This window comes from Crotalus tigris, unplaced genomic scaffold (genome assembly GCF_016545835.1).
Source record: "Crotalus tigris isolate CLP2741 ecotype Arizona unplaced genomic scaffold, ASM1654583v1 scf7180000020719.984301794:720406, whole genome shotgun sequence".
Lineage (NCBI taxonomy): Eukaryota > Metazoa > Chordata > Lepidosauria > Squamata > Viperidae > Crotalus > Crotalus tigris.
The window spans coordinates 364,385-506,130 of record NW_024098147.1 but is presented as its reverse complement, the minus strand read 5'-3'; the positions used below and the strand labels follow the sequence as shown (position 1 = coordinate 506,130).

Here is a 141,746-nt window from a genome sequence, read left to right as displayed (position 1 = left end):
GGATATCTAAAACGAATGCACCAGTTCTGGAAAGAACAACATCCAGAATCAGAAATAACAGAACAGAGACTAGCAGATCAACGCCGATTTATAACACGAAATAAAGTATTCACAGAAACAGAATTGGACGAACTGCAAAGGTTTACCCAGGGCAAAGAAATCAAAGCCTTACCAGAAGTAATTCAGAATGTAGAGGCAAACCAGGGGGAGTTGGCAGTGAAGGAATCCAGCAGAGATATACAACTGTTCTCATTTGGAAACCAGGCACCTCTTCCTCAGGAAGAACAAAACCCTCTAACTAAAGAAATAAAAGAATTAAAACAAAGAATAACTGAGCATCTAGAACAGCACAAAAACAACAGAATAAGGCTACCTGCATTGAAGCTTGTTCCAAAGAAACAGCTAGCACAAGCATTAAAAGATGCAAATATTGCAATATCAAGTATAAGCACCAATTCACTGCAAGAAACAAACCAACTAATGTACAGCACAGCTGCAGTTATAACAGAATACCTGGGATGCAAAATCAACAAAGAAGAAAAACAAACAAACAGTGCACCAGAAAAATGGAAGGTTAGACTAGAAAATAAGATCAGCAAGTTAAGATCACATGCAAGCAAGCTAGAACAGATGAAAGAAAAGAAGCTGAAGAACAAGAAGACCAAAGAATACCTAATCAAGAAATACCACTTAGAAACAAGGAAGATCAAGGAAGCACTGGAAATAATAAAGCAACAAATAACAGCTATAGCCAGGAAAATCAGTAGATATGAAGCTCGAATTGCAAACTATAGGCAGAACCTCCAATTTCAATCCAATCAGAAACGTTTCTACCAATCCATCAATGGAGAAACTGCAAGGAATCAGTCAGTACCTGACAAGGAAGAAACAGTGCAGTTCTGGAAGCAGATATGGGATAACCCAAAGAAATACAACAAGGATGCGGCTTGGTTAAAAGAGGTGGATGCAAATAAAACAGAAGTTGAAATGAAAGAACTAGTAATAACAACAAAAATGGTAGAAAAAAGAGCAAAGAAAATCAAAAATTGGTCAGCACCAGGTGAAGATGAACTGCATGGGTTTTGGTTGAAACATCTAACTGTTATACACCCACTCATTGCCAAACAGTTCAACAATATACTACAAGGAGGAGAAATTGAAAAGTGGCTAACAACTGGGAAAACCTACCTAATAATGAAAAATCCAGCAAAAGGGGCAACACCAGGTAACTACAGGCCAATTACCTGCTTCCTTTCTGCTCAGGTGGAAAGAGATTGTTTTCAACTAGATGCTGTTGCACTGCATCAGCTACTACACCAGTTAGTAATTTGAAAGTTGTTGGTAAAAGTAAAAATATGACTCTTGGGAATATCCATACTATTAAAACAATGATCACCAAGAGAATGCTTTAAGAGAATAAAATTACATACATACACAGGTAAAAAAAGGATATATGCAGTGTTACCTTCATTTTAGATGTCAAAAGGGTCTCTCTCTCTGTCTCCCTCTGCCCTTGGTCTGCCACTCCTCTTTCCCCCACTCTCTTTCTTTCTCTCTCTCTTTCTCTCTCTCTCTCCCCCTCCCTCTCTCCCCCTCCCTCTCTCTCTCTTTCTCCCCCCCCTCCTATCTGCTGCTCACCTGGCAAGCTTCAAGCTGGTGTCCAACAAGATCAGGGGTAGGCAACCTCGTCTCTTTTATGACTCATGGTCTTCAACTCCCAAAATTCCTGAGTCAGCCTAGCTGGGCTAGCTAGCTCTCTCCTGCCCTTCCTGCTTCCTGCAGAGACGCAGCAAAGGGAGGGGCTCCACCCAGTAAGCTTTTCAGCTCCTCGGAGAACACTGGGAGTGCACTCTCTTTTACACATACACACACACACAACACACACACAAAACACACACAAAACACACAGAGAGAGAGAGAGAGAAAGAGAGAGAGAAGCAGGGAAGCGCAATTGCCTCTCTCTGTCTCTGTCTCTCTCTGCAAAGGCGGAGGAGGCTGGGAGCCACAGGGGAAGGCTCAAAGAGCCGCATGCGGCTCCGGAGCCGCAGGTTGCCGACCTGTGGGGTAGACTAAATAACATTTAGATACACTCCAGAAATCTTACGATGGCGTCCAAAGGGCTCCTGCTGATTTTATCACTGGGTTAGCCTGTTTACGGAAAGTATATAAAGCGGTGGGTGAACAATACTTTCTCTAGATTGAGGAAAAAATCGACTCTTAAGACCAGCTGGGAAAGGTGGTAAGGAAAGGGGGGTTTGAGGAAAGGGGGGTACAAGGAGCAGCAGACCCAGAACGAAGCAGGAGGGCAATTGTAACCCACCCCTCCCAATTGTCTCCCGTTTACTTCTCCGCAAAGATTTGAATTGGACAAGAGAGAAAATGGAATTGGCTTTATCTGCAGAGGCTGGAAACCAAAAATCCTGAAAACAAAAGAATGGCAGAGTGGGAAGGGACCTTGGAGATTGTGGGAGATGAAAATGTAGCCCCCTCCTCACATAACGCGATGAGGCTGGAGCAAAACCCGAGCTAGGCCCCACAGTAGTGATTTAAAATAAAAGCTTTAACTCAAACTCTATATTGTTTCATAACACGGACATGTCATTTGTAATCTGCTGAGCTTTGTGCCATGTGAAATTGCAAAGTAGGTCGTTCCGTGTATGTTTGGACCATGAGTAGGGTAACCGTGGGAAAAGAGGAACTGAAAGTAGCTGATGGGTGCGGATTCCAACGTACACGGGTATATGTAGAAAGTTATGTAATAAAAATAACAATAAAGTTGGAAGGTACCTTGGAGGTCATCAAGTCCAACCCCCTGCTCAGGCAGGAAACCCTATACCAGGGGTAGGCAACCTCGGCTCTTTTCTGACTCATGGACTTCAACTCCCAGAATTCCTGAGTCAGAGTAGGTATGCTGACTCAGGAATTCTGGGAGTTGAAGTCCATGAATCATAAAAGAGCCGAGGTTGCCTACCCCTGCCCTATACCATTTCGGACAAATGGCTGTCCAATCTCTTCTTAAAAACTTCCAGTGTTGGAGCATCCACAGCTTCTGGAGGCAGGTTGTTCCACTGATTAATTGTCCTCACTGTCAGGAAGTTTCTCCTTAGTTCCAGGTTGCTTCTCTCCTTGATGAGTTTCCATCCGTTGCTTCTTGTCCAGCCTTCAGGCGCTTTGGAGAATAGCTTGACTCCCTCTTCTTTGGGGCAACCCCTAGATACTGGAAGACTGCTATCCTATCCCCCCGGTCCTTCTCTTCATTAAACTAGACATACCCAATTCCAGCAGCCTCCAGTCCCCTTCAGCAGAAGGTTAGCAGGAGGTCAGAAAAAAGTCAGCAGAACTCAGAGGACCATCTTAGAATGGGAAAGGGTGTAAAAAATTGGGTCTGGACCAGATTGATTGGCCATTGGCCTACAGCTGTTTTTTTGGAATCTGCTATGCCAGTGGTGGTGAACCTATGGCACACGTGCCAGAGGTAGCACTCAGAGCCCTCTCTGTTGGCACATGCACCACCGTCAGCAGCAGGTCCACCAGGCCACCACCACTGCCCGGAACAGGAGCTCCACCCAGCACAAAGGAGGCGAAGCGGCCGACTAGCAAGCTGGAGTAGAGGTGGTAGAGCAGAGGTCACCAACCAGTTGCTTGCATAGTTTTATGGGTAGGATTTTTAACTTTGTATCTGGGAATGGTTACGTGTGTATCCAGACTTGGTTTCACTCTTGACTGCGCCAATACTTTGCAACCAATAATCATGTTCTTTGAAGAATTTGCAAGCCTCGGAGTTCTGCTTTACTCGTCTCTGTCTATCGGAATACACCAGAATTCCCCAGCCAGAATTCTGTTGAATTCCAGGAGCTGAATTCTACACAGCTTCCAAGCTTGACAAATGTTGATATAGACTCTTAACCTCACTTCCTCTGCCTCCCTTTCAGATCTCACCACCGTGTTGCTGCAGAATTCGCTGCTCCAGAGCCACCTCCTGCTCATTCAGTTCCCAGATGCTCCTCACAAAGGACATCACGAGCATTGGATGAAGGAGTAAGTCAACCAGAGGTGGCAACCTCGTTTTTACGCTTTTCTTCTTGGTGGGGGCTGAAGTGGAGCTGCTACGTAAGGCCTTGGAACCTCCTTGAGGCCAGTCTTATCGGTGGTGAAACTTAAATGGTACAAAATAGTTGTCTCCCGTGGAAGGAAGGAAGGAAGGAAGATGGATGAAGAATAGATGGATGCATGGGTGGACAGATGGATGGATGCATGGATGCATGGATGGATGCATGCATGGGTGCATGGACACATGGACAGATGCATGGACAGATGCATGGATGCATGCATGGACAGATGCATGGATGGAAAGATGCATGGATGGATTCATGGATGAGTGGAGTGATGGAGGATGGATCAGTGGATGGATAGATAAAGATGGATGGATGCATGGATGCATGGATGGACAGATGCATGGATGGATCCATGGATGAAGAATGATGGAGTATGAATCAGTGGATAGATAGATGAAGATGGATGGATGGAGGAAGGGAGGGAGGGATGGATGGATGGATGGAGGGATGGATAGATGCATGGATGGATGCATGGATGGAAGGATAGATGGAGGGATAGATGGATGATGCATGCATGGATGTATGGATGGTTGCATGCATGGATGGATGAATGGGAGAATGGATCAGTGGATGGATAGATGGATGAAGATGGATGGATGGATGGATGGATGGAGATGGAGGAAGATAGATGGAGGGATGGATGGATGAATGGATGAATGGGAGGATGGATCAGTGGATGGATAGATGGATGAAGATGGATGGATGGATGGATGGATGGATGGATGGATGGAGATGGAGGAAGATAGATGGAGGGATGGAGGGATGGAGGGATGAATGGAGGGATGGATGGAAAGATGGAAATCAAAACCATCCTCTTACTGAAAAAGGACATTTCATGGTAGAATCCCGCAAAGCTCTGAGAGCTGCAAAAGTCCATGTGGGCATCATCAGAGGAGGGCTACAAAAATTAAAATAAATCAAGGTCGTAACAACACAACTGGAACACGCAGATGGGCCTGAACCTTGGGGTCGCAGCTACCCCCTTGATATTTTTTTTGGACAGTCTCCAGGGGATGCCCCTGTTCTGGGTGGGCCGTGGCCAGCCCTGTCCTAGCCCAAGAGAGCATGAACTCTGGAGAGCTACAAGAAGGATCTGGGGCCGAGGAGCTGCCTCTCCCGGCTCTGGCCCTCCCATCTCTTGCATCAGCTGGCGCACGTCTCCTTCTCCCTTTGTGCCAGATCATGCCACTGAGCTCTTGGCGGGCTGGCTGGCTGGCAGGGTGAGGCCTTCTCTGATCCCTTGCTTGCTTAATCTGACTTGCCAGCCCAGCACTGAGTGCAGGAGAGCAGGGAGGGATGGTTGACCTTCAGAGGAGAAAGTAAACACGGCTGGCCATCCCAGGTGCAAAACAACCAAGCCGCCAGTGTTCGCCTTATCAGCAGCATCCTCCACTTCTGACTTCAGAGCAGCTTGCTTGCATTGGCCCAGAAGCCAGCGGCAGCAGCCGGTGCGTCTCACAAAGATGCAATTCTTCTGGGCAAAATAGATTCCATCGCCCTCAAGGCAGAACCGGTGCCCTAAGAGCTGAGGTCATCTTTCTCCAGCCAGCCTCTGCTATCCCTCGCCCTGGAATTCTTTATTTCCCATTTACATAAGAAACGTCACGATAAGGAAAACCCCAACACAAAACTCAATGACCCCCCCCTCCCCACCCCATTCCCAGTGACACTTGGTGGGCTCCGCACCCCGTTCTGGGTTCCCCAGGCCCGCTGGCAGAGCCCCGTCTTCAGGGCCTTTCGAAAGAGTGTCAAGGTGGGGGCCAAGCTTATATCTGCAGGGAAGATGTTCCACAGGGAAGGAATCACCTAGAAGGTAGAATTAAGGAGATTTCCTGTTCTGTATAAATTAGAGAGAGAGGTAAGAGACAGACTATAGCTGATATAGCTGGTAGACAGATGATGACAAGAGAGAGAGATGAGCGAGAGAGATCATAGATAGATGGATAGATAGACAGACCAACAAATATAAATAGACAGACAGATAAATAAATAAATAGAGATAGATAGATAGATAGATAGATAGATAGATAGATAGATAGATGATAGATATAGAAGATAGAGAGAGAGAGAGACAGACAGACAGATGGATAGATAATGATAGACCAACAAATACAGTATAAATAGACAGATGGATGGATAGATAGATAGACAGACAGACAGACAGACAGACAGACAGACAGAGACAGATGGGAGAGATGACAGAGAAATAGATGAGACACGATAGACGATATAGATGATAGATAAATGGTATGAGGGAAAAAGAGGGAAGGAGGGAGAGAGAGAGAGAGAATAAAAGGGGGCACTCAGGCTAAGCAAAGAGAACCCCACGTAGCAGCCCTCCAGATGCGCCTGGGGGGGGGGTTCTTAGCCCTAATTCCTCTTTCATTGAAGGCTTCCTACCTCTCGCTCACCCCATCCTGCCTCCTCTCTGCTGAGCAAGGCCCTTGGCTTGACCTTCCCCTGGTCCTCTGCCAAGCCACCCTTAGGGCCGCTCTGATCGGCAGCCCCTGGCACGCATCCTGCTCAGAAGAAAGGGCGCTTTTGACGGCTTGTGTACTTAACATTTTCTTCCTAATCCTCTGTTTGATCTTGGAGTTCTTGATGCTGGCAAAGGGCAAAGGAGCAGAACACAATGGGGACCGCTGGGCTCAGCTCATCTTCTCCCCCCCCCCGATCAGAATAGAGGATTATGGCAACAACAACAACAATAATAATAATAATGTAGGAAGGGACCTGGCTCAGGAATTCTGGGAGTTGAAGTCCACGAGTCATAAGAGAGCCAAGGTTGCCTACCCCTGCCCTATACCATTTCAGACAAATGGCTGTCCAGTCTCTTCTTAAAGACTTCCAGAGTTGGAGCATTCAACGCTTCTGGAGGCAGGTGGTTCCACTGGCTAATTGTTCTCCCTGTTAGGAAGTTTCTCCTTAGTTCCAGGTTGCTTCTCTCCTTGATGAGTTTCCATCCGTTGCTTCTTGTCCTGCCTTCAGGCTCTTTGGAGAATAGCTTGACTCCCTCTTCTTTGGGGCAACCCCTGAGACACTGGAAGACTGCTATCCTGTCCCCTCTCGTCCTTCTCTTCATTAAACTGGACATCCCCAATTCCAGCAGCCGTTCCTTACATGCTTTAGCCTCCAGTCCCCTTCAGCAGAAGGTCAGCAGGAGGTCAGAAAAAAGTCAGCAGAAGTCAGAGGACCATCTTAGAATGGGAAAGGGTGTAAAAAGTTGGGTCTGGACCAGATTGATTGGCCATTGGCCTATAGCTGTTCTTTTGGAATCTGCTATGCCAGTGGTGGCGAACCTATGGCACGTGTGCCAGAGGCGGCACTCAGAGCCCTCTCTGTTGGCACATGCACCACCGCCAGCAACAGGTCCACCAGGCCACCACCGCTGCCCGGAACAGGAGCTCCACCCAGCACAAAGGAGGCGAAGTGGCCAACTAGCAAGCTGGAGTAGAGGTGGTAGAGCAGAGGTCACCAACCATTGTCGATTGGTTGACCGGAAGAAAAGGGAGGGGGAGGCATTTTGCATGCGTGCAGGAACGCACGGGGCCGTGAGCACGCACGCATTGCAAATGGGGTGGGGCTAGTGCACGGGTTGGCAACCCGCGGCTCCGGAGCCGCATGCGGCTCTTTGAGCCACCTCCTGCGGCTCTGGAGCCTCCTCCTCCCCCCTTCTTCCTCCTGCTGCCCCCCCAGGCTTCAGTCCCGGCTGGAGCGGCAGGAACATCACTTCCTGGGCCGTTGAGCCGGCCACGTGTCTGCCCGTGCCAGGCGGAAGTCCCAGCTGGGGCGGTGGCGGTGTCATCTCTCCCTGGGCTGTCCCCTGGCCCGGCTATGCGTCTTTGCAGGCCGGGCCGGGCAGCAGTCCAGGCTGGGGCGGTGGCAGGAGGGCATTGCTTCCTGGGCCATCCCCGGGCAGCTGAGCTGGCCACGCATCTCCTTGGTCCGGGCTGAGCAGCAGTCCCGGCTGGGGGAGCGGCGGCGGGAGCATCGCTCCCTGGGCCGTCCCCAGGTCGCCGAGCCGACCACGTGTCTGCCCAGGCCAGGTGGCAGTCCTGGCTGGGGCGGCGGCAGGGGCATTGCTTTCTGGGCCATCCCTGGGCCGCTGAGTCGGTACGCGTCTCCCCAGGCCGGGCTGGGTGGCAGGGGGACATTGCTTCCTGTGCCGTCCCTGGGCCACTCACCCGGCCATATGTCTCCCTGGGCTCGGCAGGCTGAAGCAGGGGGGCATCACTTCCTGATCCGTCCCCAGGCCGTTCCCTAGGAGCCGAGCTCACCACGCATCACCCCGGGCTGGTCCATGGGGTCCCGGGCACCTCTCAGCGACTTTTACTGCCTCCCTGCCCCTTTGGTGCCGTTTGCCTTTCTTTCTCTCTCTCTCTCTCTCTTCATCTGGAGAGAGGGGGGGCAGAGGAAAGAGTGAAAGAGAGAGGGTGACTTGTTCGAGCTTCTCCCGAACCCTTGTTATCCCTGCCACAAACTCAGCTCATCCGCCCTCACTCTCTCCTCTCCTCTCTGCGGACGAGGCTGCTTGCTTCAAATGGCTGGCTACCGAGGCGGGTAAGTCTCCATCGCAGTATTTTGTTGCTGTTGTTTTGCGCACGCGTGGCGCTGGCTGGGAACAGAGCCGAGCAAGCTCTGTGGTTGGAAGTCCCTGCAGCTTAGGAGCCAGGATTTTCCCCCCTCTCAATCCCAAATCCCAAGCAGGATTCACCACTTCGGGATTGGAAGTGAGCTGCGAGGAGATGGTCTGTCTCTTTTCCTCCCTTGCTCCTTTCCGCGCTGGCTACTGAGGCTGCCTGCTGGGTGCAGTCGGCTTGAAGCGGAGGAAGGGGAGAGGCCTTTCAAAGCCTGACGTTGCAACGGATGGGACAGCCTTTCAGGAGGGTGGGGATGAACTGTCGCTCTCCAGATATTGCTAACATACAGCGTTTGCTGTCCCTGCAGGAGAATTGATGTGCTGGCATTTCTCTTGGTCAGAATGTGGTGAATCCACATTGCCCATCTCTAAAGGAGGAAGTTAAACGTTTTGGTAGGTGAACTGGTTCTGTTAGTAAAGGGGGGGGGAGGTGAAGAGAGGGAGGAAAGAGGGAGGAAAGAAAGAGAAAGAGGAAAGGGAGAAAGAGAAAGGGAGAGGAAAGAGAGAGGGAGAGGGGAGAGAAAGGAAAGAAAGAAAGAGGGAGAAAGAGAAAGGGAGATGAAAGAAAGGGAGAGGGGGAGAGAGAGAAAAGAGGAAGGGAGAGGGGAGAGAGAGGAAAGAGAAAGAGGAAAGAAAGGAAAGAGGAAAGGGAGAAAGGAAAGAAAGAGAAAGGAAGAAAGAGAAAGGGAGATGAAAGAAAGGGAGGGAGAGAGAGGAAAGAAATAGAAAGAGGGAGAAAGGGAGGAAAGGGAGAAAGAGGAAAGAAAGGAAAGAGGAGAGAAAGGGAGAGGGGGAGAGAGGAAAGAAAGGAAAGAGGAAAGGGAGAAAGAGAGGAAAGGAAAGAAAAAGGAAGAAAGGAAAGAAAGGGAGAAAGAGGAAGGAAAGAAGAAAGAAAGAAAGAAAGAAAGAAAGGGAGAGGGAGAGGAAAGGGGGAGAGAGGAAAGAGGGAGGAAAGAGGGAGAAAGAAAGGAAAGAGAAAGGGAGGTAGAGGAAAGGGAGGGGAAAGAGAAAGAGGGAGGGGGAGAGAGGAAAGAAAGGAAAGAGGAAAGAAAGAAAGCGAGAAAGGGAGAAAGAGAAAGGGAGATGAAAGAAAGGGAGAGGGGAGAGAGGAAAGAAATAGGAAGAGGGAGAAAGAGAAAAGAAAGGGAAAGAAAAGAGAAAGAGGGGGAGGGGGAGAGAGGAAAGAGAGAGGAAAGGAAGGGAGAAAGAGAAAAGGAGATGAAAGAAGGTGAGGGAGAGGGAGACAGGAAAGAAAGGGAGAAAAGAAAGAGAAAAGAAAGGGAGGGGAGAGAGGAAAGAGGAAAGAAAGGGAGAAAGAGAAAGGGAGATGAAAGAAAGGGAGAGTAGGAGAGAGGAAAGAAATAGAAAGGGAGAAAGAGGAAAGAGGAAGAAAAGAGAAAGAGAAAGGAAAGAGGAAAGAGGGAGAAAGAAAAGAGAAAGGGAGAGGAAAGAAGGGGAGGGAGAGGAAAGAAATAGAAAGGGGGAAAGAGGGAGAAAGGAAAAAAGGGAGAGAGGAAAGAAAGGAAAGAGGAAAGAAAGGGAGAAAGAGAAAAGGAAAAAGGAAAGAAAGGGAGAAAGAGAGGAAGGAAAGAGAAAGGGAGAGGGAGAGGAAAGGGGGAGAGAGTAAATAGAAAGAGGAAAGAGGGAGAAAGGAAAGAGAAAGGGAGAAGAAAGAGGAAAGAGAAAGGGAGGTAGAGGAAAGAAAGGGAGAGAAGAAAGAGGGAGAGGAAAGAGAGAAAGGGGGGGAAGCGCAAGTGCCTCTCTCTCTCTCTTTCTCACACACACACACACACACACACACACACACACAAAGGGGGAAGAAGACTAGCAGACCAAGGGCAGAAAGAGGGAGGGGGAGAGGGAGAGAGAGAGATCCTTTTGACATCTAAAATGAAGATAAGACTGCATATATCCATATATATGTGGATATATGCAGTCTTATCTTCATTTTAGATATCCAAAGGGTTTTGCGGCTCCCTGTGTTTTGTTTTCAGTGGGAAACGGGTCCAAGTGGCTCTTTGAGTATTTTGGGTTGCCTACCGCTGCCCTATACAGTCAGTAAAAACAAGACCAGGAGCTGACTGTGGCTCAGATCATGAGCTTCTCGTTGCAAAATTTAGGCTTAAATTGAAAAAAGTAGGGAAAAGCACTAGGCCACTCAGGTATGAACTAAATCATATTCCTGATGAATATACAGTAGATGTGACAAATAGATTTAAGGAATTAGATCTGATAGACAGAGTGCCTGAAGAACTATGGATGGAAGTTCGCAACATTGTACAAGAGGTAGCAACTAAAACCATCCCAAAAAAAAAGAAATGCAAGAAAGCAAAATGGCTGTCTGAGGAAGCTTTGCAAATAGCTGAGGAAAGAAGGGAAGCGAAAGGCAAAGGAGAAAGAGAAAGATACACCCAATTGAATGCAGAATTCCAGAGAGTAGCTAGAAGAGATAAGAATGACTTCTTAAATGAACAGTGCAAAGAAATAGAAGAAAACAACAGAATAGGGAGGACCAGAGATCTCTTCAAGAAAATTGGAGATATGAAGGGAACGTTTCATGCAAAGATGGGCATGATAAAGGACCAAAATGGCAGGGACCTAACAGAGGCAGAAGAGATTAAGAAGAGATGGCAAAACTACACAGAAGAACTATACAAGAATGAGCTTAACATCCCAGATAACCACAATGAGATGGTCATTGACCTCGAACCAGACATCTAGAATGTGAAGTGAAATGGGCCTTAGAAAATCTGAGCAACAACAAAGCTAGTGGAGGTGACAGTATTCCAGCTGAGCTATTCAAAATCTTAAAAGACGATGCAGTAAAAGTGCTACACTCAATTTGCCAGCAAATTTGGAAAAGGATTGGAAAAGGTCAGTTTACATTCCAATTCCAAAGAAAGGCAATGCCAAAGAATGTTCAAACTATCGCACCATTGCACTCATTTCACATGCTAGTAAAGTTATGCTTAAAATCCTACAAGCTAGACTCCAGCAGTATGTGGATCGAGAACTACCAGAAGTACAGGCAGGATTTCGAAGAGGCGAGGAACTAGAGATCAAATTGCCAACATACGCTGGATCATGGAGAAAGCTAGGGAGTTCCAGAAAAACATCTACTTCTGCTTCATTGACTATGCAAAAGCCTTTGATTGTGTGGATCACAACAAATTGTGGCAAGTTATTAAAGAGATGGGAGTACCAGACCATCTCATTTGTCTCTTGAGAAACCTATATGCGGTCAAGAAGCAACAGTGAGAACTGGACACGGAACCACTGATTGGTTCAAAATTGGAAAAGGAGTCCGGCAAGGCTGTATACTGTCGCCCTGCCTATTTAACTTATATGCAGAGCACATCATGAGAAAGGCAGGGCTAGAGGAATCAAAAGTTGGAATTAAGATTGCCGAGAGAAATATCAACAACCTAAGATATGCAGATGATACCACTCTAATGGCAGAAAGTGAAGAGAAACTAAAGAGCCTCTTGATGCGGGTGAAGAAGAAGAGTGCAAAAGTTGACTTGAAACTCAACATTAAGAAAACCAAAATCATGGCATCCGGCCCTCTCAATTCCTGGCAAATAGATGGAGAAGAAATGGAGGTAGTGACAGATTTTATTTTTCTGGGCTCCAAGATCACCTCAGATGGGACTGCAGCCAAGAAATTAAAAGACGCTTGCTCCTGGGGAGGAAAGCTATGGCAAATCTAAACAGCATTCTAAAAAGCAGAGACATCACCCTGCCAACAAAAGTGCGTATAGTCCAGGCCATGGTTTTCCAGTTGCAATGTATGGCTGTGAAAGTTGGACCATAAGAAAGGCTGAGCGCCAAAGAATTGAGGCCTTTGAACTATGGTGCTGGAGAAGACTCCTGCGAGTCCCTTGGACTGCAAGGCGTTCAAACCGGTCGGTCCTAGAAGAGATCAACCCCGACTGCTCTTTAGAAGGCCAGATCCTGAAGCTGAAACTCAAATACTTTGGCCACCTAATGAGAAGGAAGGACTCCCTGGAGAAGGGCCTAATGCTGGGAAAGATTGAGGGCAATAGAAGAAGGGGACGACAGAGAACGAGATGGCTGGATGGAGTCACTGAAGCAGGAGGTGTGAACTTAAATGGACTCCAGAAGATGGTAGAGGACAGGAAGACCTGGAGGAACGTTGTCCATGGGGTCGCGATGGGTCGGACACGACTTCGCAATTAACAACAACAACAACAACAACAAAAGTTGTTTGCTTGCTGAAACCTCAGCTCAGGAGTTTCTTTGGCTCTTTTAAATTCCTGAGTAATGCTGGGACAATTGTGAGACTAAGCGGAAAAACCTTACACTGGGTTAACCCAGTGTGGGAGGACAGCACACACACACCCTTGAGAAAGAAATATTTTGGGAATATTAAAAGGCAGTATTCCCCAAAGGAATACTGGAGAAGATCTTAAAAGGCAGAAACACACACACACACACACACACACACACACACACACACACACACACGGTCTGTCTGCCCCAAGCAGAAACCAGCTCTGTAGAAATGCAGATGTGATAATCCTATTGAGAAAGAAGCTACATACCCCACCCAAACTCTATGACCATTGGTGATAGGATTAACCCACCATCATTAGAATACCAAAAAGGCACACTCCGACTCAGGTCAAAGTTCATGCCACAGGAAGAACTCCAAACACAAAAGCCCAAGAAGATATAAAAACCCACCACTCCCAGCAACATGTGGTCGGCTTTCTTAGAGTCTCATTTCTGTCTGGCTCTGCTCTTCAATAAACTACCACCTTCTTTCTAAAGCAGTCTCCATTTTGTTTATTCCCATCCTGGACTGGACCCTGACGATGATTTTTCTTTCTACACCAAGTTCTATGTTCATACAGTGGCTTTAAACCACATGAAAAGGCCCAGGTGACTGGAGGTGAATGCTCACTTACCAAGGGGCCATTCGCTGCCATTCATTTGTCCCAAGACAAATAAAGTAACCAAGTCAGGAGAGGTTGCCTGCCATCTTCACTAGCTTAACCTGTGTGATAGCTCCTCTTCTGTGACAGTGCAATGCTGAGAAGCACATTTATAGTTGAATAATAACAGAATCACAGAGTTGGAAGGGACCTTGGAGGTCATCTAGTCCGACCCCCTGCTCAGGCAGGAAACCCTATGCCATTTCAGACAAATGGCTGTCCAGTCTCTTCTTAAAAACTTCCAGTGTTGGAGCATTCACCGCTTCTGGTGGCAGGTGGTTCCACTGGTTAATTGTTCTCACTGTCAGGAAGTTTCTCCTTAGTTCTAGGTTGCTTCTCTCCTTGCTTAGTTTCCATCTGTAGCTTCTTGTCCTGCCTTCAGGCGCTTTGGAAAATAGCTTGACTCCCTCTTCTTTGGGGCAGCCCCTGAGAGATTGGAACTCTGCTATCATCTTTGTTGCTCTTCTCTGCACTCTTTCCAGAGACTCAGCATCTTTTTTTTATCGTGGTGATCAAAACTGGATGCAGGATTCCAAGTGGGGGTCCTACTACTAGAGCAGCATCTTTGCAACCAAAGAGACTGGTTTGCAAAACTAGAAAGGACAAACCAGGGTTAATACAGAACAAATGGTGTGTCGTGCAGGGGATTTATTTATTTTAAGTGCCCCTAGGGTAGTACCGAATCAGGGCAGAAGGGATCCATCCCATTTGGTGGGTTGCTGGATTTTACAAATCAAGAAAACGGGTTGACTCTGTAACCAGGTCGAGTAGATTTTCTGCATGATTAATTCGATAGTTTTAATTTCTTAGATATGATGCAGAACAAAACAATCCTTAACTTATGACCGTAGTTTAACCCGCAATCACAAACATGGCATCTGGCTCAATAGTAGCAACTGTGAGAGGGATCTCGGAGTCCTAGTGGACAATCCCTTAAACAGGAGCCAGCCGTGTGCTGCAGCTGCCAAAAAGGCCAACACAGTGCTGGGCTGCATTAACAGAGGGACAGAATCACGATCACCTAAAGTGTTAATACCACTTTACAAGGCCTTGGTAAGGCCACCCTTGGGATACGGCATCCTGTTTTGGTCACCATGATGTAAAAAAGATGCTGAGTCTCTGGAAAGAGTATAGAGAAGAGCAACAAAGATGATTAGGGGACTGGAGGCTAAAACATATAAGGAATGGCTTCTGGAATTGGGTATGTCTAGTTTAACGAAGAGAAGGACAAGGGGAGACAGTAGAGCAGTGTTTCAATACTTGAGGGGTTCTCACTGAAAACAGGGGGTCAACCTATTCTCCAAAGCACTGAAGGCAGAGCAATGGATGGAAACTAATCAAAGAGAGAAGCAACCTGGAACTAAGAAGGAATTTCCTGACAGAAAAATTTGGTGGAATGCTTGCCTCTAGAAATTGTGGTGCTCCATCACTGGAGGTTTTTAAGAAAAGACTGGACAGACACTTGTCTGAAATGGCATAGGGTCTGCTGCTTGAGCAGGGGGCTGGACTAGAAGATCTCCAAGGTCCCTTCCAACTCTGTTATGCTGCTATTCCTCCTCCCCCTCCTCCTCCTCTCCACCAATGCACTGATGATGTTACCTAGTTTGGGTCATGAAACGTCTGTAGAAAACAACCCAGCTCAGAGAGCGCCAAGGACCCCACAGTCCTCCTCCTCCCCCCCCTCCTCCTCCTCCTCCCCACAAGCCATACTCCCTTCAAACCTTGATGATGTTCCCTAATTGAATAATGAAAGGTCTACAGGAAAACGGCCAAGCTCAGATTCTCTTTTATTGCTTCCTTGAGTGTTGTGCCAATTAGTCAGTGGGTCTCTCAGCCAGCAGCCCTTCTCTTCACACTAATTGAATCTACTTGCCAAACAGTGACAGATGGGTGTTTCCTGCATGGTCTGGAGCGCCTGCCAAGGACTTGGGGCTGATTTTGTTTCATTTGTTAAAACACCCCAGGCAGACGGAGATTGCCCCTGGGAGAGTGTCACCCAGCCGTGCCACCGGTGGGGTGCTGCTTGAGGAGAGGGCTCCCGCTGCCTTCTTTTCATCTAGGCGTCCCTCGGCAGCTTTGAACATCAAGCTCACCGTTTCTGCTCGCTCAAGGTTGAGGATCCCATCGCTGTGATGGCCGCCAGACATTTGGGCTTCAGAGAGCAGAACAAAAAAAAAACCCCGCTGGCTTGCCCAGAATCTGCTGGGCAGCTTTCAAACAAAAGCTCAAATCGTGTCTGACTTCCTAAAAATATGTATTTCTGCAGATGGTGGCGGTTACCAGATCAGTCACCCGGTTACATCTGTCTTTTGGGGAAGGATATTCCAGCAGCATGTTAAACAGTGATCAGGGTTGTCTCCGGAGGGATGAAGGGCGGATGGGAAGCCAAGCCTTGTGGCATGTCAGGAACCTGCCAGAGGCGTTTGGCGTCCTGTTCAACACTTTCTTCAAACGTGGAGGAAAGCCCATCAGAGAGGGTGGCTAAAGATAGGAAGGACTTCCAGCTTCACTGGAAGAAGAGATGGTAGTGTGGAAAGTCAACCCCCCCCCCCCAGAGAAGGAAATATTAAAAGGGCAGAAAAAGGAAGGATGGAAAGAAGTAAGAAGGAAGGAAACAAGGAGGAGGGAGGAAGGAAGGAAATAAGAAGGAGCGAGGTGGAAGGAAGAAAGGAAGGAAGGAAGGAAAGAAGGAAAAGGAAGAAAGGAAGACGGAAGAAAGGTAGGAATAAGAGAAGGAGGAATGAAGGAAATAAGAGAAGGAGGGAGAAAGAAAGAAATAAGAGTAAGGGAGGAGAAAGGGAGGGAGGGAGGGAGGAAGGAAGGAAAGAGAAGGAGGAGGAAGGAAGGAAGGAAATAAGAGTAAGAGGGAGGAGGAACAAAGGGAGGAAGGAAGGAAGAGAAGGAGGGAGGAAGGAAGGAAGGAAGGAAGGAAGGAAGGAAGGAAGGAAGGAAGGAAGGAAGGAAAGAGAAAGAGGGAGGAGGAAGGGAGGGAGGAAGGAAGGAAGGAAAGTAGGAATAAGAGAAGGAAGGAAGGAAGGAAATAAGGGTAGGAGAGAGGAGGAAAGAAGGACAGAAGGAAGTAAGGAAGGAAACAAGAAGAAGGGAGGAAGGAAGGAAATAAGAGAAAGAGGGAGGAGAAAGGGAGGGAGAAAGGAAGGAAAGAGAAGGAAGGAAGGTAGGAATAAGAGAAGGAAGGAAGGAAATAAGAGTAGGAGAGAGGAGGAAAGAAGGACAGAAGGAAATAAGGAAGGAAACAAGAAGAAGGGAGGAAGAAGGAAGGAAATAAGAGTAAGAGGGAGGAGGAAGGAAGGAGGGATGGAAGAAAGGAAGAAAGAAGGAAACAAGCGAAGGAGGGAGGAGCGAAGCGAGAGAGGAAAAAGGTATCCATCCCCATTCAGCCATTTCAATGTCAAAAATTGAGCCTGGTCCCCCCCCCCCTATTTTGCTCCTGAATAAGCCTCATGTATTCCCATGACTGTTGCTGTGCCTGGAATATTGAGAATGGATCCATAATTTAGATTATTTGATGTCGCACAGCTTAGTTTTGTAAATAAAATAAAATAAAACCCCCATAGCGTAAAGGCCAGGTGGCCCCATCCCCGCTTCACAGGCTCCCGACACAAAGAGGTTCCAAAGTTTAATAGGAGAAATTGATTGAACCGCTTCCCTCTTCTGCCCCCCCCCCAAATCTCCCAGTCCCATCTGTGATAAAACCGTATAAAAATAAGTCTGGAAGCTGTCTGGGGCATAGTTAATCTGCTTTTTGGACTAAACAATAAATAACCCGCGCAGCTTTTGGCCTTTTAATGGGCTGCAGAAAAGAAATGGATGGTTTGTTTACCACCGGAGGGAAAATGCTCCCAGCAAATCCATTATTAATGGCCAAAGTTTGCGAGACAAAACAGAGGGGGAAAAAACTTCCACTCTGGAGGAACTCTGAAAAGCTCTGGAGAGGGAAGAGGAGAGCTGGCAAAGAGCAGGAGAGGAGCAGAGGACCAACCTATCCTGGAAGATCAGACTAAGAGTGACGTGATAGCAGTCTTTCAATATCTCAGGGGCTGCTCCAAGGAAGAGGGAGTCAAGCTATTCTCCAAAGCCCCTGAAGGCAGGACAAGAAGCAACGGATGGAAACTAATCAAGGAGAGAAGCAACTTAAAACTAAGGAGAAACTTCCTGACAGTGAGGACAATTAACCAGTGGAACAACCTGCCTCCAGAAGCGGTGAATTTATTTATTTATTTATTTATGAGACTTATATACCGCTTTAAGTGCAAGCACTCTCTAAGCGGTGTACACCAGTAAGCAATGTATATATATTTACATTGCCCCCAACAATCTGGGTCCTTGAATGCTCCAACACTGGAAGTTTTTAAGAAGAGACTGGACAGCCATTTGATTGAAATGGTATAGGGTTTCCTGCCTAAGCAGGGGGTTGGACTAGAAGACCTCCAAGGTCCCTTCCAACAACTCCGTTGTTCTGTTAGTCTGTGGTCCTCAATGTTCTCTGAGCTTGGTAGTCTTCTTGCAGATGTTTCCTAACCTAACCAGATAACCTCTTCAATGCTAAAAGGGAGTGGGGTTTGCTCTCCATTTATAAATAATAACCTAATCAAGGAATTATCAAGAAAAAAAAACAGCACTCTCACCAAAACTGACAGTGCAAGCCACGGGTATATAAACAGAGAGCAAACCACACATCTATTAGCAATGAAGAAGTTACCGAGGTGGCGCAGCAATTAGAGTGCAGTACTGCAGGCCACTTTAGCTGACTGTGTTCGGCAGGTCAGCGGTTCAAATCTCACCGGCTCAAGGTTGACTCAGCCTTCCATCCTTCCGGGGTAGGTAAAAGGAGGACCCAGATTGTTGGGGGCAATGTAAATATATATATATATACACGTTGCTTACTGGTGTGCACCGCTTAGAGAGTGCTTGCACTTAAAGCGGTATATAAGTCTCATAAATAAATAAATAAATACCTAATTGGGTCATGAAATGTCTGCAAGATAAGAGCAAGTTTAGAACGCACCAAGGATCACTCAGTCCTTCCCCTCCTCCCCCTCCCTTCCCCTCTCCTCCTCCTCCTCCTCCTCCTCCTCCTCTCAGCAAACCCTACTCCCTTGAAGCACTGAGCATGTTACATAGTTCAGTCATGAAATGTCTGAAGGAAACCACCAAGCTCAGAGAGCACCAAAGACTCCACAGGCCTCCTCCTCCTCCTCCTCCTCCTCTCCACCAACATCATTCCCTTCACATGCTGATGATGTTGCCTACGTGGGTCATGAAATGTCTGCAAGAAAACCACCCAGCTCAGAAAGCACCAAGGACCCCCACGGTCCTCCTCCTCCTCTCCATGCTGATGCTGTGCCCTAGCTGGGTCATGAAACGTCTGCAAGAAAACCACCCAGCTCAGAGAGCACCGAGGACCCCACAGTTGTCGTCCTCCTCCTCCTCCTCTCTGCAAATCCCCCTCCCTTCTAGCACTGATGATGTTACCTAGTTGAGTCATGAAACGTCTGCAAGAAAAGCACAAGGTGAAAGAGAACCAAGGATCCCATCTTTCTCCTCCTCCTCCTCCTCCTCCTCCTCCTCCTCCTCCTCCTCCTCCTCCTCCTCCTCCTCCTTCTCTTCTTTCTCTTCCTCTTCCTCTTCCTCTTCCTCTTCCTCTTCCTCTTCTTCTTCTTCTTCTTCTTCTTCTTCTTCTTCTTCTTCTTCTTCTTCTTCTTCTTCCTCCTCCTCCCTTCTTCCTCCTTCTCCTGCACTATGCCAACTCTATTCCCTTCTCACACTGATGATGTTGTCTACTTTGGTTATGAAACATCTGCAAGAAAACAACCAAACTCAGAGAGCACCAGGGAGCCAACAGCCTTCTTCCTCCTCCTCCTCCTCCTCCTCCTCCTCCTCCTCCTCCTCCTCCTCCTCCTCCTCCTCCTCCTCCTCCTCCTCCTCCTCCTCCTCTTCTATGCCAACTCTCTTCCCTTCTAGCACTGATGATGTTCCCTAGTTGGGAAACTGCCAGAAAACAGCCACGCTGAGAGAGGGCAGCCAGGACCCCACGGTTCAAAGATTCTCCAGTATTGCCTGCTCCTTTCCTCCCCCCAGCCAGGCGCCCTCTAGAGTCCGGTTGGACTACAACGCCCACCATGTACAACACCACCCACAATCAGCCAGCAGAGGGCTGGAGGGCTGGGGAAAGCTCACTTGTGCAAGGGGGCTGCATGTCAAACTGGGGGTGTCAGGGAGGAGACCCCTTCTCCTCTCCCCTCAGGGAGAAGAGGGGAGCCCGGGGGGGGGGTTTGCAGGCCCTTCCCCGAGGGTCCTTGCAGGAGGCTCTTTTCCAGGGAGCAGGACAAGGGAGGGTGACCGTTGCAAGACTGTCCTCTGGGGTCGACCCAGGGCTCCGGCTAGGAGGGTCTGCCTCCTGCTACGCCCATCATGTCTCCAGGGCCCTGCAAGCTCCCCGCTTCCCAGGCCTCCCATCGACCCCAAGGGAAGGCGTTGTGTGTGTTTGTGTGTATGTGTGTGTGTGGGGGGGGAAACAGTGGGGCTCTGGCAGATTGGGAGGGGAAGAACAGCAGAAAGATTTTCCAAGGCTGCAAATGGATGGAAGGGAAGACGTTTGTCCAGCATCCAGCACATACACACACACACACACACACACACAGAGAGAGAGAGAGAGAGAGAGAGGCAGAGAGGGAGAGAGAGATAAAGAGAAGAACAGTGGGAGGGAGAGGGGGAGGGGAAAGAGGGGGCAGGGAGGGGAGAGAGAGAGAGAGAAGAACGGTGGGAGGGAGTGGGACGGGGAGAGAGAGAGAGGGAGGGAGGGACAAAGAGAGAGGGAGGGAGAGGGAGGCAGAGAGAAGAAGGGTGGGAGGGAGGGAGGTGGAGAGAGAGGGAGGGAGGGAGGAAGAGAGAGGGAGGGAGAGAGAGAGAGAGGGAGGAGGGAGAGGGGAGAGAAGGAGGGAGGGAAAAGGGAGGGAGGGAAGAAGAGGGTGGAGGGAGGGAGAGGGGGAGGAAGGGAAGAAGAGAGAGGGAGGGAGGGAAGGAGAGAGACAGGGGAGGGAAGGAGGGATGAAGGGAGAGAGGGGAGGGAGACAGAGGAAGGGAGAGAGGGAGGGAGGGAGAAGGAGGGAGGGAGAGGGAGACAGAGAGAGAGAAGGGTGGGAGGAAGTGAGGGAGGGGGAGAGAGAGAGGGAGGGAGGGAGAAGGAGAGAGGAAGGGGAGAGAGGGCGAGGGAGAGGGAGGCAGAGAGAGAGAGAAGAACGCTGGAGGGAGAGTGGGAGGGAGATAGGGAGGGGGAGAGACAGGGAGGGAGAGAGAAGGGAGAGGGAGAGGGGGAGAGGAGGGAGAGAGGGGGAGGGGGGGGGGGGAGAGAGGGGGGGAAGGAGAGAGGGAGGGAGGGGGAGGGAGCGGAAGAGAGGGGGAGAGGGGGAGGGAGGGAGAGAGGGGGGAGGGAGGGGGGAGAGAGGGGGAGAGAAGGACGAGAGGAGGGAGGGGGGGAGGGAGCGGAGAGGAGAGGGGAGAGGGGGAGGGAGGGAGGAGAGGAGGGAGAGAGGGGAGGGGGGAGAGGGGGAGGAAGGGAAGGAGAGAGAGAGGGAGGGAGGGAGGGAAGGAGAGAGGGGGGAGGGGAGCAGGGAGGAAGGGAGAGAGGGGGAGGGGGAGGGAGGGAAGGAGGAAGGGAGAGAGGGGGAGGGAGGGAGAGAGAGAGAGAGAGAGAGAGAGAGAGCAGAAAATAAGATAGGAAAGAGAAGCCTCTTTTGCTGGAGAAGAAAGCTTTAGGAAAACTGCAGGGTAGAATAACAGTAACAACGTTGAAGAAAGATTTTGGAGGTCTTCTAGTCCAACCCTTTGCCCAAGCAGGAGACCAGACACCAGACACAAAGCTGTCTAGTTTCTTCTTAACAACCTGCAGTGATGGAGCATCCACAACTTCTGGAGGCAACGCCGTTCCACGGATCATCCCAAAGGGATAATTTTTCAAAAGGCATCTGGAGTTTGTTTTTCTCTGAAGATGTTTCGCTTCTCATCCCAGAAGTTTCTTCAGGTTCTCACTGAATGGAGACTCTCTCTGAGAGTCCTTGAGGCCACCTGGAGGTTTACCTGCGTCCTCAGGGTCACCTGACTGGTGCAAATGGGTGGGGAGCCCCCTTGGACTTGCTGACAGGACCGTGTTCTAGACTGGAGATGGATGATGTCATATCCCTCCCCCTCTGTTGAGGGAGGGGTGTTCGATTTTGACCTAGATAGCCTCTTGGACCCCTCTTTCAAACCAAGACCAGAGGACTGGAAAGAATATAAATCCTTCCATTCTCCACCATTCAGGCAGAACTGAAGAAGCTTCTTGGATGAGAAGTGAAATGTCTTCAAGGAAAAACTAAGAAAGTCCAGTTGCCTCCAGATGGGACCATCGTGGCCTTGGATGACTGAGAATCTCCACAGACATTCCACTGGTTAATTGTTCTCACAGGAAATTTTTCCTTAGTTCTAGTTCAAGGATCTCTCCTTGATTAGTTTCCATCCTTTGCTTCTTGTCCTGCCTTCAGCTTTGAAGACAAATGGAATAGAATGGAATAGAAGAGAAGAGAATTATGGATTAGAATAGAATTATAGAATAGAATAGAATGGAATGGAATAGAATTGCAGAATAGAATAGAACAGAATAGGAAAAGGAATATAGAGTAGAGTAGAATAGAATAGAATAGAATAGAATAGAATAGAATAGAATTACAGAATAGAATAGAATTACAGAATAGAATAGAATAGAAGAGAAGAGAATTATGGGTTAGAATAGAATTATAGAATAGAATAGAATGGAATGGAATGGAATAGAATTGCAGAATAGAAAAGAACAGAATAGGAAAAGGAATAGAATAGAATAGAATTACAGAATAGAATAGAATAGAATAGAATAGAATAGAATAGAATAGAATAGAATTACAGAATAGAATAGAATGGAATAGAATTACAGAATAGAATAAATAGAATAGAACAGAACAGAATGAAAGAATAGAATAGTATAGAATAGAACAGAATAGAATTACAGAATAGAATAGAATTACAGAATAGAATAGAATAGAATAGAATTAGGAATAGAATAGAATAGAATTACAGAATAAAATATAATTACAGAATAGAATATAATAGGAATAGAATAGAATAGAATTACAGAATAGAATAGAATGGAATAGAATTACAGAATAGAATAAATAGAATAGAACAGAACAGAATGAAAGAATAGAATAGTATAGAATAGAACAGAATAGAATTACAGAATAGAATAGAATAGAATTACAGAATAGAATAGAATAGAATAGAATAGAATTAGGAATAGAATAGAATAGAATAGAATAGAATAGAATAGAATAGAATAGAATAGAATAGAATAGAATAGAATAGAATAGAATAGAATTACAGAATAAAATATAATTACAGAATAGAATAGAATAGGAATAGAATAGAATGGAATAGAATTACAGAATAGAATAAATAGAATAGAACAGAACAGAATGAAAGAATAGAATAGTATAGAATATAACAGAATAGAATTACAGAATAGAATAGAATAGAATAGAACAGAATAGAATCCGTTCAAAGTTACAAAGATGCTGAAAATAGGGACTGACAACCGACTGTTACACTGACGACCGTTGCAGCATCCCCGTGTCATGTGATCAGAATTTGAATGCTTGAATCTTATTTATGATGGTCGCAGCATGGGGGGGGGTCACGTGATCCCCTTTGGTGACCTTCCGTCAAGCAAAGTCAAGGGGGGGGGGGCAGAGAAAGCCAGATTCACTTCACGACTGCAGTGACTCACTTAACAGCTGGGGCAAGGAAGGTCATAACATGGGGCAAAACTCACTTCACACACGCCTGGCTTAGCAGCAGAAATTTGGGGCTCAGCTGTGGTCGTCAAGTCGGGGACCGCCTGGATGTAAATGATAAATTAATGAAATGCGCTTCACCCCCCTCCTCTTTCCACCAGGTGGCGCCAGATACAGCTGCAGCAGGGAAGATGGAGAGGGGAGGGGGAGGAAAACTAGCATTGTCTACACCAGGGATAGGCCACCTGGGCTCTTTTATGACTGGTGGACTTCAACTCCCAGAATTCCTGAGCCAGCATGGGGGAACTACAGCCCCCTCATGACTCGTGGACTCCCAGAATTCCTCAGCCAGCATGGGGGAACTAAGGCCCCCTCATGACTGGTGGACTTCAACTCCCAGAATTCCTGAGCCAGCATGGGGGAAGTATGACCCCCCTCATGGCTCGTGAACTTCAACTCCCAGAATTCCTCAGCCAGCCTGGCTCAGCTTGGAAACCTCTCCCTTTCCCCTCAGCGTGGCTGGCTCAGGACTTCTGGGAGTTGAAGTCCACGAGTCATAAAAGAGTCCAGGTTGCCTACCCCTGGCCTATACTCTCTGTCTGCAGCCTGGCAGAGGCTCCTGGGGCAATCCTGGTTAAAAGCTTGTCTGCGTATCTCAGCAAGGTCTGCCTGCACTTCCGTGGTGAGCCAAAGAGCCTGCTCTTTGCAAGGAAACCAGCTCAGGAGATCCAAAGGAGCTCCTCCTCCTCCTCCTCCTCCTCCTCCTAGCACTGATGCTACCTTGTTGGGTGATGAAAAGAGAGAGGGGGGGGGAGGGAGGGAGGGAGGGGGGGGAATTGAGTCATGAAACGTCTGCAAGAAAAGCACCCAGCTCAGAGAGCACCAATGACCCCACAGTCCTCCTCCTCCTCCCTTTCCTCTCCACAAACCCCACTCCCTTCTAGCACTGATGATGCTACTTAGTTGGGTCATGAAACGTCTTAAAGAAAACAACAAAGCTCAGAGAGCACCAAGGACCCCACAGTCCTCCTCCTCCTCCTCCTCCTCCTCCTCCTCCTCCTCCTCTCCCTTCTAACACTGATAATGTTTCCTTGTTGGGCCATGAAATGTCTGCAAGAAAAGCACCCAGCTCAGAGAGCACCAAGGACCCCACAGTCCTCCTCCTCCTCGTCCTCCTCCTCCTCATCCTCCTTCTCTTCCTTCTCCTCTCCACAAACCTCACTCTCTTCTAGCACTGATGCCGCTACCTAGCTGGGTCATGTAAACGTCTGCAAGAAAACCATCAAAGCAGAAAGCAGCAAGGACTCCATAGTCACTGTCATTCTCCTCCTCCTCTATGCAAACTCCACACCGTTCTAGCACTGATGATGATGAAGAAGAAGAAGAAGAAGAAGAAGAAGAAGAAGAAGAAGAAGAAGAAGAAGAAGAAGAAGAAGAAGAAGAAGAAGGAGAGAGAGAGAGAGAGAGAGAGAGACTTGATAGAGATTTTGTTCTTCTCTATCCTCACTCATGAACTTCTTGGATGAACTTTGGGTCAGTTCCTCCCTCTCAGTTCCAAAATCAGGATGGTCCAGTATAGAAGATGCTGGATCACCAGTAAGGAGACCTGGGTTCTGGTTCTCCTCAGCCAAAGAAGCTCCCCTATCTATCTGGCACTGTGTGACATTACAAGAGGTGGTCCAGCATCCTTCAGATGGAGAAGAAGCATCTTGCCTTGAATGTCAACACGGGCAGAGTGAGGTCATCTCTGTCCCAGCTGGAGAAAAAAGCACCTTCAGGAGGCTTCTATCAATTTGATGCTGGCCTGAATTTTCATGGAGAACCACTTTTACAGAATAACAGGATTGGAAGGGACCTTGGAGGTCATCTAGTCCAACCCCCGCTCAAGCAGGAGACCCTAGACCATTCCAGACAAATGGCTGCCCAATACCTTCTTCAAAACCTCCAGCAATGGAGCATCCACAACTTCTGAAGGCAGGCTATTCTATTGGTTGATTGTTCTGTCAGGAAATTCCTCTTTAATTTTAAGTTGCTTCTCTCCTTGATTGGTTTCCACCCATTGCTTCTTGTCCTGCCTTCAGGCGCTTTGGAGAATAGCTTGACTCCCTCTTCTTTGGGGAAGCCCCTGAGATACTGGAAGACTGCTATCATGTCCCCTCCCCCCACACCAGTCCTTCTTTTCTCTATACTGGCCATACCCAATTCCTGCAGCCGTTCTTTGTATGTTTCAGTCTCCAGGCCTTTAACCATCTTAGTTGCTCTTCTTTGCACTTTTTCCAAAGTCTCAACCTCTTTTTTTGTAATGTGGTGACCAAAATTGGATGCAGGATCTCAGGTGGGGCCTTACTAAGGTTTTATAAAGCAGTATTTTTTTTTACCTTTTTACCAACGTGGTGCCCATCAGGTGTGTCAGCCCACTGACCAGGACATTCAGTGGGGGACAGAATCCTGGTCTATCTGTGGGGGTGGGCACCAGGATGGGGAACCATGGTTTAATTGATGGGATAAAAGCAGGCAATTTCCTAGATTGCTGTGCTGCCTTGCCAGTTAATAAAGCCAAAAGGCACTACCAGTAATAATTCCCCCAAGCCATAATTAAAAACATCTCTAACTGCATTAACCATAATGTAACGTGAATGAACAAGGGAGGGGGGTGGGAGAGGATAATTGTAGAAGCCGGAGACGAAATGGCCATGAAAGGCGAAATATATACAATTAGCTCAGGACTCACAGCTCCCGTGGAGGCGTAATCTGCTCAAAACACACTCCAGGTGACTCACTTCCAGGTAAGTGCCTAGCTGTGATTGCACCATAAATGCCAGTGGTCCTTGCTGGATACACAAGCTCCTTCTAAGAGCCAGGTAAATTAATACCTGCAGGGCGACAGGAAGTCTTCAGCGGTGGAAACACCTGGATAGGTTTGTCTCGGTTAGAAAGGCAAGGACGTTAAGGCTCGGTGTGTCTGGAGTGTCTGTAGGATGTGGTTAAAAAAGCCATAACAAGGCTAACAGAGGGTCCTGCTCTCCCCCCCCCTCTCTCTCTCACACACACACACACAAACAAAGCAAGAGTTCTACAGGTGTTTATTCAAAGGAGAGAAGCAACCTAGACTCTTGCTGTGCTGAATTGCTGGAATTGGGTAGGTCTAGTTTAACGAAAAGAAGGGGGGACATGATAGCAGTCTTCCAGTATCTCAGGGGCTGCCCCAAAGAAGAGGGAATCAAGCTATTCTCCAAGGCGCCTGAAGGCCGGACAAGAAGCAACAGATGGAAACTAATCAAGGAGAGAAGCAACCCGGAACTAAGGAAAAACTTCCTGACAGTGAGAACAATTAACCAGTGGAACAACCTGCCTCCAGAAGCGGTGAATGCTCCACCCCTGGAAGTTTTCAAGAAGAGACTGGACAGCCATTTGTCTGAAATGGTGTAGGGTTTCCTGCCTGAGCAGGGGGTCGGACTAGATGACCTCCAAAGTCCCTTCCAACTTTATTATTATTATTATAAATGGAATCTGGACCTGTGCCATGGAGATACTTTCTGAGGACTTGTTTGGGGGATTTATAATAATAATAATAATAATAATAATAATAATAATAATAATAATAATAATAATAATAATAACCCAAAACCCACTTATGCATCGTCGGGTGCCGGGTGGGTGTGGCCCATTAGGTGGGCGTGGCCCATTGGGTGGGCGTGGCTGCGGTGGTAACGGCAGACTGGGTGGGACTAAAAAGTTCAATCAATCAATTCCAACTTTGCAAGATCTTTTTTTTTCCTGCGAGAAGTTGAAATTGACTGACTGAACTTTTTTTTTTTTTTTTTGCGCATGGCGGCGGAGGCCTAAAGCAAAAAGGTTTTATAAAACCCAATTGAAGGCCTAGGACTGAGGCGATGGCGCATGTGCCCACAGAGAGGGCTCTGATTTGCCACCTCTGGCACCCGTGCCATAGATTCGCCACCACTGGCATAGGTTCTCCTGCTTGAGCAGTGGGCTGGACTAGAAGACCTCCAAGGTCCCTTCCAGCTCCTATTCTATTCTATTCTATTCTATTCTATTCTATTCTATTCTATTCTATTCTATTCTATTCTATTCTATTCTATTCTATTCTATTCTATTCCTATTCTATTTCTTACCAAAAGCCAATATGGGTTTCTCAAAAACAGACCATGCCAGACAAATCTTATTGCATTCTTTGACCAAGTGACAAAATCAGTGGATCAGAGGAATGCTGTAGATATAATTTACTTGGACTTCAGTAAGGCATTTGACAAAGTAGACCACAACCTACTACTTGATAAGATAGAAAAATGCGGGCTAGACAGCATCACCACCAGATGGATCCGTAGCTGGCTGACCGGCCGTACTCAGCGTGGGGTCCTCAATGGAACTGCATCTACATGGAGGGAAGTGTGTAATGGGGTGCCCCAGGGCTCTGTTCTGGGCCTAGTGCTCTTCAACATCTTCATCAACGATTTGGACGAGAGGATAGATGGGGAACTCATCAAATTTGCAGACGACACCAAGCTGGCAGGAATAGCCAACACTCCAGAAGACAGGCTTAGGATGCAGGAGGATCTGGACAGACTGGAACACTGGGCGCTATCTAACAAAATGAAATTCAATGGTGAAAAAAGTAAGGTTCTACATTTAGGCAAGAAAAACCAAATGCACAGGTATGGGATAGGGGGTAACTTGCTCAATAGTAGTAACTGTGAGAGGGATCTCGGAGTCCTAGTGGACAATCCCTTAAATAGGAGCCAGCTGTGTGCTGCAGCTGCCAAAAAGGCCAACGCAGTTCTAGGCTGCATTAACAGAGGGATAGAATCAAGATCACGTGAAGTGTTAATACCACTTTACAATGCCTTGGTAAGGCCACACTTGGAATCCTGCATCCAGTTTTAGTCACCACAATGTAAAAAAGATGTTGAGACTCTAGAAAGAGAGCAGAGAGGGGAGCGGGGGAAAAGACCGTCTAAACATACTTTGTGTATGGGTGGGCCTGCATTTTTCTAAAATTTAAGAATACCAGAAGGGACAATACCCTAAACTTTAAAAAGAGTGAGACCCAAAACATATGGTTAAAAAAAACCCCACAGAAATTACTGAAAACCAAAGAACAACACCCACCTGGAAAGTATACACTAAATTAATATGTAATTTGAAAGACAGATGCAACACTTCAGACTTCTATATTTAGAATTTCTCACCAGCAAAGCGTCTGGGCCAACGTAAGAGGAGATCCTTTGTGGATGAAACCCAAAAAGAGAAGCTGATTTTAATTAAAACCGCCGCCCCCCAACTGATGGGATTCTTTGCTTCTTGAGTTAATTCTTCAGCCGAGCTCAAATCCCCACTTTTTAAATGCCCGTGATCCTCGAGAAAAATGCCAGATCAGCAGTTCTCCAAAGGGTCTGTCCAGCAATGAGTAACAACAATTAAATTCATTTCTTTGGCCGCCCTGTTTCGCAATGCTTTCAGAAAAATGTGTACAATAAAACGATTATCAGAAACTGTGTCAGGAACCTTTGGCCAAAGCCTTGTGGCTCAACGGTGCAGAAAGGAATAAAATCTGTTCGCCAACCATTGTTATTCTTTTTTTTTTTCTTTTGTTTTTCTCTCTCCATAAATTTTCCTTTCTGCAATCCGTTTTGGCGGCCTGGCTGGGTCTCGGAGGCAGGGTGTCTGCGTCCAAAAACTCGGTCAGTGGCTGGGATGTTTTGGACCCGAGGCCGCAAGCACCGTCGCTGGGATACGAATTGATTACAAGCATGCAGAAATGGCAGGAGCTGCATTTGTTTATTGGGGTGCCTGTTTACTAATTCAGCTGCTCTCCTGAAATACAGGAAGTCCTTGATTTGTGAATGTTCACTTAAGAACCGTTTGGAGATATGATGGACTGGGAAAAAGGAACGGAGGAGGAGGAGGAGGAGGAGGAAGAGAGAGGGAGACAGGAGGAGGAGGAGAAGAAGAAGAGAAAGAGGAGAAAGAGGAAGAAGAAGAAGGGAGGAGGAAGAGAAGAAGAAGAAGGAGGAGAAGAAGAAGAAAGGAGAAGGAGGAGAAGAAAAAGAAGAGGAGGAGGAAGTTATGCTAGCAGGAGGAGGAGGAGGAAGAGGAGGGGAGGAGAAAAAAGAGGAGGAGGAGAAGGAAGAGGAGGGGGGAGGAGGAGGAGGAGGAGAAAAAGAAGAAGAGGAGGAGGAGGAGAAGTAGAAGAAGTAGAAGGAGGAGGAAGAGGAAGAAGAAGAAGAAGAAGAAGAAGAAGAAGAAGAAGAAGAAGAAGAAGAAGAAGAAGAAGAAGAAGAAGAAGAAGAAGAGGAGGAGGAGGAGGAGGAGGAGGAGGAGGAGGAAGAGGAGGGGGAGGGGAGGAGAAAAAAGAGGAGGGGGAGGAGGGGGAGGAGGAGGAGGAGAAGAAGAAGGAGGAGGAGGAGGAGGAGAAGAAGAAGGAGGAGGAGGAGGAGAAGAAGAAGAGGAGGAGAAGAGGATGAGAAGAAGAAGAGGAGGAAGAGGAGGAGGGGGAGGAGGGGAGGAGGAGGAGAAGAAGAAGAAGAGGAGGAGGAGGAGGAGGGGGGAAGAGGAGGAGAAGTAGAAGAAGAAGCAGAGGAGGAGGAGGAGGAGGAGAAGAAGAAGGAGGAGGAGGAGCAGGAGGATAACTCTGTCTTTCTGTCTCTTTGTCTCTCTCTCTCTCTTCTCTGTGTCTCTCTTTTTCTTTCTCTCTCTCTCTCTCTCTCTCTCTCTCTCTTCAAGGTCATCCTGGCCCAGCCTTCTGATCTCCCTTGTGTCTTCAGCTGTATCTCTGGACATCAAGTCACCAAGCAAAAATGCTGGTCAGCCGAGGGGAGGGGTGGGAGGGAGGGAGGGAAGAGCTGGAGGGCAGGAGAAGAACAGAGAGCTTTTTATGGACTGGACATGTCAGCGTGCCCTACCCAAACAGCAGACTCTGAATATGCCTTTCATGGGGAAAGAAGCTGAAAATTCAACTGGGTGGTGGTGGACGTGGTGGTGGGGTGAGGGCTGAGAAGCTTCTGCAAGTCTCAGGAGGGCCAAAGGAGAACATTTGAGGAGTGTCATCTGGCGGTAACCAGCCTCAGCTCAGAGCTGCAGCCAGCACAGGCATAATAATAATAATAACAACAATAATAGAGTTGGAAGGGACCTTGGAGGTCATCTAGTCCAACCTTCTGCTCAGGCAGGAAACCCTCTACCATTTCAGACAAATGGCTGTCCAGTCTCTTCTTGAAAACTTCCAGTGTTGGAGCATTTACCGCTTCAGGAGGCAGGTTGTTCCACTGGTTAATTGTTCTCGCTGTCAGGAAGATTCTCCCAAGTTCTAGGTTGCTTCTCTCCTGGATTAGTTTTCATCTGTTGCTTCTTGTCCTGTATCTCCCATTTCTTCATCATGAGACTCCTGCTTCCCTCAGCCTGCCCAACCTGGACGACGTTGGTGAGGAGAGAGGACGAATTATTCAAAGCTTGAACTGTTTAAATCTGAAGAACAGACATTGGGAGGCTGTTCCACTGCTTAAGTGTCCTCATTGTCAAGAAGTTTCTCCTTAGTTCCAGGTTGCTTTTCTCCTTGATTCGTGTCCATCCGTTGCTTCTTGTCCTGCCTTCAGGCGCTTTGGAGAACAGCTTGACTCCCTCTTCTTTGGGGCAGCCCCTCAAATATTAAAACACTGCTATCATGCCCTCCACTCCACCCCACCCCCAGTCCTTCTTTTCTCTAGCCTGGCCGTTCCCAAATCCTGCAACCATCCTTCATACATTTTTGTCTCCAGGCTTTTAATCATCCTAGTTGCTCTTCTCTGCGCTTTTTCCAAAGCCTCAGCATCATTTTTTTTTTTGTAACGTGGTAACCAAAAAAATGGATGCAGGATTCCAGGTGTGGCCTTACTAAGCCTTTATAAAGCCGTAGTAAAACTTCGCGTGATTGTGATTCTATGCCTCTGTTTATGCAACCGAGGATTGTATGAGCTGCTGCACATGGCCGGCTCATAGTCAAGTTGTCAACGCTGCTAACATCTTTTTTTTTTTTTTTTTTCTTTGACAACAGTTGGAGAGGGCTCCTCAAAGAACATTCCAAGCTGAGGAAAAAGTTTATCTGTCGACTAAGTATTTACAGCTCAAATGACCCAGTAAAGCAGTGGTTCTCAACCTTTTTAATGCCGCGACCCCCAACCGGTCGTAAGTCGAGGACTACTCAACTGGTGCAGCACCGTTTGCAGAATAGGACTTTTGGTGGGCTCAGCAGGGCAGAGACAGCCTGGACAATTCCTATTGGCTTTGGAAAGCCAATAGAATTAGAGTCTATTCAAGAGAGTCTATTCTATTGGCTTTCAAAAGCCAACAGAATAAAAGGGAGGAGCACAGCTAAGGAAAAGGGGGGAAAAATGGCGGACTGCGTTGTTTGGCGACCCCCGTGAAATGGTCGTTTGACCCCAAATGGGGTCCTGACCCACAGGTTGAGAAGCACTGCAGTAAAGAGTTACGACCGAAGTTCTTGGGGCTTTTTCTCCATTGTAAAGATCACTAACCCCAGTGGAATTAAAACTCCCGAAGCTCTTCGGAAAAGTTCACCCTATTTTCCACTCCAGCCTGCTGAAAACTTTTCGGGGTTCCACTTTAAGACCTCCCCCTAAGAAAGCACCAGGACCCCTCGTGGTAGCTGGACAAATCTACTAGGAAGCAAAGCGTATTCTTGATTCTAGAATTTTTAAGGTGAAATTGCAGCACTTAGTACAACGGAAGGGATATTCACTGTCTGAAGCCACTTGAGAGTGCAGAGAAGAGCAACAAAGATGATTAGGGGACTGGAGGCTAAAACATAGAAGGAACGGTTGCTGGAATTGGGTTTATCTAGTTTAACGAAGAGAAGGACGAGGGGGGACATGATAGCAGCCTTCCAATCTCTCAGGGGAAGAGGGAGTCAAGCTATTCTCCAAAGCGCTTGAAGGCAGGACAAGAAGCGATGGATGGAAACTCATCAAGGAGAGAAGCAACCTAGAACTAAGGAGAAACTTCCTAACAGTGAGAACAATTAACCAGTGGAACAACCTGCCTCCAGAAGCGGTGAATGCTCCAACACTGGAAGTTTTTAAGAAGAGACTGGACAGCCATTTGTCCCAAATGGTATAGGGTTTCCTGCCTGAGCAGGAGGTTGGACTAGATTACCTCCAAGGTCCCTTCCAACTCGTTGCTGTTGTTGTCGTTCTTATTATTATATGGTAATTCTCATCTTAACATCTTTTTTGTGACATGGTGACCAAAATTGGCTGCGGTATTCCAGGTGTGGTCTTACTAGGGCTTTGTAGTTGAGGTTTGATGTTAATGCCTTATTTTACCACAAGAGAGGGAATCGGAGGTCATCGCCTGAGCCAGGAGTTGAACTAGATGACCTCCAAGATCCCTTCCAACATTGTTGTTGTTGTTGTTAATAATAATAATAATAATAATAATAATAATAATAATAATAATAATAATAATAATAAAGAGCTGGAGAAGATAACAAAATACAAAGACCTACAAATAGAAATAGAAAGACTGTGGCAAAAGCAAGCAAGAGTAGTACCAATAGTCATAGGCGCTTTGGGTGCAATCCCAAAACAACTGGAGCACCACTTGGATACCATCATCGGCATTGACAAATTTGCTACTAGTCAATTGCAAAAGGCGGCCTTACTAGGAACTGCTTCCATCCTGCGATGATACCTGTATTACCATCAAACATCCACATCTGCCTATCCCAGGTCCTGGGTAAGGACTCGATAGGTAGACAAAATGCCAAATCCAATCTGAACATCTGGCTGACTGTGCAATGATCAATAATAATAATAAGTATCCCCGCCTGTCACGCGGGAGACCAGGGTTCGATTCCCCGATGGGGAGCCACCCCCAGTGAGGCACTACCTTGACATGGTTGTGGGGCTTGTGTACTCTGAGGAAGATGAGAGCTATGCCAGAGGTTCAACCATACTGGACAGGTCTCATCAGAGGAGTCAGACAAAGAGTGTCTGTCCCATAAAAAATATGGTGAGATGTAAATTTCAGAATGCCATACTGGCTCGGATGTCGCCTGGGTTAACAAGGTCCGCGCTAGATATTGGAGTTCCTGGATATCTGGTGAAAAATGGGTTACAGGATTCAGGACTGTTGGCTGAGCAACCAGGGTCAGCAGCTGCAGAACTACTGGAAGAAAAGGTGTTTACCCGTCGCAGATACACAGTGACTGAAAACAAAGAAATAATGATCTGTTACTACAAATCATGTCTAACAAGAAGAGGATATCTAAAACGAAAACACCCCAGACTTAACAATTGTCGATAAGAAAGACAAAAAAGTCTGGATAGTGGACGTAGCAGTGCCTGGAGACAGCAGAATAGACGAGAAAGAACTGGAGAAGATCACAAAATACAAACACCTACAAATAGAAATAGAAAGACTGTGGCAAAAGCAAGCAAGGGTAGTACCAATAGTGATAGGCTCCTTGGGTGCAATCCCAAAACAACTGGAGCACCACTTGAACACCATTGGCATTGACAAATTCGCTATTAGTCAATTGCAAAAGGCGGCCTTGCTAGGAACTGCTTCCATCCTGCGACGATACCTGTAATACCATCAAACAACCACATCTGCCTATCCCAGGTCCTGGGTAAGGACTCGATAGGTAGACAAAATGACAAATCCAGTCTGAACATCTGGCTGACTTTGCCTGTAAGCAAAAACTGGTGGGATCATAAAATAGAGAAAGTCATAGAAAATGATAAAATTAAACTGCTCTGGGACTTCAGAATTCAAACAGACAAGCACCTGCAACATAACACCCCAGACTTAACAATTGTCGATAAGAAAGACAAAAAAGTCTGGATAGTGGACGTGGCAGTGCCTGGAGACAGCAGAATAGAAGAGAAAGAACTGGGAGAAGATAACAAAATACAAAGACCTACAAATAGAAATAGAAAGACTGTGGCAAAAGCAAGCAAGGGTAGTACCAATAGTCATAGGCTCCTTGGGTGCAATCCCAAAACAACTGGAGCACCACTTGAACACCATTGGCATTGACAAATTCGCTATTAGTCAATTGCAAAAGGCGGCCTTATTAGGAACTGCTTCCATCCTGCGATGATATCTGTAATACCATCAAACATCCACATCTGCCTATCCCAGGTCCTGGGTAAGGACTCGATAGGTAGACAAAATGCCAAATCCAGTCTGAACATCTGGCTGACTGTGCGATGATTGAGAATAATAATAATAATAATAATAATAATAGTTTGCAAAGCTGCCTTCTGGTAGGAGGGAAGCTTGCAAAATGATCTCAACCTCTTCCCCCCCCCCCGGTAGATTAATTCTGTGGAATTATTATAACCACCGCCTGTTTCAGAATGTATTAGTGAAATCTCGGCGTATAAATTATTCCTGATGTTAGCACGCTGAATATCTTATTTGTTGACCAACCGCGAGCAAAGGAAAAACGTTCCCCTTTGGACACTGAATAAATCTTTTTGCATTGTGTTCTCCAACTGGTTTGGGTTAACGTCAGCATCTGCAACGCGCCTACGTCCTGTTTGGATGGAGGAGGCACTCGGTAAACCACACAAAATAAGCAACCGAAATTCCAGAGAACATTGAGCGTCTGCATGACCTCTTCCTCGGGACTCGCAGGCTGCTTTCCAACGTCCTTGGATGGGATCAGAGGGGGTCAAGCCGCAGCTCCCGAGTTCCCTTTCGGAAGACCCCTGGACCTCCCTCTGGGCGTTACATAATGTCATAAGAGCAGAGAATCTTTGCAGCGCAGGGATGGACTGTGGGGTCCCGAGTGCTCTCTGAGCTGGGTGGTTTTCTTGAAGATGTTTCATGGCCCAAATTAGATAACATCATCAGTGCTGGAAGGAAGGAGGGTTGTGGAGAAGAGAAGAAGAAGAAGAAGAAGAAGAAGAAGAAGAAGAAGAAGAAGAAGAAGAAGAAGAAGAAGAAGAAGAAGAAGAAGAAGAAGAAGAAGAAGCAGAAGAGAGAAGAAGAAGAAGAAGAAGAAGAAGAAGAAGAAGAAGAAGAAGAAGAAGAAGAAGAAGAAGAAGAAGAAGAAGAAGAAGAAGAAGAAGAAGAAGAAGAAGAAGAAGAAGAAGAAGAAGAAGAAGAAGAAGAAGAAGAGGAAGGAGAAGGAGAAGGAGAAGAAGAAGGAGAAGAAGAAGAAGAAGAAGAAGAAGAAGAAGAAGAAGAAGAGAAGAAGAAGAAGAAGAAGAAGAAGAAGAAGAAGAAGAAGAAGAAGAAGAAGAAGAAGAAGAAGAAGAAGAAGAAGAAGAAGAAGAAGAAGAACAACTGTGGGGTCCTTGGTGCTGAGTTTGATTGTTTTCTTGCAGACGTTTCATTACCCAAATTAGGGAATACTCAGTGCTAGCAGGGAGAAGAGTTTGCAAGGAGGAGGAGGAGGAGGAGGAGGAAGAGGATGATGATGATTATGGGCTCCTTGGTGCTCTCTCAGCATAGTTGTTTTCCTGAAGATACTTTGCTACCTGACTAGGTAACATCATCAGTGCAACGCCTACTTGGGCATTTAAACAAAACTGATGATGTTCCCTACTTGGATAATGAAAGATCTGCAAGAAAACAGACCTCAAAGAGCACCAAAGACCCCACAGTCCTCCTCCTCCTCTCCCCCTTCCTCCTCCTCCCTACAAACTCCCCTCCCTTCTAGCACTGATGATGTTCCCTAGTTGGGTCATGAAACGTCTACAAGAAAGCAACCAAGCTCAAAGAGCACCAAGGATGCCACAGTCCTCCTCCTCCTCTTCCTCTTCCTTCTCTCCTCCTCCTCCTCCTAGCACTGATGATGTTCCCTAGTTGGGTCATGAAACATCTGCAAGAAAACAGCCAAGCTCACAGAGCACCAAGGATGCCACAGTCCTCTTCCTCCTCCTCCCTTCTAGCACTGATGATGTTCCCTAGTTGGGTCATCTAATATCTGCAAGAAAACCACCACGCTCAGAGAGCACCAAGGACCCCACAATCTTCTTCTTCCTCCTCCTCCTCCTCCTCCTCCTCCTCCTCCTCCTCCTCCTCCTCCTCCTCCTCCTCCTCCTCCTAGCACTGATGATGTTCCCTAGTTGGGCCATGAAACATCTGCAAGAAAACCCCCAAGCTCAGAGAGCACCCAGGACCCCACCGTCAAACCCTGAGCTACAGATATTCTACCGACACCCAGCCTAACTCTTGTGTAGCCCTTGGTGAATGGCAGAGTGAGCTGAGTCATCCCTGGGCCTGCCAACTACATTCATCAGAATCATCTAAGGAGGGAACCCCGTGCTGAGTGTTAGAAGGGTCTCAAGAAGAGAGAAACCAAAGGCTATGTAGGAATGAGAGGTGAGGAGGGTTTGTGTAAGCCCCCATTATGGAGCTGATCGTCACTTGGGAAGAGCCATCAAGAACCTGGGTCTTCCAACTTGACCCTTTTATGACTTGTGGACTTCAACCCCCAGAATTCCTCAGCCAGGCACTTCCTGACAGGGAGGACAATTAACCAGTGGAACTCCTTGCCTCCAGAAATCGTGGGCGCGCTCCATCACTGGAGGTCTTTAAGAAGAGGCTAGACAGCCACTTGTCTGAAACGGCATAGGTTCTCCTGCTGGGAATCAGAATAGAATAGAATAGAATAGAATAGAATAGAATAGAATAGAATAGAATAGAATAGAATAGAATAGAATAGAATAGAAAATAGAATAGGAATGAATAGGAATAGAATAGAATAGAATAGAATAGAATAGAATAGAATAGAATAGAATAGAATAGAATAGAATAGAATAGAATAGAATAGAATAGAATAGAATAGAATAGATAGAATAGAATAGAATAGAATAGAATAGAATAGAATAGAATAGAATAGAATAGAATAGAATAGAATAGAATAGAATAGAAAATATGGAATAGAATAGAATAGAATAGAATAGAATAGAATAGAAAATATGGAATGGGATAGAATAGAATAGAATAGAATAGAATAGAATAGGAAAATATGGAATGGAATGGAATGGAATGGAATAGAATAGAATAGAATAGAATAGAATAGAATAGAATAGAATAGAATAGAACTGGAGGGGACCTTGGAGGTCTTCTAATCCAGCCCCCTGATCAAGGAGGAGAACCTGGGGTTGGACTAGAAGACCTCCGAGGTCCCTTCCAGTGAATTAGTAGCTCTTCCACAGCATTCCTTGCTGAGGGGTAACTTCTACCCCTTTGCCCACCCGCCCACCCACCCACCCACCCACCCCCCTTTGAGCCCATCCCAGACCTCTCTCCAGTCTGGAACCGCAACTCCGATTCCCAAAGTCTTTGGGCAACACACAGACACTGTAATTGTGGAAAAGACACAACACGAAATCAGTAGGTGGTTTCGGGGAAAACCCCATCAAGAGGAGGAGGTGTTGCAATTTGCCTCCTGCCCCGAGTGACATCATGTCTGGGCGTATGAAGCCCCGGCGGTAATTCCTGTTTTGGTGCCGCTTGCTTATTACGGGGAAAAGATCCACCTTGTGAAAATACGGATCGACAACTTACAACAGCTCACTTAGGGACCGTTCCAAGTTACAACAGCAACGGAAAAAGGGACTGACGACGGTTTTTCACATGTACGACCGTCGCAGCCTCCCCCCACGGTCACGTGATCAAAATTACGACGCTTGGCAACTGGCATGTACTTGTGACGGTTGCACTGTCCCCCCAGGATCACGTGATCCCCCCCCTTGGGCAACCGTCGGACAGGCGAAATCGACGGGGAAGCCGGATTCGCTTAGCAACTGTGTGACAATCTTAACGCCTGCGGGGATTCGCTGAACAACCGTGGCGAGAAAAGTCGTAAAAGGGGGCAAAACTCCACTTAACGCCCGTCTCGCTTAGCAACCAAAATGGGGAGGGGGGTCGGTTGAGGTCATAAGTCCAGGACTGCAAAGCCAGCCGGCTCTGCCTGTTGATTTGTTCTGTATTCTGGCTCCAATCTGCATCCTTATTTTTATTGTTTATTGTTATCCTGGTTCCCTAATTTGAGCTCTTTAGCCATGTTGGTCTTTTTTTTTTAATTAAACCGTAGTCAGTTCTGCCTCTAATTATTGCAGTTGTTCTCTTCTCTTTCTGGCCAGTCCAAATTCTTAATCTTTGTAGTAGTTATTTTTATGTTTTGTTTATTTATTGGATTTTTATCCTTTCAATATTGTTCACACATCATTCAAGGCGGCAAATGTACCGAATACTGTTTCCTTCTCTTTTCCCGACAAACAACATCCCTGTGAGGTGGGCTGAGCTGAGAAAGAGAGGGTGAATCACCAGCTGCCTCTCGTGCCTAAGGTGGGACTAGAACTCACAGCCTCCTGGTGATTGGCCTGGAGTCACCCTGTCGGCTTCCATGCCTGAGGCAGAACTAGAACATCACCTCCTGGTGATTGGCTCAAAGTCACTCAAAGTCTTTCATGCCTAAGGCGGGACTAGAACTCCCAGTGTCCTGGTAATTGGCCTTGCGAATTCAGTTGCTAAACTCTCAGTGGAGAGGCAGTTTGGTCTAGGCCAGGGATAGGCAACTTTGGCTCTTTTATGACTGGTGGACTTCCACTCCCAGAATTCCTGAGCCAGCATGGGGGAACTATGGCCCCCTCATGACTCATGGACTTCAACTCCCAGAATTCCTGAGCCAGCATGGGGGAACTATGGCCCCCTCATGACTCGTGGACTTCAACTCCCAGAATTCCTGAGCCAGTATGGGGGAACTATGGCCCCCTCATGACTGGTGGACTTCAACTCCCAGAATTCCTGAGCCAGCATGGGGGAACTGTGGCCCCCTCATGACTCGTTGACTTCAACTCCCAGAATTCCTGAGCCAGCATGGGGAAACTATGGCCCTTCATGACTCATGGACTTCAACTCCCAGAATTCCTGAGCCAGCATGGGGGAACTGTGGCCCCCTCATGACTGGTGGACTTCAACTCCCAGAATTCCTGAGCCAGCATGGCTCAGCTTGGAAACCTCTCCCTTTCCCCTCAGCATGGCTGGCTCAGGAATTCTGGGAGTTGAAGTCCACCAGTCATAAAAGAGCTGAGATTGCCTCTCCCTAGGCTAGGTCACGGAGTCTCCAAACTGAGGAATTCTGGGAGTTAATGTCCACATGTCTTACAAGTTGCCAAGTTTGGAGACCCCAGGTTTAACAGTTAAGGTACCAGGTTAGAAAGCAGGGGATTGTGAGTTCAAATCCCGACTAAGCCATGAAAGCCAGCTGGGTAACCTTGGCCAGTCCCCCTCTCTCAGTCAACTCACCTCACAGGAAAATAGGAAGAGGAATATTATGTATGTTTGCTGCCTTGAGTGATTTGTAAAAATAATGAAGGTGGATGGGAAGGAAGGAAGGAAGGAAGGAAGGAAGGAAGGAAGGAAGGAAGGAAGGAAGGAAGGAAGGAAGGAAAAAAGAAAGAAAAGTAAGTAAGTTTGGTTATTTTCCTGTTAGAAAGAATAACAGAATAACAGAGTTGGAAGGGACCTTGGAGGTCATCTAGTCCAACTCCCTGCTCAGGCAGGAAACCCTATACCATTTCAGACAAATGGCTGTCCAGTCTCTTCTGAAAAACTCCCAGTGTTGGAGCATTCACCGCTTCTGGAGGCAGGTAGTTCCACTGATTAATTGTCCTCACTTTGGGGAAGTTTCTCCTTAGTTTTAAGTTGCTTCTCTCCTTGATTAGTTTCTGTCCGTTGCTTCTTGTCCTGCCTTCAGGCGCTTTGGAAAATAGCTTGACTCCCTCTTCTTTGGGGCAGCCCCTGAGATATTGGAAGACTGCTATCCTGTCCCCCCTCATCCTTCTCTTTGTTAAACTAGACATATCCAATTCTAGCAACCGTTCCTTATCTGTTTTAGCCTCCAGTCCCCTAATCATCTTTGTTGCTCTTCTCTGCACTCTTTCCAGAGTCTCAGCATCTTTTTTACATCGTGGTGACCAAAACTGGATGCAGTATTCCAAGCGTGGCCTTACCAAGGCCTTGTAAAGTGGTATTAACATTTCATCTGATCTTGATTCTGTTCCTCTGTTAATGCAGCCTAGCACTGTGTTGGCTTTTTTGGCAGCTGCAGCACACGGCTGGCTCCTATCTAAGAGATCCTCCACTAGGACTCCGAGATCCCTCTCACAGTTACTACTATTGAGCCAGGTACCCCCTGTACTATACCTGTGTACCTGTGGGGTACAAGGGGGTCCCCCAGCATCAGTTAGCCTGAAAGTCCTGCCTCCAGGCGCTTTGGTGCCTTGCTTGCTAGCATTTTCAAAGGAATCGAAGTTTTCCTGGGGGGGGGGGGTCTTCCTTTCGCTTCCTGCCCCCTCCCTTGGCAATGCCCACCCATCTCCATGGCTGCACAGCCAGATCGGCGGGCAAAAGAGATTCCTTGTTTTGGGGAAAAAAAGATCTCAGTCAGTCTTTCTCCCTCTTTTGCTTTTCTCCTTGGCATCTCCAGCTAAGCTGGCTATTGACTGGGCTGCGCGGGGGGGGGGGCGGCAGTTAGACCCCTTTTCACCAAGGAAGGAGAAAGAAATGGATGGGGGGAGGGGGAGGGGGAAGGGGGGCTCCTTTGCAGAAAGGCTGGCCAAATGGGACTGGAGTCACTTCAGCCGAATGAGACCCCAGGGCCAACTGCAAGGGTTACATGTTGGGAGGGCTTGCCCACCCCCCAATCCGGGGGGGGGGCAGGGAAAGTCTTCTAAAGCTGTCTGGGCACAGGGCAGGACCCAGGACACAAAGAGGGCCGCTGTTCTGGAGGGTTGGCACTGCTCTGCAATCTTTTGCAGCCCAGTGTGTGTGTTTGTGCGTGTGACAGAGAGAGAAAGAGAGAGAGGGAGAGGCACAGAAAAGAGAGACAGAGAGAAAAAGAGAAAAAGAGAAAGAGAGAGGAGAGAGAGAAATAAAGAAAAAAAGAGAGAAACAGAGAAAGAGGAAGAAAGAGAGAGAAAGACAAAGAGAGACAGAAGAGAAATAGAGAGAAGAAAAGCAGAGAAAGAGAGAAGAGAGAAAAGGAGAAAAAGAGAAAGAGAGAAAGAGACAGAAAAGAGAGAAAGACAGAAAAGAGAGACAGAGAAAGAGAGAGGAGAGAAAGAGGAAGAAAAAAGAGAGAGAAACAACAGAGAAAGAGAGAAAAAACAGAGAGATAGAAAAGAGAGAGAGACAGAGCGAGAAAAAGAGAGTGAGAGGAAAGAAAGAGGGAGAAAGAAAGTGAAGATTTTTCCTTCAACCATTTAAAATTGTTGAAGGAAAAGTCTTCATCAAAAGAGAGAGAGAGAGAGAGAGAGAGAGAGAGAGAGAAACAAGAGAGAGAAAGAAAAAGAGAGAGAAAGAGAAAGACAGGAAAGAGAGAGGGAGAAAAAGAGAGACAGAAAAGAGAGACAGAGAGAAAGAGAGAGGAGAGAAAGAGGAAGAAAAAAGAGAGAGAAGCAACAGAGAGAGAAAAAACAGAGAGATAGAAAAGAGAGAGAGAGACAAAGAGAGACAGAAGAGAAATAGAGAGAAGAAAAGCAGAGAAAGAGAGAAGAGAGAAAAGGAGAAAAAGAGAAAGAGAGAAAGAGACAGAAAAGAGAGACAGAGAGAAAGAGAGAGGAGAGAAAGAGGAAGAAACAAGAGAGAGAAACAACAGAGAAAGAGAGAAAAAACAGAGAGATAGAAAAGAGAGAGAGACAGAGCGAGAAAAAGAGAGTGAGAGGAAAGAAAGAGGGAGAAAGAAAGTGAAGATTTTTCCTTCAACCATTTAAAATGGTTGAAGGAAAAGTCTTCATCAAAAGAGAGAGAGAGAGAGAGAGAGAAACAAGAGAGAGAAAGAAAAAGAGAGAGAGAAAGAGAAAGACAGGAAAGAGAGAGGGAGAAAAAGAGAGACAGAAAAGAGAGACAGAGAAAGAAAGAAAAAGAGAGAAACAACAGAGAGAGAAAGAAAAAGAAAAGAGAGCGAGAGAGAGAGGAGAGAGAAAGAAAGAGAAAGAGAGAAAGAGAGAGAAAAGAGAGAGAGAGAGCATGAGAGCAAAAGAGAAAGAGAAAGAGGGAGGGAGGGAGGTTTCCAAGAGCGGGCAGCCTCTCTCTCCCCCCCCCTTCCCTTCATTCCCCTCCCACCCCCTCCTCTCCCCCCGCCGGAGCGCCCGTCTCTCTCTGCGAGGCGCTCCGAGGCCGGACCGAGACCAGCCGGCGCTGGGTCGGGGGGCGTCCTGGGCTGCAGGGAGGAGAGGGGGGGCAGCCAGGCCCACCGCCCCGGGGGCCGAAGCACACCTGGATCCCAGCCGGTGCCCACCCACCCCCGACCCCCAAGGCCGGACCCTCTGGCCCAGCATGCCTGGGAAGGACCCCGATGGCAGAGCCCGGAGCAGCCGGAGGACCCCCGCCGCCGCCCACTGATCCCCCGGGGAAGGAAGGCAGTCGGGGCCGGGGGGCGCCCCCACCGGCTTCTCTGCCCCCTCCGGCGTCACTTCCGAAGGAGCCATGGTAATGAGAACCCCTTTTGTTCCCCTCTTGCGCCTCGGGTTGCAGCGGCGGCCCCCCCTCCCCAAAACAAGACGAAACTCGGGGGGGGGGCAAGGGAAACCCTGCTTCCCCCCCCCCCCCCACACACACACCACCTCCCGCCACTCACTGCTTTGCACAACCGCCCGTAAACCCCTCCGGCCCCTTTGGGGAGGGGGCAACCCTGGCATCTGATGCGGGACAGCAAAACTTTGCCCCCAGATTCAGCTCTGCGCTCCGGCTTTGTCCTCTGCCAGGGGCAGGTAGCCCCGGAAACGTGAGAATCCTCTTTTTTTTTTTTTTTAAAAAAAGAGCAAAATAAATAAATAACACACCTCCGTGTTCCCCCCCCCCCCGGCGCCTAGTGCCCTCCTCCAGGGGGAGGCAGAGGCCCCGGGGGGGGGGTGGGAGGGACGTGGGCAGGTAAAGGTGCGTTGAACTTCTCCGAAGTTTCCCCCGCAGCCATTAAGAGGGCGAAGGGCGAGGCGGAAGAAGATGGAAAACTCCTGAACGGGAGGAAGTTGCTTTTTAGGTAGGATGGGGGGGGGGCAGGTGCGCCCCAGGGATTGGCGGGGAGGCAGGGTGTGGGTCTCCTGAAGGTGAGGAGGGGTGAAGGACCCCTTGGGGAAACCACCAAAAGCCCCCTGGCCGAGCGCAGAGTCTTATCAGCCGGGCTCCGGGTGGCTCAACACGCCCTGGGTTTTTTGTGTGTGTGTGTGGCTTTGATCTTGCAGGTGGGTGCCAGCTCAACGTTGGGGGGAGGGAGTGGGCAGAAGGCGCGTTTCTGAAGGGGAACCGACCGCGGAGTTACTGGTTTTGCATCAGACTGAGACTGGGGGCCTTGGTGGAAGCCGGTGCCGGCGCTTGGATTTTCCTGGGAAGAAAGGGCTTGGCCCGAGTCGTAATCTTGGCGGCTGTAGGTCACTTGGAAATCTTGGTGATTGTAGAACCCACAAAATCTTGGCGGTTATAAGTTGTGGACCTGTCCCAAGTCAAAACCTTGGCTGTTGTAGGTTGTGTAGCCTGTCCCGAGTCAAAACCTTGGCTGTTGTAGGTTGTGTAGCCTGTCCCGAGTCAAAATCTTGGCTGTTGTAGGTTGTGTAGCCTGTCCCGAGTCAAAACCTTGGCTGTTGTAGGTTGTGTAGCTTGTCCCGAGTCAAAACCTTGGCTGTTGTAGGTTGTTTAGCCTGTCCCGAGTCAAAACCTTGGCTGTTGTAGGTTGTGTAGCTTGTCCCGAGTCAAAACCTTGGCTGTTGTAAGACCCTCAAAATTGTAGCCATTGTAGGACCCTCAAAACCCTAGTTGTTGCAGGACTCTCTTAGCTGTTGTTAGTGTTAGTTACGAAGTCGTATCCGACCCATCGTGACCCCCTGGACCATGTTCCTTCAGGCCTCCCTGTCCTCTAACATCTTCTGGAGTCCATTGAAGGTCACGCCTCCCTGGACCATGTTCCTTCAGGCCTCCCTGTCCTCTGCCATCTTCTGGAGTCCTTCGAAGGTCACGCCTGCTGCTTCAGTGACTCCATCCAGCCCCCTCCTTCTCCGTCGTCCCCTTCTTCTCTTGCCCTCCATCTTTCCCAGCATCAGGCTCTTCTCCAGTGAGTCCTTCCTTCTCCTTAGGTGGCCAAAGGACTTGAGTTTCAACTTCAGGATCTGGCCTTCTCAAGAGCAGTCGGGGTTGATCTCCTCCAGGACTGACCGGTTGGATTGCCTTGCAGTCCAGGGGACTCACAGGAGTCTTCTCCAGCACCAGAGTTCAAAGGCCTCCATTCTTTGGCCGTTGTAGGTCCCTCAAAACCTTAACTCTTGTAGGTTGTGTAGCCTGTCCCAGGTCAAAACCATGGCAGTTTTAGGAGCCTCAAAACCTTGGCGATTGTAGGTTGTATGAGCTTAGCGGTGGAGCAAAAAAAAACCCACTGTTTGACTTGGCGGTCTCTAGGTGTCCCTTGCCCGTGGCTGTTCTGTTTGGCTAAAAGAAAGGCAAAAAATGGGGGGGGGGGTGTAGATTTTTCCAGACATTTTGCCCTGCTCTGGCAGGACAGAGGGCTCGGGCCCAAGGCTGGGGGTGCAAAATCTGCCTGGCTGCCTGCCAGAGCCCCAACTTTCTAGCAATTCCTCCTGTCTCCTCCTCCTCCTCTTGGCCCTGCAGGGAGGAGAAAAGCTTCTTTCTCACGCAAGAAAAAAATAAAAAAATTCTCCTCTGCTCGTCTCCAGCAGCAGGAACAAAACTTTGGCACTGGGGAGGTCAAGATTATTCGCAGCTGTTTGGAAAAGGCATCCTGTGGCTTGGCTGGAAAGCTCTGCCGCTTGGAAAAAAGGATGTTCTCAGCCTGGTCCAGAAAGCAGAGGGAAGAGAGAGACTCGTTGGCGTGCGCAGTCATGCGCCTTTGGCCCTGGGGAGGGGGGCACCGAGAGGGGCTTTGGGCTGCTTTGGCATCCTCTGGAGGGCTGGCTGGAGATCGGGGGGGGGGCTGTGGGGAGAGCCCCAGCTCACTCGGTGCGAAGGGAGGCTCAGGGAGGGTTACCCTGGCAGAGATGCGGGGGAAGGAGGACTAGATGACCTCTGAGGTCCCTTCCGACTCTGATTCTGTAAGAGTCTGCCGCTTGAGCAGGGGGTTGGACTAGATGACCTCTGAGGTCCCTTCCGACTCTGTCGCTCTATGATTCTGTAAGGGTCTCCTGCTTGAGCAGGGGGTTGGACTAGATGACCTACGAGGTCCCTTCCAATTCTCTTGTTATATGCTTCTGTTAGGGTCTCCCGCTTGAGCAGGGGGTTGGACTAGATGACCTCTGGGGTCCCTTCCAGCTCTGTCGTTCTCTGATTCTATAAGGGTCTCCTGCTTGAGCAGGGGGTTGGACTAGATGACCTCCAAGGCCCCTACCAGCTCTGTCATTCTATGATTCTGTAAGGGTCTGCCGCTTGAGCAGGGGGTTGGACTAGATGACCTCCAAAGTCCCTTCCAGCTCTGTCGTTCTCTGATTCGGTAAGGGTCTCCCGCTTGAGCAGGGGGTTGGACTAGATGACCTCTGAGGTCCCTTCCAATTATATGCTTCTGTAAGGGTCTTCCGCTTGAGCAGGGGGTTGGACTATGTGACCTCCGAGGTCCCTACCAGCTCTGTCATTCTATGATTCTGTAAGGGTCTCCTGCTTGAGCAGGGGGTTGGACTAGATGATCTCTGAGGTCTCTTCCAATTATCTTGTTATAAGCTTCTATAAGGGTCTCCCGCTGGAGCAGGGGGTTGGACTAGATGACCTCCGAGGTCCCTTCCAACTCTGTGATTCTACGATTCTATGAGGCTTGGCATTGGTCGGGAGGCAGGTGACTTGGGACACGGGTGGCCACAGGAGAGGGGAAGCCGTGGCCCGTGGAGGCCAGCCCATGTCATAATCCTGGTGCAAAGCCCTTAAAAACAAAACCTGTTACCTTTGCCAGCTGGAAGCCTCCATCTCTTATTCCTGTTCTAAAATGGGAGAAATTCAGAAAGATTTACAAAAAAAGCTAGATGGGAGATCAACAGCAGGGGTGCCCAACCTCCATCCCCCCCCTGGTTTGTGGACCAGTACTGGGCCGCGGCATGCCAGCAACCGGTCCGCACAACAAGCAAAGCCGTATCTGTGGGATGCAGGCAGAACATGAAACCACGCCCCCTCCGGTCCACGGAAAAACCTTTCTCCACGGAACCGGTCCCTGGTGCCCAAAAGGTTGGGGGCCTCTGATCTACAGCATTCAATTAACCAATCAGAATGGAGCTGGAAGGGACCTTGGAGGCCATCTAGCCCAACCCCCTGCTCAAGCCAAGGGTATCATTCCATGGAATCCTGTGTCCAGTTCTATAGCAGAATTTATAACAGAAGGAAGGGACCTTGGGGGTCTTCAATCCCCTGCTCAAGCAGGAGACCCTACACCAGGGGTAGGCAACCTTAGCTCTTTTATGACTTGTGGACTTCAACTCCCAGAATTCCTGAGCCAGCATGGGGAAACTATGGCCCCTTTTATGACTCGTGGACTTCAACTCCCAGAATTCCTCAGCCAGCATGGGGGAAATTTTGGCCACCTCATGATTCGTGGACTTCAATTCCCAGAATTCCTGAGCCAGCATGGGGGAACTATGGCCCCCTCATGACTCGTGGACTTCAACTCCCAGACTTCCTGAGCCAGCCATGCTGAGGGGAAAGGGAGAGATTTCTAAGCTGAGCCATGCTGACTCAGGAATTCTGGGAGTTGAAGTCCACCAGTCATAAAAGAGCCAAGGTCGCCTACCCCTGCCCTATACCATTTCAAACAAATGGCTGTCTAATCACGTCTTGAAATCCTCCAGTGATGGAGCAGCCACAACTTCTGGAGGCAAGTAGTTCCGCTGGTTAATTGTTCTCACTAACAGGAATTTTTTCCTTAGTTGTATGTTGCTTCTCTCCTTGATTAGTTTTGTTCAGCATTATAGAAAAAAGGTGTTGAGACTCTGGAAAGGTTGCAGAGAAGAGCAACAAAGATGATCAGGGGACTGGAGGCTAAAACATAGAAGGAACGGTTGCTGGAATTGGGTAGGTCTAGTTTAATGGAGAGAAGAACAAGGGGGGACATGATAGCAGTGTTCCAGTCTCTCAGGGGCTGCCCCAAAGAAGAGGGAGTCAAGCTATTTTCCAAAGCACCAGAAGGCAGGACAAGAAGCAACGGATGGAAATTCATCAAGGAGAGAAGCAACCTGGAACTAAGGAGAAACTTCCTGACAGTGAGAACAATTAACCAGTGGAACTACCTGCCTCCAGAAGTGGTGAATGCTCCAACACTGGAAGTTTTTAAGAAGAGACTGGACAGTCACCTGTCTGAAATGGTATAGGTAGTCCTTGACTTAGGACCACAATTGAGCCCCAATTTTCTCTAGCTAAGTGAGAAGTTGTTAAGTGGGGTTTTGCCCCATTTTATGACCTTCCTTGCCACAGAGGTTAAGTGAACCCCCGCAGTTATTAAGTTAGTAACGAGTGTGGTTAATTAAACCTGGCTTCCCCCTTGACTTCACTTGTCAGAAGGTCAACAAAGGGGATCACGTGACCTGCAGGACAACCGTCATAAATACGAGTCAGTGGCCAAGCTTCTGAATTTTGACCATGGAACCAGGGGGGGGGAGGCTGCAAAAGTCGTAAGTGTGGGGGAAAAAAGGTCATAACTTCGAACGTTCCCTGAATGAGCTGTTGTAATTCAAGGACTGCCTGCTCGGCCAACGGGTTGGACTAGATGACCTCCAGGGTCCCTTCCGACGCTATCGTTCTATCTTCTATATGTGTGCCTTTCCAATGCAGTTTCAAAAGGGCAAAAGAACTTGTCAGGAAGGCTGAAATTCCAGCACAAAGGTCCACTCAGGAATCCCTCCCCCCCCCCCCCAAAAAAAAGCTGGAGGAGAGTTCATGAGGGTGGGAACTTGACTGCTTGTTTATACTCGTTCCCAGACAGACAGTGTGTTTCCCCCACTGGCTCTGGGCTGCCTTCTCGCCCATAATTCATTGTTGTTCCTTTCTCCGTCTCCGGCTCCTTTTTTCGGATTCCTGCCAAAAGTCTTGCATCTGGGAAGGGTTCCTGTTTTGCGGAGAACGCGGGGGTGGTCCCGGCTGAGGGTGGGCCCAAGGGGGCTTGTTCTCCCTCTGCTCCCCCCCCCCCCGACATTTTTCATGTCAGCCAAGAGATGGGCAGGAGGGGTGGGGGCCCAGGAGACAAGACACAGGCTGCTTTTTCCGGGGTGGGTGGGGGTCCTCGGTCTTCCAAACTGGAAGGGGGGGCTGCAGCTGGGCTGGCTTGTATTGTTGGAGGTGACCCATTCCAGGCAAGGGTCTTTTCATTAAAAAAAAGGGGGGGAGGAAGGGAGGGAGGGACAAGGAGAAGACTCAGCAGTTTCAATCTTCAGCTCAGATGGGTTGCCAGAAAAATTTGGTTTTAGATGTGCTTTTCTGCAAGGGGAGGGGAGCAGTGGCAGATTCACACAGGGGAGGGGGAGTTAAGTGGATGGTGGCTTGATTTGGCTTTGTCTGCTTTGGGGGGGGGGGCTTGCTGGAAGGGCGGTATAGCAGGAGTGTAAGGGAGGGGTCCACCATTTATTTGATTTTTATCCAGGATTTCTGACTGTTTAGAACAGGGGTAGGCAACCTTGGCCCTTTTATGACTGGTGGACTTCAACTCCCAGAATTCCTGAGCCAGCCATGCTGAGGGGAAAGGGAGAGGTTTCCATGCTGAGCCAGGCTGGCTCAGGAATTCTGGGAGTTGAAGTCCACCAGTCATAAAAGGGCCAGGTTTGAAGACCCCTGGTTTAAATATTTAAATATTTTTTCCTCAAAATTCAAAATTCAGGCATTTGGGCAGGGGTAGGCAACCTTGGCTCTTTTATGACTGGTGGACTCCAACTCCTAGAATTCCTGAGCCAGCCATGCTGAGGGGAAAGGGCGAGGTTTCCAAGCTGAGCCAGGCTGGCTCAGGAATTCTGGGAGTTGAAGTCCACCAGTCATGACAGGGCCATAGTTCCCTCATGCTGGCTCAGGAATTCTGGGAGTTGAAGTCCACCAGTCATGAGGGGGCCGTAGTTCCCCCATGCTGGCCCAGGAATTCTGGGAGTTGAAGTCCACCAGTCATGAGGGGGCCATAGTTCCCCCATGCTGGCTCAGGAATTCTGGGAGTTGAAGTCCACCAGTCATGAGGGGGCCATACTTCTCCCATGCTGGCCCAGGAATTCTGGGAGTTGAAGTCCACGAGTCATGAGGGGGCCATAGTTCCCCCATGCTGGCTCAGGAATTCTGGGAGTTGAAGTCCACGAATCATGAGGGGGCCATAGTTCCCCCATGGTGGCTCAGGAATTCTGGGAGTTGAAGTCCACGAGTCATAAAAGAGCCAAGGTTGAGGACCCCTGGTTTAGAAGTAACTCAAGGCAGCAGACATGCCTGAAGCGCCTTCCTACTTTTTTCCCCACTACGACAACCCTGTGAGGTAGACTGAGGGAGTGGGACTGGCCCAAAGTACCTAGCTAGCTTTTGTGCCTAAGATGACACTAGAACTCACAGTCTCCTGGTGAGTGGCCCAAAGTCACCCAACTGGCTTTCATTCCTAAGGCGGAACTAGAACTCACCCGTCTCCTGGGGATTGGCCCAAAGTTGATTTTCATGAGTAAGGCAGGACTAGAACTCACCGTCTTCTAGTGAGTGGCCCAAAGTCAGCCAATGGCTTTTGTGCTTAAGATGGAACTAGAACTCACCGTCTCCTGGTGAATGGCCCAAAGTCACCCAGCTGGTTTTCATGCCTAAGGCGGGACTAGAACTCACCGTCTCCTAGTGAGTGGCCCAAAGTCATCCAGCCCGCTATTGTGCTTAAGGCAAGACTAGAACTCACCATCTCCTGGTGATTGGCCTAAAGCCGCCCAGCCGACTTTCATGGCTAAGGCAGAACTAGAACTCACCGTCTCCTGGTTCCTAGCCCGATGCCTTCCCAACTAGCCCTACAGAGAAGAGCAACAAAGATGATCAGGGGACTGGAGGCTCAAACATATAAGGAAAGGTTGCTAGAATTGGGTCTGTCTAGTTTAATGAAGAGAAGGACGAGGGGGGATATGATAGCAGTGTTCCAATATCTCAGGGGCTGCCCCAAAGAAGAGGGAGTCAAGCTATTCTGCAAAGCGCCTGAAGGCAGGACAAGAAGCAACGGGTGGAAACTAATCAAGGAGAGAAGCAACCTAGAACTAAGGAGAAACTTCCTGACAGTGAGAACAATTAATCAGTGGAACAGCCTGCCTCCAGAAGCAGTAAATGCTCCAACACTGGAAGTTTTTAAGAAGAGACTGGACAGCCATTTGTCTGAAATGGTGTAGGGTTTCCTGCCTGAGCAGGGGGTTGGACTAGATGACCTCCAAGGTCCCTTCCAACTTTACTACTACTACTGCTGCTGCTGCTGCTATTATTATTATTATTATTATTATTATTATTATTATTATTGATCATCGCACAGTCAGCCAGATGTTCAGACTGGATTTGGCATTTTGTCTACCTATCGAGTCCTTACCCAGGACCTGGGATAGGCAGATGTGGATGTTTGATGGTATTACAGGTATCGTCGCAGGATGGAAGCAGTTCCTAATAAGGCCGCCTTTTGCAATTGACTAATAGCGAATTTGTCAATGCCAATGGTGTTCAAGTGGTGCTCCAGTTGTTTTGGGATTGCACCCAAGGAGCCTATGACTATTGGTACTACCCTTGCTTGCTTTTGCCACAGTCTTTCTATTTCTATTTGTAGGTCTTTGTATTTTGTGATCTTCTCCAGTTCTTTCTCTTCTATTCTGCTATCTCCAGGCTCTGCCACGTCCGCTATCCAGACTTTTTTGTCATTATTATTATTATTATTATTATTATTATTATTATTATTATAGACCAAACAGGCTGTGCTAATCCTACGTTCTTCTCCAACCTCAGAGAAGAAACAAATCCTGGAAGAAAACAGAGATTTCTCCTATCAGTGACTCTGGAGAGGCTTAAACATCCATTTCCACGATTCCAGTCAGTCTGTCCTCCCCCACTCCCCCCCCCCCAGATTCCTGGGCCCTGGGAGGTGGGCTTTTCTTGGCAGCTCTTCTTACAGGCTGGGTTCAACAAACCTGAGGATCAAGGTCAGGTGCAAGGCCACCATGAAAGATTCAGGGTGTTGCACCAACCCAGTTTCTCTTTGACCTTTAACCAGGTTTCTGATTGCAGTTCCTGTTCTGTCTTTAGACCTCTTGTTTGTTCCGTAATCAATGCTGGGAAAAATTTGGAAGTCTCCTCTTCCTCCTCCTCCTCCTCCTCCTCCTCCTCCTCCTCTTGGCAGATGCTCTTACTTTGGGCTATGTGTAAACAACTCCTCCAAAGAGTCTAAGCCTTTACAAAAGTTTTTAAAAATAGCTTCCAGGGTTGGCCTGGGAGTATCATCTGCCCAGGATTAAAAGTCACACGGCTGGCATATAGTTCGCAGCCCCCAGCTTTGTTGGGGGCCGGGGGTGACCTTGGCATCTTGGCACCAGGCTGGCCCCTGCTGGGAGGGGGGGTGGGAGTCTGTCCTCCACCTCCCTTCACAGGGGCCTGGAATGCCCTGGCCAGCCCCTCCTGGCCAGGCAGAGCTAAATTCAGAGGGTGACCTTCTGCCTGCAGAGTAGCGTCTGCTATAGGTCAAGGTTGAGACCAGCCAGACAAAAGTCCTGAGTCTCTTGGACCGGCCAGACTCAAAAAAAGCTAAAAACTTTCTCAGACCAGAAAGAGAGTTTACTCTTTAGCGCAGAGATGCCATTCCCTAGCTGGGTCATGAAAAGTCTGCAAGAAAACAACAAAGGTCAGAGAGCACCAGGCACCCCACAGTCCTCCTCCTCCTCCTCCTCCTCCTCCTCCTCCTCCTCCCTCCTCCTCCTCCTCCTCCTCTTCCTCCTCTTTCCTCTCCACAAACCCCACTCCCTTCTGGTACTGATGATGTTACCTAGTTGGGTCATGAAACATCTTCAAGAAAATAACAAAGCTCAGAGAGCACCAAAGACCCCACAGTCCTCCTCCTCCACCACCACCACTACCACCATCACCTCCTCCTCCTTCACCACTACCACCACCACCTTCTCCTCCTCCTCCTTCACCACTACCACCACCACCTCCTCCTCCTCCACCACCACTATCGCCACCTCCTTCTCCTCCTCCCTCTCCTCTCCATAAAACCCTGCCCCATTCTAGCATTGACAATGTTCCCTAGTTGGGTCATGAAAGGTCTTCAAGAAAACAACCCAGCAATGACCCCACAGTCTTCTTCCTCCTCCTCCTCCTCCTCCTCCTCCTCCTCCTCCTCCTCCTCCTCCTCCCTTTCCTCTCCATAAACCCCACTCCCTTCTAGCACTGATGATGTTACTTAGTTGGGTCATGAAACGTCTTCAAGAAAACAACAAAGCTCAGAGAGCATCAAGGACCCCACAGTCTTCCTCCTCTTCCTCCTCCTCCTCCTCCTCCCTGCAATCCCCATTCCCTTGTGAAGTGAGCTTTACCCCCCTTTACAACCTTTCTTGCCACCGTTGTTAAGCGAATCACTCTTGTTGTTAGGTAAATAAGATGGTTGTAAGTGAACCTGGCTTCCCCATTCTGACTTTGCTGGTCAGAAGGTCAGAAAAAGGGATGATCACATGACGCCAGGCCACTGCAAGCGTCGTCAATACGAACTGCTTTATGAACCTGTGGCCAGGCATCCGAATGCTGATCATGTGACCACGGGGGAGGCTGCAACGCTCGTTAGCCTGAAAGATGGTCGCAAACCACTTTTTTCCAACGCCGTTGTAACTTTGCACGGTCTCTAAACAAGCTGTTGTCCCTGCGTTGTCTGAATCCTTATGCATCCGGAAGCTCTCCTTGGTGAGATCAGCACAGGCTTCCCAGCTCCTCTGCACACAGGCCTCGTGGCGTGGCTGTACCTGTCCCTGTTTGCATTTACCTGGGCAGGGCGCCTTGCCAACTCTGAGGTCACCTGGCCACCTGTGTGGGCTGCTTCCAGGTGAAACCACCCCCAGCTACTTGCTGCAGCATGCCCGCTCTCTTGCAATGCCCGTTGAGGACGCAGCTCGCTTGTGCCTCATAACTGCCACTTATTCTGCATGGCTTTCCCTGCGTCTTCATGCCAGCCAGGCTTATTTTACCCACAGATTTACTGCAATGGTCTTGGGGTTCACGGTTGCAGATGGGAAGGAGTTGCAGCTGCTGGGAATCTAGCCTGCCCCTTACCCTGGAGTAAATCGTGCTATCAAAGAGAAGGATTGGGAAGGACTTGATAACAGTGTTCCAGTATCTCAGGGGCTGCCCTAAAGAAGAGGGAGTCAAGCTATTCTCCAAAGCGCCTGAAGGCCGGACGAGAAGCAACGGATGGAAACTAATCAAGGAGAGAAGCAACCTAGAACTAAGGAGAAACTTCCTGACAGTGAGAACAATTAATCAGTGGAACAACTTGCCACCAGAAGTCGTGGGGGCAGGAATTGAGTATGTCCAATTTAATGAAGAGAAGGACGAAGGGGGACATGATAGCAGCGTTCCAATCTCTCAGGGGCTGCCCCAAAGAAGAGGGAGTCAAGCTATTCTCCAAAGCCCCTGAAGGCAGGACAAGAAGCAACAGATGGAAACTAAATCAGGGAGAGAAGCAACCTAGAACTAAGGAGAAACTTCCTGATAATGGGGAACAATTAACCAGTGGAACAGTTTGCCACCAGAAATTATGGGCGCTCCATCACTGGAGGCTTTTAAGAAGAGACTGGACAATCACTTGTCTGAAGTGGTATAGGGTTTCCTGTTTGAGCTTGGGGTCGGACTAGAAGATCTCCAAGGTCCCTTCCAGCTGTTATTCTCTTCTGTTAGTTTAATGAAGCGAAGGACGAGGGATGACATGATAACAGTCTTCAAGTATTTGAGGGGCTGCCCCAAAGAAGAGGGAGTCAAGTTATTCTCCAAAGCGCCAGAAGGCTGGACAAGAAGCAACGGGTGGAAACTCATCAAGGAGAGAAGCAACCTGGAACTAAGGAGAAACTTCCTAACAGGGGAGGGACATAACCAGTGTCCCTCCAGAATTGGGATGTTTTGTCGCTGGAGGTTTTTAAGAGACTGGATAGTCCCTTATCTGGAAGGTATGGGGTCTCTTGCCTTGAGCAGGGGGTTGGACTAGATGACCTCCGAGGCCCCACCCAGCCCTATGACCCTGTGTTCTAGGTTCTAAAATTGGCTTTATGAAACGAATGTGTTTCCTGCAGAGGCTGAGAGCCCAGCAGAACCAGCAACTCAGGCTTTGCAAAGCCAGCTGTGTTTTTCCAGCTGCCCTGCTCCTTTTTCAAAAGATAGTAAATGCAAACGGAGAGGAAGGAGGCCCACACAACGCCAGATGAGCATTGGGGGAAAGGCAGTGGACAGGTGCAGGGTGGACGGCAGTCTGACCGAGTCTCTGATGAATGACAAAATTTGTGCCTCAGGATTGAAATGAGGGGTCCTGGGGGCTCTTGTCAGCTTGGTTCTTTTTCTGGCAGGTTTTCATGAGCCAAAGGAGGTTCTATCATCAGTGCTAGAACAGAGGGGGATTTCTGGAGAGGAGGAAGAGGAGGAGGAGGAAAGAGGACTGTGGGGTGCTCTCTGGGCTGGGTAGTTTCCTTGCAGACGTTTCATGACCCAACTAGGGAACATCATCAGTGCTAGAAGGGGGGAGGAGGAGGAGGAGGAAGGAAGGAAGGAAGGAAGGAAGGAAGGAAGGAAGGAAGGAAGGAAGGAAGGAAGGAAGGAAGGAAGGAAGGAAGGAAGGAAGGAAGGAAGGGAAGATAGACTGTGGGGCCCTTGGTGCTCTCTGAGCTTGGTTGTTTTCTTGCAGACATTTCATGACCCAACTAGGTAACATCAGCAGTGCTAGAAGGGAGGAGAATTTGCAGAGAGGAGGAGGAGGAGGACTATGGCGTCCTTGGTGCTCTCTGAGCTTGACTGTTTTCTTGCAGACATTTCATGACCAAGTAGGTAACGTCATCAGGGCTAGAAGGAAGTGGGGTTTATGGAGAGAAGAAGGAGGAGGAGGAGGAGGAGGAGGACTGTAGGGTCCTTGGTGCTCTCTGAGCTGGGTGGTTTTCTTGCAGACATTTCATGACCCAACTAGGTAACATCATCAGTGCTAGAAGGGAATGGGAATTGCAGAGAGGAGGAGGAGGAGGAGGAAGACTGTGAGGTCCCTGGTGCTCTCTGAGCTGGGTGGTTTTCTTGCAGATGTTTCATGACCCAACTAGGGAACATCATTAGTGCTAGAAGAGTGTGGGGTTTGCTCCCTTATTTATAGATTAGTGGTTATAGGGTGGGATGAGCCTTTGATTGCCCGATCAATAGGCTATTTTGACCCGGTGGATTGACTATTTTGACCCGGCCACAGTGCTCCTAGTCCCTTTTCCTTGAGAGAAAACATGCAAATCAGGACTCAGTTCCTATGTTTTCACCTCTGGACAGACTGAGATCTGATTCACCCATCTTTGCGGCCACGGAAATTTCCCCATTCTCCCGTGTGGTTTGTCAGTTCCAGGTTTTGCAAAGTGAGCCCCACCTTCCCACAAATCTCTCAGCTTTTCTGGAGTGGGGGCACCTGAGACAAAAACAAGCACCATCCCCTTACAGGGGAAAATATAAAATAAACTGGAAAAGGAGGAAACAAAATACATTAGAACAGACCAGGAGTCGTCAAACTTGGCCCTTTTTATGTCTTGTGGACTTCAACTCTCAGAATTCCTCAGCCAGCGTGAGGGAATTAGGACCCTTTTATGACTTGTGGACTTCAATTCCCAGAATTCCTCAGCCAGCGTGAGGGAACGATCACCCTTTTATGACTTATGGACTTCAATTCCCAGAATTCCTCAGCCAGCGTGAGGGAATTAGGACCCTTTTATGACTTATGGACTTCAATTCCCAGAATTCCTCAGCCAGCGTGAGGGAACGATCACCCTTTTATGACTGGTAGACTTCAATTCCCAGAATTCCTCAGCCAGTGTGAGGGAACTAGGACCCTTTGATGACTGGTAGACTTCAACTCCCAGAATTCCTCAGCCAGCGTGAGGGAACTAGGACCGTTTGATGACTTGTGGACTTCAACTCCCAGAATTCCTCAGCCAGCGTGAGGGAACTATGGCCCATTTTATGAATTGTGGACTTCAACTCCCAGAATTCCTCAGCCAGCGTGAGGGAACTAGGACCCTTTGATGACTTGTGGACTTCAACTCCCAGAATTCCTCAGCCAGCGTGAGGGAAATATGACCCTTTTATGACTTGTGGACTTCAACTCCCAGAATTCTGGCTGAGGAATTCTGGGAACTGAAGTCCACAAGTCATAAAAGGGCCACGTTTGAAGACCCCTGGAACAGAGTTCCTCAATCCCAGCGACTTTGTGGTGCGTGGACTTCAACTCCCAGAATTCCCCAGCCAGCAGGAAATGAAAGGGAGGGCAGCATGTGTTTGGCTATGAAATTCAGGGAGTCCTCGACTTAGGACCTCAACTGAGCCCAATGTGTCTGTTGCTAAGTGAAGCATTTTCCTCATTTGAGGACTTTTCTTGCCACAGTTGTTAAGAGAATCATTGCAATTTGTTTAATAACCCGGTTGTTAAGTGAATCTGGCTTCGCCCATTGACTTTGCTTGTCCGAAGTTCGCAAAAGGGAAGCAGCCTGGAACTAAGGAGAAACTTCCTGACAGTGAGAACAATTAACCAGTGGGACGACTTGCCACCAGAAGTTGTGAATGGAGTATTCATTCACTTGTCCGGAATAGTAGGATTTCCTGCCTGAGCAGGGGGTTGGACTAGATGACCTCCAAGGTCGCTTCCAACATTATTATTATTGTTGTTGTTGTCGTCGTCATCATTATCGTTGTTGTTGCTGTTATTATGATGATGATGATAATCATCATCATCATCATCATCACGTGAACCCACGATGCTGCAGCAGTCATAAATACAAGTCAGTTGCCAAGCATCTGAATTTAGATCACGTGACCACGGGGGATGCCACAACGGTCGTAAGTGTGAAAAAATGGTCCTAAGTCACTTTTTTTTCCAGTGCTGTTGTCACTTGGAACCGTCACTAAATGGACTGTTGTTAAGTCAAGGATTACAATGTTGATTTACATTTTTAAATCTTATTAATAATAATAATAATAGTAATATAATAATAATAATAGTAAAGTTGGAAGGGACCTTGGAGGTCATCTAGTCCAACCCCCTGCTCAGACAGGAAACCCTATACCATTTCAGACAAATGGCTGTCTTAAACTACTTAAATTCATCTTCAGTTACTCAGTTTCTCATCTTTTATTGTTATCTGTTAAATTGTATGCTGCCCAGAGCCCCTCCCTCATTGGGAGATGGGTGGTTAAAAGGTTGGATAGAGAAACACATAAATAAGTTCCCCCCCTCCACCCAGAATGGTCCTTTCTGACTTTTTATCTGGGGAGAAAGTTCCTCCCTATTGGAAATGAAGGCGTTGCCCTCAGTGAGGAGGGGGTGTCAGCCGCAACCATGCGGACAAAAGGGGGGGGGCAGAAATAGAAAAACTGGTAGGGCAACCTTGCCAGCTTCTGCTCTTTCTTTCCCATGAAATCTGTTGAAGCACAAAGTCTCCACCTCGGATATAAAGTGAGAAGGGGGTCTCCCCAACCCCCCCCCTCCACCGGGATTCAAGATCACATGGCTTGCTGGCTGGGGAATTCTGGGAGTTGAAGTCCACCCACCTTCATGTCCCAAAGGCTGAGAAACGCTGGCCTGGCTGGGGAATTCTGGGAGTTGAAGTCCACTTGTCTTCAAGTTGCTAGATTTGGCAAAGATTGCCTTAGAAAATACTAGGGCGCATTGGGGGTGGGGGCTGCATTCAATGCTTCTTTTGGGGGGGCGCCAGGTAGCACCCCACTTCCTGGGGCCTCCTTGCCCCCCCCCCCCAAATCTGAGGACCTTTTACAAGGCTGTCAGTGTGGAGATCTTAATGTTAGGCAGTTTGATTTAATTGGTGCCCAGGGCTGTTACTCATCGATTTTGTACTTTGCGGTTCTTATCGGCAATTGAAGTTGTATTTGTTGAGGGTGTGAGGGTGTGAGGGTATAAAGTTCAATTCCAGAAACAAAATAGCGTTAAAAGTTTGGCTGGCACACCCATCCGCAACTGTTCATTTGACACAATGTTAGGTGACGCAAAAATGTGGCCCAAACCTCCAACACAACAGAATTCCCGGTGATTTGACTATCTGATCTTTTGTTTCATTTCATTTAATTTAATTCATTGATTAAAGGCACATGTGCCCATCTCATTATTAGCAACTCTGGGCAAATATATCAGATTACAAACACACCTACAACCGTTCATTTAGTGACCGAAATGGTATAGGGTTTCCTGCCTGAGCAGGGGGTTGGACTAGATAATCTCCAAGGTCCCTTCCAACTCTATTATTATTATTATGGATCATCGCACAGTCAGCCAGATGTTCAGACTGGATTTGGCATTTTGTCTACCTATCGAGTCCTTACCCAGGACCTGGGATAGGCAGATGTGGATGTTTATTTATTTATTTTCAAATATTTATATGCCGCCTAATCCCAAAGGACTCAGGGCGGTGTACAGAGTTAAAACAATCATAAAACAATAAAATAAAACAATACAGTCATACTGGGAGTCCGATCATATCCCGCCCCCCCCCGCCCCCCCGGGGACATCAGCCCCAGGCCTGCTGGAACAGGAGAGTTTTAATGGCTTTCTTAAAGGCTGGCAGGGTGGGAGTAGTTCGAACCTCGGGGGGAAGTTGATTTCACCAGGTCGGAGCCACCACAGAAAAGGCCCTTCCCCGAGGGCCCGCCAGCCGACATTGTCTGGCTGACGGGACCTGAAGGAGGCCCAATCTATGGGACCTCACCGGTCTCTGGGAGCTGTGCAGCAGAATGCGGTCCTGTAAGTAACCTGGCCCTATGCCATGAAGGGCTTTAAAGGTGATAACCAACACCTTGAATTGCGTCCGGAGACCCACAGGAAGCCAGTGCAGCTCGCGGAGGATAGGTGACACGCGGGCGTACCTTGGCGCGCCCACAGTCGCTCTCGCGGCTGCGTTCTGAATCAACTGCAGCCTCCGAACGCCCTTCAAGGGTAGCCCCATGTAGAGCGCGTTACAGTAATCCAGTCTTGAGGTGACAAGGGCATGAGTGACTGTGAGTAAAGCCTCCCGGTCCAAATAAGGCCGCAACTGGTGCACTAGGCGAACCTGTGCAAAGGTCCCCCTGGCCACAGCCGATAGATGTTGTTCCAGATTTAGCTGTGAGTTTGATGGTATTACAGATATCGTCGCAGGATGGAAGCAGTTCCTAGTAAGGCCGCCTTTTGCAATTGACTAATAGCGAACTTGTCAATGCCAATGGTGTTCAAGTGGTGCTCCAGTTGTTTTGGGATTGCACCCAAGGAGCCTATGACTATTGGTACTACTCTTGCTTGCTTTTGCCACAGTCTTTCTATTTCTATTTGTAGGTCTTTGTATTTTGTTATCTTCTCCAGTTCTTTCTCTTCTATTCTGCTATCTCCAGGCACTGCCACGTCCACTATCCAGACTTTTTTGTCTTTCTTATCGACAATTGTTAAGTCCGGGGTGTTATGTTGCAGGTGCTTGTCTGTTTGAATTCTGAAGTCCCAGAGCAGTTTAATTTTATCATTTTCTATGACTTTCTCTATTTTATGATCCACCAGTTTTTGCTTACAGGCAAATGATATTTTTTGCAGATCTTCCAATGCACCATTGTTGCTACTTTGTCATGCCGCTGCTTGTAATCAGTTTGTGCAATCTTCTTGCAACAGCTTACCAAGTGGTCCACTGTTTCTTCAGCTTCTTTGCATAGGCGGCACTTACTGTCTGTTGCTGTCTTCTCAATTTTGACTTTGTATGCATTTGTCCTTAAGGCTTGGTCTTGTGCAGCCAGAATTAGTCCCTCGGTCTCTTTCTTCAATTTTCCTGCTCTTAGCCATTGCCAGGTTTTATTATTATCTGCTTTCCCAGCTATTTTTTTCATATATTGGCCATGTAGTGCTTTGTCTTCCCATGCCTCTATTCTGTTCTTCATTTGGTCTTTCTTGTAGGCCAGTTTGGTCTCTCCAGTAGTTAGTAAGCCTTCCTGATATACTAATTTCAGTGCATCTTCATCATTGTTCTTCAGATATTCTTCCAAAGTCATTTTTTCTTCTTCAACCATCTGATGTACTTGTAGCATTCCACGCCCACCTATTTGCCTTGGTAGATAAAGTCTATCAATGTCACTGCGTGGATGAAGGGCATGATTCATTGTCATTATTTTTCTGGTCTGCCTATCCATTGCTTTTAGTTCTGCTTGAGTCCAGTCCACTATTCCAGCTGTGTACCTAATAACTGGGATTGCCCAGGTGTTGATTGCCTTTATGGTATTTCCTCCATTGAGTTTGGACTTTAAGATCTTCTTATTCTCTTGATGTATTCACCCCTAATCTTTTTCTTGACTTCAGTGTGCTTGATGTTGTCAGCTTGAAGGATACCCAAGTATTTGTAGTAATCTTCCTCATCCAGACTCTTAATGTTATTTTCGTGGGGCATCTTGATTCCTTCAGTTTTCACTATTTTTCCTTGTTTGATAGTAAGTGTGGCACATTTGTCCAAGCCAAACTCCATTAAAATATCTTGGCTATATATGCGGACAGTGTTGAGCAGCGATTCTATTTCAGATGATGTTTTTCCATACAGCTTCAGATCATCCATGTAAAGGAGATGGGATAGTCTGGCAGATGTTTTTGATGTTTGATAGCCATGTCCTGAGTTATTCAGTATTGTTGACAGAGGAAACAGTGCAATAACAAATAGTAATGGTGATAATGAATCTCCTTGAAATATTCTTCTCTTGATATTACCCTCTCCCAGTCTCTCACCATTGATCTGCAACTGTGTCTTCCATTGTGCCATTGATCTTTGCATAAATTTTCTGATGTTTCTACTGACTCCTGTTATTTCTAGGCACTTGATTATCCAATCATGTGGCAGAGAGTCAAATGCCTTTTTGTAGTCAATCAATGCCACATTCAGGTTGGTCTTCCTTCTCTTGCAGTTTTCCAAGATCATTTTGTCTATTAGGAGTTGATCTTTTGTTCCTCTGCTATTGGGGCGGTTTCCTTTCTGCTCAGGTGGAAAGAGATTGTTTTCAACTAGATGCTGTTGTACTGCATCAGCTACCACACCAGTTAGTAATTTGAAAGTTGTTGGTAAGCAGGTAATTGGCCTGTAGTTACCTGGTGTTGCCCCTTTTGCTGGATTTTTCATTATTAGGTAGGTTTTCCCAGTTGTTAGCCACTTTTCAATTTCTCCTCCTTGTAGTATATTGTTGAACTGCTTGGCAATGAGTGGGTGTATAACAGTTAGATGTTTCAACCAAAACCCATGCAGTTCATCTTCACCTGGTGCTGACCAATTTTTGATTTTCTTTGCTCTTTTTTCTACCATTTTTGTTGTTATTACTAGTTCTTTCATTTCAACTTCTGTTTTATTTGCATCCACCTCTTTTAACCAAGCCGCATCCTTGTTGTATTTCTTTGGGTTATCCCATATCTGCTTCCAGAACTGCACTGTTTCTTCCTTGTCAGGTACTGACTGATTCCTTGCAGTTTCTCCATTGATGGATTGGTAGAAACGTTTCTGATTGGATTGAAATTGGAGGTTCTGCCTATAGTTTGCAATTCGAGCTTCATATCTACTGATTTTCCTGGCTATAGCTGTTATTTGTTGCTTTATTATTTCCAGTGCTTCCTTGATCTTCCTTGTTTCTAAGTGGTATTTCTTGATTAGGTATTCTTTGGTCTTCTTGTTCTTCAGCTTCTTTTCTTTCATCTGTTCTAGCTTGCTTGCATGTGATCTTATCTTGCTGATCTTATTTTCTAGTCTAACCTTCCATTTTTCTGGTGCACTGTTTGTTTGTTTTTCTTCTTTGTTGATTTTTGCATCCCAGGTATTCTGTTATAACTGCAGCTGTGCTGTACATTAGTTGGTTTGTTTCTTGCAGTGAATTGGTGCTTATACTTGCTATTGCAGTATTTGCATTTTTTAATGCTTGTGCTAGCTGTTTCTTTGAAACAAACTTCAATGCAGGCAGCCTTATTCTGTTGTTTTTGTGCTGTTCTAGATGCTCAGTTATTCTTTGTTTCAATTCTTTTATTTCTTTAGTTAGAGGGTTTTGTTCTTCCTGAGGTAGAGGTGCCTGGTTTCCAAATGAGAACAGTTGTATATCTCTGCTAGATTCCTTCACTGCCAACTCCCCCTGGTTTGCCTCTACATTCTGAATTACTTCTGGTAAGGCTTTGATTTCTTTGCCCTGGGTAAACCTTTGCAGTTCGTCCAATTCTGTTTCTGTGAATATTTTATTTCGTGTTATAAATCGGCATTGATCTGCTAGTCTCTATTCTGTTATTTCTGATTCTGGATGTTGTTCTTTCCAGAACTGGTGCATTCGTTTTAGATATCCTCTTCTTGTTGGACTTGATCTGTAGTAACAGATCATTATTTCTTTGTTTTCCATCACTGTGTATCTGCGACGGATAAACACCTTTTCTTCCAGTAGTTCTGCAGCTGCTGGCCCTGGTTGCTCAGCCAACAGTCCTGAGTCCTGTAACCCATTTTTCACCAGATATCCAGGAACTCCAATATCTAGCGCGGACCTTGTTAACCCGGGCGACGTCCGAGCCGGTATGGCATTCTGCAATTTACGTCTCCCCATATTTTTTATGGGAGAGACACTCTTTGACTCCTCTGATGAGACCTGTCCAGTATGGTTGAACCTCTGGCGTAGCTCTCATCTTCCTCAGAGTACACAAGCCCCACAACCACGTCAAGGTAGTGCCTCACTAGTTGGGTCAAGAAACGTCTTGCAAGAATACAGTGAATATTCTCTTTGGTTGGTGCTTTGATTTTTTTTTTTTTTTTTTTGATTGTGTAAGTCACTCAGAGTTGCCTGACAGTGAGAAAGCTGACAGATAATTTTTTTCTTTCTTTCCTTCCTTCCTTCCTTCCTTCCTTCCTTCCTTCCTTCCTTCCTTGCTCCCTGCCTTCCTCCCTCCCTCTTTCCCTGTCTCCCTTTTCCTTCCTTCCTTCCTTCCTTCGTTCCTTCCTTCCTTCCTTCCTTCGTTCCTTCGTTCCTTCCTTCCTTCCTTCCTTCCTTCCTTCCTTCCTTCCTTCCTTCCTTCCTCCCTTTCCTCCCTCTCTCCCTTTTCCTTCCTTCTTGCCTTCCTCCCTCCCTCCCCTCTTTCTTCTCCTCCTCCTCCCTCCCTTCCTTCCCCACGGCAGGACCCCCAATCTCTGGATGCCGCTGTGCAGACCACCTTGTCGGGGCTCTTCCCTCCTTTCGAGGTGACGGCTCCCACGGTGCTGAGCCAGCTCTTCCGGGTCCTGGAGTCCAAGTACCACGGAGACGGGCTCTGCTGCCTCCTGGACTTCCTCATCCCTCTGAAGCGTCTTTTGGAGCACATCCGCCAGGCCGCCTGTGTAAGTACAGATGGGAAATCTCCAGCTCTGGGGTATGTGTGTAGGTGTGTGTGTCTCTGTGTGTTTCTCGCTCATTCCCTCTCTCTTTGTCTCTCTATCCCTGTCTGTCTGTCTGTCTGTCTATCTATCTATCTATCTATCTATCTATCTATCTATCTATCTATCTATCTATCTTTGTGTGTGTGTACATGCAATTGGCAGCCTTGGGATGTTGGGCTTCAGTGCAGCTCCCACCTGCAAGTTATCTATGACAAATAAAGACTGCCCTTCCAGTTTCTGAGACAGTTGTCTCTCCACTTTGGCAACTTGAAGACAGGTGGACTTCAACTCCCAGGATTCCCCATCAGTGCTAGAAGAGAGTGAGGTTTGTGGAGAGGAGGAGGAGGAGGAGGCCTGTGTGGTCCTTGATACTCTCTGAGCTTGGATGTTTTCTTGCAGACGTTTCATGACCCAACTAGGGAACATCATCAGTGCTAGAAGGGAGTGGGGTTTGTGGAGAGGAGGAGGAGAAGGAGGAGGAAGAGGAGGAGAAGGAGGAGAAGGAGAAGAATGTGGGGTTCCTGGTGCTCTCTGAGCTTGGCTGTTTTCTTGCAGACATTTCATGACCCAACTAGGGAACGTCATCAGTGCTAGAAGGGAGGTGGAGGAGAGTTGTGTGTTCTTTGGTGCTCTCTGAGCTTGGCTGTTTTCTTGCAGACGTTTCATGACCACACTAGGTAACTCCATCAGTGCCTCATCAGTCAGTTATAAATGTAAAACCAGTTCAGGTGACAACGGAATTCAATGGTCTCAGTCCATCCCATCTCTCTCTCTCTCCTTCTCTATCCCCCAGGCTTCCTACTCCGGCCGGGTCTTCCTGCACGAAGGCTGGCCCTTGTGTCTCCATGAGAAGGTGACAGTCCATCTCAGTCCCCTCAACCCGCTTCTTCTCCGCCCTGGAGACTTTTACCTCCAAGCTGAGCCTTGTGGGGAGCAGTCGGCCTGCCTGGTGGTGAAGTGTCTCTCCAGGGACTTGACCACTGCTGCGAAGGTCCCCATCCCTGATGCCACATGCTCGTGGCTCTTCACCGAAGCGTGGTTGGAGAACGTCAACCGGGACCTGGAAGGGCCAACCCTGCACACTTGCCTGGTGGCCACCGGCAACGGGATTGTCCCCGTCCCCTGGAATAAAATCGCTACCCCGGAGTTTGTGCAGCTCCCCAAAACAGAACATCTCATGGAGAAGGATTCCAACCATTCGGAGACCCTCGGCCTGTTGAACGCTGAGCCTCCAAGCAGCCACAGCGGTGGAGACCCGGCCTCCAGACCATCTCCAGGGAAGTATCCGGGACTCATCAAGGTGGACCAAGGTTCCTGGAAGAAGACCACCCTCTTCGTGGTGCCCAGCCTGTGCGACATCATTAGCGAGAACCTGGAAGGCGAGTACGTCAACCTGGTGGAGTTTTCAGAAGCACCTCCCAAGGTTGAGATGTCTTCTCCAGCCGTGACCCCTCATCCCCTTCCACCCGAAGCATTTCCTGCGGCTGAGAAGAAGGGGCTTCTTCAGGCCAATGGCGAGACCGGACCTCAGGTGGCCGCCTGGAATTGTGGGAAGGAGGAAGATTTGGAGGCGGGTCCTTGCACCCCCTGTTTGAGAAGGAAGCTGAGCCCGGACCCCAAGATCCACGAGCCGCGGTGCCGCTACCGAGACTCCTACATGGCGGCTCTCCAGAATCCCATCAGCATCAACTCGGGGCTGATGGCGGCCATCCTGGAGGAAATGGACTTGGCTCAAGCAGCGTCCGCTCCAGAGGACGGCGAGGTCCAGCTGGGCGAAGGGTCAGGCCAAATGGCCTCTCCGAACCCCTTCGAGCACTCCAACAAGGGCCGGAAAGTTGAGGAAGGCCCCAAGTCGGGGGCCACGAAACCCGCCAAGTCTCCAGCCGAAGGTCCTGCGGGCAGCAGTAAATTCTCCTTCCGGAAGGGCCACCGTCCCTTGGCCTCTCCTGGGGAGGGGTCTGGGGGTCCCGAAAAAGCTGGGAAGGGCCCAGAAGGGCCCCGGAAGAAAACCTTGATGGTCTCCTCTCCGAAAGTGGCCAGAGCGAAGCCAGCATCTGGGAAGGGTAAGAGGAACCGGAGCAGGGGGGGAAATGTAGGAGTTTTTGGTTTTTACAAGGAGTGCTTGACTTAATGGCCACAATTGACCCAGAGTTCCCGTCGCTAAGCCAGACGGATGTTCAGTGGGTTTCGCCCCCCTTGGTGACTTTTCCTCCTACAGTTATTAAGTAAATCAAATCAAAGAATAGCATAGAATTACAGAATAGAATAGAACAGAACAGAACAGAAATAGAAATGGAATAGAATAGAATGTAAAATAAATGAAATAAGAAAAGAAATAAAAATATATATATAAAAATAAATAAATAAATAAAAGAAAAATAAAATCATTTATTTTAAATGAGATAAAATAATAAAATAAAATAAAATATAAAATAAATGAAATAAAAAATAAAAGAAAATAATAAAAGAAAATAAAAGAAAATAAATAAAAGAAAATATAAAAAATAAAAAAAAAATAAAGAAAAGAAAAATAAAATAAAATCATTTATTTTAAATGAGATAAAATAATAAAATAAAATATAAAAGAAATGAAATAAAAAATAAAATAACAATAAAAGAAAAGAATAAAAGAAAAGAAATAAAAGAAAATATAAAAAATAAAAACAAAATAAAATAAAAATAAAATAAAATCATTTATTTTAAATAAAATAAAATAAAATATAAAATGAAATAAATGAAATAAAAAATAAAATAACAGAATAAAAGAAAAGAAAATAAATAAAAGAAAATATAAAAAATAAAAATAAAAGAAGAAAAATAAAATAAAATCATTTATTTTAAATGAAATAAAATAATAAAATAAAATAAAATATAAAAGAAATGAAATAAAAAAGAAAAGAAAATAAGAAAAGAAAAGAAATAAAAGAAAATATAAAAAATAAAAACAAAATAAAGAAAAGAAAAATAAAATAAAATCATTTCTTTTAAATGAAATAAAATAATACAATAAAATAAAATAAAATAAATAAAATGAAATAGAATGAAATGAAATGAAATATAAAATAAATGAAATAAAAAATAAAATAAAAATAAAATAAAAAATAAAATAAAATAAATGAAGTAAAGTGAAGTAAAATAAAATAAAATAAAATAATAAATTTGGTCTGTTTCTCTCCTCTTCCCTCCCAGGTTCCAGTCCGACTGAAGCAGCCTCTGGGGATCCCGTGAGACCCCTGAATCTGGACCCTGTTGGCGTGACCCCGTCTAACACTGATGCCCTGATCGACGAGTCTTTTGTCCTGGGATCGAGTCCCTCCGAGTCGGTCCCGTGGGATCTGCTCAACTCCCAGCTTTTATCTTCGGGGATGGCCCGTCTGCCAGGTACCGCTTGTGGGTCGTCTGAGGGACCTTTTCCTGCCGAAAATCTCGCGGCTGCTCCTGTTGTGTTGTTGCTGGCCGGAGAGTTGATCCACGAGAGATTTGGGTGGAGTGGATCCTTAGCTTGAAATCCCTCTGAGATCAGGGTTTCTCAGCCTGGACAAGCTGAAGATGGGTGGACTTCAACTCCCAGAATTCCCCATCAGTGCTAAAAGGGAGTGAGATTTGTACGGAGGAGGGGGGGGATCTGTGGAGAGGAGGAGGAGGAGGGAGAGAGACTGTGGGGTCCTTGGTGATCTCTGAGCTTGGTTGATCCCTTGCAGACATTTCATGACCCAACTAGGTAACATCATCAGTGCTAGAAGGGAATGGGAATTGCAGGGAGGAGGAGGAGGAGGAGGAGGAAGACTGTAGGGTCCTTGGTGATCTCTGAGCTTGGTTGATCCCTTGCAGACATGACCCAACTAGGTAGCATCATCAGTGCTAGAAGGGAGTGAGGTTTGCAGAGAGGAGGAGGAGGAGGAGTGGGAGGGGGAGAAGGAGGAGGGGAGGACGAGGACTTTGTGGTCCTTGATGCTCTCTGAGCTTGGATGTTTTCTTGCAGACGTTTCATGACTCAAGTAGGTAGCACAGGATTACCTGTATAGTCTTGCACCCTTGTATGCATAAATAATTGCATACCAGTCCTCTTCCCAAGGCTTGTGTGTGTGTTGTGTCATGTTATTGACACAATGCAGTCCTCCTTGAAACAAAGAAGCTCTGAAGAAGATGCTCGAACTCAGCTCTCCCTTTGCAAGCTGGACATGCACAATTAACAGATGAATAGAATAACAAAGCTGGAAGGGACCATGGAGGTCTTCTAGTCCAACCCCTGCTCTGGCAGGAAATCTGATACATTTCAGACAAATGGTTGTCCAATCTCTCTTTAAAAACTTCCAGCGTTGGAGCATTCACAACTTCTGGAGACCGAGGGTTGGACTAGTCCAGTGGTTCTCAACCTTTCTAATGCCGCGACCCCATAATACAGTTCCCCATGTTGTGGTGACCCCCCAACCACTTATACATCACCGGGTGCCAGGGGCGTGGCCAAAGAAAAGGGGGAAAAATGGCGGACAGCCTTGTTTGGCGACCCCCGTGAAATGGTCATTCGACCCCAAATGGGGTCCCGACCCACAGGTTGAGAACCACTGGATTAGAAGATCTCCAAGGTCCCTTCCAACTCTGTTATTCTATTCCAGTGGTTCTAAACCTGGGCGAGATGGCCCCCTAGGGGGCGATTTCATTTTTCAAGGGGGCGAAGGAACGAAAAGAGGATGATATGGGGGTGATGGAGCGAGAAGTTTTGGGGACACTTTTGAGATTTTTTTGTACAGTGAATGGCTGCATATCTGTCGTACAAAAGCATCAGATCGCTCGCTATTAGTGGATTGAATTGTATTTTCAAATGTTCCTCCAGCTAGCTTCAGTACAGGACGGCGTACATATGTGAAGACGCATCGCTTGTCTTCATGCGTGTTGCGCAGCAGCCTCTGCCCATACAGTGGCACGCCATTGGCCAGAATATGGGAGATATGGGAAGAAGACTGGAAATAAATTATTTGCATCGATATGTCCCGATGACAATTTTAAAGAAAACAAAAAAAGTGTTTGCATAAATTGAAAAATTATTTCCTATGTTGTGATTGAGAGGTTATGTTGGGGGAGGGGGGCGATGACAACTTCCTCATTGGCTCAAGGGGGCGATTCGTTCAAAAAGGTTAAGAACCACTGCTCTATTCTATTCTGTTCTGTTCTATTCTGTAATTCTATTCTGTAATTCTATTCTGTTCTATTGTATTCTATTTCTATTTCTCTTCTCTTCTATATTTCTATTTCTATTCTATTCTATATTTCTATTTCTATTCTAATTCTATTCTATTCTATTCTATTCTATATTATTCTATTCTATTCTATTCATTATTTCATTCCACATTTTCTATTCTGTTCTATTCTATTCTGTTCTGTTCTGTTCTATTCTATTCTATTCTTCCCACAGATCAATTGTTCTAATTAAGGAGGTGCATTTTTCCATACCAAGCAACCTCTCAAACTCATCTCTTCTACATTCCCCCTTCAAAAGGATCTTTAGGGTGCACAGTTTTTTTTCCCACTATTGCAGGGGCTCTTCAAACGTGGCCCCTTTAATGCTTGTGGACTTCAACTCCCAGAATTCCCCAACCAGCATCGTGATGCTGGTTGGGGAATTCTGGGAGTTGAAGTCCACAGGTCTTAAAGTGGCCAAGTCTGGAGAGCCCTGGACTAACGTGCAGCTTGCCGTGACTTCTTCTGGAATTTCAGGCAGCGTGGACAAGCTCGGGAGGCCCCTGGTTGAAATCCCCCAAAATGGAGGAGGCTGGCAGGACCCCGGGTGCTCCGTCAGAGAGTTGGCGCGGCTTCTGCTCTGCCTTTGCTGCATGGCCAGGTAAGCAAGTCGAGAGGCAAGGAGGCCGAGATGATGGGAGGAAGCCAAGACAGGGGGGATCCCCTCCCTGCCCTCCATGAAAGTGGGGGACGCCCCCCTTTCGCCCCTCCCAACGGCTTTTCCCGGTAAAGGCGACCTTCATTCCCAAAGGAAGCGCCTCCCTTTCCTCATTCTACCACCCAATGAGATATCCTGGGAGAGCATGAGATGGCCCAAAGGCACATCGCCGGGCACTCTCCACCCTCCAGTTGGGGCTGCGTCTTCAGAACAAGTCAACCACCCTTTCCGGAACTTGCAGTAGCCTATTCACCGCGATGGGACAACTCACTGCAGGACAATTTTAACAATTCCTTTTAATTATTTAAAATCAATTTTAAAAAATAGTTTAATTTTGGTCATTCACACTTCATGGTGTCCCTCCGTTTGCATCCTTTCTTTAATGATTCTGTTCCACCATTTTGTTGATATTGGTGTAACTCTTATCCCCACAGCAACTTGGCCACGGCGAGTTGTCCTGTGGCAACTAGGCCACAGTGAGTTGTCTCACGGTGAGTTGGCCATGGCAAGCTGGCCACGGTGAGTTGTCCCACAGCAACTAGGCCACAGTGAGTTGTCCCAAGGCAAATTGGCCATGGCAAGTTGTCCCACTGCAACTAGGCCACGGCGAATTGTCCCATGATGAGTTGGCTGCTGTGAGTTGTCCCACGGCAATTCAGCCGTGGCAAGTTGTCCTAGTCCAGGGGTGGGGAACCTGGACTCTTTTATGACTCATGGACTTCAACTCCCAGAATTCCTCAGCCAGCCATGCTGAGGGGAAAGGGAGAGGTTTCCAAGCTGAGCCAAGCTGGCTCAGGAATTCTGGGAGTTGAAGTCCACGAGTCATGAGGGGGCCATAGTTCCCCCATGTGGGCTCAGGAATTCTGGGAGTTGAAGTCCACGAGTCATGAGGGGGCCATAGTTCCCCCATGCTGGCTCAGGAATTCTGGGAATTGAAGTCCATGAGTGCTAAAAGAGCCAAGGTTGCCTATCCCTGGCTTAGGCCCTTCCTTTCTCCATGTTCTATAGACTCTCCAATCCCTACTTAGGGAAGAAGGTAGTTTATGGAGATGGAAAGATGTTTGTTTGTTTGTTTTTAAATTTTATTGGCCGACCCCTTGCCACGGAGTAATTCAGGGCAGCTTACAATATTAAAAGATAAAACTATACAACCCCTGTAGACGGTATAAATTAAACACTATGAAGATCCAAATACAGGCTTCCCTCAACTTATGATCCCATTTGAAGCCCAGATTTCTGTCGTTAAGTGAAACGTTTGTTAAGTGGGTTTTGCCCCCTTTCACGACCTTCTCTGCTATGTTGCTAAGTGAATCAACTGCAGTTGCTAAGTGAGTCACACGGCTGTTAAGCGAATCCGGCTTCCCTAGTGAGTTCGTAAAAGGGGATCCCTTGACCCCGGGATGCTGCAACCGTCATAAGTATGAGTCGGTTGCCAAACATCTGAATTCTGAGTCCCTGGCCACGGGGAGGCTGCAACGGTCAAAAGTGTGAAAAACGGTCATAAGTCGCCTTTTTCAGTGCCGTCGTAACTTTGGTCACTAAATGAACCGTTTTAAGTCGAGGGCTGCCCTGAACTCAGCCCTGACCCTAAGATGGGGAGGGGGCCATGAATGCTCTGGACAAATGACCATTTTCTCGACCTTCGGAATATCTTCGCTGATCCCCGAAACTCAACCCCAGAATGCAGCCGCCTCCCAGCTGCCCCCTGTCCGTGTTTTTGCCTCGGGGGTGCCTGAAATAGAGCCTCCCAAATCTCCCCCTGAATGGCAAGGGTTGCCCCAAACCTGCCCCTGACCCCACAAATATCTCCCCCAGTTCTAAACTCCCCCCCCCCACTTGCTGCCTCCTCCTCCAGGAGTTCCCTTCTAACTCATTGGCCTCTTAGTTCACCTCCTGGCCAGCAGGGGGCAGCATTGTCTCAATCTTAAAAGATATATATATCGAAAGCTAAAACTTGCTCCTGGCTCGTAAAAGGATGGGAGACCACTAGGAAATCTAGGAAGATGGGAAACCGTCCTAACGACCCCCAAAGGTAAGGACCCTTCTGGACCACCAGCAGGGAGGGTCAAGAGATATCTTTGTGAGGTCCAGCTCGATTCGAGAGTCTCCATCGCTCTGTTTTATTCCCCCTTTCAGGAAGCGCTCCAACGGCCAGGGGGTGGTGATTCTTGTGGATGCCAGGAAAGAAGCCCCTCCTCCCACGCTCCCCACCGCCCTGGGATCCCTCCAGGTAATTATGGGTGGGCAGGATCCACAGCTGGAGATCCTCAATGCTTGCCTGCAGGTGGGGAGGGCGGGGGGTGTGTGTTCTCGCCTGGGGAGGTGGGTTCCAAGATTCCTTCTTGATAACAGGAAGTCCTCAACTTGCAGTATAACTGTTCGTTTAGGGACCATTCGGTTACAGCAGCAGGGAAATATGAACCAGTTGCTAAGCTGGAATGGAGTGGAGTAGAGTAGAGTAGAATAGAATATGGAATAGAATAGAGTAGAGTAGAATAGAATAGAATATGGAATGGAGTAGAATAGAGTAGAATATGGAATGGAGTAGAGTAGAGTAGAGTAGAGTAGAGTAGAGTAGAGTAGAGTAGAATATGGAATAGAGTGGAGTAGAGTGGAGTAGAGTAGAGTAGAATAGAATAGAATATGGAATAGAATAGAGTAGAGTAGAGTAGAATAGAATAGAATATGGAATGGAGTAGAGTAGAGTAGAATATGGAATGGAGTAGAGTAGATAGAGTAGAGTAGGGTAGAGTAGAGTAGAATATGGAATGGAGTGGAGTAGAGTAGAGTAGAATAGAATATGGAATAGAATAGAGTAGAGTAGAGTAGAATAGAATATGGAATGGAGTAGAGTAGAATAGAGTATAGAATAGAATAGAATAGAATAGAATAGAATAGAATAGAATATGGATTAGAGTAGAGTAGAGTAGAGTAGAATGGAATTAACAGAATAGAATATGGAATGGAATAGAGTAGAGTAGAATAGGATAGGATCGGATAGAATATGGAATGGAATAGGATAGAATAGAATAGAATAGAATAGAATAGAATAGAATGGAATGGAATGGAATGGAATAGAATAGAATAAGGAATAGAATAAGGAATAGAATAAAATACAATAGAATACAATATAGAATAGAATAGATTGTAGAATAGAATAAGGAATAGGAATAGAATAGAATGGAATAGAATAAGGGACAGAATGGAATGGAATAGAATAGAATAGAGATAGAGATAGAAATAAAAATAGAAGGGGGCAGAGGAGCGAAGAGCTTCAGGTTGGAAGGTGCTGCAGCCACACACAAATACACAAACATGCACACACACACACACATACACACACACACACACACACACACACACACACACACACACACACTGACCCAGCAAGCAGAGGAAGCCATGAAAGAAAAGCTGGGAAGTCAACGATTTCTCCATTTCCTTGCAGAAAATCTTTCCTGGATCCATCCAAGTTCTTCTGCTGGTGGCAGAGAAGGACACCACCTCTCACCTGGAGAGGTTCCTCGGCCTACAGGTAACTTCTGCCCATCTGCGCCTCTGCCTGAACTCGCATCTCGTTGTGTTGTTGTGCTGTCCAGTCCTCTTCCGTCCCCAAACAGCAGCAGGGCTGTAGGCTGTGTGCGGGGTTTGTGAGGGTTAACCAGGTTTTTCCAGTGTGGGCAAGCCCCACATTCAGAAGAGCCGGCAGCCAAAACAGCTACTACAATCCTGGTTTGTATAAACAGAGGCGCAGAATCAAGATCACCCAAAGTGTTAGTACCGCTTTATCAAACTTTAGTAAGGCCACACCTGGAATACTGCAGCCAATTTTGGTCACAGCATCACAAAAAAGATGTTGAGACTTTGGAAGAAGTGCAGAAGAAGAACAACAAAGATGATCCAAGGCCTGGAGACTAAAACATATAAAGAACCGTTGCAGGATTTGGGAATGGCCAGTCTAGAGAAAAGAAGGATAGTGGGAACATGATAGCAGTCTTCCAGCATTTGAGGGGATGCCACAAAGAGGGGGAGGGGCGTCAACCTATTCCTCAAAGCACCTGAGGGCAGGCAAGAAGCAATGGATGGAAACTCATCAAGGAAAGAAGCAACCTGGAACTAAGGAGAAACTTCCTAACAGTGAGAACAATTAACCCGTGGAACTGCTTCCCACCAGAAGTTGTGGGTGCTTCATCAGTGGAGGCTTTTAAGAAGAGACTAGACAGCCATTTGTCTGAAATGGTATGGGGTCTCCTGCTTGAGCAGGGGGTTGGATTAGAAGACCTCCAATGTCCCTTCCAACTCTTATTCCATATTCTGTATATCTGTGTCTGGACTTCAACTCCCAGAATCCCCCCAGCTAGCAGCAGCATCCAGTTCTGGTCGCCACATTACAAAAAAGATGTTGAGACTTTGGGGGGGGGGGAAGTGCAAAGAAGAGCAACTAAGATGATTAAAGGACCGGAGTTTAAAACCATACGAAGAACGGTTGCAGGATTTGGGAACGGCCAGTCTAGAGAAAAGAAGGGCTGGGGGGAGGGGGGGGGACATGATAGCAGTCTCCCAGAGGGACCAGCGGTTTTGCTTAATGCTCACTTTGTCCTCTTAACATCTGCAATGTTTGCACTTACTGTTGTGAGTCCGTGCCGGCCACTGGACCCGGCAGCGAGCCATCAGAGTCGGAGGAAGGCTCTGAGGAGCTCCAGGACTTACAATCTGGTGAAGAGCCTGGCCCCTCCACTCGTGCTCAGGCTGAGACCCAGCCGTGCGGGGAAGCTGAGTCAGACTCTGAGGACTCACAGCTGGAAGACACCATGGACGCTCGCAAACCCAGATAGGCAACCAGAGCAGGACAGAGGGAGGCCATGGGGCAACTCCAAGGGAGGAGGAGAAGGCATTGAGAAGCCACGCCTTGGGGCTGCGTAATAAAAAGGGAAGGCGTGGGTGGTGCTGGTTGCTGAAGGCAACCGATTGCAAAGGACTCAAGTTTCATGGAATCCTGGTCGGTTTGCCTTGCTTGTGAACAATTCTCCGTTTGCATCGTGTTCTGTTTGCCTCGGGACAATTCTCCGTTTGCATCGTGTTTTGTTTGCCTTTGCTTTGGGGACATTTTGCAGGGCTGTACCTAATTAATAAAAGGGTTTTGTTTTCCCTGCATTTCCAGCCTACTTGTTAAAAGAGAGGTTGGTCATTGTGAGTTAACAAGGACTCACGCAGGCTGGGACAAAACCCTTACGACCGCTGCATCTGTTTAACAACAGTGGCAAAACACAGTGTAAAACTGTGCCGGTCACGTGACTGACCTGTTTTACAACAGTTGGAATGTACGACCATAATTGCAGGAAACTTCCTGACAGTGAGAACAATTAACCAGTGGAACCACCTGCCTCCAGAAGCGGTGAATGCTCCAACACTGGAGGCTTTTAAGAAGAGACTGGATAGCCATTTGTCCGAAATGGTATAGGGTTTCCTGCCTGAGCAGGGGGTTGGACTAGATGACCCCCAAGGTCCCTTCCAACTTTATTATTATTACTATTATTATTTCCCAGGATAGCAGCCGCGATGGGGAACCGAGCTGACTTTCGCTCAAAACTGTGCTCAGAAATGATGGATAGAGGGGCAGGGAAGCGTGACGTTCTACCTGAACAAGCAACAATTAAGCCATTTTTCAAAAACTCCTGACAGACCCATTTCTAACCAGGTCAGAGGTAATTCAATTGTTAGATTAAGGCTGAGCCATTTTTTTCCCTCCCTGAGGCAGGACCATGGGTGGCCTTTGACCCACAGTCTGCGGAGTCCAATTGCATTCTCTCTTTTTTTTATTCAGTTTTCATTAATATATAATGAATAATGGCCCTTCCCGATCAAATGTAGTTAAATGGATTACTCTTTTACATGAAAAGGTAGAATTTGGTGCCTTGTTTTTTGGGCTCAGCTAGGGAGCAGTAGAAACTCAATGTTTTTCAAGCTCGGCCATTTGAAGACGCCTGGACTTCAAGTCACAGAATTCCACAGAACAAAGGGAATTGTGGGTGCTCCATCGCTGGAGGATTTTAAGAAGAGACTGGACAGCCATTGGTCTGGAATGGTATAGGGGTTGGACTAGAAGACCTCTCAGGTCCCTTCCAACTTTGTTATTCTATTGCAGGGGTCTTCAACCTTGGCCCTTTTATGACTGGTGGACTTCAACTCCCAGAATTCCTCAGCCAGGCACGCGTGCCTGGCTGAGGAATTCTGGGAGTTGAAGTCCACCAGTCATAAAAGGGCCCAGTTTGTAGACCCCTGGTCTATTGTCTGCTAGAGTTATGGGTGCTCCATCACTGGAGGTTTTTAAGAGCTTAGACAGCCATTTGTCCAGAATGTTATAGGGTCTCCTGCCTGACTAGAAGGTTGGACTAGAAGATCTCCAAGATCCCCTCCAGCCCTAGGATTGTATTAGTTAGAGAGAGATAAAATACACACATGCACACACACACACAGGGATGGATGGATGGATGGATGGATGGATGGATGGATGGATGGATGGATGGATAGATGGATGGATGGATGGAGAGATGGATGGAGGGATGGGGGGATGAAGGGAGGGAGGGGTGGGTGGGTGGGTGATGGATGGATGGATGGATGGATGGAGAGATGGAGATGGATGGATGGATGGATGGATGGAGAAATGGATGGATGGATGGAGATGGATGGATGGATGGATGGAGAGATGGATGGAGATGGATGGGGGGATGAAGGGAGGGGTGGGTGGGTGGGTGGATGGATGGATGGATGGATGGAGAGATGGATGGATGGATGGAGAGATGGATGGATGGATGGAGAGATGGATGGATGGAGAGATGGATGGATGGATGGATGGATGGAGAGATAGATGGATGGATGGAGAGATGGATGGAGAGATGGATGGATGGATGGATGGAGAAATGGATGGATGGATGGAGAGATGGATGGATGGATGGGGAGATGGATGCATGGATGGAGAGATGGAGGGAGGGAGGGATGGAGAGATGGATGGAGGGATGGATGGATGGATGGATGAAAGGAACAGCTTGCCTTCAGAGGTTGTGGGTACTCCAACAACGGAGATTTTTAAGAAGGGACTGGATAGCCATTTGTCAGAAATGGTACAGGTTCTCTTACTTGAGCAGGGTGTTGGACTAAGACCTCCAAGGTCCCTTCCAATGCTGTTATTCTGTTAATCAATCAATCAATCAATCAAATGGATGGTATAGAGAGCCCTGCTAGAGCAGAGGGCTGGGCTAGAAGACACCCTCCCCCCAAGGTCCCTTCCAATTCTGTTATTCTGTTTTTAAGAACCCTTCGAAAGGCAGCATGGCCCAAATCTTCTCTGCCCCATCCTGACCCAATGATACAACCTGAGTGGGACAAGCTGGCGTGAAAATTCTCCCTCCAGGGCTGAACGGGTGGGGTGGGAACCGAGTTCCAATCCTGCCAGTCTCTCTTCTCTCCCCAGCCATTAATGACACCAACCCTGTTGGTTCGGAGCAGCCTTAATGGACTGCTGGCTACGTCAGCCAGAGATTAAGATAATAACTCAGCCTTGAAAGGGTTTCTGTCCCTTCATTAACACCGCAGGCTTTAATTAATGCAACGGTGAAATATTAATGGCTTTGATAAACTGCCTCTGGCCTGGGTGATTAAAAGGCTCTCTTTCCCAGGACGGGGTGAGGGAAAGCTCCTTCTGGGGGGCCTGATGAAGGGCAAATGGGAAAGGGAGTCAGAAGCCCACCCCTCACAGCCCTGCCTGGTGAAGAAGAAGGAGAAGGAGAAGAAGAAGAAGAAGAAGAAGAAGAAGAAGAAGAAGAAGAAGAAGAAGAAGAAGAAGAAGAAGAAGAAGAAGAAGAAGAAGAAATAGTAGTAGTAGTAGTAGTAATAATAATAATAAATAATAATAGTAAAGTTGGAAGGGACCTTGGAGGTCATCTAGTCCAACCCCCTACACCATTTCGGACAAATGACTGTCCAGTCTCTTCTTAAAAACTTCCAGTGTTGGAGCATCCACAGCTTCTGGAGGCAGGTTGTTCCATTGGTTAATTGTTCCAACTGTCAGAAAGTTTCTCCTTAATTCCAGGTTGCTTCTCTCCTTGGTGAGTTTCCATCTGTTGCTTCTTGTCCTGCTTTCAGGCACTTTGGAAAAGAGCTTGACTCCCTCTTCTTTGGGGCAGCCCCTGAGATACTGGAAGACTGCTATCATGTCCCCCCTCGTCCTTCTCTTCATTAAACTAGACATACCCAATTCCAGCAACCGTTCTTTATATGTTTTAGCCTCCAGTCTCCTAATTGTCTTTGTTGCTCTTCTCTGTACTCTTTCTAGAGTCTCAACATCTTTTTTACATCGTGGAGACCAAAACTGGATGCCGTATTCCAAGTGTGGCCTCACCAAGGCCTTGTAAAATGGTATTAACACTTCACGTGATCTTGATTCCTTCCCTCTGTTAATGCAGCCGAGCACTGTGTTGGCTTTTTTGGCAGCTGCAGCACACGGCTGGCTCCTATCTAAGAGATCCTCCACTAGGACTCCAAGATCCCTCTCACAGTTACTACTATTGAGCCAGGTACCCCCTGTACTATACCTGTGTACCTGTGGGGTACAAGGGGGTCCCCCAGCATCAGTTAGCCTGAAATGCAGGGGTTCAGAAAGTAGCAATAGTAACAGCTGTGTTATATACTGCTTCACAGGGCTTTCCAGCCCTCTCTAAGCGGGTTACAGAGTCAGGCTCTCCCCCCCCCCCATGATCTGGGTCCTCATTTTACCCACCTCGGCAGGATGGAAGGCTGAGTCAACCTTAAGCTGGTCAGGATTGAACTCCAGGCTGTGGGTAGAGTCAGCCTGGAATACGCCTTTCTAACCACTGCATCACCACGACAGATAGATTAGATTAGATTAGATTAGATTAGATTAGATTAGGATAGATAGATAGATAGATAGATAGATAGATAGATAGATAGATAGATAGATGACTGACAGACAGTCAGACAGACAGACAGGTAGGTAGATAGATAGATATAGGAGATAGATAGATAGATAGATAGATAGATAGATAGATAGATAGATAGATAGATAGATAGATAGACCAACAGACAGACAGACAGACGGACAGACGGACAGACAGAGATAGATAGATAGATAGATAGATAGATAGATAGATAGATAGATAGATAGATAGGAGATAGACAGACAGACAGGTAGGTAGGTAGGTAGGTAGGTAGATAGATATAGGAGATAGATGATAGACAGACAGACTAGATAGATAGATAGATAGATAGATAGATAGATAGATAGATAGATGATTGACAGAGAGAGAGAGAGAGAGAGAGAGAGAGAGAGAGAGAGAGAGAGAGAGATAGGAGATAGACACAGGTAGGTAGGTAGGTAGGTAGGTAGGTAGGTAGGTAGGTAGGTAGATAGATATAGGAGATAGATGATAGACAGACAGACTAGATAGATAGATAGATAGATAGATAGATAGATAGATAGATAGATAGACAGACAGATATTGATGACAGACAGATAGATAGATAGATACTGATGACAGACAGATAGACAGACAGATAGATAGTTGTTGGCCTTTCTTTGAATTAAACCATAGTCAGATCTGCCTCTAATTATTGCAGCTGTTCTCTGCTCATTGGAGCCAGTCCAAATTCTGTTCCTTTTTAATGGTCCAAATTCTTAATCTTTGTTGTGGTTATTTTTATGTTTTGTTTATTTATTGGAATTTTATCCTTTTCATATCATTCATACATCACTCAAGGCAACAGCAAATATACCGAATACTGTTTCCTTCTCCTCTTTTCCCAACAAAAAACATCCCTGTGAGGTGGGCACAGCTAAGAGAGAGGGGCTGAATCATGCAGCCGGCTTTCCTGCCTAAGGCAGGACTAGAACTCTCAGTCTCCCAGTGATTGGCCCAGAGTCACCCAATCAGCTTTTCTGCCTAAGGCGGGACTAGAACTCTCAGTCTCCCGGTGATTGGCCCAAAGTCACCCAGTCGGCTTTTGTGCCTAAGGCAGGACTAGAACTCACCGTCTCCTGGTGATTGGCCCAAAGTCATATACCTAAAACTGCTTCCTCCCCCTCTTTTCCCCACAAACAACAATCCTGAGAGGTGGGCTGAGCTGGAAATGTTTCTCCAAGCTGAGGTTGACCGTCATCCCGTGTCTTGCCTGCAGGTGGAGCCAGTGACCTCTGTGAAAGCTTTGAGCCGCCACGTGGACCACGGCCAGCTGACCCCGGCTTTTGACGGCCACTTCCCCTACAACCACGGGGAATGGGTGCAGTTCTTCCAGGTACCCTCTTCTCCCGCCCTTATCCATTTGGGGAGGGGTCTTGGGCCACAAACCGGCTCCTTAGGCCTCCCCGGCAGGGGAGTCCATGCAGGGGGGGTCCAAAAAGTCAAGATGGCAACTGCTGGGGTGTGATTGAGGTTCCATCTTGGTTTTGTTTTAATTTAATTTTATTTAATTTTTAATTTAATTTAATTTTTAATTTAATTTAATAATTTAATTTAATTTTATTTAATTTTTAATTTTATTTAATAATTTAATTTTATTTAGTTTTAATTTAATTTAATTATTTAATTTAATTTTTAATTTAATTTAATAATTTAATTTTTAATTTAATTTAATAATTTAATTTATGCAGCACAGATTAAGATCAGGTAGAGCGATCTTGAATTTTGGGACCTGGTGATGCCCTTGTTTCACTGACTTTTGTGATTTATCGTGGAGTTTCTCACTTGGAAAAAAAAAAAAAAACTCTAGTCCCTTTCGTGGCTTTCAGCCCCAAACGCCAAGGCCTGCCCCATATCCACAAGCTTGGATGTGGTAGTAGGGGATCTCCCTGGCGGTAAAACCCAATTTACAGTATTTATCTGCTTGTTTGTATCCCACCTTTATTCTTTTTAAAAATAATTCAAGGTGGCCAACATATCCAATATCATGTCCTTCCTTCTGTTTTCGCCACAACGACAACCCTGTGAGGTGGGCTGGGCAGAGAGAAAGTGACCCGACCAAAGTCACCCAGCCAGCTTTCATGTCTAAGGCGGGACTAGAACTCACCGTCTCCCGGTGATTGGCCCAAAGTCACCCAGCTGGCTTTTGTGCCCAAGGCAGGACTAGAACTCACCGTCTCCTGGTGATTGGCCCAAAGTCATCCAGCCAGCTTTCATACCTAAGGCAGGACTAGAACTCACCGTCTCCTGGTGATTGGCCCAAAAATCATCCAGCCAGCTTTCATGCCTAAGGCAGGACTAGAACTCCCCGTCTCCTGGTGATTGGCCCAAAGTCACCCAGCTGGCTTTTGTGCCCAAGGCAGGACTAGAACTCACCGTCTCCTGGTGATGGGCCCAAAGTCACCCAGCTGTCTTTTGTGCCCAAGGCAGGACTAGAACTCACCGTCTCCTAGTGATTGGCCCAGAGTCATTCAGCTGGCTTTCCTGCGTAAGCTGGAACTACAACTCACTGTCTCCCTGCAATTAACTGCAAGTCACCTAGCCAGCCTTCATAGCTAAGGCAGGACTAGAACTCCCACGTCCTGGGAACTGGTCCAGAGGCACCCAGCTGGCTTTCTAGCCTGGTGTCGTAACCACTAGGCCCAAGCGATCCCTACTGGGGAATACGCTGTGAATTAGCCATCCGCTGAAGGGGGGCGAAGAGCTTGTAGCAGGTAGAAAAATCTGCTCTAGGAGAGCCCAAATGTGTGTCAGGAGGACACACGCACACAGCTGCTCGGAGACTGGCGTCTCTGGGTCTGAGACCTGCCTTCTCCCCATCTTTCATGGGGGGCATGCGGGCTTTTTTGCATGGCTGCCCCCCGCTTTATCACCCCAATTGTCCTCCCCGGTGACCCGTATTTTACTCAGATGCCACTTTGCAATACCAGCCGATCAATCTGTAGACCCGCAACCTTCCTTGTGACCAAATGTCTTTGGGTGATTCCTTCTCCTAGAAAGTCCACCATTTCGTCAGTGGTCTCAAAAAGGCCTCTGAGTTGCTGCGGACCACCACCCAGGAGCTGGAGAAGGAAGAGGCTCTGGAGACCTTGCAGGTAAAGGTGTGGGAGGTCTACTGGAAGCGAGGTCTGAGGCCACGCGTCGGCCAGGTCGTGCGGTCTGCTTCTTTCCCTGGCTCTGAAGGACTGAATTGGTCTCGGTGGGGTCCTGGTCATGATCCAGACTTGGGAACATCACCAGTGGTGCAGGAGGAGGAGGAGAAGGAGAAAAAAGGAGGAGGAGGAGGAGGAGGAGGAGGAGGAGGAGGAGGAGGAGGAGGAGGAGGAGGAGAGGAGGAGGGGGACGACGACTCTGACTCTGGAGTCCTTGGTGCTCTCTGAGCTTGGATATTTTCTTGGAGAGGTTTCATGACCCAACTAGGGAACATCATCTGGGCTAGAAAGGCAGGTGGTTTGTGGAAAGGAGGAGCAGGAGGAGGAGGAGAAAAAAAAGGAAGGGAAGGAGCAGGAGGTGAAGGAGGAGGAAGGGAGGAGGAGGAAGAGGAGGATGACGACTATGGGGGTCCTTGGTGTTCTCTGAGCTTGGATGTTCTTGGAGATGTTTCATGACCCAACTATGCAACATTATCAGTGCTAGAAAGGTGGTTTGTGGAAAGCAGGAGGAGAAAAAAGGAGGAGGGGAAGGAGGAGGAGGAAAAGAGGAGGAGGAGGAGGAGGAAGAGGAAAGGAGGGGGGGAGGGGGAGGAGGAGAAAAAGGAGAGGAAGGAGGAAGAGAAAGGGAGGAGGAGGAGGAAGAGGAGAACTATGGGGTCCTTGGTGCTCTCAGAGCTTGTTGGTTTTCTTGTAGACGTTTCATTATCCAACATTCAGCCCTGATGCTGTTCCCTAGTTGGGTCGTGAAACGTCTGTAAGAAAACCACCCAGCTCAGAGAGCACCCAGGACCCCCACAGCTCATCCCTGAGCTACAGATGTCCTTTTCTACTGCAAAGGGGATGTCATGGTTCCGACAGATGAAACCCATCAAAAGGACTTCAAGGCACGAGCTCTTCCTTAAAGAACATTTTATTCAGGAAACAAAGTATCGGCACCCCATAGTTGAACCCAAAACTAAATTCCCTTCCCCTCGGATACAAAGTAACAAATGGCAACTCCCACCCCCAATAAGCCATCATAAATCACATTCTCCAATGAGCCTGAAAGGCGGGCTTTCTCTCCAGCTCCTCAGCCCGCCAAACCTTGAGTTCCCACAGAGCGGCATTATTATGGCTAGCTGAGTTCAAGCATTCGTCCCAACCTGATCCCTAAATAGAAGGAAAAGCATGTTAAAAGCAAAGCGGAAATGGCTGCAATTTTCATCAGTTGTCCGAGTGGGAACATCCCAATGTTTACAGTGTTGACAGGGGGCATGTGGGAGCTGGGGGGGGGTGGCAAGCGGGCCCAAGGACAGTGGGACAATAGAAAGTGGAGCCAAGGTGCCTCAGAAGTTAGGGGAGGCCCAGGCAGGCGACTTGTAATAGTAATAGTAGTAAAGTTGGAAGGGACCTTGGAGGTCATCTAGTCCAACCCCCTGCTCAGGCAGCAAACCCTACACCATTTCAGACAAATGGTTGTCCAGTCTCTTCTTGAAAACTTCCAGTGTTGGAGCATTCAGAGCTTCTGGAGGCAGGTAGTTCCACTGGTTAATTGTTCTAACTGTCAGGAAGTTTCTCCTTAGTTCCAGGTTGCTTCTCTCCTTGATCAGTTTCCACCCATTGCTTCTTGTCCTGCCTTCAGGGGCTTTGGAGAATAGCTTGACTCCCTCTTCTTTGGGGCAGCCCCTGAGATACTGGAAGGCTGCTATCCTGTCCTCCCTCGTCCTTCTCTTCATTAAACTAGACATACCCAATTCCAGCAACCGTTCCTTATATGTTTTAGCCTCCAGTCCCCTCATCATTGTGAGCTGGAAAGGTGGACCTGGGCTGGCAGTAGGCCTCCCGGTGCGTCCCCCACCTCCTTAGGCACTCCATGCTCCTCTTAACAACCTGTGCGGTCACTTAAGGACCGCAACAGAGAGAGCAGGGGTTGGCACATTGAGCAAGGCAAACCCATGCGGGCATCGCTTATCAGCCACCGTCATTTCTGATTCATTATTATGGTCATAAAGCGAGGACTGCCTGGCCCAAAGCGACCCAAAGAGCATTGGCTGACCGGTGGCCTCGTCCCCCAGGCGGTGGAGCGCCAGCTGAGCAGGCACCGGCAGCTCATGCAGGAGGTTCTGCGCAATGCCCAGCTGGTGAGCCTGCAGAGGGAAGGAGGCGCCACCCTGGCCCGGCTGCGGAAGGAGGCGGCCCGACTCGGCTTCAATCCGGACGTCCGGTAGGGAAGCAAAATCCTCGGGGCACCTCGGAGGAGGAGGAGGAGGAGGAGGAGGAGGAGGAGGAGGACTGTGGGGTCCTTGGTGCTCTCTGAGCTTGGGTGTTTCCTTGTGGATGTTTCATGACCCAACTAGGGAACATTATCAGTGCTGGAAGGGAGGGGGGTTTGCAGAGAGGAAGAGGAGGAACTGTGGGGGTCCTTGGTGCTCTCTGAGCTTGCTTGTTTTCTTGCAGATCTTTCATGACCCAACTAGGTAACATCTCCAGTGTTAGAAGGGAGTTGGGTTGCAGAGAGGAGGAGGAGGAGATAGAGGAGGGGGAGGAGAAAGGTTGTGGGGTCCTGGGTGCTCTCTGAGCTGGGTGGTTTTCTTGCAGACCTTTCATGACCCAACTAGAGAACATCATCAGTGCTAGAAGGGAGTGAGATTACAGGAGGAGGAGGAGGAGGAGGAGGAGGAGGACAACTGTGGGGTCCTGGGTGCTCTCTGAGCTGGGTGGTTTTCCTTGCAGACGCTTCATGACCCAACTAGGGAACATCATCAGTGCTAGAAGGAAGAGGAGGAAGAGGAGGAGGACTGTGGGGTCCTTGGTGCTTTCTGAGCTGGGTGGTTTCCTTGCAGACGTTTCATGACCCAACTAGGGAACATCATCAGTTCTAGGAGGAGGAGGCGGAAAAGGGCTGTGGGCTCCTTGGTGCTCTGTGAGCCTGGCTGCTTTCTTGCAGACATTTTATTACCCAACTAGGTAACATCACCAGGTCTAGAAGGGAGGAGGAGGACGAGAAGGCGCCTGACCTTCCCCATTTCACTCAAGGGACCTGGGGCAAATCCCGGGGCCCAGAAAGATCATCCAGTGGGGCCCAGTTCACTTAACAACTGTCTCGCTCGGGGGCGGTCATAAGCCGAGAACTGCCTGTATGTTGGAAAGCTGACCTCGACGACGCCAGGAGTGACTTTCCTGTGTGTGTTTGTTAGGCATACTTTCGAGAGCGCCCTGGCCGTCTACAACCTGGTGGAGGAGGAGGTTCACACGCTGGTGACCAAATCCAACGGTTGCTTGGAGCACTTGGAGTTCCTCAAGAAGATCCGGGAACTTGAGGAAGAATTTAACCAGGTAAAGGACCTTTTGCCCTATAAGTCTGTCCCCCTAAAGCCAGGGGTCTCCAGCCTGGGCAATTTGACGACTTCTGGACTTCAACTCCCAGAATTCCTCAGCCAGCATGGCTGGCTGAGGAATTCTGGGAGTTGGAGTCCACATGTCGTCAAGTGACCAAGATGGACTCCCAACTTCCGGGAATTCCTCAGCAAGCATGGCTGGCTGAGGAATTCTGGGAGTTGGAGTCCACACGTCAAGTGGCCAAGGTTGCAGATCCTTGAACGTAAACGGTGCCTGGTGCGAATTAAACCCCCTTCTCTTCCTCCTTCCCGTCTTTCCATTCTTTCTTTGTGTTAAAATCACCAACGAATACCCTGTTTGTATTTGATCCTGGACAGATCAGAAACAAGGACTGGGGTGATTTGTGGCAGAGAAGAAATCGTTGTAGACTTTCTCCCAATAAATTACAATAATAGATTGTTAATAGAGGGCCTTGAACGTTAATCCCTTCCCTATTTTTTTTCTTTCCTATAGGTAATGTGTGGGACGTTTGGGCTGCAAATAAAGGGAGAAATATTTAAATTTTGCACTTGCTTTGCAAAGCTGGGGGGGGGACATTATTGGTGCAATAAATTTATCTGTGTTCATCTAGGAGAGATAATATGTAGGGGTTTTTTGGGGGGGGGGTGTTTGTCGTTTTTAATTCTAATCTTTAATTTCATTTAATTTTTTTTAATGTTCTGGTTTGGTTTTGTGTGTGTTTTTTTTTTTTTGGATTTTGGATTTTCTGAATAAAATAAATTAACATTCAAAAAAGGAAGCACCCACAAATTAGGTGTATATCTATCTATCATCTCTCTCTCTCTCTCTCTCTCTCTCTCTCTCTCTCTCTCTCTCTCTCTCTCTACATCTATCTATATCTATCATCTATCTATTTATCTCTATCTATCTCTATCTCTATTTATCTCTATCATCTATCTACATCTATCTATCTATCTATCTATCTATCTATCTATCTATCTATCTATCTATCTATCTATCTATCTCTATTATAAGAGCAAACAAACACAAACACCAGAAAAATATAAAACTAGAAATATTTATTCTAATGCCAAGCTTTCATCGGCCAATTGCCGACATCATCAGGGCTTAAAACTAGTCAATGGGAGTTTCCTTTATAGTGCTAGTCAATTTGTGCCCACGGCTCCTGGACATCGTCATCGGTCCTACTTGATCCTACTTGATTGGGCTGCGTGTGGATTATGTTCTTGATGTTAATTGATGTTAACGCTCCGTTATTTGTTCTACTTCCTCCACTCTCCTTGTTTGTGCGTATGTTGTTATCTATCTCCTTGCTACAGGCTCGTAAGTTCAGCATATCCCTTCGCCCCCTTTTTTGGACGCTCGTTTCCTCCATGTCGTCCCAGTTATTCCTTCTCGCCCCATTGGGGCGTGCGCTGGCTTGGCATTAGAATAAATATTTCTAGTTTTATATTTTTCCTGGTGTTCGTGTTTGTTTGCTCTTATAATATGACTATACCCAGGATTCGTATTTTTAACAAAATTAATAACAATCTACATCTATCTATCTATCTTATCTATCTATCTATCTATCTATCTATCTATCTATCTATCTATCTATATCTTATCTATCTATCTATCTATCTATCTATATCTATCATCTATCTATTTATCTCTCTGTCTCTATTTTTCTATCTATCTATCTATCTATCTATCTATCTATCTATCTATCTATCTATCTATCTATCTATCATTTTCTGTTGCTTCTTCCCACAGGTCAGTTTGTGGATTGAGGAAGAAGGAGAAGCCGAGCTGAGCCTGGTGGGACTGGCGGAGGGCAGCCTGGAGAACACGGAGGACTCCTACCGGCGGTTTAAGGGCTTCTTCAAAGAAGCCACGGTAAGCTAGGATGGATGGAATAGAGCTGGAAGGGACCTTGGAGGTCTTCTAGTCCAGCCCTCTGCTCTCGCTGGAGACCCAATACCATTTCAGACAAATGGCTGTCCAGTCTCTTCTTAAAAACTTCCAGGGATGGAGCACCCATAACTTCTGGAGGCAACTTCTGCACCACTGGTTAATTGTCCTCACTGTTTGTTAGGAAGTTTCTCTTTAGTTCCAGGTTGCTCCTCTCCTTGAGTAGAGTGGAGTGGAATGGAATATGGAATGAAGACTAGACTAAACTAGACTAGACTAGACTAGACTAGAATAGAATAGAATAGAATAGAATAGAATAGAATAGAATAGGAAATAACAGATTCTAGAATAGAATAGAATAGAATAGAATAGAAATAACAGATTATAGAATAGAATAGATTGTAGAGTAGAATAGAATAGAATAGAATAGAAATAACAGATTGGAGAATAGAACAGAACAGAATAGAATAGAAGCTGGAAGGGACTTTGGAGGTCTTCTATTCCAGCCCCCTGCTCAAGCAGAAGACTCTGGCTCAGGAATTCTGGGACTTGAAGTCCACGAGTCATGAGGGGGCCATAGTTCCCCCATGCTGGCTCAGGAATTCTGGGAGTTGAAGTCCAGGAGTCTTCAAGTTGCTAAATTTGGATACCCCTGCCTTATACCAAATGATTATCCAATCACGTGATCCACTTTTGTGACCTTCAGCAAAGTAAACGGGGCAAGTTGTATTCACTTGACAACAAGTGATTTGCTTAACAATCTTGGCAAGAAAGTTGTAAAACGGGGAGGACTCACTTGAAAACCACCTTGCCTGCAAGATCACAAAGTCAAGGACGACCTATATCTTAATTTCATTTTTTAACCTGGATTTTTCTTTTTCCATTTTTCATTTCCGTAACGTATTCTTCTGAAGCGTTTTTTGCCCCCGGCCTTAATTTCCCACTTTTCTTTGACTAACCGGATAGTTTGTTCTGAAAGTCACTTTTTAATTTGAGAAATATATATTCCTTCGCTGATCTAAATTCTTCCTGAAGTGCCTCAAACATGCCTAGAAATCTTCATTTTTTCTTCTAATCTCTCTATACTTGATTCTAATAATTCACAGTCCTCTTCACAATCAGCACCTGGACATGTCCTGATTAATTGGGTTGCGTTTCTCCAAGTCTGGAGTCAACGTGACGTTCAAATGGTCCATCAAGCAATGTCCAGGTGTAGGATCTCCATTTAATAATTTCTTCCACCCACCCCCCCACACACACATTCACAATCCCAAAGTCACCAAGAAAAGTCTCAAACATCTGCAAGAGAGTAGAATAGAATAGAATAGAATAGAATAGAATAGAATAGAATAGAATAGAATAGAATAGAATATGGAATGGAATAGAATAGAATAGAATAGAATAGAATAGAATAGAATAGAATAGAATAGAATAGAATAGAATAGAATAGAATAGAATATGGAATGGAATGGAGTAGGGTAGGATAGGATAGGATAGGATAGAATAGAATAGAATAGAATAGAATAGAATAGAATAGAATATGGAATAGAATAGAATAGAATAGAATAGAATAGAATAGAATAGAATAGAATAGAATAGAATATGGAATGGAATGGAATGGAATGGAATAGGGTAGGATAGGATAGGATAGGATAGAGTAGAATAGAATAGAATGGAATGGAATGGAATAGAGCTGGAAGGGACCTTGGAGGTCTTCTAGTCCAGCCCCCTGCTCAAGCAGGACAACCTATACCATCTCAGACAGGTGACTGTCCAGCCTCTTCTTAAAAACCTCCAGGGATGGAGCCCCCATGATTTCTGGTGGCAATTGTCCTCACTTTAATGTAGGAGAATCTGGTATACTGAAGCAAAGACCAATAGCTCAGCACTGTTTCTCTGTGAGATCCTGGGAACCGCTTCTGGCATCACTTTGAATCAACACTCCCTCTGCAAGGATCTCCTGGGGTCCTCTGAATATGGGTGTCATATTCATAGATCATATTCATGGATCACAGGTCTCTTTGGTCACTGGCTATAATAAAATGAAGTTAACAGAAAAACAGAGCTGGAAGGGACCTGGGAGGTCATCTAGTCCAACCCCCTGCTCAGGCAGGAGACCCAGTACTATTTCAGACGAGTGGCTGTCCAGTCTCTTCCTAAAAACCTCCAGTGATGGAACACCCACAACTTCCTGGAGGAGTGAGAAACTGTTCTCAGTTTCAGGAAATTTCTCCTTAGTTCCAGATTGTTTCTCTCCTTGATGAGTTTCCATCCGTTGCTTCTTGTCCGGCCTTCAGGCGCTTTGGAGAATAGCTTGACTCCCTCTTCTTTGGGGCAGCCCCTCAAATATTGGAGCACTGCTATCATGTCACCTCCTGGTCTTTCATTGGACTAGCCCAGGGGTAGGCAACCTCGGCTCTTTTATGATTGGTGGACTTCAACTCCCAGAATTCCTGAGCCAGCCATGCTGAGGGGAAAGGGAGAGGTTTCCAAGCTGAGCCAGGCTGGCTCAGGAATTCTGGGAGTTGAAGTCCACGAGTCATGAGGGGGCCATAGTTCCCCCATGCTGGCTCAGGAATTCTGGGAGTGGAAGTCCACGAATCATAAAAGAGCCAAGGTTGCCTACCCCTGGACTCGACAGACCCAATTTCTGCAGCCATTCTTCATAGGTTTCAGCCTCCAGCCCCCCCAAATCATCTTTGTTGCAATGGCTAACACTGAGTGGCCTCCTTTCTCCCACAGGTTCACTACAACCGAGGCCTCTCTTTATCCAAGGAAGCTGCCAAGATCCAGGGCTTCGGGTTTCCTGAGATGGCCTCCTTTGAAGCAACCAAGGGCGCCTTCCAAGCTCGCCTGACCATGTTCTACATGGACATGGAGATGAAAGGGGCAGAGCTGGAAGCATTCCTGGACCTCTACAGGTTCTGTGAGAAGGTGAGCTTAGAAAAGGCCTCCCTAAAGTGGAAGGGGAAGAGATGGAATGACTAGGGAGCTCCACGGATCTGGAGGAATCGTCCACGAAGTTGTCTCTGGAGATCATCCAGGTCACGGTTGCCCCAGAGGTGCTTTGTCCACTAGGCAAGTTGACTTTCATGGTTCTTTCTCCGGAAATGTTTGGCTTCTTATCCAAGAAGAACGGAACTGAAGGAGCTTCTTGGATGAGAAGCGAAACATCTCCCAAGGAAAAGCAAGGAAGTCCTTGGAAAAAGCACCTTTGGGTCAATGAAGTTGCACTGGCAGAAACAGCTGCCGGAACAATTACTTAAGCACACTTTGTTGTTGTTGTTAGTTGCGAAGCCGTGTCCGACCCATCGCAACCCCATGGACCATGTTCCTCCAGGCCTCCCTGTCCTCTACCATCTTCTGGAGTCCATTGAAGGTCACGCCTCCTGCTTCAGGGACTCCATCCAGCCCCCTCCTTCTCTGTCGTCCCCTTCTTCTCTTGCCCTCCGTCTTTCCCAGCATCAGGCTCTTCTCCAGTGAGTCCTTCCTTCTCATTAGGTGGCCAAAGGACTTGAGTTTCAACTTCAGGATCCGGCCTTCTAAGGAGCAGTCGGGGTTGATCTCTTCTAGGACTGACCCGTTGGATCGCCTTGCAGTCCAGGGGACTCGCAGGAGTCTTCTCCAGCACCAGAGTTCAAAGGCCTCCGTTCTTTAGCGCTCAGCCTTTCTTATGGCCCAACTAAGCATGCTGGGGAGCAGGAAATTAAGGATTAAAGTCTCTTCACCTGCAAAGGTTGTCCACCATGGACTTTGTCTACTAGTTTCCTGGTTGAGGGCACGGTTGATATTGGCAGAAGGGATCTAGTGTCTCTTCCCACCCATGTTTAGCACCCCAACTTGATTCACAAACATGCACTGATAGGAAGAACGGCGGAGAACAGTTTTGTATGGCTAAGCAAGGGTAGGCAACCTGGGGTCTTTTATGACTGGTGGACTTCAACTTCCAGAATTCCTGAGCCAGCCATGCTGAGGGGAAAGGGAGAGGTTTCCAAGCTGAACCATGCTAGCTGAGGAATTCTGGGAGTTGAAGTCCACGAGCCATGAGGGGGCCATAGTTCCCCCATGCTGGCTCAGGAATTCTGGGAGTTGAAGTCCACCAGTCATAAAAGAGCCAAGGTTGCCTACCTCTGGGCTAAGGGAACTCGGTATGTCTAGCCCAGTGGTGGCGAACCTATGGCACGGGTGCCAGAGGCGGCACTCAGAGCCCTCTCTGTGGGCACACGCACCGTCACCCGAGTCCTGGGCCTTCAGCTGGGTTTTATAAAATCTTTTAGCTTTAGGCTTCTGCCGCCGTGTGCAAAAAAAAAAAAGGTTCAATCAATCAATCAATTTCAACTTCTCGTGGGAAAAAAAAGATCTCGCAAAGTTGGAATTGATTGATTGAACTTTTTAGTCCCACCCAGCCTGCCATTACCACCGCAGCCACAGCCACGCAATGGCCCACGCCCACCCAATGGGCCACACCCACCCAATGGGCCACACCCACCCGGCACCCAATGATGCATAAGTGGGTTTGGGGTTGCAGTTTGGGCACTCGGTCTCTAAAAGCTTCGCCATCACTGGTCTAGCCTGTAAAAGAAAAGGCATGGGGGGCAGATGAGAGCAGTGTTCCAATCCTGGAAGGCCTGTCCCAGAGGAGGTTCTCCAGAGCACTTGAACGCAGGACAAGAAGCTCCTCAGAGGAAAACCAACCGGGAAATAAGGAAGAATTTCCTGACAGTGAGAACAATTAACCGATGGAAGGGCTTCCCTCCAGAAGCTGTGGGTGCTCCATCGCTGGACGTTTTCAAGAAAAGATGATTTGTCTGGGATGCTATACGGTCTCCTGCCTTGGGCAGGGGGTTGGACTAGAAGACCTCCAAGGTCCCTTCCAGCCCTGTCCTGTCCCACTGCATCTCATCTCATCCCATCCTATCTAAATCCTCTTCTCCTCTCCTCTCTTCTTTTTCCCTCTTTTCTTTTCTCCTCTTTCTCTCTTTCCTTCTTCTCTTTTCCTCTTCTTCTCTTCTCTTTCTTATTTCTTTCCTTCTTCTCTTCTCTTTCCCTCTTCTCTTTCTCTCTTTTCTTCTCCCCTCCCTTCTCTTCTCTTCTCTCCTTTCCTCTCCTCTCTTTCCCTCTTCTCTTTCCCTCTTTTCTTCTTTTCTCCTCTTTCTCTCTTTCCTTCTTCTCTTCTCTTTTCCTCTTCTCTTTCTTATTTCTCTTTCCTTATTCTCTTCTCTTTCCCTCTTCTCTTTTTCTCCTCTCCTCCCTTCTCTTCTCCTCTCTTTCTCTCTTCTCTTTCTTCTCTTTTCCTCTTCTCTTTCTCTCTTTTCTTCTCCCCTCCCTTCTCTTCTCTTCTCTCCTTTCCTCTCCTCTCTTTCCCTCTTTTCTTTTTTCTCCTCTTTCTCTCTTTCCTTCTTCTCTTCTCTTTTCCTCTTCTCTTTTTCTCCTCTCCTCCCTTCTCTTCTCCTCTCTTTCTCTCTTCTCTTTCTTCTCTTTTCCTCTTCTCTTTCTCTCTTTTCTTCTCCCCTCCCTTCTCTTCTCTTCTCTCCTTTCCTCTCCTCTCTTTCCCTCTTTTCTTTTTTCTCCTCTTTCTCTCTTTCCTTCTTCTCTTCTCTTTTCCTCTTCTCTTTTTCTCCTCTCCTCCCTTCTCTTCTCTACTCTTCTCCTCTCTTTCTCTCTTCTCTTTCTTCTCTTTTCCTCTTCTCTTTCTCTCTTTTCTTCTCCCCTCCCTTCTCTTCTCTTCTCTCCTTTCCTCTCCTCTCTTTCCCTCTTCTCTTTCCCTCTTTTCTTCTTTTCTCCTCTTTCTCTCTTTCCTTATTCTCTTCTCTTTCCCTCTTCTCTTTTTTTCCTCTCCTCCCTTCTCTTCTCTACTCTTCTCCTCTCTTTCTCTCTTCTCTTTCTTCTCTTTTCCTCTTCTCTTTCTCTCTTTTCTTCTCCCCTCCCTTCTCTCCTCTCCCCTCCCCTCCCCTCCCTTCCATACATGGCTGGTTCGGAAATTCTGGGAGTTGAAGTCCACGAGTCTTAAAGTTCCCAAGGTTGGATACCCTCCAGCATCCCAGTCAAATGGCCGTCCAGTCTCTCCTTGAAGACCTCCAGTGACGGAGCACCCACATGTTCTGAAGGCATGTCGTTCCACTGGTTGACTGTTCTCACTGTGAGGAAATTTCTCCTAAGTTCTGGGTTGCTTAGACAAATAACGCCTGAATCCAACGAAGAAGAAGAAGAAGAAAAATAACACATCGTTCTCACTGATTGAAATCTTTAATGGTGTCAGTAACAAATGTTGACCTCTCTCTTTTTAAGGTCACGGAGTTTCACCTAGACTGCAAGCAACATCTGGCCCAGTGGCAGGCCAGGGAGAAGGAACCCAACCTCGTGGAGGTCCAGCAGGACACCGAAGATGCTCTCCGGCGAATGTCCCAGGACTTTTCAGAAGAGAAGTTCCAGCAGATGAAGCTCCAGGCATCCAGCATGCACAGTGAAAAAGGTCACTTGATTTGGAGCGAAGCCTTGGAACGAAGCAAAGAAGCCAAGGAAATTCTGGAGGGCCTTCTGACCAGGTTCCAGGAGACCAAGGGAATCACCGCAGGAGACCGGGTGGACGAGAGAGGCCCTTCAGCTCCTGACTCATCTTTGCCCATCCCAGCTGATGCCCTCAACGCCGGTGAGATATTGGAGATTCTGGAGCCATTCTCCAAAGAAACTACGGACAGAATCGACGGTGTTGACCCTTCCTCTCCAAAGAAGTCCTCGTGCATCAGCTCGGACACCGGGATGGGAGGCAACAAGAAATCTTCTCCAGGTGCCATCTTGGAATCTGGTGGGCCTGCCCACAAACATCTGGGCGAGGAAGGAAGGCTTCAAAGGAACTCCTCGGGTTCTCCTCCATTGCGTCGTTCTTCTGCCTCTTCTCCTAAGGCACAGCCAAGGCCAGGAACCGGTGAGACTCTGCCACCGGCCGGCCAGCCTGGTGCTCCTCTGCTGGTGAGAGGTCCACGTCCCCAGAAGCGAGAGAGAGCCCAGTACTTCCAGCTCTCCAGACACGGGAGTTTTTCTTCAGAAGATGCCGATTCTCAGAACTCGTCTGAAGGTGCCCTGGACTCCGGTAGCACCTGGTCCATGGAACTGCAGGGCCCCAAAGCAGGTGGGGCTCAGGAAAAGGGGATCCTCTACCTGGAGAACCACAGTCCAAGCAGTGGCTCAGGTCCGGGGAAAGCAGAGACTTGAGGTGCTGAGGTTCTGGATTATCTCTGGGCCGTCTTCTGGCCAACCGATCTGGTGCTGAGAACATTCCTGGTCTTTTGGGTGCTCCAGGATCCCAGCTGTATTTTTGCCCACAGGTCATTCTGTTTCTTCACACTGAGAGGGCAAGCCACTAGTACACCTAGGATGGATGATGTTACCTTGTCAGGTAATCCAACGTCTGCAAGAAAACAAGCAAGCTCAGAAAGCACCAAGGACCCTACAGTCCTCCTCCTCCACCTCCTCTCCACAACCCCTCCTCCCTTCTAGCGCTGGTGATGTTCCCTAGGTGGGTCAGGAAACATCTGCAAGAAAACCACCAAGTTCAGAAAGCACCAAGGACCCCACAGTCTTCCTTCTCCCCCTATCTCTCACCCTTCTCTTCCCCCTCCCCTCCTCCTCCCCCTCCCTCCTCTTCTTCTTCTTCCTCCTCCTCCTCCTCTCTGCAATTCCCTTCTAGCACTGGCGATGTTCCCTAGTTGGGTCAGGAAACATCTGCAAGAAAATCACCAACTTCAGAGACCACCAAGGACCCCACAGTCCTCTTCCTCCTCTCTACAAACTCCACTCCCTTCTAGCACTGATGATGTTGCCTAGTTGGGTCAGGAAATGTCTGCAAGGAAACCATCAAGTTCAAAGAGCACCAAGGACCCCATAGTCTTCCTCCTCTCCTCCTCCTCTCCACCCCTTCCCTTCTAGCACTGGTGATGTTCCCTAGTTGGGTCAGGAAACATCAGCAAGAAAGCAACCAGAGTGCACCAAGGACCCACAGTCGTCTTCCTCCTCCTCCTCCTCCTCCTCTTCCTCCAGGGCTGGATCGTTGTTCATTCTTACAGACTTCAAGCCAAAGTTTCTTAACGTTTAAAAAAAGTCGTATTGCTTTTGCTCCTCATCCAAGAAACCCCTTCAGTTCTTGAGAAGCAAAACGTCTTCGGAGAAGATCAAGGAAGTCCATTTACCTCTTGTAAAGGCGCCTTTTGGGCCAACAAGAATCTGGATGATAGAACCTCCTTAGACCTTTTCCAGAGTGGTTTCAAGCAAAGTCCCAGTGGCACCTGTGGAAACGTTTGCAAGAATCTGGAGGAAAGAAACGCACAGCTGTGAAACTCGCCGGGTGTCTTCAGGTCACTTTCAGAGTGGCCTACCTCACAGGGGGGGACGAAGCGTAGAAACAAGTGGGAGAATCTCACCAATTTGGCGTCCTTTGCCCTCCTCGGAAAAAATGCAGAATGAAATGCAAAAAGAGGATTTTTTTTGCGGGTGGGGGGCCGACGTGGAAATCCCTAGGAGAAAAGAACACGTGTTTATAATCTCAATTCTTTTTTATATCGTCGGTTTTTTAACCCAAAAAGTAAAAAAAAAAAAAAAAAAGCTCTACTTGGTGTTTGCCCGCCAGTTATTCTGGGGTTTTTTTTGCCAGCGTCTCGTGTCTGCCCTGTGTCTTCTTAAGAATTGCCGTTGTGCTTGTGGCTTGCGTTGCTCCATTCTCCGATCGAAAATGGGGAAGTGACCTCTACGACTGAACATTAGAAGAACAGGGTGGGAAGGGAACTGGGGGGTCTTGCTCAAGCCCAGCCCCCTGCTCAGGCAGGATACTCTGCATCAGGGGTCCCCAAGCTGTGGGCCGTGGTGACTGCGCCGTGAGCCGGCCACGGAAGTGGTGAGTGAGCGCATGCATGCTCCATTTGCGTGAGTGCCGCACACATGTGCCTGCCACTCAACGCAAATAGAGCTGTGCATGTGTGTGTGTGTGCGTGCTTGCCGGCCTCTCAGGTGGAACCATTCCCTCCCCCCCCCCCCGGTCCAAAAAGCCAAAAAGGTTGGGGAACACTGCTGTATACCTCCAGTGATGGAGCACCTAACACAGGGATCTTCCAATTCGGCCTTTTATGACTCGTGGACTTTTGGCTGAGGAATTCTGGGAATTGAAGTCCACGAGTCATAAAAGGGCCAGGTTTGAAGACCCCTGGTTTAAATATTTAAATATTTTTTTCCTCATGGTCACATGATCAAAATTCAGGCATTTGGGCAGGGGTAGGCAACCTTGGCGCTTTTGTGACTCGTGGACTTCAACTCCCAGAATTCCTGAGCCAGCATGGGGGAACCTTGGCCCCTTTATGATTGGTGGACTTCATCTCGCAGCCTGGCTCAGCTTGGAAACCTCTCCCTTTCCCCTCAGCATGGCTGGCTGAGGAATTCTGGGAGTTGAAGTCCACCAGTCATAAAAGGGCCAAGTTTGAAGAGCCCTGCTCTACCCCTTCAGTTCCCTGGCAGAACGTGGTGGAGGTCTGGCTGCGCCTGATATGAGCCCCCAAAGGACCACAGCAGTCTTGTGGGTTGCCCATCATGGGGGGATTATGGAAAATGGCCACCTGGGGTTGGAGGGAGAAGGGGGCTTGAGCATTTACAACATGGCTGCCGGGCAAAGAGGACGACTCAGTCAATTTGCAAAACCACGAAGTCAAGAGAGAGAATCAAGGAGAGAAGCAACCTAGAACTAAGGAGAAACTTCCTGACAGTTAGAACAACTAATCAGAGGAACAACCTGCCTCCAGAAGTGGTGAATGCTCCAACACTGGAGGTTTTAAAGAGACTGGACATTTGTCTGGAATGGTGTAGAGCAGGGGTAGGCAACCTCAGCTCTTTTATGACTCTTGGACTTCAACTCCCAGAATTCCTGAGCCAGCATGGGGGAACTATGGCCCCCTCATGACTCGTGGACTTCAACTCCCAGAATTCCTGAGCCAGCATGGGGGAACTGTGGCCCCCTCATGACTGGTGGACTTCAACTCCCAGAATTCCCGAGCCAGCATGGCTCAGCTTGGAAACCTCTCCCTTTCCCCTCAGCATGGCTGGCTGAGGAATTCTGGGAGTTGAAGTCCACCAGTCATAAAAGGGCCAAGTTTGAAGAGCCCTGACCTAACAAGTGGAGAAACGGTGTTTAGAATGTAAATGAATTTTCCTTCCTCCCTCCCTTCTTTTTTCTTTCTCCTCTATCCCTCTTTTCTCCTTTCCTTATAACATAGAATAACAGGAGTTAGAAGGGACCTTGGAGGTCTTCTAGTCTTCTAGTTCTCCCGCTCAAGCAGGAGAACCTGACCTACACCATTTCAGCCAAATGGCTGTCTAGTCTCATAATAATGATGAGACTAGTCCAACCCCTTCTCAGGCAGGAAACCCTATACCATTTCAGACAAATGGCTGTCCAGTCTCTTCTTAAAAGCCTCCAGTGTTGGAGCATTCACCGCTTCTGGAGGCAACTTCTGTTCTACTGGTTAATTGTCCTCACTGTTAGGAAGTTTCTCCTTAGTTCCAGATTGTTTCTCTCCTTGATTCCTTTCCATCATTTTTTCTTATCCAGACTTCAGGTGCTTTGGAGAATAGGTGGACCCTCTTCTCTTGGTGGCAGCCCCTCAAACATTGGAAGGCTGCTATCCTGTCCCCCCTCGTCCTTCTCTTCATTAAACTGGACCTACCCAATTCCAGCAACCGTTCCTTATATGTTTTAGACTCCAGTTCCCTGATCATCCTTGTTGCTCTTCTCTGCACTCTTTCCAGAGTCTCAACATCTTTTTTTACATCTTGGTGACCAAAACTGGATGCCGTATTCCAAGGGTGGCCTTACCCAGGCCTTGTAAAGTGGTGTTAACACTTTACGTGATCTTGATTCTGTCCCTCTGTTGATGCAGCCTAGCACTGTGTTGGCCTTTTTGGAAGCTGCAGCACATGACTGGCTCCTATTTAAGGGATTGTCCACTAGGACTCCGAGATCCCTCCCACAGTTGCTACTATTGAGCCAGGTTTCGCCGAGTTTGGTACTTGCATCTTTAGTTCTTCTTGCCTAAATGTAAAACCTGACTTTTATCTACGTTGAATTTCATTTTGTTAGACAGTGTTGAAGTCTGTCAAGATCTATCTGGATCTTGAGCTTATCTTGTTGAATTCCGGGAGTTGCAGTCCACCTCTCTTAAAAGTTGCCAAGGTTGAGAAGGAGGGCCAAATGATGGAGACCTCAGCATGTGTGAAATGACAAATTCTATTCCAAAGAGACTTTGCCCCCTCCTCCTCCTCCTCCTCCTCCTCCTTCTCCTCCTCCTCCATCAGTGCCATATCTCCCTTCTGCAGCCAGACAGATCTGTCTCCATCTCAGCGGTTTCGGCAGATAATGGAAACCGTGATGGATGCTAATGGCCAGATCTTTTGTTTCCTTGGCGGGATGAGCAAAATTAATTATCCTGGCCTTTGAATGGAGACTTCAAGGAGAGGGTGGCAGAGAAGAAGCCAACAATGGATGAAAGGCCTCCTTCCAACTTCCTTTACCAAAGGGAGCTAGTTGAGGTTTTGGGGAAGGGGCCTGCGTTTCCCCAGCCCCCCCCCTCCCTGTGTCTCCAGCGCCTTTGTGACTGATGGGCAATCAGTGGCTTCCAAGCAATTTTTCACCAAAGGATCATCCCACCCGCCCAGTCAGATTTTATTTTTTAAAAAAATTACTTGATTGGGGACTCATTATTTCTCACCCAACTGTTTACTTTGTAGTTACTATTCACAGAGTCAAAGAGTCCTTATTGCTTCTACTCAATCCAGCTGTCCCTGGAAGGGCTGTAGCTTCTTGAACCTTGTCAGAAGGGTGGAAAATTAGGGCGGATTTTCCCCATCGTGGTTTAGGACCTTAGAGAAGGGAGGGGGGGATAATGAGGAAAGGCAAGACCAGCAATGTTGTGGTCCAGACTGGGAAAATAAGAGGGTAGGGGAACATGTAAATGGAGTGGGCCGAGGGGCCCTGGGTGGTCTGTGAGCTGTGGTGTTTTCCTGCAGATGTTTCATGATAGCTCGGATGATGTTACCTAGTTGGGTCATGAAACATCTGCAAGAAAAAAAACCAAGCTCAGAGAGCACCAAGGACCCCACAGTTCTCTTCCTCCTCTCTGCAAACCCCACTTCCTTTTAGCACTGGTAATAGGTAGGTAGGTAGGTAGGTAGGTAGGTAGGTAGGTAGGTAGATAGATAGATAGATAGATAGATAGATAGATAGACAGATGAGATAGAGATAGATGATAGATGATATAGATAGATAGATGGATAGATGGATAGATAGATAGATAGATAACCTTTATTGTCATTTTTTACATAGATAGATAGATAGATAACCTTTATTGTCATTTTTACATAGATAGATAGATAGATAGATAGATAGATAGACAGATGAGATAGAGATAGATATAGATGATAGATAGATAGATAACCTTTATTGTCATTTTTACATAGATAGATAGACAGACAGACAGACAGACAGACAGACAGATAGATAGATAGATAGATAGATAGATAGACAGATGAGATAGAGATAGATATAGATGATAGATGATATAGATAGATAGATAGATAGATAGATAGATAGATAGATAGACAGATGAGATAGAGATAGATATAGATGATAGATGATATAGATAGATAGATAGATAGATAGATAGATAGATAGATAGATAGATAGATAGATAGATAGATAGATAGATAGATAGATAACCTTTATTGTCATTTTTTACCGTGGGCACAATGGCACACATTAAAAATGAAATTTAATTGCTCTCAAAGTGTACACATGTGCATAACACATTTAAACATACTATATACAACATATGTATAGACCTACATCCTTACATATAAGTAATATATAATGATCCCTAGTTGGATAATGAAACAAAAACAACCAAGCTCGGAGAGCAACAAGGACCCCACAGTCTTCCTCCTCCTCCTCCTCCTCTCTGCAAACCCCACTCCCTTCTAGCACTGGTGATGTTCCCTAGTTGAGTAATGAAAGATCTGCAAGAGAACAGACAAGCTCAAAGAGCACCAAAGACCCCACAGTCCTCCTCCTCCTCCTCCTCCCTACAAACTCCCCTCCCTTCCAGCACTGATGACGTTCCCTAGTTGGGTCATGAAACGTCTGCAAGAAAACAACCAAGCTCAGAGAGCAACAAGGACCCCACAGTCCTCCTCCTCCTCTCCACAACCCCCCCTCCCTTCTAGCACTGGTGATGTTACCCAGTTGGATCATGAAATCTCTCCCAGAAAACATCTCAGCTCTGAGACCACCAAGGACCCCACAGTTCAACCCTGAGCCACAAATATTCTCTTCTACTACCTGGCTTCCCCCCCAGCCTCCCCCAGCCTGGTGCCCTCCCGATCACTCCCAGAGTCCTGGGTGCAAGCTCATCAGGAAAGCCCCCCCAATCCCTCTCAGGCAGCTTCAGGATACTCCGTTGGGGCAAACATGCGGACTGCTTTCAGAATATAATATCTCGGTTAAAGCTTCACCTCCAAGTTTAATCAAAACTTTAGATCTTGCGCAGGCAGTATCCAAAAAACTGAAGCCAGTAGCTACAGTTCTGCGATCGATCCCTCCCCCCACCAAAAAAGTCTTGTGCTTTGAACAAAAGGATGTTGCTGCTATCTTTTTTGAGACCCTCTTTAATTAATTAATTAATTAATTAATTAATTAATAATAATAATAAAAAAAAAAACTGGTGGGATCATAAAATAGAGAAAGTCATAAAAAATGATAAGATTAAACTGCTCTGGGACTTCAGAATTCAAACAGACAAGCATCTGCAACACAACACCCCAGACTTAACAATTGTCGATAAGAAAGACAAAAAAGCCTGGATAGTGGACGTGGCAGTGCCTGGAGACAGTAGAATAGAGAGAAAGAACTGGAGAAGATAACAAAATACAAAGACCTCCAAATAGAAATAGAAAGACTGTGGCAAAAGCAAGCAAGGGTAGTACCAATAGTCATAGGTGCCTTGGGTGCAATCCCCAAAAAACTGGAGCACCACTTGAACACCATTGGCATTGACAAATTCGCTATTAGTCAATTGCAAAAGGCGGCCTTACTAGGAACTGCTTCCATCCTGCGACGATACCTGTAATACCATCAAACATCCACATCTGCCTATCCCAGGTCCTGGGTAAGGACTCGATAGGTAGACAAAATGCCAAATCCAGTCTGAACATCTGGCTGACTGTGCGATGATCCATAATAATAATAATAATAATAATAATAATAATAATAATAATAATAATAATAATAATAATAATAAAGTTGGAAGGGACCTTGGAGGTCATCTAGTCCAACACCCTGCTCAGGCAGGAAACCCTATACCATTTCAGACAAAGCGTTGTCTAATCTCTTCTTAAGAACTTCCAGTGTTGGAGCATTCACTGCTTCTGGAGGCAGGTTGTTCCACTGGCTAATTGTCCTCACTGTCAGGAAGTTTCTCCTTAGTTCCAGGTTGCTTCTCTCCTTGGTTAGTTTCTATCCGTTGCTCCTTGTCCTGCCTTCAGGCGCCTATAAAATAGCTTGATTGATAGATTGATAGATTGATAGAAGCTTTAGAGCAGTGGTTCTCAACTTGTGGGTCGGGACCCCATTTGGGGTCGAACGACCATTTTACAGGGGTCACCAAACAAGGCTGACCGCCATTTTTTCCCCCTTTTTTGGCCATGCCCCTGGCACCCGGTGATATATAAGTGGTTGGGGGTCACCACAACATGGGGAACTGTATTATGGGGTCACGGCATTAGAAAGGTTGAGAACCACTGCTTTAGAGGGAGGGTCCGACTAGCGAATCCAACGGAGTCAGCAGCCTCGAGACATCCCAATCTCTTAATGCAAAACTTTATTGAGTACATCGTTTCGGCACAGGTGAAAGCAAAACCAGCTCTGGTTAAATTCCCCGGCAAACAAATATAACTATAATATGGAAACCTCCCTCCCCCAATTAGTGCAGGTCACATTGTCCAGTTGAGTGTCACCATGTTGTTATGAGGAAGTGTCTCTGTGGTTAGCAGCCACCTGCGGAAGTGACCTTGGTCCCCAGGGACTGGTTTCTTGATTTCTGGAGCCTGAATTCCATCTCCCTCTTCCTTCCCTCCCAGTTTGTTGGCAAACTGGGAAACAAAACAAGTAGAACCACTCCCCAAATGAACTCAATGTAATTCTAGCCAAGCTTAACCTGTTCTGCAAAGGCTTGTACCAACCCTTTGGGTGGTTGTGGAATGTAAGCAGAGAAACAGCAGAAATAACACAAGCAGATCTACATATAAAAAGCTAGTAAGGACTGTTCTCTCTCTCTCTCTCTCTCTCTCTCTCTCTCTCTCTCCTCTCTCTCTCTCTCCCTCTCCCTTTCCCTCTCCCTCTCTCTTTTTTTCTCTTACACTTTTTTCCCTCTCATTCTCTCTCCTCACTCTTTTTCTTTCTCTTTCTCTCTCCCTCCCCCCTCTGTCTTTTTTCTTTCTCTTTTCTCTTTCTCTCTGCTTTACTCTCTCTCTTTCTTTCTCTTTCTGTTTCACTCTTTTACTTTCTTTTCTCTCTTTCACTCTTTCTTTTTCTTTTTCTCTTTTTTCTCTCTGTTTTACTCTGTCTCTCTTTCTTTCTTTCTCCTTCTGTTTCACTCTTTCTTTTACTTTCTCTTTTCTCTTTCTTTCACTCTTTCTCTCTCTTTCTCTTCTTTCTCTCTCTTTCACACTTTTCTTTCTCTCATTCTCTCTCCCTCCCCCTCTCTCTTTCACTCTCTCTTTCTTTCTTTCTCTCTTTCTCTCCCTCCCCCCTCTCTTTCTGTCTTTTTTCTTTCTCTTTTCTTTCTCTTCTCTTTCTGTTTTATTTTTTCTCTCTCTTTTTCTTTCTCTTTCTGTTTCACTCTTTCTTTTACTTTCTCTTTCTCTCTCTTTTTATCTCTCTTTCTTTCACTCTCTCTCTCTCTCTCTCTCTCTCTCTCTCTCGCTCTCGCTCACGCGCGCGCGCACACACACACACACACACACACACACACACACACACACAAAGATGCACCAGCAAGAAAGCCTTGATTTTCCTTGGCTGAGCTGAGCTTGGTGAAAAGCACCTTGGCTTAAAAAAGGGGGGACTGCTTGCAAGCTGAGCCAGTCCCAGTTTGCTGCAACGGAGCAGTTCTCTGGGACTTCCTGTTTCTTCTAGCAGACTTCAACTGCCTGGCTGAGGAATTCTGGGAGTTGAAGTCCACAAGTCATAAAAGGGCCACGTTTGAAGAGCCCTGCTCTAGCCTGTCAGCTCAGACCCTCCTCTGCCTCCCACAGACTCCCCTCCTTTTCCCAAAAGGAGGATCAAAGCCTTGATGGAGAGTAACTTTCCAAGTGGGAAAGTCCTAGTGGACGATCACTTGACCTTGAGCCAGCCGTGTGCAGCAGCAACAGCCCAAAAAGCGAATACAATCCTGGGTTGCATAAACAGAGACATAGAATCAAGATCATGCAAAGTATTAGTACCGCTTTATAAAGCCTTGATAAGACCCCACTTGAAATATGGCATCCACTTTTGGTCACCACAATGTAAAAAAGATGTTGAGACTCTACAACAGTGTTTCTCAACCTTGACAATTTTAAGACATGTGGACTTCAACTTCTGGGAGTTGCAGTCCACATGCCTTAAAATTGTCAAGGTTGAGAAACACTGCTCTGCAAAGAGTACAGAGAAGAGCAACAAAGATGATTAGGGGAATGGAGGCTAAGACATGTAAGGAACGGTTGCTGGAATTGGGTATGTCTAGTTTAACGAAGAGAAGGACAAGGGGGGACAGGATAGCAGTATTCCAATATTTGAGGGGCTGCCCCAAAGAAGAGGGAGTCAAGCTATTCTCCAAAGTGCCTGAAGGCAGGACAAGAAGCAACAGATGGAAACTCATCAAAGAGAGAAGCAACCTGGAACTAAGGAGAAACTTCCTGACAGGGAGAACAATTAACCAATGGAATGGCTTCCTCCAGAAGTTGTGGGTACACTGGAGGCTTTCAAGAAGAGCCTGGACAGCCACTTGTCTGAAATGGTATAGGGTCTCCAAATGGTTGAGCAGGGGGTTGGACTAGAAGACCTCCAGGGCCCCTTCCAAAAGTATTATTCTCTGTTCTATGATGCGAGGACGTGGCATCCAGGCTGGAGGTTTTCATCACCGGAGGTTTTCGAGAAGAGACTGGACAGCCACTTGTCTGAAACAGTACAAGAGCTCCTGCTTGAGCAGGGGGCTGGACTAGAAGACCTCCAAAACCCCTCCCGTCTCCCTTCTTCTGTGTTCTACTGGCCATCTTTTACAATGCTCTGATGTTTGCTTCTTACCCAACTGTGTCACATCCAAGCCATAATCTCTGTGTGAGTCACAGGACCGCAATGTCCAAATAGCAATGTGATAGTAGTCACCCTCTGAAGAATCTCTGGGGAAAAAACCCTCACTCCAAATCAAGGCTGGTAAATGGGTCAAACCCCTTTCCGGAACGAGAGCGCAGCTTCCTGCTTCTTCACAAAGCTCACTCTTGCTTCCTCTTTCTCTAGACCAGAAGCGCCCAGCGGCAGGGTCTGCAGACACTCACCCTGGTCTGAGCAGAAGGTCTCCAAGGGTTTGGCTGTGTGTGTGAGAGAAGATGTGCAGGGTGAGCCTCCTGGCATTCTGGCTTTGCTGCGTAGTGCCTTCCTCTGAGGCCGTAAATCCGGGATTTGCAGGCAGAATCACCAGGAAAGGCTTGGATTATGGTAGGTACCCAACTGGTTTTTCCACCGCCCCCAGGAAACCCACCCCCCCTCTGCCCCACAGCCAACCATCTGACAATGAATGGGGTGCAAGGAGATTAGAGGGGTGACCCTAAAGTGACTCTCCCGTTTTGCATCATGTTGCAGCTATTTGTCTGGAAGGGTATAGGATCTCCTTCCGTGGGGAAGGGGTTGGGCTAGGAGACCTTCAAGATCTCCCTTCCACCTCTGTGTTCCAAATCCCCATGAAATCTGAGTAATAGTAATAGTAGTAAAGTTGGAAGGGACCTTGGAGGTCATCTAGTCCAACCCCCTGCTTAGGCACCATTTCGGACAAATGGCTGTCCAGTCTCTTCTTAAAAACTTCCAGTGTTGGAGCATTCACCGCTTCTGGAGGCAGGTAGTTCCAGTGGTTAATTGTTCTCACTGTCAGGAAGTTTCTCCTTAGTTCTAGGTTGCTTCTCTCCTTGATTAGTTTCCACCCGTTGCTTCTTGTCCTGCCTTCAGGGGCTTTGGAGAATAGCTTGATTCCCTCTTCTTTGGGGCAGCCCCTGAGATATTGGAACATTGCTATCATGTCCCCCCTCGTCCTTCTCTTCGTTAAAGTAGACATACCCAATTCTAGCAACCATTCCTTATATGTTTTAGCCTCCAGTCCCCTAATCGTCTTTGTTGCTCTTCTCTGTACTCTTTCTAGAGTCTCAGCATCTTTTTTACATTGTGGTGACCAAAACTGGATGCAGTATTCCAAGTGTGGCCTTCCCAAGGCATTGTAGAGTGGCATTAATACTTCACGTAATCTTGATTCTATCCCTCTGTTAATGCAGCCTAGCACTGTGTTGGCCTTTTTGGCTTGTTTTTTTTTTTTTTTTTTTAGGGAATCATTAAAAACAGGATTCCTACACACTAATCCTGACTTTTTCAGCTGGTCTGCGAGTTCGTTCTTTGAAGAAGGACTAAGCTGGGTTATTGCATGCAACGGGTGTTGCTAAACACAAATGAGCTGCAAACCAACTTGGTTTGTCTGGGGCTAAAACAGGTGTTCCTCAATCCCTTATTGCTTTGCTGGCTGAGAAATTCTGGGAATTGAAGTCCACAAGTCTTAAAGTTGCCAAGGTTGAGAACCCCTGCTTATTGGATTGGACCTGGAGGTTGAAGACCCTAGGCCAGTGGTGGCGAACCTATGGCACGCGTGCCAGAGGCGGCATTCAGAGCCCTCTCTGTGGGCACGTGTGCCGTCGCCCCAGCGCCACCTCTCCCCATGACCCCCTCCTCACCAGCAGCCCCCCCCAGAGGAGAGTCATCCCCGGGTGTGGCCTGCACACAACAGCACAGCCAAGGACATGGCAGCAGGCAGAAGGGACAAGACTCCACCCTCCCACCCCGTCGTGTGCAGATGATGCTGTGGGGCGCGGGTGGAGGGCGTGGACACCATGGCACTGCAGGGCCGCCTGAGTGATCTGCTGCAGTGGGCTGTGGAGGCAGTGGGTGGTCCTGTAGGGAGGCGGGGCAGGCGGGGGCAGGCAGGAGGGGTGGGGTGATTTTTAGGCACTCGGTCGCTAAAAGGTTCGCCATCACTGCCCTAGGCCAGAGATGGTGAACCTTTTAGAGACCGAGTGTCCAAACCACAATCCAAAACCTACTTATTTATCACAAAGTGCCAGGGCTGCATTAGCATTGTGGTGTCCTCGGGGAGGGGGGTGGATGGGGGCATGACACACTGGGTGGGCCTGGCCCACTGGGTGGACATGGCTGCAGTTGTCACGGCAGAGTGGGTGGGTATGGCTGGGGTGGGCATGGCCACCTCGATGTTGCTCATGGGGGGGGGCAGACAGGGTTGGGGGAGATCTAGGGTGTCTCTGGTGGGTGGGGCAGTGGGCAAGAGGCCCAGCATAGATAGGGGGAGGCACGCAATCCTAACTGGGACTGGGGGGCCATGGTGCCAATGAGGATCTGGCTTTCCCTGCTCGGGATGGCCTTTGGCTTGCTGGATGTGGGCGTGCTGTACCACCTCTATTTGAGGTCACTAGCTGGCTGCTTCGCCTCCTTTGTGCTGGGTGGGGCTGCTGCTCCAGGTGGTGGCAGAGGCCTAATGGACCTGCACAAGCTGCTGGCAGCGGCGGCACATGTGCCCACAGAGAGGGCTCTGAGTGCCGCCTCTGGCACGCGTGCCATAGGTTTGCCACCACTGCCCTGGGCTCAGCCATGAAGGGGGTGTCTGAAAAGCAGAGGGTCTGGGAAGTGGAATACATTCATCCATCAGATTCGTTTGTTCTTTTTTTTTATTAAAGATTTTTTATTTTCCATTTATCCAACATAATTATACAATTATACAAATTCACGTTACAAAATAAGATAAATTCATGACCATAACCATAACCATAGGTGCCGCTTACTCATTCCCCCAAGCTGCCTCTACCCTCTCTAATACCTTCCTTACTTCCCTCCTCTTTCTCTCCTCCCCTCACTACTCTCTTCCCCTCCCCTTCTCCTCTTACCATCCTACTTCCTCCCTTCACCTTCCTCCCCTCTCATCCCTCTACAAGAATGCAGTGTAGGGGAAGTGCCCAAGCAGCACCTCTCCATAAATTACCATATCTTCATTATCCTATTCTACCTATTTACCCACCCACCCACTCACCCACCCACCCTCAACCCCCCTCACTTCCCAGAGCAGAGTACAGGGTTATTGATAACAAAATGAACAATATACAATAAAAAAGAAAAAAGAAAAGAGAGAAAAAAAAGCATACTTAGCCCTTAATTCCCCTTAAATTACATCATCATCTTATAAAACATTTACTATAAAATTTACTCATAAAATAAATGAAACTTTATAGTCCCATACTTTTTCTGAATATAATCTATCCATCTTCTCCATACAATAATATATCTTTCTTGTGTATGATCCTTTAAATAAGCAGATAGTTTTGCCATTTCTGCAAAATGAGAAACTTTAAATATCCATTCTTCTAAAGTAGGCAACGAATCTTTCTTCCAATATGAACCTACTAATAGCCTTGCTGCAGTTAATAAATTCAACATTAAAATAGTTTCTTTATCATCTAAATCCACAAAAATACCCAATAAGAATAATTGAGGAGTAAACTTTATGATTTGTTTGTTCTTGATAAAACCTGTACCTTGTGTAATCGTCTTGCCAATTTAATTTTTTGATGGTGCTTCTCAACCTCAGCAACTTTCAGAGGATGCTGAAAGAGCCGAGGTGGCGCAGCAGTTAGAGTGCAGTACTGCAGGCCACTTTAGCTGTGTTCAGCAGGTCAGCGGTTCAAATCTCACCGGCTCAAGGTTGACTCAGCCTTCCATCCTTCTGGGGTAGGTAAAATGAGGACCCAGATTGTTGGGGGCAATGTAAATATATATATATACATTGCTTACTGGTGTACACCACTTAGAGAGTGCTTGCACTTAAAACGGTATATAAGTCTCATAAATAAATAAATAAATAAATGCTCTTCAACTCCCAGAATTCCCCAGTCAGCAGAGGTGGCTGGGGGATTCTGGGAGTTAAAGTCCACCTGCCCAGCTGCCGTTTTATGCTTGATTGTGCTTTGCTGCTAGGCAGTGGCAGACTGCCGTGAGCTACGGAGATGGGGATGAAGTGGGGGGAACACTTGGGGAAACGGAAGTAAATGCTGTACCTCCTCCAGATGCTGCCTCAAGGCCACCCAGCTGGAAAAATGAGGGGGCCACACACCAAACTGGGCTTGGACGGACCATTATGAAAGCATCTTTCCTGAACCTGATGGGTTACACTGGGATGGGCAACGGGAGACCATTAAGGAAGGGAAAAATAGGACTGAGGGATTTTGCTGCGCGATTCTCAGCTCTGGCTTTGCACTACTGTGATACACGGGACTTCTAATAAACCATAAGTTTCTCATGCATTGCCATGTTTAGAGGTTTAAGTTGTGGCAGGTCTGACACAACCCCTCTTAAAACAGCCAAGTGTGCAAAACACTCTTTTAGATCATTTACTTGTGACAGACTGATTGCGCGAGCCGAGTACAGTCCGGGAGGAGAGATCAAATAAGGAGGCAGTTGCTATATAATGATTGAAATCCCACTTCTTTTACCTGGCTTGCAACCGGTGTAAAAAGGGGTTATGATGTTGCTTGTAGCCAACAGAAGATCCTTTTGAATTGGGATGAATTGAGACCAAACTGGCGCACCGTTGGGCGGAGGGACACAACTCCTTCAGAGAGAGGTTCCTGGAGGAAGGGGTGACTTGAACCAGATCTTCTAAGTTCATTGAGCTGCTGGTGTCTATTAAAAAAAGACACAGGCGAATACCTGTAGCTCAGGTTTGTCATTTTCTTGCAGGTGTTTCATTACCCAACTAGGGAGCATCATCTGTGTAGAAGGGAGTAAGGGTTGAGGAGGGCAAGGAGGAGGAGGACTGTAGTTGTTTCTTGCAGATGTTTCATAACCAAGTGGGTAACATCATCAGTGTCAGAAGGAAGAGGGGTTTGCAGAGTGGAGGAAGAGGAGGAGGAGGAGGAGGATGACGACAACTGTGGGGTCCTTGGTGCTCTCTGAGCTTGATTGTTTTCTTGCAGACATTTCAGTACCAAACTAGGTAACATCATCAGAGCTAGAAGGGAATGAGGTTTGCAGAGAGGAGGAGGAGGAGGAGGAGAGTGGGGTCCTTGGTGCTTTCTGAGCTTGGTGGTTTTCCTGCAGACGTTTCATAACCCAACTAGGCAATATCATCAGTGCTAGTGAAGGAGTTCTCTCTTAGCACTGATTACGTTACCTACCTGGGTCATAAAATGTCTGTAAGAGAACCACCAAACTCAGACAGCACCCAGCGCCCGGCAAATAAGACCCATTTCTTTTTCACCTTTAAAAAAAATGTAGAGTATGAAAGCTCGAAAGGAGTTTAAAAAAAAAAGTCAGCCCACAAATTGTCCACTTGTTTCAGCGTGCCAACAGGGAGTTGCAACCTTGCAGAAGGACTTGCTTGCGATAACTCTGCCGGAATTCTCTGGCTCCTACCGAGTGAAAGTGATTGGAAATGTCGACTACAGATTCTACAGGTGAGTCCGCTGGAGCTAAGAAAGGGAAGTAGCAACTTCTGTTTGCTGGACTCAGAAGGACCGGGGGAAAATTATAATTCCGGAAACGCTTCAAGCCTGTGGAGTGTGCATGTGAGAACAGGCTAGGGCGTAAATCCAGAGCCCCACAGTGGGTCTTGCTTGGTCTTCCCTTGGGAACGTGTCATGGTTCCGACAGATGAAACTCTTCCAAAAAATTGGAGGCATTGTTTACCTTAAAGAATCTTTTATTGGAGTAGCATAACATTGGCACTGCATAATCGAAGCCAAAAACTGAATTCCCCTCCCCTGGGCACATGGTATGAAAGCACAATTCCCTCCTCCAATTAACAGTCATAAATCACATTCCCCAATTAGCTTGAAGCACAGGCTTCCTCTCCAGTTCTCCAGCCCCCCAATTCCTTATCAGCTCTGGGCTCAATATCCTTGATTCTCACACTAGGTTTAGTGTTGTTATGTCTAGCCAGAGTTTCATTCACATTCCCCCCCCCCCCTATTCCCAGCATCATCTAACTCTGAAAGCGGAAGGGAAAAAGATGGCTCCATTTCCATCTGTTGTCAATGCAAAACACCCGATGTTAGCAGCGTTGACAGCCTCTTTGAGAGAAAGAACATTTTGTTCAACTTGAATTTCATACAAGGAACTGAAAATGTGAGGGTGACATCAGTTGATCTGCTTGTTGGGTTAGCCCATTTCCTGGGTGATAGAAGGAAAGGGAAGGTCTTCAAAAATTTAATATTGAAAGAGAAATTTAAAATTGAATTTGCTGCAGTGGAAATTGACTGAGTGGAGAAGCAACTGTGATGCTTGGACAACAGGAAGTTTGAAGACCCCTGGACTAAATCCTACTTCACACGTACATTAATAATTATATAAGATATTAGACATAGTCAATCGGTTATTTTGAGTTCTGGGGATATTTTATGGCTCCTTAGAACAATAGGTTCTTTCCTGTTTTTCTGTTTAGTCTGCCTTTCCTGTTATCCCATTCAGCTAATTTTCCCTGGCTAGCCATTTTGTCTTGCGGCTATTTTTACAGCTTGTTTTTTTCCTTTTCTCACTCTGAAAACCCAGCCAATTTTTGCCTATGTGTTATTCTATTCTATTCTATTCTATTCTATTCTATTCTATTCTATTCTATTCTATTCTATTTGTAATTCTCTTCTATTCTATTCCATTCCATTCCATTCCATTCCATTCCATTCCACTCCATACTATCTTCTATTCTATTCTATTCTATTCTATTCTATTCTATTCTATTCTATTCTATTCTATTCTATTCTATCTTACATCCTCCATTTATGCTACCCTTTCCTGGTTCCCATCCATTGAAGCTTTTATGGCAAGCTTGTTTGTCTACTCAGTAAGTTTCCATCGTACCGTAGACTTGACTGAATTCATCATATTGGTGCATATTTACCAAAGCTTAGCAAATGGTCTGAATGTAACTGCTCAGTCTTGAATCAATCTGGCTGGACACGCTGATGGCAAGATGAAGCCCAGCCACTCAACTCAGAAATTCAAAAGCTTTTTTTTTCCTCCTCTCCATCCTTGTTTTCAGTCTGAACATTCGCAGGTTTGAGCTGCCCCATTCAACAATTGAACCCATGCCAGGCCAGGGCGTGAGAGTCTCCATCAGGAATGCTTTGGCTGAAATGACTGGCTGTTGGCAGCTGAAGAAACGTTGGCTGTGAGTCTCCCTGCTCCTTACCTTTCCATACCTTTGTGGTTGCTTCTGAAACTGGCTGAGTACCAGAAGGCCATTCATCCCTCTGCTTTGTGGCAGAAATAACTGCATCTCGAAACAGAAAGTTCATTCTAGGGCTATCATGGCTGGCCTCTTGGACATCACATGGACCTTTCAACCCCGTGGTTTAGAACAGAAGCTCAGGCAGCCGTTGCCTGGTATCCCAAATCCACACACTTTAGAATAATTTTATCTACCTCTGTGCCCGTGGAGATCCTCCATCATCCAGGTCATGGTTGTCCCAATCGTGTTTTCTTTAAAAGGCAACTGGATTTTCTTGTTTCCCACCCCCCTTGGAAACATTTTTCTTCTCATCCAAGAAGTAAAAGAAACTTGTTGGATGAGAAGCAAAAAGTTTTCAAGCAAACCCCCCCCCCTTCAAGAAAGTCCAGTTGCCTTTTGGAAAAAAAAACACTTTTGGGATAACTACCTCCGTGCAAGTGGAAGGGGAACAAAAATCTTTTCTGTTGGATCAGGAAGACTCCTGCATCGCGTCTATGAGCTTGGGGTCCTCAATGCCCCTCCCAGGCAATTGGGCAAATTAAGTATTTACTAGCTGAACTTCAGCAACATCTGTTAAACCAGCCCTGTGTAAAGCATGGAACTTTAGTCCACACGGAATGGAGTCAACACATGGCCAAGGTCTTGTATCTCCATAGTGGGACTTAGCTTTTGAGCAGCAAAGCTGGTCAAAAGCACTAAGTCCAGAAGAAACGTTAAGATATACAGTAGATCTTCCATTCTTCAGAGCGGTCTAGAATCATCCAATAATGGAAGGATATGTTGGTTGTTTGGTTAAGTTGGATGAGTTGTTTGTTTGTTTGATTGAGTGAGTTGGATGAGTTCAATGAGTTCAATGAGTTAGTTGGTTGGTTGAGTGAGTTGGATGAGTTGGTTGGTTGAGTGAGTTGGATGAGTTGGTTGGTTGAGTGAGTTGGATGAGTTGGTTGGTTGAGTGAGTTGGATGAGTTGTTGGTTGAGTGAGTTGGATGAGTTGGTTGGTTGAGTGAGTTGGATGAGTTGGTTGGTTGAGTGAGTTGGATGAGTTGGTTGGTTGAGTGAGTTGGATGAGTTGGTTGGTTGAGTGAGTTGGATGAGTTGGTTGGTTGAGTGAGTTGGATGAGTTGGTTGGTTGAGTGAGTTGGATGAGTTGGTTGGTTGAGTGAGTTGGATGAGTTGGTTGGTTGAGTGAGTTGGATGAGTTGGTTGGTTGAGTGAGTTGGATGAGTTGGTTGGTTGAGTGAGTTGGATGAGTTGGTTGGTTGAGTGAGTTGGATGAGTTGGTTGGTTGAGTGAGTTGGATGAGTTGGTTGGTTGAGTGAGTTGGATGAGTTGGTTGGTTGAGTGAGTTGGATGAGTTGGTTGGTTGAGTGAGTTGGATGAGTTGGTTGGTTGAGTGAGTTGGATGAGTTGGTTGGTTGAGTGAGTTGGATGAGTTGTTTGGTTGAGTGAGTTGGATGAGTTGGTTGGTTGAGTGAGTTGGATGAGTTGGTTGGTTGAGTGAGTTGGATGAGTTGGTTGGTTGAGTGAGTTGGATGAGTTGGTTGGTTTGAGATGAGTTGGGAGTGAGTTGAGTTGGGTTTGAGTGAGTTGGATGAGTTGGTTGGTTGAGTGAGTTGGATGAGTTGGTTGGTTGAGTGAGTTGGATGAGTTGGTTGGTTGAGTGAGTTGGATGAGTTCAATGAGTTAGTTAGTGGTTTGGTTGGGTGAGTTGGATGAGTTGTTTAGTTGAGTGAGTTGGATGAGTTGTGTAAGTTGGTTGGTTCTTTGGTTGAGTGAGTTGAATAGGTTGTATGAGTTGGTTGATTGAGTTGGATGAGTTGATTGATTCTTTGGTTGAGTGGATTGAATGGGTTGGATGAGTTGGTTGGTTGGTTGAGTGAGTTGGGTGAATTGGTTGGTTAGCTGATTGAGTGAGTTGGATGAATTGGATGCATTGGTTGTTTGGTTGAGTGACTTGAATAAGTTGTATGAGTTGGTTGGTTGGTTGAGTTGTGTGTGTTGATTGGTTGAGTGAACTGAATGAGTTAGATGACTTGGTTGATTGAGTGAGAGACAAAATCCATCTTGATATTTACCTTTATTTAATTGCTCTTAATTTTAATGCTTTTATACTTCTGCTTTTTTGCCATTGTAAGCCTCCTAGGGTCACTCTGGGTAGTGCAATGGGTGGCATATCAATTTAATAAATAAACACATCTTGACCTCTATATGAACATTGTAGTCCTGCAAGGCAGCACACCAGTGTCAAACGGGACACTATCAGGTTGAGCAGTGGGAGGGGACACGACAAGGAATTGAATAACAGGAATAACTGCTTCAGCCTAGGCTTAGGCTGGTGGCTTCGTTATCTCTTGAAACAAATGTCTGAGATTTTGGGGGGTGCTCCTGTTGTGTTGTGTCTCCTACCAGCAAGGACCAGGGCTCCTTTGAACTGAAGGTTGACGGCATCTCCATCTCCGTGGGCTTGCAACTGGGGAGAGATGGTGCTGGGAGACCCACGATTACCATCTTGGATTGTAACGCCCACATTTCCAATGTCGACATTGACATATCTGGCAAATGGGAGTAAGTCAATTTTGTTAATATTCACAGAAGGTTCTTCATATGAATATCTGCCCTTCACATTAGCATCAGCCAAGGGAGGAGGAGGAGGAGGAGGAGGAGGAGGAGGAGGAGGAGGAGGAGGAGGAGGAGGAGGAGGAGGAGGACTGTGGGGTCCTTGGTGCTCTGAGCTTGGCTGTTTTCTTGCAGACATTTCATGATCCAACTAGGGAACATCATCAGTGCTAGAAGGGAGAGTGGTGTAGAGAGGAGGAGGAGGAGGAGGAGGAGGAGGAGGAGGAGGAACGATGATGAGGACTGTGGGGTCCTTGGTGGTCTCTGAGCTTGGTGGTTTTCTTGCAGATGTTTCTTGCAGATGTTTCCGAACTAGGTAACAACATCAGTGCTAGAAGGCAGTAAGGTCTGTTCTCTGTTTATATACAGCTGGTTTGCCCTCTCAATGAGAGTATTCTTGGTAGTTCCTTGATTAGGCTGTTGTTTACTGCTGGCTTGTTTGTCTGTTAGATAATCATTTCTTGATTGGGGTATTGTTGAGTAGTGATAATTAGCAATTGTTGGCCTAGTGTTAATCTAGGTGTTAATCTTTGCTTATCTAATTGTTGATTGCTAGGGAGGAGATCTTTTGGTCTTTTTTCTTTCTTCTTTGCCCCCTTTGAATGGTAGGTAGAGGTTGTTTATCCTCTTTTTTTCTGTTTTCTTTTTTTTGCAATTTTTTTTTATTTTAGTTTCAAGTTTTGTATTAATTTTACAATATTACATTTACATATTTGAAAAGTAGCGTGGCGGCTGAGCACAGTAATTCCGTTACATTTGAATATCATCAGTACAAATCTCAAATTATTACAACAAACTAATTCCCTCTCTTTTCCCCATGATATGTACCGTCATGTTCAAACCATTATAGTTCTTATTCTATTAATCAAACAAAAAATACCTTTCTAATATTCACCAATAATCTTCAGTCTATGCATATCTTAATTAATTTGACATTCCACCTTTTAGACAATAACCTAGTAAGTTTTTCTTAACTTTAATTTGCCATTGATATTTAAGTTTAACGTTTAATCTTTATCATTTCCAGGTTTTAAATGATCCCAATTTCTAAGTCACATTTGGAGCTAATAATTTTTTTTCCTTTTCTTCCTTTCACTTTCTTCCTTTCTTCCTTTCCAGAAAGAGAAAAAAAAATTGAAAATAAACCACCAACATTTATACCACAAACCCATATACAAATTTAATTATTAGTACTTATACTTTTAAGTTTAACCTTTGTCTCAACTCATAACAATATCTTAAATTCAAATCTTAATCATTTGTAGATGTTCAGATTACATTTAATATTTAATTTTTCCAAATTTTAATTAAACACAATTCCTTTATCCCAATTGCTCCTACATTCTAATATTTAAAATACACATCTTATATTAACTTCTACCCTCTATCTTACCCATCTAATGACAATATAATATTCTTATTTCAACATATTTCTAGATTTTATATGCCCAAAATTTTCTTTATCTCAAATCGTTACAATGTCTTGTATTCAGAATACATATTCTATCTATTTAGATATAGTCTATTTTAGATCTCATATATAGATCAGAACCCCAATCTTTTTCAATCTTATTCTAGCTTTTTTCCTCTGCCAGGTCATTTTTCATATTTTTGCCTTTAAATTCTATTCTATTCTGTTCTGTTCTACTCTACTCTACTCTACTCTACTCTACTCTACTCTACTCTACTCTACTCATCAATGGCTTGATGAGTTGACCCTCAAAAGCCTCCTTGCCTTCTTCAAGCCAGAGATTAGAGTAGAGTAGAGTAGAGTAGAGTAGAGAAGAGTAGAGTAGAGTAGAGTAGAGTAGAGTAGAGTATACTCTAACCTCTGGCTTGAAGAAGGCAAGGAGGCTTTTGAGGGTCAACTCATCAAGCCATTGACTATGAACCTCAACTGTGGCCTTTGCTTTTGCAGGTGGCTGTATAACCTATTCAAAAGCAAGGTGGAATCGGCTTTCAAGACAGCCATGGAAAGCAAGGTAAAGACTTGGGACCCTGGGCCTTCACACATGGAAGCAACCTGAAACTAAGGAGGAATTTTCTGAAAGTTAGAACAGTTAACCAGTGGAACAACCTGCCTCCAGAAGTCATGGGTGCTCCATTGCTGGAGGTTTTTAAGAAGAAATTAGGCAATCATTTGTATAGGTCAGTGGTGGCAAACCTATGGCACGCGTGCCAGAGGGTCACTCAGAGCCCTCTCGTGGGCATGCGCACCATGCCCCAGAGGTGGCAACCATCCCTCTTCAACCAGCTGCCTGCTAACGAGGTCCCACGTGGCCAGATGCATCCCAGCACAGCTGGTTTCCCTCGCCCCCGTCCCATCCCTCCTGGCCTCCCATGCTCTCCTTTTCCTGGGCGTGACCCACTGCATCGCCTCCTCAGCTGTCAGCTGGCCGTCCAGCTCAGAAGCAGCTTTTCTGAACTGCTGGTGGTGGGCCATGGAACCCCAGAGTGGGGCTATGGCTGCTGACGGACACTGTCGGCCCCCATGCGCTCACTGGCCTCTGTGTGTGGGGGGCGATGGTGTCAGGCAGCAGCCGCCCCGGCCCCTGCCTCGCGTTGCCCTGCTACAAGGGCACTCCCGCTCTGCTTCATCGTGCCTTGCCTCATCCTGCAGGATGAGCCTCCTGCCCACTGCTCCACCTGCCAGAGACCCCCTGAATCTCCCCCAACCCTTCCTGGCCCCCACAGGAGTCCCTGCCCACGAGCAACATCAAAGTGACCACGTCCACCTTGGCCACACCCAATCTACCATGACCACAGCCACGCCCACCTGGCACCCGGAGATAAATAAGTGGGTTTTGGGTTGCGACGGGTGGAAACTAATCAAGGAGAGAAGCAACTTGGAACTAAGGAGAAACTTCCTGACAGGGAGAACAATTAACCAGTGGAACAACCTGCCTCCAGAAGCAGTAAATGCTCCAATCCTGGAAGTTTTTAAGAAGAGACTGGACAGCCTTTTGTCCGAAATGGTATAGGGTTTCCTGCCTGAGCAGGGGGTTGGACTAGATGACCTCCAAGGTCCCTTCCAACTTTACTACTATTATTATTATTATTTGGGCACTTGGTCTCTAAAAGGCTCGCCATCACTGGTATAGGTTCTCCTGCTTGAGTAGGGAGTTGGACTAGAAGACCTCCAAGGTCTTATTATTATTATTGTTGTTGTTGTTGTTGTTGTTGTTGCTGTTGCTGCTGCTGTTGTTATTATTATTATGCCAGCAGTGTGCTGCAGCTGCTCCAAAAGCCAACACATTCCTGGGTTTCATCAAGAGAGGGATAGCATCAAGATCACGAGAAGTGATAGTACCGCTTTATATCACACTAGTGAGACCACACATGGAGTGTTGCATCCAGTTCTGGTCACCACAATACAAAAAAAAAAGATGCTGAAGCCCTAGAAAGAGTTCAGAGAAGAGCAATAAAGACGATAAAGACTCAACATGAATGGCTAAGGAAACTAGATAGGTTTAACTGAATGAAAAGAAGGAGTGGGGGTGGGGGGTTAGACATGATAGCAGCCTTCCAGCATTTGAGGGGCTGTCGCAGAGAAGAGGGGGTCCACCTATCCTCCAAAGCACCAGAAGGCAGGAGGAGAAACAATGGATGGAAAATCCCCTGGAATTAAGGAGGAATTTCCCAACAGTGAGGACAATTAACCAGTGGAACAGCTGGCCTCCAGAAGTTATGGGTGCTCCATCGCTGGAGGTTTTTAAGAAGAGACTGGACAGTCATTTCTCTGGCATGGAATAAGGACATAGGACATAGGATAGAATAATAGAGTTGGAAGGGACCTGGAAGGTCTTCTAGTCCAGCTCTGCTCGAGCAGGAGACGCTGCACCAGGGGTCTGCAACCTTAACAACATTAAGACTTGTGGACTTCAGCTCCCAGAATTCCTCAGCCAGCAGAGCTGGCTGAGGAATTCTGGGAGCTGAAGTCCACAAGTCTTAAAGTTGCCATGGTTGCAGACCCCTCCCCTATACCATTTCAGACAAATGGCTGTCCAAACTTTTGAAAAGGACTCTTCCCTCAGCAAGGGGTGGGACTAGAAGACCTTAAGGGTCCCTCCCGGGCCTTGGACTCTATGATTCTACATCTGGGATGGAATCCATTGTGCAACGGGTGGAAAACGGAGTCCTTCGGCGAGTTTATTTATTTTATCTTAACCGCTCTTCAGGGAATGATTAGCAACTGAGACCGATTACTACAGATCTTATGACACTGAGCAATCAAATTGCTCATCCGAATGGAACTCGGCCCGCATTTTCAGACACGGTCATTGGTACTATTGCAAAACTCTATTGCAGCACACAAATGCCTGCTTTGGGTTGGCCTACAAATTGAGGAGGGGGTCACATCCAGCAACCTTCCGTGGTAGGAAATGGTGGCTAAGAGAGGAGCTGATGGCCCTCATTTACCATCTTGTTTGGTTCCTGCTGAAAATGGTTGCTTGATTTTGTTTTTCCTCTCTTAAGGACTACCCTCTTGTGCATTTTTTTTCCCCAGATCTGTGACATAGTGAGAACTTCTGTTAACTCCAAACTGGAGTCCCACTTTCAGTCTCTGCCAGGTAAGAGCGAAACCCTTGGAGTATGAATGGACCCTCAAAAGATTGCTCCATCAGGAGAAGAAGAGCATCATTTAAGGCAGGGGTCTTCAAACTTGGCCCTTTTATGACTTGTGGACTTCAACTCCCAGAATTCCTCAGCCAGGCACGTGTTGAAGTCCACAAGTCATAAAAGGGCCAAGTTTGAAGACCCTTGATTTAAGGAAACCAGCATTTGTTTGCATCTCACTGTTTATGCCTAACTGGTCCAGAGCTTCTAGTTACTCTTTTTACTTATTGTTGGACCCCTTATTATAGAACAGTAGAGTTGGAAGGGACCTTGAAGGTCTTCTAGTCTCACCTGCTCAAGCAAGAGATACAATACCATCCAGGATAAATGGCTTTCCAACCTCTTCTTGAAGACCTCCAGTGATGGGGCATCCACAACCTCTGGAGGCCAGCCTTTCTACTGGTTAATTATTCTAACTCTCAGGAAAATTCTCCTTAGTTCCAGATTGCTTCTCTCCTTGATGAGTTTCCATCCGTTGCTTCTTGTCCTGCCCTCTGAGACTGGAGGCTAAACCATACCATGAATGGTTGGGGGACCTAAATATGTTTAGTCTAATGAAGAGAAGGACTAGGGATGATATGATAATCTTCCAATACTTGAGGGCCTCCAACAGAGAAGAGGGAGTCAAGCTATTCTCCAAAGCATCTGAAGGCAGGACAAGAAGCAACGGATGGAAACTAATCAAGGAGAGAAGCAACCTGGAATTAAGGAGAAACTTCTTGACAATGAGGACAATTAACCAGTGGAGAAGACTCCTGCGAGTCCCTTGGACTGCAAGGCGTTCAAACCGGTCAGTCCTAGAAGAGATCAACCCTGACTGCTCTTTAGAAGGCCAGATCCTGAAGCTGAAACTCAAGTACTTTGGCCACCTAATGAGAAGGAAGGATTCACTGGAGAAGAGCCTAATGCTGGGAAAGATTGAGGGCAATAGAAGAAGGGGACGACAGAGAATGAGATGGCTGGATGGAGTCACTGAAGCAGTAGGGGTGAACTTAAATGGACTCCAGAAGATGGTAGAGGACAGGAAGACCTGGAGGAACGTTGTCCATGGGGTCGCAATGGGTCGGACACGACTTCGCAATTAACAACAACAACAACCAGTGGAACCACCTTCCTCCAGAAGTTGTGGGTGCTCCATCACTGGAGGTTTTCAAGATTGGACAATGATTTGTTTGGAATGATATAAGGTCTTCGCTTTGAGCAGGGATTGGACTAGAAGACCTCCAAGGTCCCTATCAGATCTACATTTTATGGTTCTCCACCATCTTTGACACTGTCCTACAGAAGAGACAAAGATCCTTGATGTCATCCCCATGTTGTCTTTTCCCCCAGTTACCACCAGAATTGACAACACATCTAGCATCGATTATTCTCTGGTTGGGCCACCCATTGCTACAAGCGATTGCGTAGACTTGGACCTCAAGGTAAGCTTCAGCAGAAGACCTGGAGGAGGATGGTCCTCCAGAAGGATGCCCCTCAGATGCTTGTCATTCTTCCCTCCTTCCCTCCCCCTGTGAGTCTCAGCCTCTTTGTACCAAGACAGGATGCAACCATTTTAGGAGTTGCCTACAGTTCTTCTTTGCTTCTTGCTTCAGAATGGAAAGAAACCAAGTCACCGAAGTGAGTGGAGAAGACATCTGGGCTCCCAGATCACCCACTGCTGCTATTAAGAGTCTTCTGTACTACTCACCTCTTAGAGAGCCAGTTGGATGTCATGGTTAAGGCAAGCACAAGCCAGAAACCTGGAGGCTGTGAGTTCTAATCCCACATTAGGCAGGAAAGCTGGCTGGGTGACTTGGAGTCAATTACCAGGAGATGGTGAGTTGACCATGTCCTTATGCCTAAGGCGGAACTAGAACTCACCGTCTCCTTGCGATTGGCCCAAAGTCACCCAGCCGGCTTTCCTGCTTAAGAGGGACTAGAACTCACCGTCTCCTGGTGATTGGCCCAAAGTCACCCAGTTGGCTTTTGTGCCTAGTCAGGACTAGAACTCACAGCCTCCTTGTGATTGGCCCAAAGATACCCAGTTGGATTTATGCCTAGGCAGGACTAGAACTCACAGCCTCCTTGTGATTGGCCCAAAGTCATCCAGCAGGCTTTTATGCCTAGGCAGGACTAGAACTCACAGTCTCCAGCTGATTGGCCCAAAATCACCCAGTGGCTTTCATTCCTAAGGCGGAACTAGAACTCACAGCCTCCTTGTGATTGGCCCAGAGTCACCCAGTTGGCTTTTATGCCTAAGGCGGGACTAGAACTCACAGCCTCCTGGTGATTGGCCCAAAGTCACCCAGTTGGCTTTTATGCCTAAGGCGGGACTAGAACTCACAGCCTCCTGGTGATTGGCCCAAAGTCACCCAGTTGGCTTTTATGCCTAGTCAGGACTAGAACTCACAGCCTCCTGGTGATTGGCCCAAAGTCACCCAGTTGGCTTTTATGCCTAAGGCAGGACTAGAACTCACAGCCTCCTGGTGATTGGCCCAAAGTCACCCAGTTGGCTTTTATGCCTAGTCAGGACTAGAACACACAGCCTCCTGGTGATTGGCCCAAAGTACCCAGTTGGCTTTTATGCCTAGGCAGGACTAGAACTCACAGCCTCCTGGTGATTGGCCCAAAGTCACCCAGTTGGCTTTTATGCCTAAGGCGGGACTAGAACTCACAGCCTCCTGGTGATTGGCCCAAAGTCACCCAGTTGGCTTTTATGCCTAGTCAGGACTAGAACTCACAGCCTCCTGGTGATTCGCCCAAAGTACCCAGTTGGCTTTTATGCCTAGGCAGGACTAGAACTCACAGCCTCCTGGTGATTGGCCCAAAGTCACCCAGTTGGCTTTTATGCCTAAGGCGGGACTAGAACTCACAGCCTCCTGGTGATTGGCTCAAAGTCACCCAGTTGGCTTTTATGCCTAGTCAGGACTAGAACTCACAGCCTCCTGGTGATTCGCCCAAAGTACCCAGTTGGCTTTTATGCCTAGTCAGGACTAGAACTCACAGCCTCCTGGTGATTCGCCCAAAGTACCCAGTTGGCTTTTATGCCTAGGCAGGACTAGAACACACAGCCTCCTGGTGATTGGCCCAAAGTCACCCAGTTGGCTTTTATGCCTAGTCAGGACTAGAACTCACAGCCTCCTGGTGATTGGCCCAAAGTCACCCAGTTGGCTTTTATGCCTAGGCAGGACTAGAACACACAGCCTCCTGGTGATTGGCCCAAAGTCACCCAGTTGGCTTTTATGCCTAAGGCGGGACTAGAACTCACAGCCTCCTGGTGATTGGCCCAAAGTCACCCAGTTGGCTTTTATGCCTAAGGCGGGACTAGAACTCACAGCCTCCTGGTGATTGGCCCAAAGTCACCCAGTTGGCTTTTATGCCTAAGGCGGGACTAGAACTCACAGCCTCCTGGTGATTGGCCCAAATTCACCCAGTTGGCTTTTATGCCTAGTCAGGACTAGAACACACAGCCTCCTGGTGATTCGCCCAAAGTACCCAGTTGGCTTTTATGCCTAGTCAGGACTAGAACTCACAGCCTCCTGGTGATTGGCCCAAAGTCACCCAGTTGGCTTTTATGCCTAAGGCGGGACTAGAACTCACAGCCTCCTGGTGATTGGCCCAAAGTACCCAGTTGGCTTTTATGCCTAGTCAGGACTAGAACTCACAGTCTCCTGGTGATTGGCCCAAAGTCACCCAGTTGGCTTTTATGCCTAAGGCGGGACTAGAACTCACAGCCTCCTGGTGATTGGCCCAAATTCACCCAGTTGGCTTTTATGCCTAGCAGGACTAGAAAAAACTCACAGTCCTCCAGCTGATTGGCCAAAATCACTACCCAGTGGCTTCATTTCCTAAGCGGACTAGAACTCACAGCCTCTTGTGATTGCCCGAGTCACCCAGTTGGGCCTTTGTATGCCTAAGGCGGGAACAGACTCACAGCCTCCTGGTGATTGGCCCAAAGTCACCCAGTTGCTTTTATGGCCTAAGGCGGGACTTAGAACTCACAGCCTCCTGTGATTGGCCCAAAGTCACCCAGTTGGCTTTTATGCCTAAGGCAGGACTAGAACTCACAGCCTCCTGGTGATTGGCCCAAAGTCACCCAGTTGGCTTTTATGCCTAGTCAGGACTAGAACACACAGCCTCCTGGTGATTGGCCCAAAGTACCCAGTTGGCTTTTATGCCTAGGCAGGACTAGAACTCACAGCCTCCTGGTGATTGGCCCAAAGTCACCCAGTTGGCTTTTATGCCTAAGGCGGGACTAGAACTCACAGCCTCCTGGTGATTGGCCCAAAGTCACCCAGTTGGCTTTTATGCCTAGTCAGGACTAGAACTCACAGCCTCCTGGTGATTGGCCCAAAGTCACCCAGTTGGCTTTTATGCCTAGGCAGGACTAGAACTCACAGCCTCCTGGTGATTGGCCCAAAGTCACCCAGTTGGCTTTTATGCCTAGTCAGGACTAGAACTCACAGCCTCCTGGTGATTGGCCCAAAGTCACCCAGTTGGCTTTTATGCCTAGGCAGGACTAGAACACACAGCCTCCTGGTGATTGGCCCAAAGTCACCCAGTTGGCTTTTATGCCTAAGGCGGGACTAGAACTCACAGCCTCCTGGTGATTGGCCCAAAGTCACCCAGTTGGCTTTTATGCCTAAGGCGGGACTAGAACTCACAGCCTCCTGGTGATTGGCCCAAAGTCACCCAGTTGGCTTTTATGCCTAAGGCGGGACTAGAACTCACAGCCTCCTGGTGATTGGCCCAAAGTACCCAGTTGGCTTTTATGCCTAGTCAGGACTAGAACTCACAGTCTCCTGGTGATTGGCCCAAAGTCACCCAGTTGGCTTTTATGCCTACGGCGGGACTAGAACTCACAGCCTCCTGGTGATTGGCCCAAATTCACCCAGTTGGCTTTTATGCCTAGTCAGGACTAGAACACACAGCCTCCTGGTGATTCGCCCAAAGTACCCAGTTGGCTTTTATGCCTAGGCAGGACTAGAACTCACAGCCTCCTGGTGATTGGCCCAAAGTCACCCAGTTGGCTTTTATGCCTAAGGCGGGACTAGAACTCACAGCCTCCTGGTGATTGGCCCAAAGTCACCCAGTTGGCTTTTATGCCTAGTCAGGACTAGAACTCACAGCCTCCTGGTGATTGGCCCAAAGTCACCCAGTTGGCTTTTATGCCTAGGCAGGACTAGAACTCACAGCCTCCTGGTGATTGGCCCAAAGTCACCCAGTTGGCTTTTATGCCTAAGGCGGGACTAGAACTCACAGCCTCCTGGTGATTGGCCCAAAGTCACCCAGTTGGCTTTTATGCCTAAGGCGGGACTAGAACTCACAGCCTCCTGGTGATTGGCCCAAAGTCACCCAGTTGGCTTTTATGCCTAGGCAGGACTAGAACTCACAGCCTCCTGGTGATTGGCCCAAAGTCACCCAGTTGGCTTTTATGCCTAGGCAGGACTAGAACACACAGGCTCCTGGTGATTGGCCCAAAGTCACCCAGTTGGCTTTTATGCCTAGTCAGGACTAGAACTCACTGTCTTCTAGCCTGGTGTCTTAATCACTAGACCAAACTGGCTCCCTAACCCTAATCTCCATGGGGAAGACATTCCCCAAAGCTTGGGATCCTGCCGCAAAGGACCATCGCCTGGTCCTCCCCATCCGACTCTCTTCGGCTGACGGGATCTGCAGCAGCTCCCGTCGGCTAGATCGAAATGGATGGAGATTCTTGGGAAAAGACCCGGTCCTTCAGGGATCCCGGTCCCGTCCCTCTTTGCTAAGGTGACCAACTTTTTTACAATGAAAAGGAGGACACAAATAAATCGAAGAAAAAAATATCATAAATAAAAGAAACATTTTATTCATTGCAACAATAATACAGAATACACTATAATATGATAAATGCATAATAAAAAACATTTGTAACAATAACATTTTATATTGTAATTATGTTTAACATGCCGTGCCCCTGCCTGCAGCTGCCCCGCCAGCACTGCTGCCCCGCCGTGTAGAGCGGGCCCCGCAGCTCCCAAAACAGCAGCTGCGCTGGCTCTGGTCCGGGGGGGGGGCAGCCCGCCATCGACACACCCCGCCTGCAGCCGCCCTGTCAGCACCCCCGCCCACCCTGCACAGCCCCGTGTAGAGCAGACCCCCCCCCCGGCTCCCACAGCACGGCGGGCAGCCAGACACCACCGCCCATCACACCCCCACTGCCTCTTGCTGCCCCTGCCTCTTGCGCCCGCAGCCATTATTGCCCTAGCAGGGCCGAAGATCAAGAGAAAGTGACTGTGGTATCGCCACTCCAGTCTCCTCCAGTTATCTTCGGGACTAACTAGGACAGTGGTTCTCAACCTTTTTAATGCCGCAACCCCCAACCGGTCGTAAGTCAAGGACTACTCAACCAGTCGTAAGTCGAGGACTATTCAACGGGTGCAGCACCGTTTGCAGAATGGGACTTTTGGCGGGCTCAGCAGGGCAGAGACAGCCTGGACAATTCCGATTGGCTTTCGAAAGCCAATAGAATTAGACTCTATTCAAGAGAGTCTCTTCTATTGGCTTTCAAAAGCCAATAGAATAAAAGGGAGTAGCACAGCTAAGGAAAAGGGGGAAAAATGGTGGACTGCGTTGTTTGGCGAACCCCGTGAAATGGTCATTTGACCCCAAATGGGGTCCCGACCCACCGGTGGAGAACCACTGAACTAGGAGATGGTGTAGTTGGGTAGCAGGGAGAGGTGCAAAGTTCCTGCCAATTCACCTTCACTGCAGACAACTTACATGTGCAAAGTTTGCCGGCCGGGTGTTTTGGCGCGCTCAGTAGCAATTCCTATTGGCTTTCAAAAGCCAATAGGGGGAGTAGTACAGCTCATGCAAAAAAAAAAAAAAAAAAACATCAAAAAAAGATGCCGGAACGCCGTTCTGAGCGTTCTATGAGAGAAAAAAAAAAGGCCCTGCAGATTAGTCTTCAAATATTGAAAAGGAGGACATGAAGGAGGACACTTTTGGAGGGAGGACAGAACTTACAAAAGGAGGACTGTCCTCCCTAAAGGAGGACAGCTGGTCACCTTACTCTTTCCGTGGGTCTTCCTAACTTCTCTCATGTTCTCCTACCAGGGTGAATTTTTCTCCAACGCCCAGCGTACTCCGGCTCCTTTCCTGCCGCCTCCCCTGTCTTTTCCGGTGGATCCGGACCGCATGGTCCAGTTTGCGATTTCCACCTACTTCTTCAACACGGCTGGCCAGGTCTACTACCAAGCCGAAAGACTGACCTCCTGGATCGTGGATGACATGGTGAGGCCGCGCAGATCGTGAAGCCCTGCCCGGAAGCATCTGGGATGGCCAGTCCTGCTTTCTTCTGCCTGATTCTGCACACAAAATGTGTGTGTTTGGTGTATGGGGGGTGGGTGAACAGGAGGTTCTAGCAGAGCGCCAGATCCTCAAAAACTGCCTCCCCAATTAATTTTCTAAGCAGAAACTTTAATCAACCAAGATGCAGATGTTTCTGCCGGGGGGTTGGAAACCACTGAGGAAGATTCTTCTAATAGCACTTTACAAGGCCTTGGTAAGGCCACACTTGGAAAATGGCATCCAGTGTTGATCACCGCGATGTAAAAAAGATGTTGAGACTCTGGAAAGAGTGCAGAGAAGGGGACTGGAGGCTAAAACATATAAGGAACGGCTGCTGGAATTGGGTATGTCTAGTTTAACGAAGAGAAGGATGAAGGGGCACATGATAGTAGTGTTCCAGTATCTCATAGGGCTGCCCCAAAGAAGAGGCAGTCAAGCTATTTTCCAAAGCGCCTGAAGGCAGGACAAGAAGCAACGGGTGGAAACTATCCAAAGAGAGAAGCAACCTAGAACTAAGGAGAAACTTCCTGACAGTGAGAACAATTAACCAGTGGAACAATCTGCCTCCAGATGTTGTGAGTGGTCCAACACTGGAAGTTTTTAAGAAGAGACTGGACAGCCATTTGTCCGAAATGGTGTAGGGTTTCCTGCCTGAGCAGGGGGTTGGATTGGATGACCTCCAAGGTCCCTTCCAACTTTATTATTATTATTATGGATCATCGCACAGTCAGCCAGATGTTCAGACTGGATTTGGCATTTTGTCTACCTATCGAGTCCTTACCCAGGACCTGGGATAGACAGATGTGGGTGTTTGATGGTATTACAGATATCGTCGCAAGATGGAAGCAGTTCCTAGTAAGGCCGCCTTTTGCAATTGACGAATAGCAAATTTGTCAATGCCAATGGTGTTCAAGTGGTGCTCCAGTTGTTTTGGGATTGCACCCAAGGAGTCTATGACTATTGGTACTACCCTTGCTTGCTTTTGCCACAGTCTTTCTATTTCTATTTGTAGGTCTTTGTATTTTGTTATCTTCCAATGCACCATTGTTGCTACTTTGTCATGCCGCTGCTTGTAGTCAATCTGTGCGATCTTGCAGCAGCTTACCAGGTGGTGCACTGTTTCTTCAGCTTCTTTGCATAGGCGGCACTTACTGTCTGTTGCTGTCTTCTCAATTTTGACTTTGTATGCATTTGTCCTTAAGGCTAGGTCTTGTGCAGCCAGAATTAGTCCCTCGGTCTCTTTCTTCAATTTTCCTGCTCTTAGCCATTGCCAGGTCTTGTTATTATCAGTTGTTGTTGTTGTTATTATTATAAAACCCAAGACAATAGAACAGAGCAGAATAGAGCTGGAAGGGACCTTGGAGGTCTTCTAGTCCAGCCCCCCACTCAAGCAGAAGAACCTATACCATCTCAGATAAGTGATTGTCTAGCTCAGGGGTAGGCAACCTTGGCCCTTTTATGACTGGTGGACTTCAACTCCCAGAATTCCTGAGCCAACATGAAGGGATCTATGCCCCTCCTCATGACTTGTGGACTTCAACTCCCAGAATTCCTGAGCCAATCGAGCTGAGGAGAAAGGGAGAAGTTTCCAAACTGAGCCATGCTGGCTTAGGAATTCTGGGAGTTGAACATGAGTCATGAGGGAGCCATAGTTCCCCCATGCTGGCTCAGGAATTCTGGGAGTTGAAGTCCAGAAGTCATGAGGGGGCCATAGTTCCCCCATGCTGGCTCAGGAATTCTGGGAGTTGAAGTCCACGAGTCATGAGGGGGCCATAGTTCCCCCATGCTGGCTCAGGAATTCTGGGAGTTGAAGTTCATGAGTCATGAGGGGCCGTAGTTCCCGCATGCTGGCTCAGGAATTCTGGGAGTTGAAGTCCACCAGTCATAAAAGGGCCAAGGTTGCCTACCCCTGGTCTAGCCTCTTTTTAAAAATCTCCAGTGATGGACCACCCATGATTTGTAGTGGCCAGCTGTTCCACTGGTTGATTGTCCTCACTGTCAGGAAGTTTCTCCTTAATCCCACGTTGCTTCTCTCTTTGGTCAGTTTCCGCCCTTTGCTTCTTGTCCTGCCCTCTGGTGCTTTGGAGAAGAGCTTGACTCCCTCTTCTTTGGGGCAGCCCCTGAGATACTGGAACACTGCTATCCTGTCAACCCCTTGATTCTTCTTTTCTTAATTTGATTCCTAAGTGAACCAGAGACAGTCAACGGGGCTAAAGGTGACTTAGGGTCATGGACAGGCTGAGGACTCACCTCCCGCCCTCTTTCCCACCTGCAGGTTCCTAAGGAAATTAAAATCCGGCTGAACACCGCCTGCTTCGAGCCCTTCATCCCGCAGGTCAGCCCCTCGGCCTTCCGATTCTGGGCCCTCATGAAAACAGAAGGGGGGGCATGTGGTGTGGGGAGGTGATTGTCTGGAGCCTTCTGAGGTGGCCCCATCCCAAATTATGAAGTCCCGAAGGCAAAGATGGACCTCAGAGTCACACCTGAAGTGCAGCAGAAGGCAGAAACCAGATGGGGATCTGATTGCACTTCTTTGGACTATGTTTTCTTGAAATCTGGGGTTCCCTTCACTTCAGCTTTTATAAGGATGTTTCCTCCTCCTCTTCCTCCTCCTCCTCCTCCTCTTCCTTCTCCCCCCTGCACATTCCACTCCTTTGTAGCACTGATGATGTTGCCTAGTTGGGTCATGAAATGTCTGCAAGAAAACAGCCAAGCTCAGAGAACACTAAGGACCCCACAGTCATGTCCTGCTCCTGCTCCTCCTCCTCCTCCTCCTCTCCTTTTCCTTGTCCTCTCTGCACACCCTCCCTTCCTTCTAACACTGATGATGGTACTAGTTGGGTAATGAAACACCTGCAAGAAAACAATCCAGCTCAGAGAGTACCAAGGACCCCACAGTCCTCCTCCTCCTTCTCCTCCTCCTCCTCCTCCTCCTCCTCCTCATCTCTGCACACTCCACTCCTTTCTAGCACTGATTATATTGCTTAGTTGGATCATAATGTCTGCAAAAAAAACCAACCCAGGTCAGAGAGCACCAAGGACCCCACAGCTCCTCCTCCTCCTCCTCCTCCTCTCCCTTTCTCCTGCTCCTGCTCCTCCTCCTCTTCCTCCTAGCACTGATGATGTTCCCCATTTGGGTCATGAAACGTCTGCAAGAAAACCACCCAGCTCAGAGAGCATCAGGGACCCCGCAGTCTCCCTCCTCCTCCTCTTTCTCCTCCTCCTCCTCCCTCCTTTCTGGCACTGATGATGTTCCCTCCCTGGGTCATGAAACGTCTGCAAGAAAACCGCCAAGCTCAGAGAGCACCAAAGACTGCCCATTTTAATCCTGGGCTACCAATACTCTTCATGAACTGCTAAATTTTTTTTGGGATCCTTCCAACGGATCTCAGAATTGCTACTTACCTAGGTTGTGCCCTGGAGCAAAGAACTATTTTGCAAGAGGAACCCAAGGTTGTCTTCAGAGCTAGAAGGGAGGAGGAGGAGGAGGAGGAGGAGGAGGAGGAGGAGGAGGAGGAGGAGGAGGAGGAGGGGGAGACTGTGGGGTCCCTGATGCTCTCTGAGCTGGGTGGTTTTCTTGCAGATGTTTCATGAAGTGTCAAACCATCATTTTAGGCTTGTTAGTGCAGAGAAGATGCTCGGATCCTTTCCTTACTCCTCACTCCTTCACCCACATTCTCTCCCTGGTTCTGCAAGAGCGTAAAGTCAAGGCAATCAAATAGCGAATCGCTGGCTGGGGCATTCTGGGAGTTGAAGTCCGTCTGTCTTAAAGTTGCCCTGCTTACGCAAACCGAAGGATATTCATTAATCTGTTCTACTCCAAACGACAACGGAGTTAGTTATTCCCCCACACCTGTGGGTGCTTCTTAGAAGATCTCAGCCATGTCTCTTTAATTTTCACCCTGGATTGAAACAACCATGGGACCCCCCCCTCAATCTCCAAAGGGGTGGGGGCCACCCAGTGAATCCGGGCTTCAAGCAAAGGAGGGGACCATCTTGGGAAATGTGACTTCTCATCTTCTCCCCAGATTAAGAAGCTCTACCCCAGCATGCCGATGAAGCTGAGGGTCTCCCCTTCTTCGGCCCCCTCTCTCAGCATCTCCCCCGAATCCATCTCGCTCGCCCCTTCGGTCGACATCCAGGCGTTTGCGATTCTCCCGAATTCCTCCCTGGCGCCCCTCTTTTTGATCGAAGTGGTAAGTTAGCTCTTCCATGTTATGCTCAAGGGTGGACAATCCAGAGGTTTTTGCACAGTCTTTTACGGGTAAGCCTCGACTTACGATCGTTTAGTGATCATTCAAAGTTATCACTGCCATGAAAAAAGGAATTTAGGACTGTTTTTCCACACTTACGACCAGTGGTGGGATTCAGCCGGTTTGCATCACTTCGGCAGAACCAATAGCTAATTTTTTGTTGCCCAGGCTCAGAACGGACTTCGGAAGTGGCACCCACACAGAGAATCGGTTGCTCACATATTTGAATCCCACCACTGATCATATTTATGTCTGTCTGTCTGTCTGTCTGTCTGTCTGTCTATCCATTATGTAACTATCTATATCTATCTATCTATCTATCTATCTATCTATCTATCTATCTATCTATCTATCTATCTATCTATCTATCTATCACATCTATCTATCCATTATCTATCTATCTATCTATCTATCTATCTATCTATCTATCTATCCATCCATCCATCCATCCATCCATCCATCCATCCATCCATCTATCTATCTATCTATCTATCTATCTATCTATCTATCTATCTATCTATCCATTATCTATATCTATCTATCTATCTATCTATCTATCTATCTATCTATCTATCTATCTATCTATCTCTATCTATCCATCTATCCATTATCTCTATCTATCTATCTATCTATCTATCTATCTATCTATCATCTATCTATCTATCTATCTATATCATATCTATCATCTATCTACCTATCTAACTCTATCTATCTATCTATCTATCTATCTATCTCTATCTATCTATCTATCTATCTATCTATCTATCTATCTATCTATCTATCTATCTATCTATCTATCTATCCCTCTGGTGGCGAACCTATGGCACAGGTGCCAGAGGCGGCACTCAGAGCCCTCTCTGTGGGCACGCGTGCCGTCGCCTCAGTCCTAGGCCTTCAGCTGGGTTTTATAAAACCTTTTCGCTATGGCCTCCACCGCCGTGTACAAAAAAAAAAAAGGTTCAATCAATCAGTCAATTTCAACTTCTCACGGGAAAAAAAAAGATCTTGCAAAGTTGGAATTGATTGATTGAACTTTTTAGTCCCACCCGGTCTGCCATTACCACCACAGCCACGCCCACCCAGTGGGCCACACCCACCCAATGGGCCACGCCCACCCAATGGGCCACGCCCACCCAATGGGCCACGCCACCCGGCACCTGACGATGCATAAGGTTTTGGGTTGCAGTTTGGGCACTCGGTCTCTAAAAGGTTCGCCATCACTGATCTATCTTATCTATCTATCTATCCATTATCTATCTACCTACCTACCTATCTCTATCTCTGTCTGTCTGTCTGTCTGTCTATCTATCTATCTATATCTATCTGTTGCCGCATGATCCCCATGATCACATGATTTACATTCAGATGCTCCGCAACTGACTCATATTTACAACGGTCGCAGCATCCCTGGGAGTCACATGATCCCCTTTTGGATTTGCTAAACCACCATTGAAAAGAAATGTAACATTGGGTTGATTATATGATGATCTGCTTAACGACCGGCCTGGCTTACAACTAATTCCAGACTTAATTATGATAGTTAAATTGAGGACGGCCTACATCCAAAGAAAAAGAGAATGGAAGTGGGCGTGAAACAGCCCTGATCTGCATCTTTCTCATTTCTGCTTTTTTCCTCTCCTTTCAGACCACGTCAGTTTCTGCCAAAGTTGATGTCAATTCTACTAGGATCTTTGGAGACCTGAAGATGGGCAGGTGAGCAAGGCAGGATCTAACCCTGACTCAGTACGGAAATACAAGGGGTCCTTGACTTACAACTGTTCGTTTAATGACAGTTTGAATGTACAATAGCAGTGAAAAAATTAACTTAGGATCATTTTTCCTGCTTACGGCCACTGCAGCATCCCCAGGATCAAAATTCAGACAATTGGCAACCAACTCACATTTACGACGGATGTCGTGTCCAGGGTGTGTGTGTGTGTGTGATCCCCTTTAGTGACCCACAAAGTCAATGGGAGAAGCCAGATTCACTTAACAACCACGTTACTACCTTACCCCCTGCAGGGATTCGTTTATCGGGGATTTTCTGAACTCAATTCCATAGTGTATTTCTGTAAATCTGAATTTGTACATAGAGTGAATAGCTTCATGTTTGCTCATCGAGAATGCAATGGTGAGAATAGAATAGAATAGAATAGAATAGAATAGAATAGAATAGAATAGAATAGAATAGAAAATATGGACTGGAATAGAAAATATGGAATGGAATGGAATAGAAAATATGGGATGGAATAGAAAATGTGGAATGGAATGGAATGGAATAGAAAATATGGACTGGAATAGAAAATATGGAATGGAATGGAATAGAAAATATGGGATGGAATAGAAAATGTGGAATGGAATGGAATAGAAAATGTGGAATAGAATAGAAAATGTGGAATGGAATAGAAAATGTGGAATGGAATGGAAGAGAAAATATGGAATGGAATGGAACAGAATGGAAAATATGGAATGGAATGGAATAGAAAACATGGAATGGAATGGATGTAGATGTAGTGTAGTGTAGTAGATGACCAGGCTGAAACCGAGGGAGGGGTCAAATGCCTCATCAGTCTTGAGTCTCTTCATGTCCACAAGAGATCTAACACCAGGTGTTGAAGCATTCACAGCTTCTGGAGGCAGGTTGTTCCACCGATTAATTGTTCTTACTGTCAGGAAATACGTCCTTGGTTCCAGGTTGCTTCTCTAAGTGGAAAAACTCAATGAAAAAGACGAGAGACAGCAACACAAAACAACGATTCCCACTTTAAGATTCAGAGGTTTATTTTGCTAATGATTTGGAACATAGCAAGCATAATAACACAACATCACTTACGTTAATAACCCATTGCAATGAGGACCATGTGGCATAGCAGATTCCAAAAGGACCGCTATAGGCCAATGGCCCTAAGCTACACTTAAATTAACATTTTTATACCTTTCTTCTCACGACCACCCACACATAGTCATTATCCTGCAAAGGCAGTTAGTTCCTTGTTCTTTTGTGCTGCCCAGCAGTTTCCACACATACCTGTGTTCATCTGAAACCTCTACTCATCTGTTACTTTCAGTTCCTCTTTTCCCACGGTTACCCTACTCATGTTCCAAATATACACAAAGCTACCTACTTTGCAATTTCACATGGCACAAAGCTCAGCAGATTACAAATAACACGTCTGTGTTGTGAAACAATACAGAGTTTGTGTGAAAGCTTTAAATCGCTACTGTGGGGCCTAACTCAGCTTCGCTCCAGCCTCATCTTGTAATATGAGGAGGGGGCTATATTTTCATCTCCCACACACTTAACCTTAGTAAAAGAAACCATCACTTTGGCTAAATGGAGTCAAGGGTTTTTTTTCCCTAAGGACCTGAGCTGAGGCAGGCCTGACATTTCGGCTAGATATTTCTCTTGTGTGATGTGCTTTCAACACATTTCTCTGTCTGTCCCTCCTGCAGGATGAGGTTCTCCTTGAAGCACTCAGATGTTGGGATCTTCTCGGTAAGACAGATGTTTGGGTTTTTTGGGTTTTTTTTTTTTTTGCTTGAAATTTATTTATTTTATTTTATTTTTAAAATTTATAAGCCGCCCCACTCCCGAAGGACTCTGGGTGGCTAACAATAAAAAACACATAAAACATAACAAAACAACAATACAAAAACAATCATCCAGGGGTAAGGTTTTATAAACCCCAGGCCTGCCGGAAAAGCCAGGTCTTAAGTAGCTTACGGAAGACCAACAGGGTGGGAGCGGTCCTAATCTCCGGGGGGAGCTGATTCCAAAGCGTGGGCGCCATCACAGAGAAGGCCCTCCTCCGCGGCCCCGCCAAATGGCACTGCTTGGCCGACGGGGCCTGAAGGAGGCCCAGCCTGTGGGATCTAACCGGACGTAGGGAACTATGAGGTAGCAGGCGGTCTCGCAAATAGCCTGGCCCTGAGCCATATAGGGCTTTAAAGGTAATGACCAACACCTTGAATTGGACCCGGAGACCAATAGGCAACCAGTGCAGCTCACGGAGGATAGGTGTAACGTGGGTGTATCGAGGAGCACCCACTATCACTCGCGTGGCTGCATTCTGGACCAACTGTAGTCTCCGAATACTTTTCAAGGGTAGCCCCATGTAGAGTGTGTTGCAGTAGTATGGTATGCCCCCCCCCTCCTTCCCAATCTTCTTGCGGTCCCGGCCAGAAGTCCATTTCACATTGGGGTCATCCTGTCTTCTTCTCCTGGGTTAGGTCCTTCTCCTCAGGACCTTCCTCAAAGACTTGATGATGGATTGAAATGTTCTCTTAGCCCTTCTGGTGGGTCCAGGCTATGGGTGGCAAAGTGGGTTAGAAGGATGGTGCCTCTTGGTCTACAAGCCAAGGCGGTGTGGCCCTAAGGATCTAGGATCTCCCGTTGAAGGAGGAGAATCAATCAAGTTGATTTGGTTTTCTGATTCTGGATTTCTCTCCCAACACGCAGGTACAGTTGCTGGAAACCCTCATAAACTTCCTTACGGCGAGCATCCTAATTCCACAAATGAATGGTAAGGACATTGTAAAGTCAAAAGACCTTTCACATAATCTTATCTCAGAGTTCAGAGAAGGGCAGCAAAGACTCTCAGGGGTCTGGAGGCCAAACCATACGATGAATGATTGAGGAACTAGGTATGTCAAACTATTCCCCAAAGCGCCTGAAGGCAGGACAAGAAGCAACAGATGGAGTCTAACCAAGGAGAGAAGCAACCTGGAACCAAGGAGGAATTTCCTGACAGTGAGAACAATTAACCAGGAGAACAAACTGCCTCCAGAAGCTCTGAATGCTCCAACACTGGAGGTTTTTAAGAAGAGACTGGACAGTCATTTGTTGGACTGATTGTTTCCTGCCTGAGCAGGGGGTTGGACTAGATGACCTCCAAGGTCCCTTCCTATTCTATTCTATTCTATTCTATTCTATTCTATTCTATTCTATTCTATTCTATTCTATTCTATTCCTATTCCATTCCATTCCATTCCATATTTTCTATTCTATCTATTTTATTCTATTCCTACTCTATTCTAATTTTACTCTTATTGTATTCTATTTCTATTCTATTCTATTCTATTCTATTCTATTCTATTCTATTCTATTCTATTCCATTCCATATTTTCTATTCTATTCTATTCTATTCTATTCTATTCTATTCTATTCTATTCTATTCTATTCTATTCCATTCCATTCCATTCCATATTTTCTATTCTATTCTATTTTATTCTATTCCTACTCTATTCTAATTTTACTCTTATTGTATTCTATTCTATTCTATTCTATTCTATTCTATTCTATTCCATTCCATTCCATTCCATATTTTCTATTCTATTCTATTCTAGTCTAGTCTATAGTCTAGTCTAGTCTAGTCTAGTCTAGTCTAGTCTAGTCTAGTCTAGTCTAGTCTAGCCACAGAGAAGAGGGGGGTCAACTTATTTTCCAAAGCAATAGAAGGCAGGACAGGAAGCAATGGATGGAAACTCACCAATGAGAAAAGCAACATGGAATTATTGAGAAAATTCCTAACAGTGAAGAGAATTAACCAGTGGAACTGCTTGCCCCCAGAAGGTGTCAGTGCTCCATCACTGGAGATTTTCAAGAAAAGACTGAACAGCCGTTAGTCTGAAATGGTGTAAGGTCTCTTGGTTGAGCTGGGGGTTGGACTAGAAGATCTCCAGGATCCCTTCCAACACTGTTATTATTCTCTATTCTGGAAAAGATGTAACAGTGGAAGATCATTAGAGAAGCAACCTAGAACTAAGGAGAAACATCCTGACAGTGAGAACAATTAACCAGTGGAACCACCTGCCTCCAGAAGCAGTAAATGCTCCATCATTGGAGGTTGTTAAGAAGAGACTGGACAGCCATTTGTCTGGGATGGGATGGGATGGGCAGGGTCTCCTGTCTAAGGAGGGGATTAGAAGACCACGAAGGGTGATAAGCACCTGCTTGGGCTTTCTTGTGTGATGCTGTGACTTCTTCTCTCTTCCAGCCCGTCTGGCTGAAGGATTTCCCCTCCCCCTCCTGGATCACCTGGAGATCTCCAATCCCATCCTTCAGGCTCACCAGGTGAGTGACAGGTGGGACACTTGGGTGGGACAGGTGGGAAACTGACTTTTATCCTACAGCAGGGTCTCCAAACAGTTGCTAAGGAACAGTTGTAAGTCAAGGATTACCTGTACACAAATGTTGTCGTGAACATTCTGAAATCTTGCAAGGCCTCAAGGTTGCAAACTCAGCCCGTAGGACTAAAGTTTGCATCCTCATAGCAAGAGGATTCTAATTGTCGGATTGGGCCAGAGAGAGAGAGAGAGAGAGAAAGGGAGAAAGAGAACGTGAAAGAGAGAGGGAGAGAGAGAGAAAGAGAGAAAGAGAGAGAAAGAGAGAGAAAGAGAGGAAGAGAGAGGAAGGGAGAGAGAAAGAAAGAGGGAGAGAAAAAAAGAAAAAGAGAGGGAAAGAGAGAGAAAGAGAAAGAGAGGGGGAGAGAGAAAGAAAGACAAAGGGAGAGAGAAAGAAAGAAAGAGAAAGAGAGAGTGAAAGAGAGAAAGAGAAAGAGGGAGAGAAAGAGAGAGGAAAAGAAAAAGAGGGAGATAGAAAGAAAGAGAGAAAGGGAGGAGAGAGAGAAAGAGAAAGAGAAAAAGAGAGAGGGAGAGGGAGAGAGGGAAAGAGGAGGGAGGGAGAGGAAGAGAGGGAAAGAGAAAGAGAGAGAGAAAGGGAGAGAGAGAAAAGAGAGAGAGGGAGGAGAGAGGAAGAGAGAAAGAAAGAGAGAGAGAGAGAGAGAGAGGAAGAAGAGATAGAAAAAAGAGGGAGAGGGAGAGAGAAAAAGAGGGAGAGAGAAGGAAGGAAGAGAGAAAGAGAGAGAGGGGAAGAGAGGAAGAGATAGAAAAGAGAGAGAGAGAGAGAGAGAGAGAGAGAGAGAGAGAGAGAGAGAGAGATGGCTAAACTTTTCACTTTGACTTCTGCAGGATTTTCTGCTCTTTGCATCGGACGTGCGCTATGAATAGAGAAGGGGCGAAGGAGAAACAGAGAAAAAGAGGGGGAAATGAAGGAATAATATCCCCACGTCAGATTCCAGTTTGGGAGTCTGCAGAAAGCTCTCCAGGAACAGCCCTTTTAACACGGAATTCCCCCCCCTCCCCCCCGCCCAACCTGCAGGACCATTGCTACAATCTCTTGAAGCTGGATGAAAGGGGCACCAGGATGGGGAAGGGGTTTCCGTGGCCATTTTCTTTCAGCCCGGCAAGAAGGTTCACTTCCTCTTTTCCCACCCGGCCCCTTTGGCCACGGGGTCAAGAGTGCCCCACTTGCAAGTAGGTGGAGCTCCTTAGAGGAACCCCTGGACATTATCTGGTCTGCTGTCCCTGGGAAAAGAGGCTGGGGTCAGGCGAGGCCACGGGGGGGGTCGGGTGAGGGTCAGTGGCGTTCTGGGGTTCTCAGGGGTCTCTGAGCTTGTTCGCTTCCTTCCAGATATTTGGTTATTAAACTGGGTTCTACACAACCTTTTAGCACTGATGATGTTACCTAGCTGGGTCATGAAATGTCTGAAAGAAAACGACCAAACTCAGAGAGCACCCAGGACCCCACAGTTCTCCTCCTCCTCCTCCTCTTCCTCCTCCTTCTCCTCCTCTTCCTCCTCCCTCTTCCTCCTCGTCCTCCTTCTCCTCCTCCTCTTCCTCCTCCCTCTTCCTCTTCCTCCTCCTTCTCCTTCTCTTCCTCTTCCTCTTCCTTTCTCTTCCTCCTCTTCCTCCTCCTCTTTCTCCTCCTCCTCCTCCTCTTCCTCCTCCTCCTTTTCTTCTTCCTCCTCCTCCTTCTCCTCTTCCTCCTCCTTTTACTTTCTCTTCCTCCTCTTCCTCCTCCTCCTCTTCTCCTCTTCTTCCTCCTCCTCCTCTTCCTCCTCCTCCTTCTCCTTCTCCTCCTTTTCCTCCTCCTCCTTCTACTCCTTTCTCTTCCTCCTCCTCCTCCTCCTCTTCCTCCATCTCCTCCTCCTCTTCCTCCTCCTCCTCTTTCTCATCCTGCTCCTCCTCCTCCTCCTCCACAAACCCCCCTCCCTTCTAGCCCTCATGATGTTCCCTAGTTGGGTAACGAAACGCCTGAAAGAAAACCACCCAACTCAGAGAGCACAGAGGACTATTCAGCCCAGCCCTGAGCTACAAATATTCTTTTCTATGGCAGTTACATTTGTGTTTGCCCCTGTTTTCATCCATTGGCACCTTTGAACACCTCAAAATAATAATAATAATAAATCAACTGGAGACAAAGACTGGAATACTGGATAACTAGCTGAGGAATAAGTGCGGAGGAGCATGAGCATGTGTGAGTGAGTGAGAAAAAGAGCACGTGTGCATTGTCCCCAGCAACGTCTTGTGGTTCCTTTAACTCAGCGGTTCTCCACCTGTGGGTCGGGACCCCATTTGGGGCCGAACGACCATTTCACGGGGGTCGCCAAACAACGCAGTCCGCCATTTTTTTCCCCTTTTCCTTAGCTGTGCTACTTACTCCCTTTTATTCCATTGGCTTTTGAAAGCCAATAGAATAGACTCTCTTGAATAGAGTCTAATTCTATTGGCTCTCAAAAGCCAATAGGAATTGTCCAGGCTGTCTCTGCCCTGCTGAGCCCACCAAAAGCCCCAGTCTGCAAACGGTGCTGCACCTGTTGAGTAGTCCTCGACTTACGACCGGTTGGGGGTTGCGGCATTAAAAAGGTTGAGAACCACTGCGTTAACTCTATCTGGTCTCCGGGTCTTCCAAAGAACCAGCTGTGATTCTCTGATGGGTTGGGAGTGATTTGAGGGGGGCTGTTGACCTGGGTTGGAAGTTTGTGTGAACGGAGGGCGGTAAATCAAACCTGGGAGTCCCGTGTTAACACCTTTGCCTGCCCCTTCCCCTCCTTGGGGGACAATAGTAAAAGGCCAGATTCTGTCATCCCAGAGACGGGCACAAATCTCACTTGCGGAGGCTTGAGGAATGTCGCCTCCGGAAGGTTATCAGCTTGGAGCAGAAGGTAAAACACGACAACCTGGAAAGTTCACGACTGGATTAGAGAGATTTCCATCTCTTTACCAATCTTCCCTTGCTGCAAAACTAGACCGGAGGAATTCTGATTTATGGCTCTTTTTTGGGGGGGAAGGGAGGGAGGGAGGGAGGAAGGATGACTCTTTTTTTTTTTGAAGGAAGGAAGGAAAGAAAGAAGGAAGGAAGGAAGGAAGGAAGGAAAGGAAAGAGGAAGGGAGGGAGGGAGGGAGAGGGAGGAAGAAAGGAAGAGATAGGGAAAGGAAAGAGGAAGGAAAAAAGGAAGGGAGAGAGGGAGGAAGGAGAGATAAGGAAAGAGGGAGGGAAGGAGGGAGGAAGGGAAAGAAGGAAGGAAGGAAAGAGAGATAAGGAAAGGAAAGAGGAAGGAAGGGAGGGAGAGGAAGGAAGGAAGCAAGGAAGAGACAAGGAAAGGAAAAAGAAAAAAGAAAGGGAGGGAAGAAGGAGAGATAAGGAAAGAGGAAGGGAGGGAGGGAGGAGAGATAAGGAAGAAAGAGGGAAAGAGGGAGGGAGGGAGGGAGGAAAGAAGGAAGGAGAGATAAGGAAAGGAAAGAAAGGAAAAAGGTGAGGGAGGGAGGGAGGAAAGAGTGAAGGAAGGAAGGAAGGAAGGAAGGGAGAGAAGGAAAGGAAAGAGGAAGGAAGGAAGGAGAGATAAGGAAAGGAAGGAAGGAGGAAGGAAGAAAGGAGGGAAAGAGGGAAGGAAAGAGATAAGGAAAGGAAAGATGGACAGGAAGGGAGGGAGGTGAAGAAAGGGAAGAAGGGAAAGAAGTAGGGCTGGAAGGAATGGAAAGGAGGAAGGGAGATGAAGAAATGAGGGAGGGAAGAAGGAAAAGGGAGGGAGGGAAGAAGGAAAAGGGAGGGAGAGACAGAAGAAAAGGAAGGAAGGAAGGAAGGAAGGAAGGAAGGAAGGAGGGAAAGCTTTCCTTTTTTTTTTTTGTCTGCATTTGGTTATCTTTGACCAGGCTCAGAGGTTCACCAACCTCTGATGGACAAGTTCTGCCAAGTCTAAGTGGGGACCTTTTGGGGAGCCAGACAGCCCTTCATGAGCGCTGCCTCTCCCTTGTCCACAGAAGGTCCCCATGGTGTGTCACCCTCACGGATGGGAGCCTTCCCTAACCCCTTAGTTCCAGGTTGCTTCTCTCCTTGATGAGTTTCCATCCGTTGCTTCTTGTCCTGTCTCCAGGCGCTTTGGAGAAGAGCTTGACAGCCCCTCAGTGGAGCTTTTTAAGATCTCCTGTTTGGACAGGGAGTTAGACTGGAGGACCTCTAGGGTCCCTTCCAATTCTGTTATTCTGTTCTGTCATTCCATTATTCTTTCTATGGTCACCTGTATCCATCCCACCAAGCCCAGAGAAAGTCCAGAATGGTATAGGATCTCCTGCCATGGGTGGGGGGTGGGACTACTGGTGAAGCGGGCACAGCAGCGCCTGCACTGTCTGCGTTGCATGAGAAAAGCACATCTTCCTTCCCCTGTCCTGACCACTTTCTACAGGGGGGCGACCGAGAGCATCCTGTCATACAGCATCACGGTCTGGTTTGGAAGCATCCCTGCTTCAGACAGGAAGGCGGTGCAGAGAGTGGTGAGGACGGCAGAAAAGATCATTGGCCGTTCCCTCCCTCCCATCCAGGACATAGCACAGAAGTGTTGCTTGAGCAGGGTCCGTAAGATCATCTGGGACACTACACATCCTCTCCACAACCTGTTTTCCTTGTTCCCTTCTGGGAGGAGGGGGGTCCATGGTATCCGTAGCAGAACATCCGGATTCAGCCATAGTTTCATTCCGTACAGCATTAACCTTGTGAACTCTCAAGCTTCCTCCTTCCGTTATATCAGCGGTTCTCCACCTGTGGGTCGGGACCCCATTTGGGGTCGAACGACCATTTCACGGGGGTCGCCAAACAATGCAGTCCGCCATTTTTTCCCCCTTTTCCTTAGCTGTGCTCCTCCCTTTTATTC

General features: G+C 47.2%; 2 protein-coding genes across 3 annotated transcripts; both read left to right on the top strand.

Moving 5' to 3' along the window:
• Positions 1 to 42,668: 42,668 nt before the first annotated feature.
• On the top strand, positions 42,669 to 94,999 carry KIAA1755 (KIAA1755 ortholog). 2 transcript variants are annotated; one of them, XM_039368193.1, is made up of 14 exons: positions 42,669 to 43,006; positions 63,862 to 64,059; positions 64,892 to 66,161; positions 67,288 to 67,479; positions 69,814 to 69,937; positions 72,131 to 72,224; positions 73,443 to 73,529; positions 80,186 to 80,302; positions 81,963 to 82,061; positions 84,110 to 84,321; positions 85,295 to 85,433; positions 87,213 to 87,335; positions 90,093 to 90,284; positions 93,639 to 94,999. In XM_039368193.1, the coding sequence occupies exons 1-14, from the start codon at positions 43,004 to 43,006 to the stop codon at positions 94,560 to 94,562; spliced, it is 3,774 nt and encodes a 1,257-aa protein (XP_039224127.1). In that variant the 5' UTR covers positions 42,669 to 43,003; the 3' UTR covers positions 94,563 to 94,999. The 2 variants fall into 2 exon arrangements, with proteins under 2 accessions (XP_039224127.1, XP_039224129.1); XM_039368195.1 differs by having other exon boundaries at positions 42,670 to 43,006; positions 84,173 to 84,321.
• A 9,935-nt stretch (positions 95,000 to 104,934) lies between these two features.
• LOC120319383 (bactericidal permeability-increasing protein-like) lies at positions 104,935 to 138,387 on the top strand. Its single transcript, XM_039368196.1, has 15 exons — positions 104,935 to 105,132; positions 110,075 to 110,189; positions 111,770 to 111,898; positions 114,368 to 114,523; positions 116,493 to 116,556; positions 119,082 to 119,145; positions 120,524 to 120,615; positions 126,272 to 126,448; positions 128,781 to 128,840; positions 130,534 to 130,701; positions 132,404 to 132,471; positions 134,212 to 134,254; positions 135,218 to 135,281; positions 136,755 to 136,831; positions 137,728 to 138,387. The coding sequence occupies exons 1-15, from the start codon at positions 105,024 to 105,026 to the stop codon at positions 137,764 to 137,766; spliced, it is 1,425 nt and encodes a 474-aa protein (XP_039224130.1). The 5' UTR covers positions 104,935 to 105,023; the 3' UTR covers positions 137,767 to 138,387.
• The last annotated feature ends 3,359 nt before the right edge of the window (positions 138,388 to 141,746 follow it).

Excerpts from the sequence above, each read along its gene's own strand:
- KIAA1755 (XM_039368193.1), top strand. Across the intron at positions 69,938-72,130 it reads TGCCTTTGCTGCATGGCCAG|GAAGCGCTCCAACGGCCAGG; the intron begins GTAAGCAAGTCG and ends TCCCCCTTTCAG. Across the intron at positions 90,285-93,638 it reads TCTACAGGTTCTGTGAGAAG|GTCACGGAGTTTCACCTAGA; the intron begins GTGAGCTTAGAA and ends TCTCTTTTTAAG.
- LOC120319383 (XM_039368196.1), top strand. The coding sequence starts at position 105,024 with ATGTGCAGGGTGAGCCTCCTGGCATTCTGGCTTTGCTGCGTAGTGCCT. Across the intron at positions 110,190-111,769 it reads GTCGACTACAGATTCTACAG|TCTGAACATTCGCAGGTTTG; the intron begins GTGAGTCCGCTG and ends CCTTGTTTTCAG. Across the intron at positions 114,524-116,492 it reads GACATATCTGGCAAATGGGA|GTGGCTGTATAACCTATTCA; the intron begins GTAAGTCAATTT and ends TTGCTTTTGCAG.